General features: G+C 47.6%; 8 protein-coding genes and 1 long non-coding RNA gene across 14 annotated transcripts; 5 read left to right on the top strand and 4 right to left on the bottom strand.

The window, feature by feature from the left end:
* Positions 1–455: 455 nt before the first annotated feature.
* XRCC6 (X-ray repair cross complementing 6) lies at positions 456–15,236 on the bottom strand. Of its 2 annotated transcripts, none has more exons than XM_074902584.1 (12): positions 15,051–15,236; positions 14,835–14,944; positions 14,180–14,318; positions 12,021–12,275; positions 11,005–11,188; positions 9,494–9,680; positions 7,026–7,194; positions 5,753–5,914; positions 4,721–4,850; positions 3,931–4,031; positions 2,875–2,988; positions 456–2,097 (listed from the first exon to the last, which is right to left on the bottom strand). In XM_074902584.1, the coding sequence occupies exons 1-12, from the start codon at positions 15,139–15,141 to the stop codon at positions 1,901–1,903; spliced, it is 1,839 nt and encodes a 612-aa protein (XP_074758685.1). In that variant the 5' UTR covers positions 15,142–15,236; the 3' UTR covers positions 456–1,900. The 2 variants fall into 2 exon arrangements, with proteins under 2 accessions (XP_074758685.1, XP_074758686.1); XM_074902585.1 differs by having other exon boundaries at positions 14,180–14,195.
* A 353-nt stretch (positions 15,237–15,589) lies between these two features.
* DESI1 (desumoylating isopeptidase 1) lies at positions 15,590–33,130 on the top strand. Its single transcript, XM_074902583.1, has 6 exons — positions 15,590–15,865; positions 25,765–25,786; positions 26,707–26,776; positions 27,435–27,544; positions 28,339–28,461; positions 29,609–33,130. Exons 1-6 carry the CDS (start codon positions 15,775–15,777, stop codon positions 29,700–29,702), a joined length of 510 nt encoding a protein of 169 aa, XP_074758684.1. The 5' UTR covers positions 15,590–15,774; the 3' UTR covers positions 29,703–33,130.
* Positions 33,131–36,328: 3,198 nt separating this feature from the next.
* Positions 36,329–46,845, top strand: PMM1 (phosphomannomutase 1). Its single transcript, XM_074902580.1, has 8 exons — positions 36,329–36,459; positions 36,567–36,684; positions 37,569–37,645; positions 37,869–37,960; positions 40,215–40,314; positions 41,206–41,281; positions 44,200–44,315; positions 45,098–46,845. Exons 1-8 carry the CDS (start codon positions 36,391–36,393, stop codon positions 45,218–45,220), a joined length of 771 nt encoding a protein of 256 aa, XP_074758681.1. The 5' UTR covers positions 36,329–36,390; the 3' UTR covers positions 45,221–46,845.
* Positions 46,846–47,174: 329 nt separating this feature from the next.
* Positions 47,175–57,588, bottom strand: CSDC2 (cold shock domain containing C2). Its single transcript, XM_074902582.1, has 4 exons — positions 57,343–57,588; positions 50,926–51,191; positions 50,532–50,654; positions 47,175–50,270 (listed from the first exon to the last, which is right to left on the bottom strand). Exons 2-4 carry the CDS (start codon positions 51,099–51,101, stop codon positions 50,108–50,110), a joined length of 462 nt encoding a protein of 153 aa, XP_074758683.1. The 5' UTR covers positions 51,102–51,191; positions 57,343–57,588; the 3' UTR covers positions 47,175–50,107.
* Positions 57,589–63,299: 5,711 nt separating this feature from the next.
* On the top strand, positions 63,300–70,297 carry POLR3H (RNA polymerase III subunit H). 5 transcript variants are annotated; one of them, XM_074902578.1, is made up of 7 exons: positions 63,300–63,353; positions 63,678–63,849; positions 65,067–65,163; positions 66,783–66,869; positions 67,868–67,931; positions 68,540–68,747; positions 69,422–70,297. In XM_074902578.1, exons 2-7 carry the CDS (start codon positions 63,739–63,741, stop codon positions 69,473–69,475), a joined length of 621 nt encoding a protein of 206 aa, XP_074758679.1. In that variant the 5' UTR covers positions 63,300–63,353; positions 63,678–63,738; the 3' UTR covers positions 69,476–70,297. The 5 variants fall into 5 exon arrangements, with proteins under 5 accessions (XP_074758679.1, XP_074758680.1, XP_074758677.1 ...); XM_074902579.1 differs by having other exon boundaries at positions 63,321–63,357; XM_074902576.1 differs by lacking the exon at positions 63,300–63,353 and having other exon boundaries at positions 63,366–63,849; positions 69,422–69,499; positions 69,606–70,297.
* A 1,218-nt stretch (positions 70,298–71,515) lies between these two features.
* ACO2 (aconitase 2) lies at positions 71,516–93,571 on the bottom strand. The gene is made up of 18 exons (XM_074902573.1): positions 93,465–93,571; positions 87,572–87,714; positions 86,050–86,308; positions 83,707–83,799; positions 81,607–81,765; positions 81,057–81,207; positions 79,656–79,760; positions 79,306–79,397; positions 78,917–79,022; positions 77,677–77,834; positions 76,524–76,597; positions 75,709–75,820; positions 75,391–75,513; positions 75,038–75,193; positions 73,712–73,903; positions 72,859–72,991; positions 72,434–72,555; positions 71,516–72,015 (listed from the first exon to the last, which is right to left on the bottom strand). Exons 1-18 carry the CDS (start codon positions 93,498–93,500, stop codon positions 71,872–71,874), a joined length of 2,358 nt encoding a protein of 785 aa, XP_074758674.1. The 5' UTR covers positions 93,501–93,571; the 3' UTR covers positions 71,516–71,871.
* Positions 93,572–93,658: 87 nt separating this feature from the next.
* Positions 93,659–100,720, top strand: PHF5A (PHD finger protein 5A). The gene is made up of 4 exons (XM_074902574.1): positions 93,659–93,917; positions 95,266–95,289; positions 96,711–96,877; positions 100,020–100,720. Exons 1-4 carry the CDS (start codon positions 93,866–93,868, stop codon positions 100,107–100,109), a joined length of 333 nt encoding a protein of 110 aa, XP_074758675.1. The 5' UTR covers positions 93,659–93,865; the 3' UTR covers positions 100,110–100,720.
* On the bottom strand, positions 93,928–102,949 carry LOC141959124 (uncharacterized). The gene is made up of 3 exons (XR_012633398.1): positions 102,299–102,949; positions 99,468–99,597; positions 93,928–94,376 (listed from the first exon to the last, which is right to left on the bottom strand). It is a non-coding gene; the product is annotated as an uncharacterized LOC141959124 (long non-coding RNA).
* A 3,291-nt stretch (positions 102,950–106,240) lies between these two features.
* Positions 106,241–115,363, top strand: TOB2 (transducer of ERBB2, 2). The gene is made up of 2 exons (XM_074902572.1): positions 106,241–106,746; positions 110,942–115,363. Exon 2 carries the CDS (start codon positions 111,028–111,030, stop codon positions 112,048–112,050), a length of 1,023 nt encoding a protein of 340 aa, XP_074758673.1. The 5' UTR covers positions 106,241–106,746; positions 110,942–111,027; the 3' UTR covers positions 112,051–115,363.
* The last annotated feature ends 6,533 nt before the right edge of the window (positions 115,364–121,896 follow it).

Here is a 121,896-nt window from a genome sequence, read left to right as displayed (position 1 = left end):
GAGAAGGGCCACAAAGATGATCAGGGGGCTGGGGCACCTCTCCTCAAAACAGGCTGAGAGAGCTGGGGTTGTTCAGCCTGGAAGAGGCAGCTCCCGGGAGACCTTACAGCAGCCTTTCAAAAGGGGGCCTACAAGAAGTCTGGGGAGTTTTTACAAGGGCATGTAGCAACTGGACAAGGGGTAATGGCTTTAAACTGAAAAAGGGTAGATTTAGGTTAGATATAAGGAAGAAGTTTTTCACTATGAGGGCAGTGAGACACTGGAACAGGTTGCCCAGAGAGGTTGTGGATGCCCTTGGCCTGGTTCAACTGGGGCTTTGAGCAACCTGGTCTAGTGGAAGGTGTCCCTGCCCATGGCAGGAGAGTTGGATCTAGATGATCTTTAAGGTCCCTTTCCAACCCAGACCATTCATTCGGGGAATGAAAATTCACAGAATTAAGGACAGTACAGTCTCACTATTTTATTGTGTTCAATTCAAGACTTGCTTAGACAAGCATTTACAGTAATTTCTTCACTAAAGGGCAAAATATATTGATTGCCTAGACAAATCTTTACTAAAAATAACTACTATAACACAGGCTGATTGCAAGTATGATAGACTATGTAGCTTCAGTACTGCAGAGCTCAACGTGGGCTAGCTGCTCTTTCGAGAGGAGCTGCCGAGGGGGAAGTGAGCGGCATGCTGGCACAGCTAGGGTGGTCACAGTGCCAAGACAGTGGTCACAGCTGGCTCTGATACGTGTGACACACTACAGCACTGGCACTACCTTACTATACGACTTAATTCTTCAATGAGTTGCCTAATAGATTTTGTGCCAAACACAGGAATCCCTGAACACTAAAAACACTATGCAGACCAAAATGGATACCTCATGTATGCCATATCTGTATTCAGTAGAAAGTTACAGTTTAGCTAAACAATTAGTACTGTTTCCTAGAGCAAGAGCAATGACAATTTATTGGTTTTGGCCACCTTGCCAAAGGTGGGGCATGCCAGCAGTGGAAGTTTAAAACCTAAACCAGCCCCAGATGCAGCCTCCATAACTATGTTTAAAAAAATAAAAATACTGAACATAACAGTCTACTCTTCACAACTTGCTGTTTTTCTATTTTTAAAGCACAGAAGCCTGCACAATAGCCTGACCTGTACTCTCTACGGAGGTGGAACATCTCAGTAATTTAACTGGGGTAAATACTTGCAGCCTTTCAGGGAACATGACTTTTTCCTTTTTTTCCCCTTTTTAAAATTATCTTTTGCTATTACTATTTAAAAATGGAAGACCTGGCTGTGCAGTTTGTGAAGCGCTGGCTTTTTGCCCAAAGGATTGGCTACTGCTTCCCCGTAATGATTTTCTCCTTTATGATCTGTTGGTAATCTTTATAACACCGATGGTGGAAAAGAACCCAATTTGATTACAAGTACTGATACTGACTGGCTGTTGGGGGAGTAGGAGAGTAATACACCACATTTATACCCTCTGCTAGCACACAGACTTGACCTGCTGCTTGAATTCATGTGGTGCCATTAACACATCATTCTGTTTTCTTATTCACATGGAAGTGAGTTTCACAGTCTTTATGACACAAAGATGGTATAGCCAGTGTTGCAAAGTAAGAAATCCAAAATCACTTTTATTAAGAAACCAGGAAGGCACAACTGTGTTCACTTGCAGTGGATGACCTGAGTTAGCAGGGAATTTAATTCTGCCTTTGGCTACTGTGAACAGAATCCAACTTTGCAGAGATGTTTCACAACTAAGAGTAAAAGGTTTCTCCACTGCTATATTCAGCAACATTTAGTTGCCTTCTCCTCCACAGCAAGTTTAAACAGACACAGTATCCACATAAGACAACCAAAATTTTAAGCAGATGGAAGTCAACTAGGGCCTTCCACTCCTGCTTAGTGCTCATTAAAGTATTCAGTTAACGCATCCAAGAGCTCTTGCTTCTTCCCCCCGCCCTTCAGCCCATAAAACCTGCATGCATCCTTCAGAACAGGTACAGTGAGCTTGCCTAGAGTGCCCTTCTGCACATGACTCCGCAGCTCATCTTTTGAGACTTCTATCTTAGGCCTCTTCTCAGTTTGACTATCAGAAGCTAGAAAGATAAATTTTAGATTACCAAGATTTTTAAAAGTTTCTTAATAGAAAGACATCAGCATTTCTTATAGCACAGTTAGCGGCTGCTAGCACACGGTACTTTAACAGCTACCTACATATTCACAGACCTAGTTTCCACATTTTGTTTTAAGAAGTAGGTGCCACTCACTACGTAAATCATGTAGTATTTCATTGATAAGAGTAATCTCAAACTCAAGTACGAAACTTTGTGTTCTGATGGAAAGATCACCCCCGAATGAAACTTTTAAGGAATTCTCATTGAGACAGCAGAATGCAACGAGACAGCTAACTGACACTCCCACTCTATGCAGAGTTTCATAGACTCCCAAACTCTGCGTGTACTTCAGTATTGCTTTGACATTTAGCCCTAAAGATGCCCATCTTGGACTTGCTAAACAGCCCATGCATAAAAGTCAGCTTCTTCACCAACACAAACTGAGAGCATAAACAATTTTACTACTCTGTCATAAAACCCAGTTATTAAAAAGTAGTTTTAAAAAAATAAAATATTGCAATAAATGTACACACATTTCTTCCTATACTTCACTATGTAGTTTCCAGCAGTTCTCCAACTGGATACCAATATCCTCTACTCCCTAAGAATCACCATTGGATATAAATCCACTTCATTGTGGAGATGAGTAAAGGGAGTTGTTGCACAAGTGGCTTCTTTAAACTATGAGAGAAACTGAAAACACAGAAGCTTCCAAACAGAATAGACACCATGTTGTGCGTCTGCACCATCAATACTTACCTTGTTTTCGCTTTACTGCCTTCCCATCAGGATTGTAGTCAGGGGGATAAACCAGCTGCTTAAACTCCTCCACTAGGTTGCCCAGCCTGCGGTTCATCTCTTCAGCCTTTGGCACTGGCAAAAGAGGAAGATATTCCCTCTCAAAACAGAGCGATCACAGGAAAGTCTAAACAAGGCCATCACCAGATACAATTGAGCTTCTGTAATAGCTAGCATGCAAGCATCTTGCAAGCACGCTAAATGCAGAGACCTATGTTATGGTATTTACATATGAGAAATTTACAAACTCCTGGTAATATCAAGAGTTTGTATCATACATATGTAATGGACTCCCACATATCTCTGAACAGGAAATATACATGCAGAGCAGAACTGACATGGTGGAAGTAATTCAGAAGATCTCCTACCTGGTTGCACTGTTATCCAGGTCTAATCTCAGACACATAAAATACAACAGGTTACTTACTATCTAAGACAGCAAGCAGTTTGAGGCAGAAAAGGTTCTTTCTGTCATGTATTTTTATGGTATCTAGCACAGGGACCTAGACTGTTTGTTAGGTATCACTTCAGAAGAGACAGTTACTCTAGCACTATTCCTGGAGTACAACATAATTTTAGAAAAAGAACTTCCCTTCAGCAGTAGGTTTCTATCCTTTGACAAGATATTCTTATACAAAAACTCTCACAGCCACAAGGTGGCATCATTGCCTCCTAACAGAACAATTCTCTAAGTAATTCTGCTCCTTTATCAGACTGAAATACTAGACTCTTGAAGAGAGGAATTTCAGAGAAAACATTTGTCATCATAGAAAAAAGGTAATTTGATTTTAATTTTGGAGGGTAAAGTGAACAATTTTTCCTTTATCTTAAAAGTGACAGCATTAGAAAGCAAGTGTTCAGTATTTCAGAATGGACACCCAGAATTCTACATCTTAGAACTGCACACAACTGAAATATTTTTTAAGACATTTGTGTTTGTAGTAGCACTTCTCTGACTTTGAACAAAGTCAAGAGCCCCTTACCCCACCTCCCTTTGCACCCACCAATAATTCTCACTTGTAAGATCCTCGGCTTGTTCTGGTTCCATCATATCCAGTGCCAAAGCCTCCAGATTCCTGAAGTGCTGCTGCAAAACTGGGTTCTCAAAGCTGTCAGTCCTGTCAAGAATCCCCCAAAATGTCAATGCATGCTGCCAAGAAGACAGACAAGACACAAGATCTGCCACCAATCTATTTCAAAGTAAAACTTTCCTTTCCCACACAACAATCCATCTCGTCAGAACTGCTTTTCCTCTTTTCAATTTACCTGCTGAATCACTATCCCATCATGCATCAATAACATTTAAAAGCTGTGTGAAACTTAGAAAGCTGTACAAGACAAATGGAGGCAGTGCCATTCTACTTTAATACCAGTTATGCTATTTTCTACACACCTAGAAAAAAATCTCCCACAAGAGCACTTCATAAAATTTATCCTATCTATAATAAAAAAGGCCTAACTTATTCTCTCTAAAGTGCTCTAATTTAAATGATCCAGGTCTGATTTGCAATAGGCTGGCAGAACCACAATAAAATGTGATACCTCTACAACAAATGACAACAGCCCAGAGAACAAGAGCGATTCTATGAAGAACTACAGAACGTGCTACATACTGCATGTGGTGCATAGGTATTCAGAATAATTAAGATAAAGTTTGGACAAAGCTACTGCAAAGGGAAGCAATTTGCATCAAAACCCCATCTTGTGGACACCACAGCTGAACAACAAATGCAACAGAGCAAGCAACAGAGTTGTGCTTTCTTCCCCATGCTACCCCCTCACATGTACACTGTTTACCTCCATGTACCTGTATTTAAACCGGAGTTTTTGAATTATTTCTTTCATTTTGTCCACCTGCTCCCGACTGGCTGGCACCTTTTCTGTAAAATCAACATTCCGTTTGTCATCTGCATATGGTAAGAAAATGATGTGGAAGCCTACACAGAAGAGAATGAGCAAGAGAACAGTTATATAGAACCGTGGCCTCAAACCAGTAATTTATGGGAAAGACCAAGATGCTTATTATGTAGGTCTGATGACTCCAAAGTAGCTAGCTATTTTGTTGTAAACAACAGCAATCCATAATACTTCCTAGTACCTACAGCATGACAGTCAATCCCAATCTCAATGTATATAACCAAAATCATTAATGGCTTTTTGAAAAAGATTCAAACTAAATGCATAAGTAACAGCTGGATACTTGTGACCTGTTTTTTATGCAGGAGATCAGCTTGTCCATCTTCCCCATCTCTCATGGATATAAACTTGAAAAAGGCTTGTTTGAAAACTAAGCTAATGCCCATGTGTTATTTCTGAAATGCTTTACTTCGTACACAAGCAGCATTATTTTCCTACTTTACATCCTACCAGAACAGGACTTTCCAGTTAAAGAGGTGAGAAAATGCACAAGAGCAAGATTCTGCCTTTGCTCCCTAAGCATTCTCCACTCAGCTGATAAAGTGTGAGGCTCAGTATGTGAGATTATTTATTTAATACTTTAAAATGTATCCAAGGACAATAAAATTCAGTGAAAGACATTCTGTCTAGCGAGCAAACAGAAAAAAGGGCTTTTAAATTTCAGGCCAGTTACTTGAATCTGCTAAAAAGATGTAGGAGGCAGGGAAAATACTATAGCCATTACACCTGAGCAAGCATTGATGCAACTGGGGTTTTAAAAATAAGGTTCATCAGATGCTTACAATGACAAAACTGAAGAAAAGAGATGTTGGAAAGCACTATCCTCAGTTTTAAGGGGAGCAGCACTGAGAATATTCTCACAGGATGCTATTATGCTGACTGCATCCAACCACGCAGGGAAAGGCAGCACTTATTTCCGTACCTGGAGGGGCTATCTGCACTTTCTGCTCGTCCACCTCTTCTTCCTGAGGAACCAGAGCCACAAAGCGAGGAGGAGTGTTCTGGCGGGCGGTGTATCTGCACAGTGCCATCACCTCCCTCTCCAAGCATTTCATCAATAAGGCATTAAATAGTGTTGTACTCCCTGCAAAGTAAAGACTGTATTGGTCAGATTGACAGCTTTGCTCTTTTGTTCAGGAACGTAACCCTAGATGTTACAGTTTCAAAACCTGTGACTTCTTTGAAATGCTTGTAATATTGCAGAGGTAAAAAGCAACTTTTGGAAGGTGAAGCCCTCAAAAATGACAGTGTTAGTGTCTCTCCTGATCAGAGCAGTGAGAGTTCTGGTGAAAGAAATGAAATAACTAGCATCTGAGCAATGAAACACAGTTGACAATTGGGAACAGCTACCTACAAAGTGTATTTCTGGTCTGGTGGGACATCACAGTAGCAGCATATGACAGAATCTTTTGCAGAAGTAACAGACTAAGAATTCAGATTGCAATATTCCTTGAGGCACATACTTGCTTTGTATTTTACCACATACGGTGGTCAGGAAAAGACTGACACATAAGTAAGGTGTTTGATTTAGGAAACTGCTAAGCTGGAGAAGGTAGTGTAAAGGTGGTTCTTTAGTCAGACACTACAAAGCATCTAGTCACAACTCAGCCTTCTTTATCCACCAGTAGATTGAGGAGCTGGTGATGGATTAATACTCTATTTCTAGATAAGAAGACATATATACGCATACAAAGGGGAGAAAAAGCAGTCCTAAGCATCCTCTCCTCTCTTTACAAGACCATAAAGTGCTGTTAATTCAACCATACTTCCTAAGTATTGTGTTTCCACTCCTAGCTGATACAGACTTGAAAACAGCAATTATCTTCACTGGTTTGGGGGTTGTTTTTTGTTTGGTTGCATTTTTATTAACCACCTTCACCTTCCCATCAGATGCTAGAATCCTTCACTTTCATAGATGGCAAAACCAAATATTTTGGGACTACATCTGCATAATTATTAGCTGATTGTCATGATTGATGAAACATGAAGCCCAATCAGCTCCTCTGCTATTGAAGAAAACAAGAATTAACTATAGCTGAGAGAAGCAGTAACAGTTAATTCCATACTTTGTAACATTAGCAAGTTTTAAAATTAGACAAAGATTTTACACTTAATGATCCCCACTCAAACACACTATGAATCGGCTGGTTACCCTAATGCAAAGCGGTGAATCTCCTCTTGTCATCTTTACTTACCACTTACTAGGGACTCCTCAGGATAGATGAACTGGGAAGGCTTGATATGGTGGTGCTGTTTTAGCATTGAAAGCGGTTTGAAGCCAATGAGAAACAAGCCCGGAGAACCAAACCGTTTTAATTCTTCTGTTTCCTCTTTCTCCAGCACAATCTGGCGGTTTCCATATGTCTAAACCAGGGAAGAGCAGATAGTAGTGCTGCCAGCATAAAAAGAATTGCAGGGGGTGGGGGTGCAGGCACAGAATGCAATTGCTAGAGGGTTATCAGACAAGAGAAAGCAACCTCTCATAATCAGCACACACTGAAATTGCAAGTCGCAGTCTGTGACCATTATCCCAAGGGAAATTCCACCTGGACATTAGCAAAATGCACTTTCCTAAGACAATGTTAAGCCCTGGCACAGAAGGCTGTCACATCTCATCCCTGAAGTTCTTCAGAGCGGTTCCGAACAAACCCTAAGTGACCTGATCTGGTTTTGTGAGTCTTGCTCTGGGCTGGGTTGGAACAGACATTTTCAGAGGTCCTGTCTGATTATAATCTTGCTTCAGCAAATGCACATCAGCTACCTACTCCTAACAGAAACAGTGACTAAGAAACAATGCTTTTGAAGCATCACTCATACATGACAAAAATGAAAATACATTGTAGTCCAGCTGCAGAAGTTAAACATCAGGGCTTAATGCTCAGCTTTCTGTTCATCTCCTGTCTTTATTTCAAGAATCACAAAATCATCTAGGTTGGAAAAGGCCTTGAAGATCATCTAGTCCAACCATTAATCTAATAATGACCATTCTCACCTACACCAGATCCCTCAGCTGTATGTCAGCCTGACTCTTAAACCCCTCCAGGGATGGCGACTCCACCACTGCCCTGGGCAGCCCATTCCAACATCCAACAACCCGTTCTGTAAAGAAATGCTTCCTAATATCCAGTCTAAACCTTCTCTGGCACAACCTGAGGCCATTCCCTCTTGTCCTATCACTTGTTACTTGGTTAAAGAGACTCATCCCCAGCTCTCTGCAACCTCCTTTCAGGTAGATGTAGAGGCCGATGAGGTCTCTCCTCAGCCTCCTCTTCTCCAGACTAAACACCCCCAGTTCCCTCAGCCGCTCCCCGTACGACCTGTGCTCCAGACCCTGCACCAGCTCCGTTGCCCTTCTCTGGACACACTCGAGTCATTCAATGTCCTTTTTGTAGCAAGGGGCCCAAAACTGAACACAGGAATCGAGGTGCAGCCTCACCAGTGCCAAGTACAGGGGTAAGATCTCTTCCCTGTCCCTGCTGGCCACGCTATTGCTGACACAAGCCAGGATGCCATTGGCCTTCTTGGCCACCTGGGCACACTGCTGGCTCCTGTTCAGCCGGCTGTCAATCGACACACCCAGGTCCCTCTCTGACTGGCAGCTCTCCAGCCACTCCTCCCCAAGCCTGTAGCGCTGCTGGGGGTTGTTGTGGCCCAAGGGCAGCCCCCGGCATTTGGCCTTATTGAAACTCCCCCAGTTGGCCTCAGCCCATGGCTCCAGCCTGTCCAGGTCTCTCTGCAGAGCCTCTCTACCCTCGAGCAGATCAACACTCCCACCCAACTGGGTGTCATCTGCAAACTGACTGAGGGTGCACTCGATCCCCTCGTCCAGATCATCAATAAAGATGTTAAACAGGAGTGGCCCCAAAACCGAGCCCTGGGGGACACCACTCGTGACCGGCCGCCAACTGGATTTAACTCCATTCACTACAACTCTTTGGATCTGGCCATATGGTCAGTTTTTTACCCAGCAAAGCGTGTGCCCATCCAAGCCACAAGCAGCCAGTTTCACCAAGAGAATGATGGGAAATGGCATCAAACACCTTACTAAAGATATAAATAAAATTAATATTTAATCTTAAGACAACAACTTTAAGAACAACTTTGGCATGGAAGGACATACGAAGTGCGCCTGTAACAACGCACCTAGCAATAGCATATCCTGCTTTGAAATAAGGCTGTGCCTGAACAGAATGTAACATTCAATCTACATCAGCCAAACTATCAAGCAGGAAGGCAAACAAAGAACAAAAGAACAAAAAACAAAGGTAATGTGACTTTTTTGTTATTTAGAAATGAGCTCCAACCCCTCTCCCATGATTCACACTTGTATATTTAATAAAATTGAAAAAATCTGTTTCTAAATAATCAAAAAATAACACCAGCAGTGACAGCACAACCTGGTTCTGCCTTATAGAAAGAAGTGACCTGTGTTCCTGAGTGTACTTCCACCAGCAGCTATGGTTTCCCCTTGACAGTTATGCCAGAGAAATAACCCACTCTCACTCTTCATGGCTTACAAAGTGACCAGGCTATCTCCGGGGGCATAGGGATGTAAAAATGTCTGCATCTGATCTTGAAATGTAAAGAAAAGCAGAAAGAGAATTGGCATCCTCCCCCCCCATCACAGAGACAGGAAAAAGCAGGCACATAATCAATACATTACCTGAGCCCTTTTTGTGTCACTAGGCAGAAGCAAGCTGCCTGTTTTTCCATTAAACATCCTTGTTTTTGTTTTAACTGGTTCATTAGTTTCCCGATAAAGCTTCACTGGATATGGTTTATAAGCTTTTTGAACAAGGTTGTAAACACCAACAGTAAGCGAAAGATCTTTGTTCAGATACAGATTTAACCTGTGTAATAAAGCAGATACAGACCTGAGACTTCTGAAAGATCACTTTTGCAAAAGTCATTCATCTCCACAGATAACTCATTTTCTCTGACCTCCTCCTATTCTCCTCCCCCAAAATCACATGTATCTCTGGAAACATACTATTACTTGAGTCATAATCTCACTTGTATAAAAGCATTCTTGCAATGCTGTCACTTCTCATCATAAAAATTATTTAAACACAAATAATTTACCATATTTCTTTCACCTTTTTTCACTCAAGCAGAACACAGGACAAGTTCATAATTGGGCACCCCACTTGTGCTTAATGTAATGCAGCCTCTGAATTCCCACTGCCATTCACGCAAAGGCAAAATTCCCCAAAAGAACCACATCAATACAAACAACAGATTTAAGGAAAAAAAAAAATCAGAAGTTAGAGAAAAATTCAGTAGTAAAGGTTTAAAATTGGAGGTAATCTTCAAGCTCCGAGAGCAGAACAGTGAATTACTGTGACTGTTACTTCTTCTTCTCTATAAGGTATCACTGGTACAGGATTCTTCCTCCTCAATTATTAGAAAACTTGAGGAACATTCCCAGAAGAGGAAAATAAAGCTGTGAGCAGGAGCAAGAATGCCAGTGACAACAGATCAGGTTGGGATTTTTTTTTTTTTTAATATGTATTAAAAAACCACTAGGCTGTAAAGTCCATCCCTTGCTGTGCTTACACATCATTCTGCCATGAACTCACTCATTTAAAAAGCAACTGTTATGGAGTATGTCATTCCAAAAATACTTTTGATCTGTTTTGTCAAAATCCCTTTAATCTCTCTGTAAGTATCTCTAATCAAGATCAGAAATATCAAGGCTGTGTGAATCAACACCAAGTGCCCAGATAAGACTGGCCACATATAACTATTTAATAATATGCCAAAATACCTGACACTAAGATGAAATTTTTCTAAGTTAACACTAGTAAGAAAAGCCTCATTTCAATAGGATTTCACTAGAAACTAACCATTTTACATGTTGCAGATTTTTTGGTATTTTACTTGGAAATGATGTAATTTCTTGAAAAATTATAATTTTGGCCAAGCTCAATATAGGAGAGGTCACACAGAGGAAAAAAGAAGGCCAAGCTTCACTCTCCACTCTTCTCGTCCACCAAGGACAAATACCCTTGGAACCTATGGAAGAAACAGCAATCTTGAACTAAGGAAGTAACTGAGTAATGTAAGCACTGATGCCTGTATAGACCAATCATTCCAGCAGAAGGAGGCGAGATGCAGTCTAAAAATAACATCAGGTGCCTCCATTGAATGAAATATCGTTAAGTAGGCACAAACCTGACTAAAGTCCGTTTGTTGGTCTCCTTTGCTCGTACTTTCTTCATGAGATGTTCCAGTTTCCTTGACTCCTCAGGTTGGATCCCAAGGTCCTCATCCTCTGCTGTGTTTATGATATCCCTGTAGAACAAAGAGATATCAAACCCTCCAGGCTTCTTCAAGTGCATCAAGTCCAAGATGATACCTAGAAACAAAGTAAGAGATAGGAGGATCACAGAAATGGCTTTTTTCTTACATCAGCATGTCTCTCAGATTTCTCCAAGTAAAGAATTTAAGAATAAGCTCCAAATTGTCATCTACACCAGATGTGAAAGTTTCTAGGGAAAGAGGCAAAAGGCATTCTTCAACTTCAGTCAAAACAATGTGGCATAGAAACCATTTCCTCCCTAAGAATCCGGACAGCATTGTGCATGAACCAGCTCTGACAAGCTCCTATAAAATATAATCTTACATCAGGCATAGAGGGAAGTAATGAGTTCAGAAATTCCCCTTTCCCAGTTATAAGGGCTAATGGATCAAAGAAGCCTCACAGCTTCTAGATTCAGCACATCTGCTTAACTCCAAAACCAACGGTTATCTCAGCTACATAGTTGAACTAATGAAGCATTTGGTCTCTAGCCTCTGAGCTCGGGTTGCTGTTCCTCAGCTAACTCAAAATGGAGTCATTAAAGTAATTCTTCATTTGTGTTAACTTAATGTCATTATTCCCTTCCTGGAAAACGGCAGAATAATGAAATGAAGTAGAGTTTTTTCCACAGCCCTTTCAAGTTCTGATTTATGCTATTAGAGTAGAAAAAAAGATCCTAGAAAATGTTAGCTCTTGGATACTAGATTGGATAACAGATTTTCTAATTTAGATCAGATAGCAAATTTCTAATTTAGACAGCTTCAGAAAGATTCCTCGGTTCTGATGGGTTTTATATTCTTTTTCCATCACAAACTTGCAATGTAGTTAACATCTGCTGCAAGGATATGTCACTTTTATTCTGCCTGAAATTAAAGGAGAAAATAATGACCTGTGTCTCTCAGATCACCAGCTCTGGTTCTGGCCAACTTGGCTTTAGCACTGTCATTGGCATGAGGGTCATCCTCATTGGTGAAAAGCATGATCCTTTTGTGGCTCAGTCTGACTCGGACATCACTGAAGAGATTAGAGCAGGCCCAGAGTGCTTCACCCAGAGAATAGTCAGCATTGTGGCCAAAGGTCTCACGGAAAAGCACTCGTCCTTTGTCTCCCCTGTATTGGTCCAGCTCCAGAACACGCTTTGCACCTAAGGGGGATAACAGCATCCACATGCATTAGAAAAAAGTACCACAAACTCTTCTAAATATGCACCAAGGGTCCCTTGCAGCTGATATCTGAGTAATGTCCCCTAGCAGACCTCTGTGGCAGTGCCCTTCCAACACCTGGCCAAGAAAATTGTTCAGCATAGTCTCACATTTGCAACATTGCACACTGGTTAACACTTGAGAGTACCTACTAGGCCAAGAGGACACAAAGTTCCCTGGCACCAATGCGGGACTTTTCCTGTTGGAGAAAGGAAACAGGCAGAGATCAAAGTATTGCAAACCCTCTACACTGAAAGGACAAGTTTTCAGTAGAAAAGGCAGCAAATGCAGCCGCTGCAGAGACACAGCAGACTGCTGCGCCACCAGAGAAAGGAGGGAAGCCTGAAATACATCCTGCATCTCCATGGCACATTGGGAAGCTGGGTAATTCCTCCTGCTCCCTTGCCACTCGTGTCAGAGAATCAACCTAGATGTCAGATGCAGCCCACAGATCACCACGTGGAGCACAGCAACATCCGCGGCAGATGTTGACAGCCCCTCTAAAGCTCTGCAGATTACTCCAGCCCAACTGTGACTCCTTTTTCCACCTGACAAACAGCAAATTCTGTTTTCTCCCATAATGCCACAGAGACAAGTTTTCATTTTTCAGTTACTGCATTCTGCAGAGCTGCTTCCTTCACTCAATTCTATAGCACTTTTGAAATCTCATCTGAAAATGTCTTCCCCCCTCATTTACTATTTTATTTTCATCTCCTCAGCTGTCTCTTAATTAATAAGCATAAGTGTTCATAATTATGTACTACATAATAACCAACTATAGTATTTCTTGCTTCTCTAGACAACACTGCTCTCCGGGGGCAGCAAATATGCAATTCTCTTCCTTTTTAACAACACCCACCTTTCTCCTGCACTGTCTTTATCAGGATGGCAAAGCTACTGCCTCTAATGCAGGGAAAAGTGCAAGCAGAGAAGAGGAGGAAAAAAGGATGAGTGAGAAGCCTATGGCACTTGCTGCCAGAAAAGGAAGAACCACCTCAGGCAGCCTTGTCAGGTCCCTGTTGTAATTAATTCTGAAACTAGGACAAGGCACAGTTCTTTCAAAAGAATCCCATGTGTTATTAAACCCGCACCTCCTAGTTAAGAAAATTAAATCAAACCTCCTCAGAGATAAAGGCTGCTATTAACAGCCAGTAAATAAAATCCCCCCTGGACAAGACCCTCTGCTGTCAGGGAAGGCAGCACTAGCATGCATTCTTTGCACTCCTACTACCTTCTCCAATTCAGCAACTGGCATTCGTTATCGAGCAGATGCTTAGTAATTCCAGGAAATTCTAAGAAAATGAAAGAGCTAAATTCAAGAATTGCAAAACTTGTTACGAAAATAAGAGATGGAACACTCCAACCAGGTTAACATACTGGACAACCTGTTCTAGCTGACCCCACTTAAGCAGGAGAATTGGACAAGATGACCTCCAGAAACCCCATCCAACCTCAACCATTCTGTGATATTCTCCATCAATTGGAATCTGCAGTGCATTAGCATGTGCATGCACTTTTCTGAAGTGTGGCAGACATGTGATGGGCTTTCAAGAATTCTTTTGAAATCCTCTTAGGTTTAGCAGACAGTAAGTTAATGACCATGTTAAAATAGAAGACATAGGAAAGGGATCTGAACCAACTATAACAGAAAAAAGCTACGTTCCTACTAAGTTTCTAAGCTTTCAAAAAATTTCTAAATCTATATCCCCCCCGACACACCTCAGCAACAGGAACCTTTTTATCTGATAACTCTCTGTTTTCAGAGATGAGTTACTGACAATGCTACTTCACAGACTTCCTTATTCCATCTTTATACATAACCTTCGTGTCACTTTACTGCCTTTACCTGGATTGTCCAGCTCCTGAAGAACATAGATGTGCTTGAAATCTGCCAAGTTCTTGTTCTTTTCTGTACCATAGAATACAACACTTAACAGGTCCCTGTCACTGCTAATAATTTTGCTGGTATACACATTTCGGATGCACTGAAAAAAAAAATGCATACAGGTCAAAATATGAAGAAAATCACTTGCAGTAAGGGTGCAAAAGTTGTCTTTGGCAATTGGCAGTTTATACAAGTAGACTCTACAACTGTAGTAGAGCCATAACAAACGCTTTAAGCTAAATTTCAAGAGAAAAAATTGGGATCTTGTTTTTTTGAGAGATTTTTTCCAGTAAACAGCCTTAGATATTTTTCCATTACCATTCCTTTTCTACTAGTAAGATCAATTAAATAAACATTTCTTAAATACACCACCCTGAATGCGGATTAATTGCTCATTCTATAAACATTTTTCTCACCAAACTCTGGACACAGCCCATCAGGCAACAGGTCTTTCCAAACCCACAGCCATTCAGCAATCTGCGCTGCTCCAGGCTCACAGTGACCTTACACCAACGGCCCCGGCGGAGCGACGACCCGGTAGCCACACCGACAGCGGGGCCGAGGGCGATCCCCGGAGGGCTTGCGACGCACTCCGAGGCTCCCCGAGCAGCCTTACCTGGATGGTCATGTCAAAGGGAGTCATTTCGTCCCCGACGGCCTCAAACATGGCCTTGGAAGCATCGACTAAGAAAATGAGGCTGTCCCGACCTGAGAACCTGTAGTCCGCTACGGAAAGGGGGGAAAGCTGTTTTAGCAGCGGTCCCCTCGGCCCGCTGACCCCGAGGGCAGCGGGCGCCGGGCTGCCCTCCGTGAGGGGGCGGTGGGCCCTTACCGACCGCCTCCGTCCCCTCGTCCTGCTGCTGCTGCTCGTCCTCCTCCTCCTCCGGCCGCTCGCTCCGGTAATAGGACACCCACTCCGACATGGCTGCGAGCGCGGCGCCAGGCCCGGCGGCCGCGGAACCGCCGGCGGAGGGGGCGGGGCGGCTCCCGCCCGCTCTTACCTGCGATCAACGCTCAACCAACCGCCGCAGCCGCTCGCCACGCGCCGCTACCTGCCACTCATCGGGGGCCCGCCTCCCATGGTAACTCTGGCCAATGGCGAGAGAGGAAGGGAGCTGCGCCCTGCCCTGCCCTGCCCCTTCCGTGGGAAGCCACGCTTCCCCTCCGCGTGGATTGGTTGCGGAGGTGAAAAGAAGGCGGGAGCACTGCGTGCTCCGCTGGCTGTTCGGCTCGCCAGCCGGAAGAGGCTCCCGGCCTCAGCCAATGACAGGGGGATCTTCCCCCATCCCCGCCTACAGGCCCTGGCTCCGCCCCAGGCCGGAACCGCCGCGCTGCGTAACGGCGCAGTGACGGGGCAGTCCGGCTGTCGCGCATGCGCAGGGGGCAGCATTACCACTTCCGTGCCGTCTGTCACCTCACGGTCGGTGTCACCGCCCTCGGTGAGCGGCGGCGGGACCGGCACGGGGGTCGCCCTTTCCCCTTCCCCTCCGTTTCCCGGCGCGTGTCTGCCAGGGCTCCGGGTGCCGCCTAGCGGCCGTGCCCGCAGCCCCATCCTCATGGAGGAACCGCTGGTCCTGCACCCCGTGAAGCTCTATGTCTACGACCTGTCCAAGGGCATGGCCCGGCGCCTCAGCCCCCTCATGCTGGGTAAGAGCACGGCAGAGGCACTGGCACCGGCCACCTCCGTGCGGGGCCCGGCCCGGCCCTCCTCTCCCGCCGCCGCCTCCCGGGGGCTCGTGTACCCCCCACGGCCCGGCCTCGCCGCGCCAGTAAACGGGGACGAAATCATCCCCCCTTCAGCCCTGGGGGTAGCTTTTTCCCGCCCGGTATCACTGTCCCGAGGGAACGACCCTCTGGGGAAGGGCTCCCTGAGGGCACGGGCAGCGCTCGGCCGCTGCGCGCCGTGGCCGGTGGCTGAAGCCCGACTTGCGAGTGCGCAGGCCTGGCTTGCGTGCCCCGTGCGTGGGAACAATGTGGGGTTCAGCTGCGGCATCCCTGTCTCCGCTGTCAGCGGGACGAGCTTTGTCAGTGAGGCAGCTCCAGGTGAACAGGGTCTAGCCTCGTTTCCCCCATCTGACCTTTGCTGCTTCGTTGGCGTTATTTACTAAAAGCTAATTAAAACTATTAGCCCCTGAAGTGAGGGAAGGCTGTTTCCGACCCCCTGACTGTTGCGACGCCTTGGCAGGAAGGCTAAACTGGAAGAAAGCCGCCTGCTATTTACAAGGTTATTGAGTTCAGACGGCTCCATGTTGTGGTAAGGCTGGACTGGTCTAGGCATTGGGTGGCTTGTGGTGTGCAGCTAGCCACCTTCTCCTTCCAGGGAGTTTGTAAAAGTTTGCTGTATGCCTCATCAAGAACATGTGCGTTTCGTACTGAACCTTGGAATGGGGATGCAGAGGAAACTTAGGTTTTGCTTTAAGTTTTGGAAATATGAATTAGGAACCCAATGAGAGAGTGGTTTATACTTGTTACATGTAGACTCTGGCCTGTGTCAGACCATCAGTCTGTGTGAGATGAGGCTTCTCCACAGGCTTAGTGTCTGAACAGGTGGCTCTGTGTAATCTTGTTTTACAGTTTGTTGGCATTCAATTCGCTCATCTGTCCTATGAGATTCTGTGCTTTCCTGCAACTTGAAAGTCCAAGTAATTTTTAGCATGAGGTTTCACACACATCAACAGTAGCCCTCACACATCAACAGTAGCCCTCAGGGAAGTAACTTTTCACCTGTTAGTTCATAATAGCCATGTTTTATCTTGTGCTAAGAGTTATAAATCTGAAGACAGAGCTTACCTGTGTGCCTGATTTACCTGTGAGGTGAGCATATTTTAACAAGTCTTATTTCAAAGCATTGGTCCAAGACTTGTACAGAAATAGGTTGTTACTACATGAATCTCCATGCCAACCTTCACATAGGTTGAGTGAAAGCTTTTTAACTCTCTTCTTACCCAGAAAGTCAATCTTGGGATCTTGTAGCTTGCTGAATTTCCACGTAAAAAGACTTGGAGCATGACTTCATTTTTGGTGCATTTAATGCTATCCAATGACTTTAAAACTTTGTGCTTGTGATACAGTTTGGTGCTGAATTTCTAGGAGTCTGAGCAACAAAAAGGAAAACTTAAAAATCTGAACACGTCTCTTGGTAGTGTGGGAAGTATTGCTCACTAGTACTGCCTGGTAACTAGCTGAGTTCAGACATGTTTGTGGAACAGGGCCAAGTAGGCCTGCGTGGTCACAGTGACAATGCAGACTGCAGAATACTTGTGATTATGTGGATCCAGCGACTGGATAGTCTGTAAGATAGATTATTGTTTGTTCCTTTTTTCTTTCAAGTTAAGTATCTTTTGTGCATTTACACTCAGCTCTGTTATACCTCCAAATTATTTTAGAAACCATCCCAAGAGCAGAGTGGTGGGGACAATATTCCTCTTTCCTCATGTACACACCCGTTTTTCTGTGAATAACAACAAAAACTATTGCTGCTTTCAGATAGTCAATAGCTATTTTTCTTTTTTTTTTGTCAGTGATATTCATAAACTGTACATCGTCACAGAAATTGAAGAGGAAAGGATTTTTTACATGATTTAGTGCTAAACATTTGTCATCTTTACTTATGGTATTATTTGCATAGGTGCCAAGTTTGATTGAAACAGGGCTTTTGCTTTGAGCGATAATTCTGTAACATCACCTATATTGAAATACATGTGTGTTAGAGAGAAGAAACAAATACGGTAATTAATTGTGCCAGAATCCTAGCATGCTTGAAAACAGCAGTTCAGGTCGCCCTGCCAAAGGGGAACGAGTCCCTTTCTTACGGGGTTGACCCCTGGAAGAGCATCACCACATGGTGTCTTCAGTTGTTCTAATAAGATCTAGAGGTATTATGGATTATATCAGTACAGCATTCAAGGATCAGCTCTCACCACTAAATGTTATCCTGACTTTTTCAGTATCAGTTCTCTCCATTGTCATTGAATGATGAACCTGGAAGGCAGAGCTCATAACAGGCTTTAGGGTGACTTAATCATGCCCTTTGGGCATGTCTTCACTTTTCTTGGCAAGTTTACTCTTTTTCTACCCAGACTACTTTTCTTCTTACTTTTCTGTGAATTTCCTGTAATTTTTCAGTGAAAAATTTCTATTCTAAAGTATACATGACCAAATATTGTAGTTCAATTGCCTTTGATATCATTTGTTTCATGTTTGTGTGCTGCTGTTCTATGTACACCTTCTCTACAGGTATTTTTCCCCCTCTCTTCCCTATTCTCAGTCTGTGAGACTATATTTGTCTGTTGTCCAGCTACACGATCTAATAATAATAAATGTTAACTTGAATGCACTGAGATTTCTGTTTTTAAGACAGAAACCATAATCCACCTGATTTTGTGGAGGGTAGAGAGGAAAACAGAACAGTTCAGCTTGCAGTGCTGATTTTGAAGTGGATATCCAAAGACAGAGAAATCTTTAAGAAAGATTTAAATCCTGTGGTCTTTAAATCCTCATGGGCTTAAAGAACAAAAGTCTTGCAGCTCTCATGGTTCTCCTGTCTTGTAACTGTGGTGGTTGTTCGTGACTCGCAGAATGGGCAGGAACCTAGTTTACCACAGTAGTTTTGGCTTGGTGTATGAGTTGACTGGGTGTATGTACCTGTTGAAATTTTTGCATGGTGCATTCAGCTGTAGGGATTTAACAACCCAGAAGGAATCTGAGCGAAAGATAACTGCTGAAAGGAGGTACCTTCTGCTTTGTTCCTTTTTTGCAGACCCAATGCATTACTCTGCCTTCCTCCACACATCCTGAAGAGTTTTGAAGTGCTCCAGTGTGAGATTCCATCAGCTTTGCTCCAGAGCATTTGCTAGGGATTTCAAGAAAATCAAGTGCATTACCCTCCCCCAGTCTAGCCTACTACTTGGTCTCTCTAGGTACCTCAAGGAGAAGGGAATTGAAGCAGGCTCCTCCCTTCCATTAGTTTTTTTGCTTCAGTTGAGCCCCCTGCATAGCACATAGGAAAAAGTGCTTGAGTAATAAGGATAATTTTCAGTTTGAAAAGGGCATGAATCTTAATGGATTGGCCTGAGGAAATTACAATATGCAAAGCACTGCTAGAAATATCCATGCTGGGTGACCAGATTATATTGTTTCCAGTCCCACAGGAGACCAGTTCACTACTTCTTGGGGGTCTTTTAGGGTCTTCTGGGGCTTCCTATTATTTCGTTACAGCTTGGGAATGGGTGGTGTTCTTGCACTGAGGAATGGATGACCTAAGCTCTGAATGGAGCACACTAAGTGCCCATCTCCTCATGTAATTCCTTCATGTCTCGAAACTCTCCTGTCCTTCAGTCTAATAATTTGGATTAATATACAAACACCACTTTCAGTTGATATTTAAAAGGCACAGGAACAAATTACATCATGTGGCCCTCAAGACTGGAACAAATTAACTGTGCTAGTGAAATAGATTGGTGAGCATCTAATCTTCCTTCGGCTTGGTGTTCCAGATAAATCCAAGCTTGGAAGTAATCCCGTTTGATTGTATTCTAAAATTATACAGGCTTGCTTGCTTCTTTCAAAATACCCTTGTATTCTAACAATTACAGTCTCCTGAGTCAGTTGTACAATGAACAAATCTTAACTACTTCATTCTCCACATTCCTGTGACTAAGCTGAGAGTCTTGGAATTGTTTAACACATTTGAATGTTGTATTTTTCTCATAGGTCTCTGGCTCATATAAGCACCATGAACGTATTTGAGCTATGAATGTTATAAAGAAAAATAACAGCAAATAAAAAAACTTGTTTACTTGTCAGATGATACTCTGCCTCATTCAAGTAACTCAAATCTTTGAGATGCTTAAGCACACGGATCTGTGCTGAACTGGCATCCCATTCTGAGTTCTCATCGAGTATTTTCAGGAAAGATCCATATAAGCACCTCAGCAAGTGAAAAAAACAAACAACTAAACCCTTAAAGATCAGGTATGTGATCATGTTTCCAAAGACTGACAAACTAGCACCCTAAACTCTCACAGATGTAACACAGTAACTTTCATGTCCATGTTGGTGGTCTGTGACAAACGCAAGGTAGTTTGACTTGCATTAGCTAGTAGTGGAAGCAGATCAAATGAAGTTGAATTGCTTCACGTTTACTTCAGCCTGAGCTGGCACACAGGCGATTACCGTGGGACAGCTGATACTGGTAACTCGACCCTGTGCACTAACTGTTGTATGGTTAAGTGTGTACATCTAAATTTGCAACACCCTTTCCTGCTCAGCAACTCTCTGCCCTTGAAGTATTTAAACTCTCTGGGCATCTTGCTGTTTCTGTTTTACCTGGATGAACAGTACACATCCAGGAGTATAATCCCACCAGGACATTGCTGTTCCGCATTACATTGATGTGCATCATTTGGATTAGCTTTGCTGTAAGTATTGAGTGTAGGGCAATTCCTGCAATTTAAAGGCTTTGGTAGCAGTACTAGTGTATAGTTCTGCTCACACTGCAGCATGCCACAGGAGTTTGGAGTGTTTTGGTAAGGAGTGGAACAGCATGAAGCCTGATGATGTCTGCCAGTATCCCAGATATCTACCAGTATCCCAGAAGGTACTTGTAATCCCTTCTTCTAGACTACTCAGTTCACTATGGGATGTAATCTCTGTTGCACTGTAGGATGATTTGGGGAGACTGGAGGCTTCCTAATAAGCTTGACCTGCTGTTTAAGCTGGACAGTGCTGCCCAAAACAGCTTTATTGGAAAGTGTCACTCAGTGGCCTGAGTACAGTTTGTGCCTTAGCACTGCTACAGCAGTACTGTGCTGATGTATTGCTACACTTGGGCAGCTGGCTGTGGAAACAGAGCAGTGACAATCCTTGCTTGGTCATATTTTTGGGGCTGGTATGTGTACTGAGCCTTCAGAGGCTGAAAACAACATATTTTGTATATAGTGGACAATGTCCAGCAGAAGGCAAGACATAACTCCTTAGTGCAGGCTGCCCTGATTGCTTTACGTGAACTTGTCAGAAGTGGCAGTAGTTGTGAGTGGTCACCCGTTCTGTGCAATGTCTGAGTTTGAGAGAAGGGCAAGAGTCACATAGGAGGATCTTCAGGAAGAAGATGATGGTATCCATGAATGTGTCTATAGAACCTTTTATATGATGCAGTTGACAGACAACACTGAGATTCGTGCTGAGCAGCAGGGAAGGTGCTGCCCAAGTTCCTCAGAAGCTGGTGGTCATTGACTTCTTCCTCTGTCAGTCAGTTTGGAGTTAGGATGGCAAAAGCCAATTGTGCAGCATGGGAAACTGCAGCAGCATACCGCAAATTCTTGATCTTGGATGTCTCTGGGTGATGTGTATGTGGCCAATAATGCCACATTTCTTAGACATGGGATTTCCCAATAGTGTTGTCATTGGAGAGGCTTGCACTGCCTCTGAGCAAGCAAAGTCCACCAGTGGCAGAAAGGGATTTTATTTTGTCTGCAGCAGGCTGCCTTACCGTCATCGGTGCTGCAGATCTGGCATGTTTTCCACAGTGCCAGCCTGGTTAATGTTTTGCAGCAGCCAAGCAAAAATAGCAGGTCAGCAGCTCTGTTAAGATCATCAAAGCAGTGCTTGGCACAAACTGACCTAGCTGAGCAGCCTCAGACAGACCTGCCTTGTGAAGACAGGCAGCTTCACTTGCCAAGAGCTGTTCTGTTATGGCCCTGGCGGTTGCTGCCTGGTTTTGGCTATGGATTTTGTGTGTAGCAGCCAGAGAGGAGTCCCCCAGGATTGGACTGCAGTCTAATGCAAAGTCTCTTTCCTGAATTCTGTTTGGGTTTTGTTCATACAGTCAGAGAATTGCATTGGTGGAAAGGGACCTCTGGAGATCCTGCTCATGGTAGATCCAGTAAGAGCAGATTCTTCAGGGCCCTGGGTAGCTGAGTTCTGAGTATCTCCAAGAATGGAAGTCCCCCATGCTTTCTGGACTCCTGCCCCAGTGTTTGACCACCTTCATGGTAATTTTTTTTTTCCTCTTCCTGAGTTGGGCTTTTCCCATTTTCCAACGAGAACCTGCTGCCTTTCACTGTACAGCTCTGAATAGAACAAGGCTCCCTTTCCTCCATACCCATTGTATGGTTGTAGACAGCAGTAGCCTTCTCTTCTTGAGGCTGAACAGACCAGTTCTCTCAGCTGCTCTTCAATATACAGCAAGCACTCCAGCCCAGTATTTCAGTGTCTTTTGTCCTGGGGGGATCCAAAAGTGCACATAGCACTCCAGGTGTGGTTTCACAAGGGTTGAGTAGGTCAGAAGATTCACATCCCTTGAGATGCTGGCTGCAGTCTTGCTGGAGTAGCCCAATGCAGCCTTTGCTGCAAAGATCTTTTCAAGTAGATATTGTAATTGCAATGAAGAGGTTCCCAGCAGCACCTGTGACTTTGTCAGCATCTGCTATAACTCTCACATTCTTGCACACAGAATCTAGGTGTATAGTGGCAACTTTGTGGAAAGCTTTCATCATTGTTTACTGGAAATGTGTATGACAGTACGTATTAAGATGTTCTTTTTCCATTTAGCACGCAAAAAGGCAGATACAATTCTAGTACGTGCTGCCTTTGAAACATTTTGTTTCTCTGCCCTGAAGGATAAAGTTCAAGTTCCTAGTGGAAAACAGTGATTTATTGTAAACAAATGTGTAATAATTTATTAACAGATATGCAGAACACTAACTATGCAAAGCCAAGCAACAGAGCTTGCTAAAGTTAGGGCAGTGTGCTATGCCCTACCTCACATGTTGCTGATGAGCCTGCAGTGTCACTGGTTTCTGGCAGTTCTAGAGCACAAGGCAGAAGCTCTGATGGAGAAGGTATGGAACAAGGGCCAGAGACTTGAGGAGCACAACAGCACGGAACATGCTAAAGGGGCAGCAAATGCTCCTGAGATGTTGCCACACACTGCTCCACTTCTCTTATTGTTGCTACTATCTTCTGGCCTTCATCCTACTCCATGCCTACATTTCTGTGCAATGGATTGACAGTGAATATGCTTGCTGCCTGGCTATGATCCATGTTACTGACAGATCAGTCCACCTACTTGAAAACTGTGTGCTTGCTTTGACTGATGTCTCTAATGTCACCACAGCCTTTTCCCTGCCTCCACTCTTACACAACCCTCATATGAAGCAGGCATCTATCTCTGTGCCTATTTTGCTTCAGATTTGAGCAGAAAAAATTTGGAATGTGGTAGTGACTGTTTATTCCTTACTTGGACGTGTAAACATCCTTTTCTCGGAACTCGTGAAGGATTATCCTCATCAGTTTTGTTCCTCTGTTTTACCTAATCCTGATGACAGAAAGTTGCTTTTGCCCAAGAAAAAGAACTTGTGAAGAACTACTGCCGCTTCAAAGTAGCATATTTACTCCTGGCACTCACAGACCAAAGCAGCCCTGTCAGAGGAATAAGACAGGATAAATACACCAAGACCCTCTGCTTATAGAAGGGGAAAGGCAATGCCTCTGCCTCCCTGTAGGCCATTGATGCCCATGACACTGATCTAACTAAGGGCGATTGGAGAATATCTTTCCACAGGACAAGTGGGACTGGGACAATGTACCCCCATCACTGTTACCACACCAGGTATTTTAGAAGCAGCTGGACACCAACAGGAGAAGAGTGACCCCTAACACTTCAGCAGAGAGGCCAGCATTCTGGAGGCTTGAAATACTGCTCTGTCAAGCTACTGTTTAGCTTTCGGCCCCTGCTACACTAACTGGGCCTCAGTGTATAATGTTCTGCCTCCTCTTTGGGAATCATAGGGAAAGAGTAAGAGAATGCAACTGAGCCAGCTTCATTTTTACCAAACTTTTTTTTTTTTTAATGAGAGGAATAATTTATTGTTATTCTGAGCAACCAATTCCAGTCTTTGAAAAGCAGATGCAGTGCACTTTCAGCATCATAAGCTGTGGGAATACAAGCAGGGTGGCTGATGGAATAGTTACTAGAGAGAGGAAAGGCTGATAGTGTGATGAGGGATGTAGCCCAATCTTGAGTTAAGGTCAGTTAAGGCAGCGGCCCTCAAGATAGCTAAGAAAAGCCTGAATGTCACAAGCATTTGAATAAAACATTTTTAAAAAGACCACATCTATGAGGCTGCATCTAAAGGAAGAAAATAATATCTAGACATAATGGCCCATAAATTCAGGAAGCAAGAAGGTCTGTGGCTAGCTTTGGGAAGCCTGAGGCTGGTGTGATGTAAACAGACAGTGTCCAAACCAGAGCAAAGCCTGTTGGCCAAAAGTTAACCCATCAGTGCTTTCTGAGCAAATTTTTACTGGAACAGTGCCTCTCATGTTCAGGTGGTGTTTTTTTTATTGTGTCTACACTGATTTTTATCTGGCTCTGGGAAACCTGCAGATGTCTTCAGCAGATCATCGCATTCTGGTATCTAAAAGCTGAACAATAACAACAAAACATCTTGGAACAGATGCTGCTTGGGTATAAAGGATAATGGTGTGGGAAGTGGTCTGCCAGGGGAGAGCACTTATATATGGAGGCTGACTAAAAGGACTAGGAGCCTGCTGCAAGCAAAAGCTATGGTAGAAGAGCACTCGGTCTACTGCTTGGGTTCAGGAAAATACCAAATATTGGTATGCACACAGGTTTCCTGTTCTAATTTCAGTTTTCTGGGTGTTGTGCACTTTGGCAAATTACAGCTGTAGCACATCTGTCATAGCATGCAGTTGCTGCCTACAAGTTTATAAAGGGGTACACTACCAGGGAACAAGCCTTTGGGTTGTGATAGATAAAATAATTGAGCCTAGAGCAGTAACAGCTGGTGACCCTTTGAAGAGAGGTTTGATCTTGAGATCCTACCATGAACACAGAGAGATTTGTTTCCCACTTCTAGGGAACTGGAAAAGCATTTCAGAAGGAATTTTTCTCTGAGGCACAATGATATCAGTTTAGTGGTGCCTGAAGCAAGTCCTTGCTGATGTGTTGTACAGAACACACAATTTTATAACTTGTATAACTTCCAACCCTGCACTCCTCTCCCCCCAACTCCCACTTAAACTGATAATTTTTTAAGGCCAGGGGGAGGGAGGGAAAGGAGGAAACCATGGAATAGATTATAGACTGTCACCACAGATCATATGTTCAAGTCAGATCTTTTCATTAGTTACTGGAAAAGAAAATGGAATACTCTGTGCTGGCTAACTGCCTGCAATTATGAAATCAGTGTAAAATTCAACTCTTCTGGCCCTGACTGAAGACTCTAATTTTAAGAAAAGGTTTCTTTTCCTGGTCTGTAGACACAAGGCCAAGAAAGGTAAGCACTGGCAGGATAAGATGGTGTTGCCATGTCTGCATGCAGGAGGAAAAAAGTACAGCACTAGTGTGGATGGAGAAGTTAATTTGAAAGAAAGACATTCTGTTTCTTTAGAAGCAACTCTGGGATGAAATCTTTGGTATTACTGTCATGGTAAATTAATAAGCATGGTTCCTAAGTGATTGACAAAATAGGCTGAAATCTGGAAAATACGTTGCTAATAACTCTTCTTTTCTCTGCATACAGGGAAACAGCTGGATGGCATCTGGTAAGTGACTAGATTTAAATTGTGTAATGTGTGTTAAACACTGTGTGGTGTAGGAAGTATTTTCAATATGAGATTATGTATGCTTCAGATCTTAAGAACATTTTGGTGCTGAAGAGAGACCAAGGTACTCTCTGTTCCTGAATAACAGATTGACAGTAAGATGATGTATAGTCAGGTGCTGCTTAAACTTCTCCATTCAAAGCTCAGTGGACCCCATGAAAAAAAAAGCATTGGTAGTAGTTGTTGTGTTTTAGCGCACTTGTACACTTTTTCAAGGATAGGATGTTGTCCTTGTCCCAAGCACTTTGTCTGCTAATTGCAGGCATGACTAAATATGAGAGTAAAGGAATAGGTGGGAAGAAGGTATTACAGAATCAGGTGTTCTGGCATGTAAGAGCAGTGGCTACATTTGGTTACAAAACACTCTCCAGTTTAACTCGTATCAGGGGGTTTTTCTAAAAAAAATAAGGCCAAAAAACCCCCAAACCCTTGTCCATCCATTTTCCACTCTATTGATACATCTCCAGTGATTGTCTTGACTTTCATCTCAGTCAGCGTCTGTCAGTGTGATAGCAGGGCTAGTGCTCTCTATCTCTGTGACTTCACTGTCAACCCTTTAGCTGAAATAGGCTGCTGGAGATCTCGTGCTGGTGTGAAAGTTCCTCTTTTCCTATGTTCCTTCATGCTTGGGCACCTAGCTAAGCCTGTTCTTTCCCAACCACTTACAGAGTTACAGTAGGCTTGATAATGATTGCTTCCATATCCATTCATGTCCCAGCAGATCCTGTTCCTACTCACAGAAATGCATTTTTTCTTTCAGTTATTCTCTTCATGATGTCCTTGAGCCTGTAAATTAACCAGTAATTTATGTGCTAGGTTAAATATTTCCTTTTTCACCTGTTTTTTGTTCTCTGTGGCAGGCACACCTCCATAATAGTTCATAAGGATGAGTTCTTCTATGGCAGTAGAGGAATCTCCAGCTGTCCACCTGTAAGTTAAGCTTATTTTTCTGATAAGATAATTTTGTGATAGGGTTACCTGATCAGAATTGCTTGTATCGCTGTCTTTTAGAAAAGCACCAAGAGGCTTCTGAAATCAGCAAGATGTGGATGCTTGCCATGGTTGCCCAGGGCATCTAAGGAAAACGAAGCATGGACAGTGGGTTTAAGCCCCTCTAAATATAGATTTGGGATTGCTTCTGCTGCTGGAGTCTGTCTATCCAAGATACCTTTTGCAGCTGCACTGCCAAAATTACACCTTGTCTAATTCTGTATTGATAGGTTTTACATGGAGACTTAGCAACTGAAGGCATCCTTTTTAAGATAAAAAAATAAAATTCATAATACTTTGTCAGACCTTTCTGTTCTCGGAGAGGCAAAACTGATCGGCCATTCTTCTAAAGCAGAATTTTGCCATAGCTTAGAGCTTTTAGCACAAAGAGCTAAGTATACAAGCTGAAATGCAAGTTGCATGTTCCTCTTTCTCTGAGTGCAGAACAGGGGAGGCCAGTAGGGCTTTTTGCTGGACAAACATACCAAAAGTTTTTCCTTTTGTGCCTGGACAAGCCACAATAGCTCTATTCAGTAGAGTCCTCCAACAAATTCAATCTGTCCGTTTAACATTGTCTTCTGGCTGTTAATTTTTACAGGGAGAGACAGTGCTTGGCCCCCCAGACTCAGTTGTTGACCTGGGGAATACTGAAGTCACAGAAGAAATTTTTCTGGAATATCTTTCCTCTTTAGGAGAATCTATGTTTCGGTAAGTAGCAGCTTGTACTATATATATAACAAAAAAAGCCTTTAGGGGAAGGGGTGCAGAATGGAGGAAGGTATTAGAAAACCATTTCTGCTCACAAAGGTTTGTCTGCTTAGTGTATTATTTGGTACTCTCCAAATACGAGGCTAGAACTTATGCACCGATACACAAGGAGCTACTAGCTAGGCCGTGGCGTGCCAGCCTTGACCTAGGCTGGGAAAGCATTCTGCCAGAAAGTCTTTCACAGAGCTTTTTGTAAAATGGAATAATGCCTGAAATGCCTTTGAAAGAATCACCAGGGAAAACCAAGGCGCTATATGAAATATTTCAGTAAATATTGCTTTGCCCCATGAAGTCATATATGAAGCGTTGTAGTAAACCTGCTGACTTTCAGATGAGTCAAAGCAAGGTCTTGACTGTTAAAGAGTCTATTCTACTTCCCACAAGAATAGAAAACAGTAGCATTTAGTGTTCTGGCTATATTTCAATGTCAATAATTCCTGTGATTTCTCATTATTCCTTTTGTGTTTTTAATTGAAGAAAGCTGACCTTACTTACCCTCTAAAAACACATTGTATAAAGTCAGTGATACAAAGAGATACCATTTTCCACCCTTATTTAATGGAATTTGAAGGTGAACTGATGTCTGTATTCTACCTATTCGCTTCAGAATTCTTTGTGGTGAAAAAAGTGCTAACGTAAGGAGGTGTTCCTCATCAGGCATCTAAGTTTTTCTGCTTGTTAGATTTATTGGTGAGTCTGTCTTTTTATGTTTCAATTCCTGTTCTGTGGCACAGAAGAGAGTCTTATAACTTCTTTGACCATAACTGCAACACCTTCAGTAATGAAGTGTCACAGTTCCTGACAGGAAGGAAAATCCCGTCCTACATCACTGACCTTCCAGCTGAAGTTCTTGCCACGTGAGTATGGATGCCACTCCTCTCTGTAGTGTATTGCTTCATGCTTAAACACTTGACAGAGTCAGTGGTACCAGTTTTTGCTGTCTTTCCTTGACAATCAGCATAAGATTAAGGAGGGGATGCTATTTGCTTTACATCAACACTTACAACACTGTACGACAAGTGCTGAATGGCACTGGCATTGCTAAGACGATAGGAGAAGGTGTGCTTGTTCTGCCTTTAATTATTTTGTGATGTCACTTATATGTGAGCAGACAAGCATAGAAAGTTTCAGAAAATGGTGCCATTTTTTTTAGTCTTAGGAAACCAATATTTCTTAAAGGTCACTTCTCTTACTCTAAGTACCGTAACTGCTGTGGAGGTTTCAGCTTTGCTCATGAAGAGGCAGGGGAAATGTAATTTTAAAATTAACGCTGTAGTTTTAAAGCTAGGACTGAATGGAAAAAGAGGATATGAAAAGAGGAAATTAATTCCTGCCTGGTAGTTTAGCTCAACTTTTTTTTTTTTTGACTCAGCTAGTGAGGAACCCCGTGGAATGATTTGAGCTCCATCATTTAGGTCTTATTTCTTATAACAATGGTATACCACGTTATTTGTGAGACACACGTCTTCTGCACTGGGCTCTTACTGCTTCAGATCTCTCAAAATCAGCTAAAGTCTCTAACAGAGTGAGTCGTATTGAAAGATGAACCAGGTGCTACAGAATGCAGCAGAAATTATTCTACGAGTGTTGAACCATTGTCTTGTAAGGAAGCTAGAGGCTATTTTTCTAGTAGTCTTTAGTATTGATGTGGTACTTAACAGAGGACTGCAGTTGCATTACAGGGATTTCACTTGCATGCTTAAGTAGAATGAATTACTAAAAGCCAGTTTCAGACACAGTATTCCTACACTGGCAGTCTGGGCATGTTAGGACTCCAAACTAGCTTATATAAAATCATGTTTAAGATTCTTAGTTATGAACAAGAAGCTCTCTTTAATAGGTTAAATTAGTTTGCTTTAGTTTGTAGTGGAAGTCTGTTCTTCAAATTTCCTTCTACAATGCTGGTTTAATTGCTCTCTAGGAAGTGACTGCACTTCAGTAGTAAATGGGAGAAGTTGTTCATCAAGTAAGCTGTTTGAGATGTTTATTTCTTTACCTTCTCAGACCTTTTGGACAAGCTTTAAAGCCCCTTCTGGACTCCATCAAGATCCAGCCAGCCGGAGGAAATACCTTCAGCAGACATAATGGACAGAGCTAACGGGAGTGACCCAGCGTGCCCAGCCTTACCAGGCCTCTTCCTTTTTAAACGTGAATCTTCCAGATTTCTATTTTATAATTTCCATCAGAATTAACTCTACAGAAGTTACAATTTTTAAAATTTCCTAGGGAGAGGATTTATCAGGGTGCATGTAAGACAGTGCTACCAAAAAGATTGCCATAATTTCTAATACTATTATACTAATTTATAAAAGCTGTCTTGTCAAGTGCTAAGTCTCTCCTGTGCTGGTAAGTGGGAATTCATTCCAGGAGCATTCAAGGGCCCATTACACAATTGAGAGTAAGTAAGGGGATGTTCTAGCCATCCCTTGCAGGCTTGCATCTTTCTCCTGTCACTGCATATATTGGGGGGGGTAGTTGCTGAAGTCTGTAGCAAAAAGACGAAGTATTGGTAGCCTAAGAAGTGAAAGTGTCCCAGGATTAGTCTTCTGCATATTTCATCGACATTATGTTATTTGCTCAGGGGAAAAGCTGAACTCATCGGATGAGAATATTTGCAGTGGCACAGCTGTGTGGGAAAGGTGAGCAAGCTGGACTGCATCAGTGTCACGCTCAAAAGTTGAAAATTCCAGTGGGACTGTATGTGGGAGGGAGGCTGGAACCGAAGGTTACCAAAAGTCTGGTCATGCTAGATCCAAGAGTTATGGGAAAGAACAGAATCTCATGAGCAGAAGTGGTGGAAACAGATTTTAAGTGAAAGTAAAATTAAGTGAAATGTTTCTTTCTCACATGTAAGCTTATCAGCAGATAGACAGAACCTTGTAAACTATGTATAAATCTTTACATAAGAGCTGGGGTTTTTTTCTTACAGAGCCAGAGTTACAGTAGTACAGTAAGGCAGGAATAGCATGGCAACTGCACAGTAACATAAGGTGGACCAATTCTGCCTTCAGTATCTAGTTGCAGACACAGTAGGAGTTCCAGCTTTCTTAGATCTTGCTGTCCTTTCCAAAGCAGTCAAGAACATCACAGAGAGGGCTCTGCTTAAGTGTAAAAGAAAGAGGTGGTAGGTCTCCCCAGATGTAAAGAAAATAAGGAAGAGTAAAATTAAGCTTTTCTTTGGAACAATTGAGTTTATTGGGATACATGCAGAAGCAGTCCTGTCCTTAGATTGACATTAGATTGCATCAATAATGCATCTTCTTGTTTTAGATTCTTACAGCTTTGCAATTATTTGCAGTGGAAAAAGATTGGGGGAATGAAAGAATAGGCACACTGCTTTCTTTTCATGCATGTATGTACACTATTTTCCTGAACAATTTTGTAGCAGTTACATTGAGGAAGAAACACAATAAAGACATCGGACAAACCACAAAACATTGCTGATGCTCCATAAATGGGAATGCTGCTGAAAAAGCATCTATGCAAATGTATAGCCCTTTGTCCAGTGAAAAGTATTGCTGCAAGTTAAGTCCTGCATCTCAAACTTGCTACACTGGAAACTTCACAGAATCATCTAGGCTGGTATTTTGCCAATTATTAGGCCTAGCATAAAGGACACAGCCAGCATAAAGATGAACCAATAACCAAATTGTATTTGATACAAAAGGGTCAGTACATGGGTGAGCACTGGGGGTACAAACAAGTCAGATTATACATAATTGACATCAATCCCACTGAGCCCAACAGTGACACTGCACAACCAACAATGGGTGGAATAAATGGTGAAATGCAGTCTCCCATAGAAGGGATGGGAGACAACCAAGTCAACAAACCAAACACATAAGACCAAGGAAGCCACATACCAAATCTCTACACAGCCCACATTTACAAAAGCCAGACCTGACCGGAGCCCAGTCCTAGGGAGGCAGGAGGTCCTTCCCCAACAGGGAACTCTGCAAAGTGCATCCATCTCACAAACAGACACTGCCCCTGCCTGCAAGTGGTCCCAGCTTTTATCCCTCAGTGGGACACCTGACCTTTGTTTACTTACTGCAGACACCTGGGGCTCCTTTACCCAATGGCTCTGTCTGCAAGGGCCGCACCCTGGAGGGAAGCCCAAAGGCAAACTCACCCCCCCTTTGTGAAGGGATGTGAGAATCACCCATATGTCAACCTTAATTTGGGGCTTGGGGTTGAAACCCCAAATACTTTGTTGCCCTGCACCTAGTGGAAATAGTGTACTGACTGTTTCTCAGTTTTGTGTGTACCTGCTCTCAGTCCACAGCACTGGTCATTACAGCCCAGATTTTTTTTTTTCCTTGTCCTCCTCTGCTTGTGCCATCAGCTTCTCCTTAAGCATTTCATTTGATGGACTGGACTTGGAGACAGCTTTAGGTTAGTATAGACTGGTTTATACAAAAGCTTTCCCCAACAATATGTCCTGTTTGCAAAAAACATTCTATAACAAATCCTTTATTAATGACTTCTGGTGCTTTTGGAGGAAGGATTGGTGTTTGGTTTTTGCTAAGCCATAGCTTATACTCCAGTCTTTTCCCATACCTATTCTGTTAAGAGTAACCAGTCTCTCATCTTAATACACACATGACTGTGCTACAAAATGTACAAATGCACGTTAGAGATCTTGGAGCTTCTGTAGTTGAACAGGTACACTCAAGCTGGTGATACAGTGTGGCCCAGTATCTAGGTATGCTAGTTTGGTGGCTGCAAGCAGCACAGCTGTGGTTGCTTGTCTTCCAGCAAACTATGACTTGAAATGTAGCTGCCTGTGGTGGAAGCACTGGTGCCATGGTTTCTGCCCCACACTCTTGCACAATATGCCCTATATGTCCACCACTTTAGAGGTCTTGAGCCTGGTTTCTGCTTGGCTGCCTACATCAGGACTTTCTACAGACTCTCAGCAGGCAGGAAAGAAAAGGAAGATATTCACCGCATGCATTTTGCAATCTGCCCTTCACCTCCTGAGCAGCCCTTTTGCAGAGATAATGCTGCTTCTCTAAGGTTACTGGGTAAAATTTCACTCAGCCGTATTCTGTTTGCAATAGCCAAGTTGCTCCTAGAGGGTCTCCTGGGCTCAGGACCTACCCTGTGTTTTGTGGCAAAAGAGCTGTAGGAGGGAGTGCTGTTTGCTTGGTCTTACTGGGTAATGAGACACCTGTACCCTGTGGGCCTCTTAGGCAACCCATTTTCTCCAAAGATGGTTATGTGCAAATTGCAGGACTGCACCCCCAACATTCCACCCAGCTGTACCTACTCATAGGAGCATAAACTAGACTGAGAAGTGTATGTAAGTATATATAGGTGATGAACTTCAGCCAGCTGATTGACAAAGGGGCAGGGAAACTGAATTCCTGAAAGGGGACAGAACCCTTTTGCCCACACTTACTATTCTGTCTTGTATTGTTGGGGTTCCCCCATGCCATTTTAAAAATGTTAATAACATCTTTAGCCAGAAAGTGATGTTTTGATTTATCTGTATTTTTTTTTCTATTACAATAAAAAGAAATACAGCAAGTTTTCCTGTTTGAATGTATGTGTCCACACAGCTGCCCAGCGTATGCAGCTGACCAGAAGTAGTGGTCTTCACTCTGATCCCAGCTGGAAGGTGCAAGATGAGAAACTGTCTGAGCAGTTTGTGCCAGGTATTGCTACTGGAAGTAGCAGCAGCTACTGCCCTGTGCTAGAACTGGTCACAGGCAATATTCTTATTTAAGTTTTGGAAAATTTTCCTTCTGTATCACTGTGGTATCTTATCAGGACCACACTCCTGAAGCTTGATACAGCTTGGGTGAGGTGAATGAAGACTGGACAGTAGGTGTTCTGTCAGCATGGATTTTGTGCAGCCCTTGCTCATCTAAGTATGCAAGAATTAAATGTCTAATGTCTGCTGTTGAAGAAGAGGCCCAAGAGAGCTTAAGCATAGAAAAAGGCTCAGCTTTTCCTGATTGTCTTAATGTTACTACTCTCAAAAGGAAAAAAGCACTTTTGAGAAGTAGACTTCATGCCTGGGTTCATCTGAAGCTGTAGAGGGGATACTAGTGAGGATTGTGTAGCACTGCCCATCATGCCTTTGCTGGTGGGCTGTTAAGGAGCAGGGGGAACACATGGCTCTGGGGAAGAAATGAAGTCTGCTTGATTTAGCCTTCTGAATGCTTATTAATGGCATCCAAATGATAAACCACACAGTTTACTGTTTGTATAACAGTCTGTAACGGTGTAATACAGAAAAGGGCTTGTAACAGAAGGGGGCTTTAACAAAGATTCACGATTGTGGTTATTTTGGGCTGTTATTCAGATGTGGTAGCGGTTTGCTATCAAGTGCCAGTGCTAGCACCTCATAAAATACCTGGGAACACATAAAAGGAAAACCTTGGCCTTAATGGCAGCCCCAGGCAGAGTGTAAGCCAGCACTCACAGCCACTTACCTTCTAAGCCTCAAACAAAATATTTGCTGTTGCTGCTAGTAACAGAGATTTTATTCATGACAACAGCTGCTGCCTATCCAAGCAGCAATCAAGGGAACGTATCAAGAGTGGTTTAAGTGCAAACTATTAAATAACCGAAACAGCCGCAGCAGCCCTGTTCTCAGAGCTAACCCAGATGAAGGAACACGCACAGCTGTACGCAGCTGCACTTCACTAAAAGGCAGGCTTGTACTCTTGGGGAAACCAAGATGATACAAGTCCTCACTGGATGATATTAAATGGCAGTTGGGGTAGTGGGAGAGGTATTTTGGCTTGAATAGAGTTCCTAAAGCAGTGTGACAAATAAGCTGGAGAAAACACAGAAGGTAGGTCAAGGTTTGGAAATCTCTCCTGGTAGCATAAACTCAGTGGCACTGTAGGACAGCAGAAATGTAAACGCTGACCTGTATTTTAGCAGACTTCCCAATTCTGGGAAGTGCCCCGAGGTGGCACTGCTGCCTTGTAGTGCCAGAATGCACCTGAGTCCAGGGAGGGCAGCTCCTGCTTTTGGGATACCAAGAGTAATAATGCAACAGGCAAGGAGGAAGGTCTCACCCAGACAAGGCGGCTGCAGGTAGGAGCAGCCAGGAGACTAGACTATGGGGGCAGCCTGAGTTATGACAAGAACCGAGTGCCTCTGTAACACCCGGACTTATGAAAAATAAAGGCTTGGATTTCTGAACCCCCAGGAGTTCACCATGTATCTGTCCCCATGGCTGTCTTTTGAGAGTCCTGGACATTAGCTGCGTGGGAGAGCAGCTCTTTGGCTTCTGGTAGTCAAGCAACCCAAATCCATGAAGGCATCCCTACTCACTTTTCAGCATGCCATATGAGGTTGAAGTTGTGAGTGTCCACACATTATCTATGTAATCACACCTAAACAAGCCCTATAAATGAGCATAACCCTAAACTGAACTAAAAATTTAGCACCCAATTGCATACTAAGCAGCTGGGTGCTGAGAAACCATTCTGGGAACTTCAATGCATCTGACAGAAGAGTCCAGCTTTCCAGAGATGGGAGCTCATAACCAGGGTCTGATCCAGAAGGCTCTAGAGGCCATGATTTTGCAAGAACATCAACACCAGGGCAAATACCACTTGTAATACCCATCCAAGACTATCTGACTTACTATTTTATGAAGGCAACTCATAGAAACAGTGAGGAAATAGCTATCCTGGTGATATTAACTGGTGGACACAATGAATGCCTCCCCCAGCAAGTAGCTGAGGATGTTTCAGTAAACCTTGTCCAAGGTAATGGGACAGTGGTAAATCATTAACATTGTTTCTGTACCTTCCTCTTGCATTGAGTGGGAGCAGGAAAATCAAAACCATGAGCAAAAAAACAGAATCTGTGAAGCCACCAAAATGCTTTCTTTTGAGAGGAATCTGATAGAGAACTAGGAAAACAGGTTGCACAATGTCCTGGAAGCAAAATACTGAGGAAAAACAATCAGACCATTAAAAAATCTCCCTCCAGTTCCAACCTAGCTCGGTACACTAAGCACCATCTGGGAAGAGAAGGCAAGCTCACTGCTGAGCAAAATGCATTGAATGTTCCACGTAAGTTGTTTATGATGTCAGAAAACAATTGAGGAATTATTGTCAGAGACACAGCAGCCAGGCAGGCTGTCCACTGTTACGTATCAGGCCAGCATAATATGGAGCCATATGCATATGACCTGACCAGATGGTCTGATTAAATCCTAAATGACTGCTAAGCAGCTCAAAGTAAAAGCTACTGCAAGAAATAGATCTGACTTTGTGCAGAAGGGTGGAGGCTGAAAACGGCACTTCTCCAGTGAAAATATGAGCTATTAACAGCATCCTATTAGAAATGCAAGGTGAGGCACAGGGACTGACAGGGTGAATGCAAGCTGCTCCTGTCTCCTTCCTTAGGACACAGAGACTCCCCCAGAGGACCTGAGCTTACCAGGTCGCTCAATCCAGACCCTCGGTCCCCAAATGCAGGGCGGCACTGCAGTAATAACGGGAAATGTGGAGAACCCACCACCACCACACACACAAACTCCCAGTCCCTTCCTTGGGGCTCTAAAGCAAAGGATTTAACGAAAGGAGCCGAGGCGGGGAAGCCGTTCAAGACCAGCATGTTAAGGCATCATTGGAGGGGCCTTCGGAGACTCGGAGGGTACAGATGATGGGTTGGCGGAGGGTCCTCCATGGCCGTGCTGGCCTCCCCAGGGCGCACGTTCGTGCGGCGGCTGCCCGGGAGGGCGGCGCGGGCGCCATCGCCTCCTCAGCACGGTCCCGCCTCCCGCCCGCAGAGGCCGAGCGGCGGCGGGGATGGCGGCGGCACGGGGTCGGGTGCTGTGCCTCTTCGACGTGGATGGGACCCTGACGCCGGCTCGGCAGGTAGCGAGGCACGGGGGCGCTGAGTTCTGACGGGAGAGCAGGGGGCCGAGGTCAGCGTGCAGAGCTCGTCCTGCCGGCTGCGGCCTCACCCGCTGCTTCCCCTCCAGAAAATCGAGCCGGAGGTGGACGCATTCCTGCGGGAGCTGCGGGAGAGGGTGCACATCGGCGTGGTGGGAGGCTCCGACTATGCCAAGATAGCCGAGCAGCTGGGGGACGGGGATGAAGGTGAGACGCGGCCGACGAGGTCTCCCAGGTGTCACCTGTGTCCTAAATCTGACCCCAAGCCTGCCCTTGGGGTGGTCCGGCTGTGCCCGGGCGGGAGCCACCGCTCAGCTCCCGCTGCCTCTGCAGAAAGCAGGCAGGGATGCTCCAGCCCACGCTGCCGTCTCCGGTGTCGGGTTTGTGCGAGCTTCATCTGGGCTCTGACAGCTTCCCCCCCAGCACAGCGGGTGGGAGGCCCTTGCAAATTTTGCCTCCCTGCCGCTCCATGGTGCGGTCTTGGGGGGGTTCCTCATTGTGTCCAAACAGGGACATGGGGTAGAGGAAGGAGTGGGAGGACGAGGGGGCAGCCCCCGCTCCCTCCGCCTTGTTTTCCTTCTCTGGCATGGATGCCATGCACGGCTGGGCTTAGCCTCCTGCCTTGTTAGCAGAGGGAGGCTGAGAAATTCCCTGCTGAGGCCGATTGCTGAGTCGGCAGTGCTGTGTGCCGGGGTTGCAGGAGGGGCTGGAGTTAGATAACCAGTAACTGCATCACCCCAGCACCCTGGCAGTAGGGAGGGGAGGAGAGAGCAGAGGGACATGCACGTTCTTGAAAGCCTAACATTTTGGAGCCCTTATCTTTGTCCTGCCACAGATTCAGCCCGTGACCTCAGTCAGGTCGTTTCCCCCTCGTGCGTCAGTTCCCCACCTGTGAGGAGAAGATAATCTTCCCGCCCACTTTACAGAGAACAAGGCGAGGAGGGTCCGTAGCCCTTTGCAGAGCATGGGAGATGGGGAAAGCTCGGTACTAAGGGACCAGGAGGATGGCTCACTCAGTCCTGAACCCAGTCCTTTTGGCCCCTTTTCCTAGGCAGTACTGATGTTTCCTCTTTTGTTTCCTTGCCTCTCAGTCATCGATAAGTTTGACTATGTCTTCGCAGAGAATGGCACGGTGCAATACAAGAATGGGCAGCTGGTCTCCAAGCAGGTATGTCCAGCTCCTCTTGCAGCCATGGCTCTCCTTCCCCATCCCCATGCAGCCCATGTGCCCTGCATGCTGTGGGGAGCAGTGCTTGGCCCTGGGCAGGTGGGCAGCCTTTTCTTGTCTCCCCAGATGCCAGAATTGAATGTCCCACTCCTCCTGATCATGTTCTCAGGTGGGCTTCCTGAGAGGTCTAGCTTCTTCCTCACTCCCTCCTTTCCTCTTGCAGGCCATTCAGGACCACCTGGGGGAAGAACTGCTGCAGGATCTAATCAACTTCTGTCTGAACTACATGGCGCTGCTGAAGCTGCCCAAGAAACGGTAACAGCCCAAGCCTGTGCAAATGGCAGTTACATCACTGATTTCTAGGGAGCTCTGGGTTCCAGAGCTCTCCTAAGGACAGCTGAGCTACTGACCTTGTCCTGCTTCAGGTTTTATCTTTCCCCGTGTAGGATCACTGTCCCACTGAGCTGGGCACTGTGGGCAAATAATGGGGCAGGGTCTTTTTTCTGGAGAGTCAGCACTCTTTTGCCCCTTAGATTTTCTTCCTTGGGAAGCAGGGTACAGCCACTATGTGCATCTCATTTAGGACAATGGTACCAGCTCGTTACTGGTCAGGGCATCAGCCATCACTGGTTGTATGAGTTTCCAAACAGACAAAACAATGGCTCTTAAGATGGGAGGTCCAGCGCCTGAGCACACACTTTCACACTGTTTCTAACCCAGTGTTGCTTGATGCCACTGGTAATAGGGCTGGCTCTGCTCTGCCCCCAACCGTGTGTTCCTATCTGCTTCCCCCCATGAGATCCAGCAGTCACAGGGTGAGTTGGGTTCTCTGAAGAAAGAGTAGGCCGCTGTCAGGAAGGAAAAATGTGGTTTTCCATTGGATCAGCTCGCCCTGTTATTACAGAAAGGAGAGAGAGGGAACAGATGGCACACAGGTGGAAGGGGAGAGCAGGAGGACCTCTTTCAGAGGCAGCCTGCAGTTAAACCAGCCTGGGTGCAGGATCAAACCATCCCTCAGACCATGATTTCACAAACGTTTGAAGCAGACGTGAGCGAGCAGTGCTGTTGAAAGCAGTGGCTCTGCCCTTCTCTTTCCCCAGTTGGTTTATTCCTGCTCTCCCCTTGTGTTTGTACGGTGAACCCAAGCAGACAAGCTGTCTGGTTGAAATTAAACTGGTAAAAGTTGATAAACTGTAATCTAGATTAGTTGCCTGATGTGAGTCACCATGTGGCAATACAAGGACCAGTGGGAGGGGCCAGGGTGGCTCCTTGTGACAGGACTGCTGGCTGAATATGCCCCCGAAAGCGTGGTCTGGGACCCAGAACCCTCAAGGTTCTTTAGTTGCCTCATTGCTGTCTGGTTGCCCAACAGCCTGGTGAAGTTACAGCTCTCAAGTGCTTCTGTGGATTTAGGCTTATGGGATTTCTAGCAAAGCAAGGACTTTAACCCACATCTCCCAAGTCTTGGTCTGGGGCATGAGGCAACAAACCCTCAGTGCTGCAGAGATGCTGTTCCCAGACTGCAGGCATGGCTGCCCATGTGTCTGTTCCCCATGATATTCTTCATTCTGTTACGAGACAGAAGGTGGAGAGTTTTTCCCCCAGACTCGGAGTGGTAACCACTTTATCGCAGAGAAACAGTGGGCAGGGCTGTGAGAGACATCAGAGAGTTAATGAGCTCAGGGCTCCTCAACTGGACAGAGAAGGGGAATTCCCTGCTCCAGCTAGGTTTCCACAAGAGGTTCAATCTCGTTTCAAATTGGCAGTGCTGCCATCCCTTGTTGTTTCTGCCCCGCCGGTGCTGGTACCTGTCTGACCCTTCGATGAGCTATTCCAAGGTAATAAGCAAACAGAACTAGTGGTGTTTATAGCAAAGAGAAAAGAAGGGAGCAGTTTTCTGCCAGCTTAGTGCTTTGAATCATCCCACTGAGGAAGCAGCACTGTAGTGATCCCAGTGCAAGGTTAAGGGTGGCATGCAGGAACAGGGTCCTGTCCATGCAAGCTTAGGTAAGAGCTGCAAAGGTGCAAGGGACAAGCAGGAGATACAAATTTGATTTGTGTCCCACGAGGAGGTCCTGATTGCTCATCAGCCTGCTGCCAGACATCAACAGCGAGTTATGCTGACCTGTTCCATCCCACTGTCCCAAGGTAATGCCAGCTTCACCCACTCAATGTTTCTTAAAAGCCTCTAGGGATGGAGATGCCACAGTGCCATCAAGCAGTTGGTCTAGTCCAGGCAATAGCTGTCCCAGTTTTTACAACATTAAAAAATGTTTTCTATCATCTCACCTAAGCTCATTGCTTCCACCCTGTTCCCAGGGCACACAAGCACTGTTTATTCCTCTTCTCTTATGGTGTCTCTTTATCAAAGTATGAGACCCTTGGAGACCTTAAACAGAGCTATTGATGCCTGGACTCTGCCTGGCATGAAGCACCCATGCGTGGGCATGGCCTCTTTCCTCCTGCATGTCTCTGCAGAGACTGCATTCCTCACTGAGCAGCCATTCCCCTGGAAAGGTCTGCTTTTCTTTCCCTGCCTCAGTAACCTTGTGCCCTTCCCCACCCACAGAGGAACCTTCATTGAGTTTCGCAATGGGATGCTGAACATCTCCCCCATCGGACGGAGCTGCACCCCAGAGGAGCGAATCGAGTTCTCCGAGCTGGACAAGGTACACAGGCCAGACTCGGGCTCATCCTCCCCTTTGCTGGTTTTGCACCACTGCAGATCTCGTGTCTTACCTGCTTCCCTCCATCCCAAGGGGGAGGGAGGCCAGCCCCAAGCTGTGCACCAGGCCAACACATGCAGCAAGGTGGAGACAGGTCTGGGGTCAGAAAACCCAAGGAGAGACACAGATGAATGGAAGAATTTGACTTCATTGGGGACCACTGATTCAGTGGGGTGGCCAGCAGGATTCCTTGTGGGAGAGCCCCAGGGAATAAGTTAGTTATTAACAGGGTGTCTCCTTGTTTACAGTAACCAAAGATAGAATTGAACTGAAAACCTCAGAGAAACCCAAACTTCTCAGGTTGCACCACCCCTCCAGGCTGGCCCAGCAGCTGTTTTCTCTCTCCCACTCCCCCAGCCCCAACAGAGCTGGAACTAATGGGCCTTCCAGACTGGGAGGGCAACAGCAGATCTCTTGGACAGATCTCTGGAGTGCTTAGCTCATACCCCAGGCAGTTTCTGCCTGGGGCGGGGGTGAGTCTTGGGGCCAGGTGACTTCAAGACTTTGCAAGACTTTGTAAGCAAAGCTGGAGACTTTTGGTTATGAACTGGGATTCTGGGAAATTGGAGCAGTTGGATTTCAGTGACGAGGAATGACTGGGATCTGCTCTTCCCAGGAGCATCCTGGAGCTGCTCTGAGCTGGTGGCTTTTTATTCAGACACTGGGCAGGACTGATGAAAGCTGGCTAAACAGTGCTACACTGGGGGCGGGTGGGAAGGGGGAATGTGATAAGCCAGAGTTGCCCAGCAGTCAGCTATATGGTGGATTTGGTAAGCTGTCAACACCTAATTATTCAAACCCTCCTTCCTTCCCTTTCTTCCTTCTCCTCTGCAGAAAGAGAGGATCCGGGAGAAGTTTGTGGCAGCCTTGCAGAGGGAGTTTGCTGGCAAAGGCCTACGTTTTTCTCGAGGTGAGCAGAGGGTGCTTCCGTGGCTTTACTCTGTTTCCCATAAAATGCTGGGAAGAGGAGTGGGAATCCTGGCTGTTCCCTCTGGGTGCCTGGAGACCCCAGTAAGAGCAGAAGGAGCTTCTGTTCCTGGAGAGCCATCGTGGGGGCATCACATTGGCATTCATGGCAGGGTGATGGCAGAGAATAAACCAAACTGTGCTGCAGATTTGCCTCCCTGGGAATCAGCCAGACAGGCAGGTTTCTGTCCTGTGATGATATCTCTGCCTTAATTCCAGTTAGCTCTGCGGAGCTCCTCCCTGCCCAGGAGGTCTGTCCTGCCTAAAATGTCAGCAGCAAGGTGGCTAGCAGAGTTCCAGGCACATGCAGTCCTCTCTGGGAATGCTGTGGTGTAAGAGAGACAGGAGCCTCATTTATGTCTTGGCTCTGGGGTATTGTTGGGAGGGCTGGCTATGAGGGAAACATCTTTCCTCCTGGAGGAAGAGCTGTCAAGAGGCAGGGAGTTTGCAGCTCCATGCTATGGCCTTTTGCAGGGTCACTTCTTGGGGTGAACATAAGCTCTTATAGCCAGCTTACTGAAGGTGAGGAACCAAAGGGGCTTGAGCAATCCTGGGGGTCTGTCTGGGACAGGGAGTAATATGAGGGTGTGTAAGTGGTGGGGCTGAAGCAGAGAGGTGGGTATGTGTGAGATAAGAAGGTAAAATGCAAAGGGCAAGGGGTGATGAGGCTAGGAGGCAGCAGGTGACACCCCACTCTTGCACCCAGTGTGGGCCAGTACCAAGGGTCTTCCCCTCTTGTCCTCCAAGGGATTTCATCCTGAGACCCTCCCCTTGCCTTCAGAACTCTGCAGGGGCATCCTGTGCTGCCCACAGCACTGACACACACTGTTTGTCACAGCAGAGAAAGACAAGGTCCCCGCTGCCATGCCCCTGCAGGCATGGGGGACGAGAGCAGAACAATGGGCCTTTCTCCTCTGACTTTGGGAAGCCGCCATGAAGATCCCAGGCCTGTTGCGTAAAAGCGTGAAGACAAGGGAAGCTGCAGTCCCGCCGCTCCTCCACAAAGAAAACGTAGGGTGTCTCAGGTCAGGCATCCAAAAACAGGGACACACGGAATTGGGCTTTTCTGCCAAGCTGTCTCTGTGTGCCCTGTCCCAGGCTGTGGAGGATGCAAGCCCCAGAGGGGTAGGAGATCTCCCTGCAGTCCCTCAGACCCATGCTCTGCCTAAGCAAAGGGCAGTGCTGGCTGTCCTCCACGCCACTTCTCCCTTTGATTTCTTACACTCTCCAGCTGGCATCAAGAGCCCCTTCTTGCTTCCCAGCTCTTTTAAAAGGCCAGAACACAGTGAAATGCAGCCTTTTTCACAGGTAAATGGCTTTGGATACAAACCAGAAAGTATTTTAATAAGGTCAGCCAAGTTTAGCTCCTGCTCTGATGCTGGCTCCTGCTGCAAGCATAGGGGCATCCCCATCCCTTAGCTTGTAGGGCACTTGCTCCCATCTGTATCACAGTGTCCTGCCTGGGCATCCTGTCCAGTAGTGAATCCCCTGCCCTGAGATGGACACACAGGCTCCATCCCCAGCATCTCAGGCTTCAAGGAGAGTTGGTTTGGGATCCCCGAACCAACGGGGACACCTCAACCAGCCAGGGAAGAGAGGAGCATGGCATCAGGATATGCATGTTTGAACAGCCAAGGGGATCAGTGCCTCTCCTTCAGCAGGGACCATCCCTGTGGGTACCTGTCTACTCACTTCCTTCCTAAGAGAGACAGAATTATGGTTTATGAAGGAGAGTGAAACTCCAGGAGTAGATTGCCTGGAGAAGCAGGGGGTCCCCTTGAATCCAAGAGGAGCAGAGACCTGAACTGGCACAAGGATGCACATCCTAGATCAAATCCCTGTTCCTCCCAATTCCACACAACATACAAACATAATGTGTGTGCCCTAATTCTCATAGGCTTTGGTTTGGGTTGGTGCTGGGGCAACGGTCTGGCTCTGCCGCCTGTGCACACAGCAGGGCAGCTTACCACCGTGCACCCCCAAAAGGCAGTGCAGTGCTCTGCCTGGTCTGAGGAAAGGCCAGGAAGTTCGTTAACCCTCGGTAGCTCTGGGTGTCGGTGTGTATGCATATGCATGTTCTCTGGGAGAGCTCCATTACCTCTGTACGTTTTCCCTGCCTGCCTTGGTGCCCCTCCAGATGTTGGCAATTCGCACTTGACTCTTGTGGTGAGAGGTGACAGGCCAGGGTTGTGCCCTGATTATATCGATGGGTTCACGGTACCTCCATGGCAAGGTCCTTGGTCCTTGATCAGCATGCAGAGGCTGCTTGAGGCCTGCAGCACAGCCAGCTGGGACCCCTGAGCTGTGCGGTGCATGGGGTTTGCTTTGTGTGAACAGGGTCCTGGGAGCCCCTGGTCTCTGCAGGGTTAAGGAGTGCCGGAACAGTGGTTTTAGAAGGGCCAGCCATGTCCACACAGGAGCCTAAGGACAGAGTGGTGACAGTCTCTGAGGGCATTTTCCTTATTGGGACAAGAACATGCTAATGCTATCTGCAAGGTGTGACCCCGAATCTCCCCCAGCAGATGCATCTCGTGGGACCTCCCACCCCAGCATCTTCCCCTGCAGCCCACTGGCTCCTGCTTGCCTGCCTGCCTGCCTGGCTGCAGTTGGGGGAGCTGTGCTGATGTCACCCCAGACATGCTGATGTCACTCCAGCCTGTTGTCATAGGAACAGCATCTGCCACTGTCCTAGCCACATGCCAGAGAGGCACACCAAGACAGAGCTGGTGTTTGGCTGCTGTTCGGGGTGGGGGGGTCCCCACAGACATCTAGCCCTCTCCCCTCCTCCTACCTGTCCTGTGGTGGGGGGACACCATGCTGGCTCTCACTAAGGTTGCCTGATGCCTTCTATTTTGCTGGCAGGTGGCATGATCAGCTTTGATGTCTTCCCAGAGGGCTGGGACAAACGCTACTGCCTCAATGTGCTCGACGACGAGAGATTTGACACCATCCACTTCTTTGGGAATGAGACGACCCCTGTGAGTATGCCCCACACACAGCCACTTTCTCTCCGTCGTGGAGCTGCTCCATCACAGGTCTCATGACTTAGGTCCAATTGTGGCTGACACAGACCTCTAGCATTTCAAGGAGGAGAGATGCTCTCCTGCAGCACAGGTTTACAGCAGGCTCATGATGGTGGCTGGCCCACTGGGTTGGGAGGAAATCACCTTGGATTCACTGTGCTGGGGAGCAGGTCCATCTCAGCATCGTTTTCCTCCCTCTGGCACCATTGGGAAGGGGGCAGCTACTCCTGCAGCCCGCAGGACCCAAAATACAAGCCCCGAGCAATTAGGAGGGCTTTTCAGCAGCAGGAACAGCTTCACCTTCCCTTTAAAGTGGTGGAGGGTGATGATTCCTTGCTGCTATAGACCAGCTTGGCCATCCACTCAGCTCTTTCCAGATGATGGCAACATCTGCTCTTCAGATGTGCCCACCTCACCTTCTGCTAACCCATCCACGGGCAGGGGTCAACCAAAGGCTTCTGGACAAGCTTTGCTGGTCTGGGACCTTCCCCATCCTTTTTAGCTCCTCCCTTGCCACAGAAGAAGGGAGGCAAGGTGAAGGTATCAGGACTCCCAACCCAGCCTCTTCTGTCTCCCTGGGCCAGCAAAGCCCTGACAGCCCTTTCCCAGCAGGTCCCTGCCCCAGCCACTGGCTCCCACCCCAGCTCCTCACAGGACAAAGCAAGACACACATTGATGGATGAGGGTGCTCCGGCAAGACCCTACTAATGCTCTCCTTATTTGCTATTCCTCTGCAGGGAGGGAACGATTATGAAATCTATGATGATCCCCGCACAGTGGGACACAGCGTCCTGTCCCCCCAGGACACGGTCCAGCGATGCCGTGAAATCTTCTTTCCAGAGAGAGCAAATGAGTGTTGACTGCCAGGTCCCCGCAGCCCTGCCTAAGCCCCACCCTCTCTCCCTGCCAGGAAAAGCACCTTCATTTGAGGAATCTGCTCAGGGTAGACAAAAAACCCACCACTTTCCAGAGCTGGTCAGGATGTAACACGTGACTGTGGGTGGGTGTGCAGGAGGGGGCCTTCGCTGAGCTGCCCTTTGGCACTCCCCATCTATGGCTGGGGCTTGTGGGACCAGACCCTCCTCACCTCCAGGAAAACTTCTCTCTTGACAGTTCGGGCTGTGGTGGGTAGCAATTCAGATGCTTTTTTGGTCAGAAAGCATTTGAAAGGGCCAGTACAAGAGCGTGTGTGTGTCCATCCCATGCCCCTTCCCCTCTTCTCTTCTTTTTTTGCTGTTTCTCTTAACACTTCTGCATGAGGGAACATGCATCTCACCTTTCTCTACCCTTTACACCTTGGCTGGGAAGGGTGGAGCTGCGGAGGCCCCAGGGACTCTGACCGGAGCTGTGCTGAAGCAAGAGGCCAGGAAGAGCCCGTGGTAGGAAGGGGTAGCAGCAACCCCAGCTTGTTGCAGTGTTGTGCACCATGACAGTCTCTACAGGTGACCTGGGAATCACACTTCTAAAATTACTCTTCTACTCTGAGCTTTGCTCAGGTGCCTGAAGAAACTGATTCTCAATTTAGCTTACAAAAAAAATGGCTGCTATGGGTTTCTTCCCCATGTTCTGCAGAACTTGTCAAGCCAGACCTTGCCTGGTATGGCTGGAGGGTGGCTGGTATGTGCAGAGCACCCTGCAGAGCTTTTGGGGACAGAAGGCTTCCCAACAATCTTCCCACCTGTGCATCCATTAGGCATCACAGATGTGTCAGTGTAATACCTTACCCAGGGCATTCATAACAGACCTCCTTCCCAGTGTTCAGCTTTCCATCATGCTGCCAGAGACATTTTCAGAGAGGGCCAACACAGGCAAGACCTGGTTTTTAGTGTCAACAGAGGTACATGCTCAACAGTGCCCTCCAAGCTTGCTTTTCCACCCCATCTCGTTCCATATGCTGGGTTTACATGGTCACCTTTAGGGATGCAAGTTCTCCTGTGTAGCTGTCGTGTGTCCTTCTGCTCCTCTATTCTGGTTCTTCGTGGGTTGCAAAACCACATGTCTCCTTTGGCCCTTGCCCTCCTCCCTCACGTTGCCCCTTTATTCCTGGCCATTACACTGGGATGTGTGACCACACCGGTGACACTAGTCACAATTTGATGCTCAAGAGGAGCTCAGGGATCCCCTCCAGGGAGGTGTCCTGCCTATATAGCTCCCCAGGGCACATGTCTGGTGTTTGTGGACCTGGAGAGTGCCGGAAGTTCTTGCAAAAACTCCCCACATTGTTCCCTGAGAGCCTTTCTCAGTACATCCCTGCTGGGATGGCACTCCTCCATGTCTTTGTCTTGTTTTCTCTCCTCTTTTTCTCCTGTTCCTGCTTTCTTCACCATTGCTCTTCATCTCCCACCTAGCAGCTGGACTGCAGAGAGAAGTTCCTCAGCTGGCTACTGCCACTTAACCCAGGGGCCAAGTTCCTCAGGCAAGATATGTTGGTGCTTTTAGACCCAGGACAGGGCTCCCACGTTGCCACGGGCAGAGTCCTGAGTGGACCCTGGCACCACTGGATCCTCCACCTGATTACACCTCTTAACTCTGCAACACATCAGGTCTGTAATACATCACATTCGCATGAGCGCAGCAGTCTGACCAGCATCCAGAAATCCCCAACAAATGCACAAATTCCTCTTTCTACCCAGAGATTTCTGCATGGGAGGACCTGTTGGGGAAGCCTGGATGCAGAGTACCCTTTTCACAAGGCACTGGTTTTGGCCCTCCACTGCAGCTGTCATGGAGGAATTCTGTGTTTTGTGGTTCCTCCTGTTCCACTGTGGATCAGGTTATGTGTGGGTTTGGGGGCCATATTTTTCCTGTAAGTCTATTGAAAGTCAGCAGGATCTCTAGCAAGCTTAGTGATGAGTGAAGAGCAGGGCCTGGTCCTGAAGGCACGAGGCACGTAGTGGCCTTGGGGGCTGAGATGACTCGCGTGTTTGAAGGGAAGGGCAGGCTCTGTCCAAGGCTGCTCCTGGTGGCAGCATGTCTCTTGACCAGGGTGGGGGGAGTTGCAGGGTGGGCAGAGCAGAGGCAGGGCTGACCTTCAAGGCACCAGACATCACTTTCTCTGCTCAGGAGCTCACATGTACATAGGTGGGATCAAGTGCAGGAACCTTCCCTGTTCCTGTCTCTGCCTTACACCAAGCTTGGGCTAGTTGAGGGCACCTCCCATCAGGAGACCCTGTCCTGCTGGAGGGATTATGAGGAGGAGGATAGCATCAGAAGTAGCAGGAGCAGCCCCAGGGTCTCAGGGCCACAGAATGGTTGAGGCGGAAGGGACCTCTGGAGGTCATTGGGTCCCACCCCCCTGCTCAAGCAGGGCCACTGAGAGCCCCAGCTGTCAGTCCTGTGTTTTTGTGGGCAGGGATGAGGCACAGTGCCGGGGTGGGAGCCCTGCCTGAGGATAGTGCACGGCTGTCCTTGAGACCCCTTTGCCATGATGTTCCTCTCCCAGTGGGTGCCCACAACATAAGTGGGGGTTTCTCCATGTGTATGTGTGAGTGAGCAGATGTGGTGGGACCTGCATTGGGGACCATCTTGCCACATGGCTCCGTATCTGTGTGAGACGGGCGGCTCCTGTCTGGCTGATACTGTTAAATAAGAAATATATTTAAATACATATATATGTATCTTTAAAAAATTTAAATAAATCATATTAAAGCTACAGTATGCAGCAGTTGGAGAAGCATGTGCTCTGTGCCACTCTCTGCTGGGGTTAAACACAGCCAGACAGCAGGCAGCTACACTTCAAAATCCCGGTGGCAGCAGCAGGAAACCAGTCCTTGTCCTGGTCACCCTTCCCAGTGAGCAGCATCCTCCTGTCCCAGGCTCAGGGTGCTGCAGGACTGGAGTACCCCAGGACCCCCCAGGACATGCTGTGCAGATGTGTCTGTCCTGCTGTCTGGATAAATCCCTGGGCACTCCAGGTCCTTTACCTGGGAGAGCCACCAGCATCCCCACTGCAACACACACACAACGGACAAAGAGCCAGGGTGAGCAGGGCTCATGGGAAAGTAACTTTTAATGGTTTATTGCCAATGTTACAAAGGTCGACACACGGTCAGACAGGCGGGAACCACACTGGAGTTGTAAAAACACCAAGTCTAGGGTTTTAGTTTATTTCCAAAAAAAGAGAGAAAAAAAACAGAAACAAAGTTTGCCTTGGCCAAACTGATTGTGTGTCCCAGGGATGGCTGGGGCCTGAGACGGCATCGTGCAGCCCCTGGGAGAGCCGGGCCTTGGGTTGGCAGTGAGATAGGCTAGGGGTCCCAGGGAAGTCCCCACACCATCCTGGGCTGAGACAGTGTGTGGTGCTCCTCCCAAATCCACAGGGCCCCAGCTGTCCCATGTGGCACCATCCTTGTCCCCCTCCTCTCCCCACTTACAGCAGACCTGTCCCCACCGCAACAGTGGTGGCAAGGAAGGTGGAAATCACCCCTCTCCATCAGTGCTGAGGACCAGCAGTGCTGGCGGCTCCCGCCGAGTGGGTGACTGGGGACCCAGCTGTCGTCACCTGCCCTGCACCGGGGGGGCTGCCTGCCCTGCTTCGAAATAAACCCCTTAAGATGCTGATAATCTCTGGCGCATCTGTGCAGGCACCATTTCCCTGGGATCAGTTCAGGCCCAGCCAGGTACATGCTGCCCCTGTCCCACCTCTCCCTGCCCTGTCCCTCCCCACGGCCACGGGAGCCCACCTGGCCAGGGTATGGCAGAGAAGACCAAAAACGAAGTTTGTGCTTTGTATACAAGACCCTGCCTACACTGAGGGACTGGGGAGGAGGTGGCTGCACTCGCCCCACGGCTGAGGCTACTCAAACCCCTCAGCCCCTTGCTCCCCCAGCAAGCTATGGACATGCACACACACGCACACACACACGCACACATGGGAAGGGGGGTCCCCAGGGGGGCTGGGAGGACAAGGGGAGGAGGAGGAGAAGGCGGCTATCTCTCCAAAACCATGTTGGCACTGAGCCAAGAAAAGTGCGTCGCCAGCCCAGTGGCAGTGGGGAGCACAGAGGTGCCAAGTGCACCCCTGCCCCCCGCCCAGCTGTAGCCCCCCAGGCACAATGCCAAGTGCCCCTGACACCCTGCCAGCAGCCATTTGCCCCTTAAAACTGAATTTCTTCTGTCTGCCACTCGCCTCCCCATGGCACTGCTGACCTGAAATCTTTCGATGGAGGGATGTGACTCAGGCAGGTGCTGTGAGCTGCCAGCGATGGGGATGGGACTCAGCCACCCAGTCCCCATACAGTGATACGCCTTCCCACGCCGCCCCATTTCCCCCAGCCCCACGGCATGCCCTGCTGCTGCCATGCTGTGGGCAGCAGGACCAAGCAGGGTGCCTGTCTTGCTGGAGGGGGGTTCAGGAGGACGAGCTAAGCACCCCCAGCCTCCCCCTGGCCCTCTCCTGCTCTCAGCATCTGCTTCAGCCCAGGGCAGCCGGAGGGCCAGAGGGCAGGATTGGTTCCCCTGCTCCCCATGGCCTTGGGGGCAAGGAAGGGAACATGAGGATCCGTGCTGCTCCCAGAGCTGGGGGGCAGCAGGGGAGGGCTCTGCTTCCTCCATCCCCCTCAACAGACACTTACAAACACATACAGAGAAAGGAAACTGTAACCTTAGAAAAGACACCGAACGCAAACACCTGCATGTTTGGGGGCAGCCCTGACCCCACTGCCGCCTCGGCTCCCCCCGCGCCCCCCGCGAGAGGCTGGGCAGGCTTGCTCCGTGGGGCCAAGTGGCTGGTGGCCCCCCCTGGGCGCCTAGGAGCCAATGATCTGGCCAGACCACGTCTCGTGCTTTGTGTGGGGCGCCAGGTTGGTGAGGACCACCTCCACTGCCTGGAACTTCTGGTTCTTGGGAGGGATGGGGCAGACCTTGTACGTCACCTCGTCCCCCTCCACTGGGACGTACTCCCCCTCGATGCTGTGAGAGAGGAGAGGAGAGGTGGTGGTCTGGGGCCAAGAGCCAGATCCCTGCCCCAGACCACCCAGCACCAAGGAAGGCACCTGACCCACCAGCTGTACCTTGGGAAAGAAAACCCACCAGCAATGGGGGCTAGAGGACAGGCAGAGCCCCATCCCCACCCCATGGATACATCCCCACCCCAGCCCACATGTCTCCAGCCCCATGCTGATGGAGCAGCTCCCCCAGGGTGTGCCAGCACTGTGTGACCTCCAGACTTACTCAGACACGTGGACAAAAATATCCTCTGTGCCATTCTCAGGGGTGATGAACCCGTGGCCCTGGGAGCGAGAGAACTGCTTGCAGACGCCCTTGAAGATGGGGCCGGCAGAGGCACGAGCCGTCCTGCGGGAAGAAAGGGATGGAGATGTCTCACTGGTAGCACTCACCCAGGGGGGCAGCACAGAGAGAGGTTTGCTATGAAAACATGGCGTTCCCCAGGAGAACACACGGCAGCCACCCACAGCACCCGGGCAGGTGGATGCAGTGATGCCGGGCACTGCGATGGTGACATGCACCAGGTGTAAATGGTTCTGCAGCCTCTGCTGGTGCCCACGGTCCCTGCTCGGCTCAGCTGGACAGTCCCAAGCCCACTCACCACATGCTGGGTACTTACGCTGAGTAGGTCCTGGTCCTTTTGGTGGGGAGAGGGCTGGGCAGGTCCCGCAGCAGGAGATTGCCCCGCTCCCAGATGCGGCTGCCCTCCCGCTGGAAGGGGAAGGTGGGCCACACTGGAGACTTGGGGGAGTGCAGGGGTGGCACTGCTGGCGGGGCGCTGGGGTCCGACGACATGGTGGGGCTGGTGGGCTCCTCCGTTTTGGGGATGGGTAGACAGGCGTTAGGAGAAAGGGCGCCTGGGTGCGTGGGTCTGCTGACTGCGACCTGGGGAGCAAAGTGGGGGGCGGTTACAGGCTCCCCCAATGGGGGACTTTTGGTGAGGGCAGTTTGCTGTCAGCAATTTCCCCCTCTCCTCCCAGCCTCACATCTGTGGGGCAGGCAGCGTGTCGCCAGCCTTTGGTACTGGGTGCCAACCCCTGGTGTTGGGAATCACCCCAGGAAGCCTGTCCAGGCTTGGAGCAACCTGGGTTGTTCCACCAAATCAATCCTAAGGGAAGAGCCTGGTTTGTGGCTTTGTCTTTCATTTTCCAGGATCATCTCACATATTAGATATGAAATTGTTAAAAAGCACATCCTGGGAGAAGGAGCAGCTGAGCGCAGGCTGCCATGGGCAGGGACCATTTTGGGAAGGATGCCCACACAGTGCCAGCACACCCAGGCCCCCAGCCCCAGCCTCTGAGATCTCCCCCAGCACAAGATTTCTGATAAAAGGGTGAAGAAAAAAGGCTGAGACCACAGGTAAGTCAAGGTCAGGGGTCTGAGGTCACCCCACCGCTGAAGGTTGCCTCCATGCTATGGGATATTTAGGACCCAACCCCAGCCCCAGCCAGAGACTCACTGCCCACTCGGACACATCCCTACGGGGAAGGGACACCAGGAGACTACTGCGTGGCTGCTGGCGGCACACACACCCTTTGGGTACCTCAGATGTGCCGAGACACAAGCACAACCTCCTGCCACTGTGGTCACTGGGATGTGGCCTGACAGCCGGGTCAGCTGCTGAAGAGCAGGAGCCAGAGCAAGCGTGGGCATGGCTGTCTTTGCCAAACCACCTCAAGCATGAAACTGGAGGGGGTTGTGCATTTTAAAGCCTCCCAGCTCTGGTGCATGATCAGCACTGTAGCCACTTGCTCAGAAAGCCTTTTTTCTGCTGATGGCCCATCAATTGCTGCATCTGATGCTGGGTACCTCTGTCTTGGGGTACCCCATGCCAGCAGCTCCTTGGGGACACTGCTCTTTCTTTCGGGGTGCTGGGTGGGGGCTCACCCATCTCCATCACCCCTCAAGCTTGGTGGTTTCCCCATCACCTGGAGCTGAGAAGCCCGACATCCCATGGAGTTACCGTCACCTTCCCAGTCACCCCCTCCAGTCCTTCCTGCCCCACTGGGGCATGCGGTATCTTTTGGGACAACACCTGCACACACCAGGAAACCTGGAGAATATTTAATTTGTTTTCTGACTCATTGGCAGCCCCTTGAGATGCAGATGCCCTGGGGGGACGTGTGAAAGGGGGTCACCTCTGCTCTGAAATTAGCAGGCACCAAGGACATGGGAAAAGGTTTCTAGAGCAGTCGAAGTTTCGGGGAGGGACCAGGCGACTCCTGTTCCTCTTCCCCACTTCCGCTTGCTTCCCCTGCCAGGGTGTCTGCCTGCCACTGGGTCCTGACTGCTGCTAGTCCAGCTTTGATGTCCATCCACACCTCAGCTAGAGTCTTAACAGCTGCCCCCTCTCAGCCCTGCAGAGCTGGACCCCAAGGTCCAGGCAGCAGAGGACACACTGGAGTCCCACCCTAAGGCAGAAGCCACCATTTTCCTCCTGCCCTCCTAGATGACTTCCAGCCCTGGCAGCAAACCCCTCTGAAACATCTCTCCCCTCACTGACTTCCCATCCACCACTGAATCAAACCCTTTATGTGCTTCAGCAGCTCCTCTCTGCCATGAAGCAACTGGAGCACATGTGCCTGCCTTCTGCTGCATGGCCCACCCCACACCGGGGCTGCTCGGCTCCCAGGCCACCAGGCTCAGCATCTCCTGCCTCCACGCCCAGGGTCAGCATCTCCTTCTCCCATTCCCAGGCTTGGGTTCACCATCTCCTTCCCCCATGCCCAAGAAGCTTGGAGAGGATCAGGGAGCATCCAAGTGAGACCCTGAAAAGCTGGAGCAGCCACCAAGCTGTTTCTCTGTTCCCACCTGTGCCCTCTGTCTGGCCGCTCTACCTGTGCTGGCGAGCAGCCTGGCTGCTTTTGGGCAACAAAAAGCAATGTGGTCCCCAAGTGTCACTGCAGGATCTGGTGCCTTCCCAGGAGGTGTCAGGACTGGACAAGAGGGACGATTCAGGGGGAGCAGCCCTTGGTTCTCCGCCACATCATGGAGCCGCCACTATGAAAATGGCTTCACAACAGCGTGCCTCCTCTGTGCGTGCTTTCGCTGACAAGGCCTTTTGGTTCCCCCACCAGATTAGGGACAATGCAGGGTATTTAACCTGAATAATGATGCTTGGAGCAAACTATTAGTATGCTGAGGGGATTGGTTGGTGCCAGGAGAAAGACCTTCCTCTGGCGGGTCCACAAGGGGCTGGAAAAATGGAAGTTTCCCAGAGACAAAAGAAAAATAAGAGGCCAAGGGGAAGGGGTGTGCAAGAGAGGGAGCCTTGCAGGGACAAAATTATGTGGGCAGATGAAGTGGCAACTGAGAGTGGGTTTGCCCCATGTTCACCTGTGGGACCAGCCCAGGCTGGGATGCCCTGGAAGGCTCCCTGTTTTGGGGGACGAATGGTGGTGAGGAGCAGGAGCATGCTGGGCATCACTGGGGGAGAGGAGGCAAAGAGCCCACTCCTGAGGCCCAAGGGCAGCAGCGGAGAGAGCCCTCCTGGCGCTGGTGTTTGCCCCCACGAGCTGAGCTTGCCCTGCGATGGAGAACAAGACGGGCGTGATCCCCGCAGACATTTTGGGAGACTCTGGCTGGCCCATGGGGGTGTGTGGGAGAGCCCTGGCATGGGGCAGCAACTCAGCAGGATGAGCACGGGGACAAGGCACAGCAAGGCTGTGGGATCCCCGTCCTCGGGGGTATGCAACCCCCCCAGACATGTCCCTAAGCAACCTGCTCTAAGTGAAGCATTGCACCTAACTCCTGCTTGGAGCAGGGGCTGGAGCAGAGATCCATCCTGCGGCCATGCCAAGGTTGTTCCCATGGCCAGCAGCACTCTGCCTCTCTCCAGTGTCTGGCTCATGCACCCCAGATTTGTGGGTCAGCCTTGGGGCCCAGCAGCTGAATGCCTGTCTTTGCCAGTACTGCTGAAGCTGATGATGAGCAGGAGCTTTGACACCACGGGGGGCTCCGGGGCGGTAGCCTGCCTCCCACCTCATTTAAATCCCTGCAGCAAACAAAGGGATCGAGGAAATTAAACTCATGGCAAAAGCGGGCTGAGAGAAAAGGGCAGACAGGAGCATGTCCTCACCAGTGTCTCTTCCCCTCCTAACCCAGCCAGAGAGCTGGGAAAGCCTCCCCTGTCCTTCTCCTTCCCTCCCTGTGCTCCACCCCACCATCCTCTCCCCAGACCTTTCTCCGCGATGCAGCCCCAGCAGGCAACAAGGAGACGGCACCTTGGGCACAGAAGGCATTTCCCCCCTGCTCCTCCATCACCAGCGGTCACACTAACCTCTGCTGGGGCTGAGAGCATCTCTCCCTACTGCAGGTCTCTCCCAGCCTGGCAGACATCACCCACAATACCATGTCCACTCCATGCACGTATACGGTGCCGGGATAAAATCCGGGTCACTTGAGGAGGCAAGCAGAGGCTGCAGCAGCCCAGCTCTGCTGCAGGACATGAGAAACCTTTCCAGTGTAACCCCCCTTCCACTGCCAGACCTCCACCTCACTCATCCCCATCTCCATTTGGTGGCTTTGCTCCGAGGGTCCCCTGAGGTAGCAGTCCTCCGAGCCAAGGATGTGTGCAAGTGGCACCAAGCCCAGTGCTCCCTGGAAGGATGCTCTTTGTAAAAAAAACCCAAACAGCCTTGTCCATCCTGCCCCCTCCCCAAAGAACCTGTCTCAGAGTGAAACCCCAGAGCCTTCTGGTGACAGGTTCTCCTTCAGCAGCAGCAGCCAGCTTTGCTTTTATATGTTTCAGAGGGCAGCCTTCCGAGCTGAGCTGACAGTTGGGAACACTCTCAGGCGAACGCAAGAAACCCAGGCCAATTAAGGCAGACAGGCAGTAGACACATCAGCTTTTATCTCAAGATCCAAGTACCCCATTCATCACTAGTGACTGAGAGGTCTACAGTTTATCAAATAAAATCACTGTCTCTCTCCCTCTCTTTAAAGCCAAACACATTGACTTGGGTGCTGGCTGTGACCTTGTTTAACTAAACAGCATTTCAAGGTCCCCCAGAAGGGGGGAAGGAGCCTTTTGAAGAGACACCAGCCTCTGCCTGCCACTCCCCGTTCATTAATGGCAGCGAAGAAAAACCCCTCATGGTCCCTCGATCGGGTGGGGGAATACATATTTAATTGGCTTAATCGCTCTCGGCAAGTCAGCCCTCCCTCACAGCGCTTCTTTGTGCTCTTTCTCATCCGCCAGAACCCCCAGGCTGCCCAGGATGGACAGACAGATGGGTGGCCACTCTGCTGGCAGCTGTCACTCCAGCTCTGGACATGACCCTTCAGCTGGCCTGCCATCACCTTTATGGGTTGTTTCCTTTCATGCCGCCACATGTCTTTGCAAATCCCTGGTTCAGATGCTGTCTGCACCACGCTCAGGTCTCCTGAGTGCCACCGCTCCCCCCACCCCAGCTGAGGAGCTGGAGGGTTTTTTCCCTCAGCTGCCTTTTCCAGCGAGTTCCCACACAGGCTCTTCCCTGCTGCTTGCCATTGCGTTTTCTCCATCCCTCACAACTGCCAGTGGCAGCAGTTTAGGAGTCAGGTTTACCATCCCGCTCCTTCCATCCCAGTAGCTAAAAGGTCTGGTACATTGAAAAGACACCCCATCTCTGCAGCTGGCTGCCGGCAGCCATCTCCTCACCCCACAGAGCAGGGAAAGCGATGTTCTGGCCTGCCGCCATCCTCGGGGAGGCTGATGCCCCCCCAGACCCAGTCTGTCTAGACACAGGCTGAAACAGAGAAGAACTACACCCCTCCAGACACAGGAGCATGTCCCCAGAGCTCAATGCAAAGCCAAAAATCTTATTTTTCAGCTGCTTGGCATGTTCACACACCAAGGGATCTACCAACAACACACTGGCCAGCAGAGATCCCGAATCGGCATCTCCCGGGGGGCTGCCATGAAGGGCACGAATAGGCTCGGGAAATGGGATGGCTCCAGGCAAGGGCCTCATCGCTCACCGGGCTGTTTCTCCATCCTCCCTTCCTCGGAGGAGGCTCACAGCCTCAGCGTCTGGCAGGTTTTTATAAATGCTGTCTCTGTCCGATGGTAATGAAAGCCTCTCAGTATCCCCCACCTTTTCTGCTTACCAGATCATGCTGTTAAGAGTTAAATACCACGCAAAGCAATTTCCTTGCCTACCCTGCATGTTAAAAACCCCTTTGCTGCGACAAATTACTATAGGAAAAATAAACTAGGCGGTTTTGGGGGAATACACACTGAGAGCGTCCCCTCCCCAGCTAAGCCAATCACGCTCACAACTCCAGGGATCTTTGCTGAGATAGTCTCGCCTACGATACAGCCTGCTTAGCGCTAAAATATGAATGTCACCTTTATGGATCAATTATAAAAAGCTCCCTTAGTCAGTGCTGGGCTGCCCAATTCTCAGGGAGGCCATGGGGGAGAGCAAGCAGGCTGCCAGATGCAAAGGGGAAGCAAAGGGAGAAGCCATCATGGAGGCTTGATTTACCTTTTAAGCATATATGCATAATCATCACTCAAAAACACCGAGGTTGTGGGATTTGGTTGTTTTGTTGTGGGTCTTTTTTTAATTAGAATAGTGTCTGTTCAAAGATCTGGAGCAAATGTCCTCGACTATGTCCTTCCTTTCTCCTTTGTGGATCTAACTTGCCATCTCCAGGAATGAACAGTGCAGCCAGTCCCAAAGAAACCCCAGTTCAAGCCCCCATCATTATCAGTCCGCTTTAATAAGTCGGATTTTTTACAAATCGCCGCCCCCTCACCTGGCAATCGGAGAGCTGGGTCCCAGTTGATCTCAGCCCTCCATTGCAAAGCCCTGGCTATTTGCCCCCCAGCCAAAGCGGGCGTGCAAACGCCGCCGCCGCCCCCCGCCCCCCACCCCCATAGGAGTTATTGTTCCTGAGGCTGGTGGGGAATAACCAAACCAGAGGAGGGAAGTCACGCACCTCTCTGCCGTCAAAAGGAAAAAGCAGGTTTGAAAGAAAAAGTGCATGAAGTGTAACCTCCAGCTACAATAGCCCAGGCAAGCTGGATGGCCATTGTGCCTCCCCTTACCTCCTCAGCAGTGACGGGCTCCCTGGAGCTGCGCTCTGCAAAGCATCGGTGCTCGGCGGCGCCGAACGCTCCTCCACTACCTTGCGAGGAGCAGCGGTCTCGCCTGCAGCCCGGCTCGGGGGGGCTTTCTCTGCCTGCCTGCCTGCCTGCCGGCTGCCTGCTGATGGATCTGCGGTATCCGATGTGTGTATGATGTGCGCCTCGCACACACACGCATCCACACGCCTTCCCCTGACGTCAGGGCCAGGCCAGGGGGAGCGGGCAGGTGGGAGGGATCAGCCTGGTCATTTTTGAGCTAGGCTTAAAGGAGCAAGTCTGTACGAGGGGCTGGAGGGAACAAGGGTCGGCCCCGGGGGGCTGCATCGCTCTGGTTACGCAAAGTGACGTGCATTGGTGGCACGGCTGGACGCAACGGGGCAGCCCCACGGGCTGCGGGGACAGCAGGACGGCGGGTGGGAAGGCACCCGAGCGGGGGATGGGGCCAGGAAGACAGGTCAGGACCAGGAGGGGTCCTCCGCAATAGGTCTCACCTCTCTCCTGTCACCCCAAGTCCCGCTGGTGACGCTGCAGCCGCCCTCCCCCCCACCTGCCCAAGTCTGCAGCCCCCCCAGCACCCACGGGTGCCACAATCACCCCCCGGTGCAGCAGGAGAGCACGAGGGACACATGTCACAAATCCACACTATGGCCCTGCTCCCCTGCTCCAGTCTCGCAGCCACCACAAACCTAGGTGCTTTCTAAGGGTCTCATTTCTAGCAGTGCACTATGCCAACCCCATCACCCCAAAAGATCTTTCCTTTCTGTTTTCCCCTGTGCCAGTGTGACTGTGCTCAGGAGACCCATCTCCACAGGCAGAGGCAACGTCATAAATCGGCCCGAGACTTTCTCTCTTGGGGGCACAGAGTGATGTGATGAGGACCAATTGTTTGCTGTGTCCACTGGGGAATAGGGCAAGGAATAATGGGGTTTAAATTGCAAGGAGTAAGATTGATGCTAGACATTAGAAACGCTTTCTAACGGAACAGACAGTTAATTACTCAAGTAGATTGCCTGGGGAAGCACCGGAGTCTCCATCACTGGAGGTTTTTAAGAACAGGCCAGGTAGGCATCCTTTGGGAGGAATTTAGGTGATATCAGGCTCATTTTGGAGCAGAAGGGTGGACCACACCAGCACCTTACCAAGCAGGTCCCTGTGATCCTGGAATGAAATTTTCAAGAACTCCAAACAACCGTGGCACAGTGTCAGTGCTGCAGGGAGCTGTCATGGGCATCTTTTGATTCAGTGCGGTTGTGGGTTGGATTTGGTTTCTTAAACATGACTTTTCTTCACTCCTTTCTCTTCTAGGTGCTGAATATGATGATGCCAACTGGACCAGTTCCAACAACAACCCCTGGGGCTGCAGGGTGGTGTACAAGTTGTGTGGGAAGCCATGAGGCATGGCAGAGTCAGGAGACAGGGTCATGATTGCTCCTTCTAGCTGTATCCATTCATCCAGGTAGCTAGGTGTTGATCCATGGCTGTTCCAGGGGCTTTGGCAGAGAGACAGGATCACAAAGCAGTTGTGTCTCTCCTGTCAATGAACTGTAGTGCAAAAAAGGCTCCATAGACAGAAGAGACCAGCAAGACCACCAAGAAGCACTGAAACCCCAAGTGTCAATGTGTTCTGCCATTGCCCATCACACTCTGCTTGTGGCTTTGCAAGCAGTTTTCCATGATGAAACAGGAGTCCCAGTCACCCCCTAGAGACACCACAAGCTCATTCCTCCAGCCTACCCTTCAAAACCTTGCAAAAGGGAAGGAGAAACCCAGCTAGCTCTCAGTCTCCACTCCGAGTTTCTCCTGAGATGCCCATCCTCTCCTGGGGAAGAGCTTGTGCTGGTTTTGGCTGGCGTACAGTTAATTTTGTTCACAGTAGATAGTATGGGGCTATGTTTTGAATTTGTGCTGAAAAGAGTGTTGATAACACAGGGATATTTTAGTTACTGCTGAGCAGTACTGACACAGCTTCAAGGCCTTTTCTGCTTCACACACCACCCCAATGGTGAGTAGGCTGGGGGTGCACAAGAATTTGGGAGGGGACACAGCTGGGACAGGTGACCCCCACTGACCATGGGGTTATTCCATACCATATGATGTTATGCTCAGTATATAAAGCTGGGGGAAGAAGAAGGAAGCGGGGGACGTTCAGAGGGATGACATTTGTTTTCGCAAGTAACCATTATACACGATGGAGCCCTACTTTCCTAGAGGTGCCTGGATGCCTGCCTGCCGACAGGAAGTAGTGAATTAATTCCTTAATTCCTTGTCCTGCTTTGCTTGAGCATGCAGCTTTTGCCTTACCTATTAAACTGTTTTTATCTCAACCCACGACTTTTCTCACTTTTACAATTCTCTCCCCCATCCCACTGAGGAGGAGTGAGGTAGCACCGTGTGGAGTTTAGTTGCCAGCTGGGGTTAAACCATGACACAGCTCTACATATCCAGAACAGGAGGATCCTGAGCTGGAAACAGCTGGAGGCCAGAAGAGTGCTGGGGACATGCAATACAGGCATGCCCTCTTCTTCCCCAGGAATTCGTTTAACATTTGTACACTGAATATCATAAATACCTGTACTTCCCCACCTGATTTGCGGTACACCAGGGTTAGCCATGTGCCCAGCTGCACGTGTTAAACAATATAAACTGAACAGAACGAGCATCAGAACCTGACTCTCCCACGTAGTCACCAAAGGCTCTTGACAGAAAAGGCACAGGGAACTCAAAGAGTGTTTGACTGGAAGGTGGCTCTGGGCATGCGCTGCAGTGGAGGAGGCAGAGAGTCTAAAGCATGCAAAAATGATAAAAGGAGAAGAGGGGAAGCTTTGATCAAACAGAGTGTGGGAGTGGGGGTGCCAGAGATGCCTGCAGAGATGGAAGCAAAGGCAGGAGCGTGGAGGACTTTGTACGTGAGAAGATAGATAATTCCTTTGGAGTCAATCGAAGGAGGGCCAAAACAGTCTAGATGCAAATTACCACTCACCTCCTCCAAAGTCCCTGAGCCAATTTTCCCCAACAGCCATGGGGATGTGGGGGCAGAGAAGATCTTCAACAAAATAATTTGAGGGTTTCTTTCATTTTCCTCACAGTTTCTGAGCCTTCAGGTAACTTCAAATAGTATTTTCCAAGTTTCCTGCACAATCATGAGAATGAGAAATGTCTGGGATTTTTTCTGAGTGACAGAAAGACCCTTGTGCAATCCCTGGATTCCAGCAGCTGAAACCCAGTAAACAAGAAGCATGCTCCCATATATCAGAAAAACCCCAGTATTGCTGAGAGAGACTCTAGACACTTTATGGTTATGTATGAAAATGTGTGTACAGGCACTGTGGTTATTCATTGTGTCAATACTACTGGGACAAAAAGAGACCTCTCAGCAAAATGAAGCTGTTCACACAATCTCCGATATCAAGATACCTTAGCTGCATCATTAAATAGAGTGTAACTCTGAGTGCTATCAATAGCTGAGTTGAGACAACACCCATGCTTTACAGGGCAAAGTTTGGCTTTTGCTTATATTTTTACATTGGAGACGGTGCTTATGAGATATGGAATTCCTCCACGGAGAAAACCTAGGTGGCAAAAGAGCAATATCCATCACATGTAGAAAGGCCCAGGCACACACTGCTTGAGACTGGGGGAGGTTACCTGCAGCAGGTGAGACTGGAAATATTCCCACAGCCTGTGATGTTACTGGTGGAGGCTGAGAAATTGCCAGACTCAGCCCTGGTGGTGTTAGTAGCCTGGTATCTAAGGTAATGAAGCTCATCTGACACTGTCATTGCCAGCTTCCTCTCCACACATTTCAATTTGATTTCCTCAGAGTAGTATCAAAGCACCTGCAAGTTCCACCAAAATACATAGCTGCATAGAGAAATCCTGTCATCCTTACTGAAGAACAGCCTGCAGTGTTCAGTCCTTGTTGGCAGCCATAGAGCTGATACAAGAGAGATTCTGCATGTCCCCACCCTAGAAGAGCTTCCTTGGTGCCTGCACTTTATGAGAATAAGACACAAGCCAGTATGAAGCGAGGCCTTGCAGACCTGCTGCTCACACAGCTGTTTTTGAGGGGCTGTGGAACAGCCCCCAATGGGACATGGCTATTGGAAGCATGAAAAATGTTGGGTCAAGGATGGGCTAGAAATTGAAGAGTGATACGACTCTGTCCATCCACTTCTCTCTATCTCCCATGTTCTCCCAGGTATTCAGCCTACTATTACCCTGAGCTCCTGCCCCTTTTTAACCTTACAGTTCTTATATACAAAAGCATCAAGACTGATCACCTTGTCAATATCAATAGTGTCTAACTTCTACCTCCTCATGTGATACCAAAGCTATTTCTTCCCCTGCCATCAGAAGGGGGACAGGGGATCTATTCTCTCTTTTGAAAAAGTATCTAGATACCTGCAAAACTGCACTCCAGCTAAAGTTCAAACCTTACACCACCAGATCTGCATGAGGCCAGGACAGAATAGCAAGGGATGCAGCATGTGTGACAGCAAAACTGTGCTATGCCAAGATTAGCGCAGCCACAACTATAGCGGAGGAGAAAGGAGCCTTTGTAAGGCTCCCTAAAGTAGGACGAGGAGAGAAAGAAATGCTGGGGATTTGGGATTGAGGTGTTCTGATAGAGCAGTGTCTGCTGCATTGGCAACAGAGCTCCTTGCTGATCCAAGAAAAATGCTGTTCTTCTCAGGTGACAGGGGAAAACATGTTTCTGGGTCCCCCATTTAATACAAACATGCCAAACATGTGCAGACCAGCCATGTTTATTTAAAAAAAAAAAAACACACAAAAACCAAAACCACAACACAACCCAACAGATCCTGGTGAAACAGGAATAATTGCAAAAAGATCAGAAACTCCTTGGCCAAGACAGGTATCTTGTTAATGAGGCCTAGCCATGGTATTTCCAACCTCGTTTTCCTCTTCCTGTTCCAATACAGCTCAACATTTAATGATTTCTTATATAAACCACTCATTACTGTCCCACTAGGTGCTGCTGGGGAGTGTGGGGGATGACATACTTAGCCTTTGCATCAAAGCCATTATGCTGACAGTGCAGTTTTGACTGTCAGCCAGAGATGTTTGGTTTTCCTGGCGAATCTTTTTTTAAACACACTTTAAACAACCTCCTTCCGTTTTTCTCAAGACATTTCAGACATTAGCACACCCCCTTGTTTTCTACCATCCCTCATGCTGCTTACATTGCTGCAGAATTCACCAAGGCCTGCAAAATCATACCATCACGATTTTTGTTGCAATTAACACTCAGAATGAATTATTCCAGCTTTATGTCACATTTTACACACAATTTGTTCCCGATGATAACCTTAAGTATTGGGCAGTCACTGCTGTGAAGAATACCTTGCAGGTGCAAGGGGGCTATAAATCCCCCTGGTTTTGCTGTATAGGGGGATAAACAGCGTAAGTATTGGTGCTCTCTCAGAGGTGCAAACCTTGATCACTGTTGCCCCATCAGGATTGAAGCTTACGAAAATTAGAAATGAAATTACAGTAAATGCAACTGTGGATTGTTTGAAGTGACACAACGGCTGCAGCACGGAAGCCACTTTCCGGGGCGGCCCAGAGAGACCCCAGCAGTGCGGGGACAGGCAGGGGTAGGTACACAGAGCAGTCCTGCGCAGGGCGCCCGGCCGCTGAGTCTTTCCACGTTTATACTGACTAAAACCACCCCCTCACAGAGGCCACCAGAAACCGCGGCGGCCGACATCCGCCGAGCCGAGCGCAGCCCCGCACCGGTAACGGTCTGGGACACCGCCCCCCCCGCACTCAGGAGGGACAAAATGGCCGCCGCGGGGCGGGGCGCGTCGCTCCGCCCGGCCGAGAGCGGCGGGACAGGGCTCCGCCCCCACGCCCCGTCAATCAGGGCGCGGGCCCGCCCGCTGATGGCGATTGGCTGAGGCGCCGGAAGTGCCGTGAGGCTGGGGAGCGCGTGGCGGGGTCTGTGTGCGGTAGGTGGGTGAGGGAGCGGCCGCTGCCCCGCCGGGCCGGCCGCGCTCTCCGTCTCCGTCCCCGTCCTGCTCCCGGCTGCCGGTTCGCTCCCCCCGCTCCCTACAACGGCGGCTGCCTGGCCGCCGACCCCCAACAGCGGTTGCGTGGCCGCCTTCACGCTCTCCTCCTTCCTCCCCCTCAACGCAGCCGCCTTCCAACCCTACCCCCCGCACCCCCTTTTGGGATAGCCAGGGAGCTGCCCCATTAAGCTCCATGCGAGAGGTTGGGGTGGTTTCCCAGGCCCGCCCCGCATTAGGTGTTGGGGGTCTTGGTTGTTCCTCCAGTGCTCTGGTTCCTGAGGCTGTTGGTGTCTTCTCGCTCTCCTCGGAGGTGCACCCTGCCGCCATGTTTGTCCTGGTAGAGATGACTGACACAGTAAGAATTCCTCCCTGGCAGTTTCAAAGGAAGCTAAATGAATCCATTGCTGAAGAGCTAAACAAGAAATTGGCCAATAAGGTAAAGCATGCGTCATGTAGAGATTGATGCAGGTGTCATAACATCCCCTGAGTGTTTTCTCCTTTTTATTTGTTCCTAATGAGATGTGTGGTGAGGGAATAGAGTAGTTTAGATGTGAACACCATCCCTAGCAACTGAAATAACAGGGACTGTGAATAAAGAGACAGCCACATATCACCTCAAAGGGGACTTTTTTATAATGGCTAATGCTGTAATGGGAAGATACAGAGACACCAGATGGGACAGAGGAGCATCGAAGAGAAGTGAGAGTAACTGCTAGATTGTGTGTAGGGCAGTAATCTGAAAAAGATTCTGACACGCTAACCTATCCAGTGAGGGAGTTTTAAAAAAGGTGATGTAAATAAATGTGAAAGAGTAATACTGGAAGAGAAATGAAGGTGTTAATAGCTGTCTTGGTCTGTGCTTAGTACTTGAAATACAATGTGGCAGTAAGAAGGTCTTTGGTGCAGGGTGTAAAAAAGTATTCTGTTGTAGACCAGGAGGTCACAGTTTCCCTGTGTGGCCCCTGGGACTGTGATTAGCATATGGCTTTCAGTGTGAGGCAGGTGCAAAACTCAAAATGCAGCTTGGAAACATGAAGGGAGCTCAAAAGAGCAACCTGAAGTGATCAAGGGTTGTGAATAGCAGATCATACAGACGAGCAAAAGTCTTTCCTCATCCACTGATGTCTGGTAGTTGCCTCAGATTTTGTAGGCTGTGAAGCCGTCTCAGAAGTAGCAGAGAAACGAAGTGTTAGTGTTGTCCTCATCTCTCCCCAGAGCTAATATAATTAAAGACAAAGGCAAGCTTAGAGGCTTCTGAGAGCCGAACTCTAGCGCAAAGTATATTTAGCCTTTGTAGAAGCTGTGAGGCTGGTGAATGTCTGTGAGCAGCTGTTTACTATATTGGCAGGTCAGTTCTCTCACTTCTGACAGTTGCTCCAAGGGTTTCTGTTTGTAGCAGTGATCTTTCCAGTGCCAATGAAAACACATGCTCCTGTAACACTTGAATAAGTTAGGGGTTCCCCTACAATGCAGTGTGGTTAGGCCTGGGGCTGTTGAAGGGAGTGTACCAAAACAGCCTCCTTCCCATCTTGCTACCCTTCTGTTGCCTTCTTTTGAAAACATGTGTGTAGTGCATAAATTTGATGGTTTGCTTGATTTAACCTGGTTGGTTGCTTGATTTATTGCATTTAATTATTTTTTTTCTTTGAGCAGGTTGTATACAATGTTGGCCTGTGCATCTGTCTGTATGATATCACAAAGCTGGAAGATTCATACATATTCCCTGGAGATGGTGCATCACATACCAAAGGTGTATGCTTGTTGTCAGTTATATAGTTTTGCAAGTTAGTGATCTGGAAATGTAGAACTGAGTTCAGTTGTTAGGGAAAAGAAATTTAAAGGGATTTATTGAAGTTCATTAACTCTGTTCATATTAGGAGGGCATGAGGAACATGGCAAAAGTATCTTCTTTTCTTTACATTTTTTGGGTACAAATACAGCTTTACATAGCCAGTCCTGTTTGCCTTCTCCAACAGCCCATCTCTGTTCTACAATTAGAGCCATAGGTGTGGGGTAACAAAGGGGTTAATTTAATTTAAAATTAAATTAAACTGGAAATCTGCACATAGAAAATAAGTTGTATTAATTGTTGTGTGTTTCTCTAGTATTTTTTCTTTTTGAAGCTTAATTTCCCTAGCTAGAATGTTGAAACATGCTTCTACATAATAACGTTTGCACAGCATTTGATGCTGTTTTCCTAGCTGGAAGTTGTGCTACATTTTTGTTTGAGACTTAGACAGATCTGGTTCAGCATACATTTCTAGTCACTTTAAAAAAAGAAATGACTAATTTCTTTACCTTGATTTTTGGCAAATCTGTCTGTGTAAAAACTGGAAGTAAATGCATAATATAAAATTTCATATTTTTCTAAAGTTTAAATTTCTTTAAACTGCTAAGATATGCATTTTTCTAGTTTAAATTTTCAATATGGAAGTGTAGCTTGAGCAAATGAAATCTTTGCTGTTAGAAGGGAACTGACTGTATGTGGCTCCCCTTGTCTAAATTTTAACTGCAATAGAACTCGCTCCTTGCAAATAAAAGTTTCTCTAATACTAAAGGAGGATGACAGGCTTTCCTTCTTGCTTTAATCTCCATTCAGCTTCTTAACTTGGAATTACTCCTTGAACTGAAATGAGAATATATTCTCTCTGAGCTTGGAAAAAAGTCTGCTTTCAGAATCTGGGGTAGCAGTTTGATAAATCCTGCTGTGTTTGGTAACAAGACTTTCTTTAATGTACTGCCTGATTGTATGTAAAAGGAATATAGACAGCTAAAATAATGTTAAATTGCTCATAAGCATTGTTTGGCTAAGATTGTCTTAGTATAGCATTTGTATAATTATAAATGCAAAATGCTTAGTTAGAAACATTTTATTTAACCTGGATGCGAAATCCAGTTATGTTAGAGAATCTTCTTTACTCGGATAATATTGTATATCAGATATTTAAAGAAAATACAGCATTGCTAACAAAGATAAAAGGAACAAAATTATTACAAGAAAGTATAATTTCAACTGATACTATTGGCCTTGAAGCACTGTGCAGGAATGCTCATATTGTAACTTAAGCAGAGGCCCTGCTCCATGTTCTTCGTCTCACAGTTTCATTCTGTGAACTTGCAAGATTGAAGAGCAGAGAACAGGACACTGCTGATCAACCACTGTTGAATTCGTACAAAACAGTTAGGAATCAGAACTTTTATTCCCATTTTTCTGTCTAATCAGTGCCTGTAAGGAAATTGTAGAAGAAACTGGGTAAGCATTTTAGAGGACATATAGGGTGTGGGATTTTGTTTTAATGGCTGCCACCCTGTGGAAGGAGTATAGTTTACTAACACGGGCATAACATTAATGACCTGTTTTCTTTTAAGTGCATTTCCGCTACGTGGTGTTCCATCCCTTCCTGGATGAGATTCTGATTGGACAGATTAAAAGCTGCAGTCAGGATGGTGTCCACGGTAAACTGCAATTTCTAACATTAGGGGCACATGAGCCGCGGAGCTTTTGGGTCTTTCGAGATACTGTGATTTCAGGTTGTATAGTGCTGTGTGTAGACTAGTCAAAGACTAATTACGGGCCTCTAACGCTGCTCTGACACGAGGGTGGTTGGTAGTTTGAGACTGGCAGCTTCCCCTGCCCTTGATGGTTTTGTCTGCACTCCCCTTTCCTTTTGTTATTTATGTGCATGCCCACAAAGAACGGGTAAGCCCATCTGGAGCGTAGACCGGAGTCATCTTATTGCTTCAGTTAACAGAACTTGTTTTATGTAAAGTGGTAGTATTGGCTCGTGCTGGTCTAATATATCTTCCCTATAATTCTGTGCAAATTCATAATTGTTTTCTGTACCTGAAAGCATGGCAGGGAAATGTCTTTGTGAGCACAAAGTGCTGTCAGGTTCATGGAATACATAGTTGATGAGTTGCTTTCCTTTCTTGTAGGAGTCTTCTATGCAAGCAAGCTCCTCTGCTCTGTTGTTAAGTTAGGACAATAAGATTGTCATGGGTGTATTTGTTGCTGAATTTGGGCATGTCCACTCTGATAAAATTCAGCATCGTGAATGCTCAAGGGGGAGGTGGGGGCTGTTCTAACGTTATATTGGTCTTTATTTAACATGTTACATCTGTGATTTCTAAGCTCTTTTCTGTCACAGAACTCTATAGCATCTGACTCACTTCTTGGAACGCTTTCATTTCCAATCCCGCTCCAAACAGCCTTTTCCTTTCCCAGCGGGCATGAAGACTGTGCCCTCTGTTGCTGTATGTACTTTCAGCTGGGTGGTTGTTTTTGCTGCCAACTGAAACTGAGCGTTGTGGCTCAAAGAATAATTCCTGCATGATCTCAGATGTCCTTCCTGAAAGAGGAAGGAGGATGGGTCTAGAAATGCATTTTAGGAATTGCTGTGGTACATCATTTGCAAAGAATCATTTCAGTCTTAATCAAATTCTTTTCTCCGCAGTTTCTATTGGATTCTTTGATGATATTGTCATCCCACCAGAATCCCTGCAGCAGCCAGCTAAGTTGTATCCTTTGATCACCTTTGATAACTTTACTACTTCATTTCAAAAGATTGTGCAGTGCTGGCCCAACAGGCATTCACTACTGCAACAATGAAGGTGCTCAGTGGCAGAAGCTAAGCCGCTGTGTTGGGCAAGTCCTGCAGACTGTTATCACAGCTAGACAGGCCTCATGTTTATTAGGTTTTGCAGGATCATTGTGCCAGCGGATAGAAATGAATGGCAGTGTCCCCTGAACACCCGCATAGTAATCCCTGCCTCTAGTCTTGGCTGCTGCTGAAGACTGAATGCTGGGTTTACCACATCATGTAATGTCTGGATACATGGTATGTCTAATATTCTTAATTGTGGTAAGCGAGGTCATCTTGGGTTTGAGGGGTTTTGTTTGGTGTGGGTTTTTTGAACTTTGCCCAGAAACATGCACCTTGAACCAGGAAATTCAGAAACAAGACAGGGGTCCTGGGCTGCACAGATGATGACCTAGGACAGTGCTTTGTGGTTTGAGAATTAATTGTGGAAAAGCTTTGAACTGAGTCTGTTCCCAAAACTGTCAGAAAGGGATCTGTCAGGCAGAATAGTGATTATTTTCATCCTTAAACCCTTGGCGTGGCCAGCGATGAAGCAGAGCAGGTGTGGGTATGGGAATACGAGACGGAAGAAGGGGCCCATGACCTTTACATGGACATTGGGGAGGAGATCCGCTTCCGAGTCGTGGATGAAACGTTTGTTGATACATCACCAACAGGGCCGAGCTCTGCAGAGGCTTCCACTTCAAATGCCACAGAAGAAGTCCAGAAGAAAGAGGCACCCTACACTCTTGTGGTAACTATGTGCATAATTCATACGGCCCTGTGAACGTTGTGGTTTATTCTATGTCTAAAATAGCATCCCTTTCCCAAGGAACTGATTGCTTTAAGCCGACTGTGAAGCAATCACAAAATGAAAGGAGTGGAGAAAGGGAGAAACGAGATTGTTCTTGTGGTTGTGCTGTGTTTGCTGTGTGTTTTCATTGGAACACTTTGTGGTTGTTAAGAGTTTCCCAGGAAAATGATTTAAAGCAGACTGTGGATGCAGGGTCTGCAGGTGAGAGTGAGTGTACAAGGAGCACAGAGCTGGGAGAACCACATCAAGGTTTACACAGCAGCTAAATGGTCTTTCCCCAGCGGTGCAAGACCCACCTGTGTACAGTGCAAGAGAAAGATGGATCCAAACCAATGGAAGCTGTGTTTTCCCACAGCTGGAGTATGTTGGGACGGTCAGGAGGTGGAATGGGCAAGTGTTTGATTTTCAAGTGTTGAATGCTTGGTGTAGTGTTGGTGAGGTTTAAAGGAGTCTGGGCAAGTGGTTGATAAGCAAAAAAAAAGCAAGCAGGCTGATAAGAAAAAAAAAAGTAGCTCATTCATAACTCAGGGGGGAGACATTTTGTGGTTTTATGTGTTTACTCCTGTATTGTCTGTGCATTTTACAATTGTGCACTCTCTTCTCTCTGTGAACAGGGATCAATCAGTGAGCCAGGCCTGGGTCTCCTGTCGTGGTGGACAAACAGTTAGCTGCCATCAGAGCCTGCTCCACAGGTCTTTCTGGTGGATGTTTGGGGGGATAATGGGATCCTGCGGGTGTTTGTTGCCCCTCCGAAGCTGAATGAGAAATCAGACCTGCCATTCTCTGTTTCCCCTTCAGCTTCCAACCTGCCAGATCAAGACAGTCGCTTTCAAGAGATGTCAGTGATCTGTAGTAGTGAATTTACAGGCACAAAAAGCCTTGAGCACAGCAGCAACAAACTCAGCTGGAGCTTTGGTCTCCTGCCCTGGAAGGAAAACTGGGGAGGTCTTTACTTGCCTGAATTAAGAAGGGAGTTGACTTCATTGAATGAAAGCAGGAGAGAATGCCTGTCAAGAAGTATTGCTTCCCTGGGCTGAGAGCTTCATCTCAGGCGGGTGGAAACCTGCCCTTCTTTTTACAGGAAGTGGAGAAGAAACAGCAAAAGGCTAGAGTTAATAAAGGTGTGGTACTCTGGAGAGTACAACTGATGGGAGGGCAGGGAGGGTGGAGGTAATGTTCTGCTATGAGTGTGAACTTAACCCATGGGATGAAGTCAGCCAAAAAGAACTGGAATGACCATAGTTTACCCAAAAGTAGGTTAGGCTCTGTGAAGATTACCACTGTTAGGCTACAGGCTGTTTATTGTGTTGAATGGGAGTACTTTATTGGGTGGGCTGTATCTATGTAGAATGAGCTAAACTTTGCCAGAGTTTGGCTAAAAATACATAATTATGAATTGAAATGGACCAAGGCTTCTTTGAGCAAGTTAAAATACCTGATTTGTGGGGGTATTTATCCCTGTGCTAATACCAGAGATGGAATAAATAGTAAAAACCACACAGCCTGCCTTCCTGTAAAATTTGTGGGGAAACTATTAGCTTCCTGCCTAGCAGGAAGAAAAAAGGTGCCTCCTGCAGTTTAGCTACTTGGATTTCAAGGCAGACAGTGTTGAGACCAACACTTTGCTCTGCTCTAACAGCCAATAACAAACAATTGCCACCATCCTCCCTGACAGCAGTGAAAGGAAAGGGGGGAACAAAACGGTGAGTAAAATCTATGCAGGGCCCGTTGCCAAGAGAGTGATGTTGCACATAATTACAAAGCCAGCCACGTTTGGCAGGAAGGGGTTATAATTCCCTGGGATAGTGGGTCTGCTTAACCTCCAACTGTGAAAACAAAGCCTGAGTCACCAGCACCCTCCCTGCAGTGTTGTTGGAACCCCTTAATTCTGAACTGTTATTCCTGGTGCATTGCCCGAATTAAAAGGGAGCCCAGAATTCTTCAGGCTTGCATAGTAACTGAGGTCCATCTGCTCAGACAATAAGCTCCCTGAATGCGGTCTATAGAACAGTAGTGCTCAGACATGCAATCATCTAGCCGTGATGGAAACAAACTGTTTACAGAACACCCTCAGCTGTTTGTGTAGGTGGAAATTTGGGTGAAGCAAGTTAGAGCCTCAACACCCAGAGAGAGGCTTCCACACTGGCTGGTCCTGGGAGGGGTCAGGGGCAGAGAACAGCCCAAGCACCTCCAAGTAGTCGTTGTGCTCTGCTCCTGTCACAGGGTCAGAGCTCCCAGGAGTGCAGGGAGGTGGCAGCTGCATGGCTTTATGTGCTGCTCTAAGGAGATCCTCAACATTAAGCTCCTGTGGGGGAAAAGACAAGCTGTGCTTGAGGAAGTGGGTTTCCTGCATGATGCTGGGAAAGCATGTAAATCACTTGCTCCTTGCAAGTTTGTCATTGTTGCAGGAGTGGCACTGTTGCCCTAGACAGGAATGTAGTTTGGGAAGGTGGTGACAGTCATGAGTGTAGCCTGCAGGAGGCTAATGACAAGGGATAAACAGTGCAAGACAGCTGTGAGGGCTCTTTTTTTTACGAGGTGGGTGTTGGTTTGTTTGGGTTTTTTATTCATATAGATTTACAGAATAAGAACTGGGCAGGTACCATCCCGTATCTCCAAGAAGTTCTTTCCCACCCTCTCAGCAACAATGATAGGGGAAGCAGGGGCTGAAGAGCAGAACTACGAATGTAACAACACAAGGCAGAAGAGATGGTCACATTCTTTATTTTCATTTTAAGTCTTTAGCCATCAGTAAAGTGAATGGACAGAAAACAACCAACTGAGCAGAAAAACCCACCTTAGCTGGTTATTTGCAAATATAAATAACTGTGGGACAACCAAAATTGAGCCAAAATAGAAAAATGGAGCTGGGGAATTTAACAGACAAAAGTAAGCCTAGCTGCACTCCCTTTTCATAGTGTCAGTGAAGAGGAAGTACCATAACAAAAAGGAAGCTATGGTTACATTTGATCAGACATTTATTCCAACAGTAGGCATGGAATTGCACTTTCATGAAAATGCCAAAGCTGAATCGAGTCCAGTGTACTGGGGGCATTGTGCGCACTTAGCTTGATTTCTGCTGCAGCTCCTTCATTCTGTTCAGGGCACTGCCAGCTTGAAACCACTCTATCTGTGACTCGTTGAAGGTGTGGTTCAGCATGATTGTTTCTTGGCTCCCATTGGGGTGCTTGATGATGCATTTCAGAGGCTAAAGGAGAAAGACAGTTTTTATTTTCCCCCCTTCTCTTTCAAGGGAGCAAGTTAACTGAAGCTTCTGACAGGAAAATTCCTACATGTTTTTAAAGAATTGAAAATGGAAAATTGTAGCTCAGGGTGGGTTTTAAGATAGAAGTGTGGATGCAGTTTCTTCTAGGGAACACTCGTGCTTAAGCTAACAACTCTAGGAATTAGGAATAGTTACAAGGGTTTCTCATAACTGTTCAGAAAAATGCAATCTGACTATGACTTGCTCTCTAGCCCCCCCAACCACTGGTGCAACTGGTCTCATGTGGCTGGCGGGCTGCACTGCCCACCAGTGCCTGTGCTGCTTCAGGCCTCGAGCACACGGCTCCATACTGTCCTGTCAGCGGCACGTCCCTGCCCAGACAAGACATGCAGACAGTTACCTTCCCAGGTGCAAACTCTGCCAGCCCCACGATGCTTAGCTTGTCCACAGGATGAATCTTGTTGTAGTCTGCTGGATCAGCAAAAGTGAGAGGCAGTAGACCTTGCTTCTTCAGGTTGGTTTCTGCAGAGAACAAACCAAGCATGTTTATAACACACTGCAGGGGTTCAGGATCACCTGCTGGCTGCCTAGTGCTTCTCGTAGTAGTATTCCCACAACAAGTACTATCTTTGTAGCAAAATCAGCATATCCACTGCTTTTGGTGTATCTAAGCAGATACATAACAGGATTCCTGACAAACGGGACCTTGTCATCTGTCAGCAGACAGGGTTCCTGCAGTGTTGAGCTCTGGGGCAAGGTGAACACTGCCTCCACCCAAACCAAATACACTCTGTTTACACACATCACAGAGAAATCCCGACTCACCGTGGATCCTGGCAAAGCTCTTTGTGATGATGACCCTGCCTCCCAAGTGACGTGGCTCCAATGCTGCATGCTCTCGGCTTGATCCCTCACCATAGTTCTCATCCCCAATAACGGCCCATTTGACACCCATTTTCTGTGACAAAAGAAACAGATTTACATTTCTGCAGTCACTCAAGTGAGGAATTAACAATAAATACCCACCCACTAATCTCATTTCAGTGCTACACTACTGACATAGTTGGGCTATGACAACTCCCAGAAAGCTCCCTTTGATTTCAAGGACAGAAATAAAGGAATTAAGTGCTTCACAGCAGTTAGGCACTGCCACCCTTGCTAATGAGGATTGTCCTTGGGATCCAGAGCAAGTCCCTTGCTGCCACCTTTCTTTCCATGGTCCTGTGCCAGAGCAGCCAGCATTCACACCAGCCATGATCCCTGCTCTACTTCAGGAAGTGATATGGGTAACTTCTGTCTACTGGAAGAACCAATCTGAGACTTTAAACATTTGACTAGTCACAGATTAAATACTCCAGGAGGCAAAATTTAGCTGCAGTCTGATGACACCCATGCCTTGTAAGCTGTGCAGTGCCTAAAGGAGTTCTTCCCCTTTCAGCTATGATTTCTGGTCCCCCCTGGGTCTCAAGATGCCCCTCCCTCTTCCCTTTTGCAGGTAGGGAGAGAATCTCCTACAGGTACTGCCATCATCAGAGTAGTCCCAAGAAAAAACCTCAACGCTGAGTGAATTCACAGCTGCTGTTACTTGAGAGCAGGAATGCAAGATATACAGTCTTGGCACAGACTGCCCAAAGTGTGATCATCCTCTTAAAATAGATGTGCCAGGGTAAAGTCTCACCTTGTAGTAACGGGCTGTATCTGGGACTGGCCCAAACTCCTGGGTTAATGCATTCCTCACAGAGTTGGCTTTGCCATTTTCAGTGTTAATGGCACCGATGAGCAGGTTGTTGGAGATGTTGTCCAGGTGGCCACGGAATTTGAGCCATGGTCCAGCTGCAGAAATATGGTCAGTGGTGCATTTCCCTTTTACCTAAAGGGTAGAAGAAAAGAATGTCTTAGGATGGATCACAGTGACTTGGACTTTTCCTCAACACTTTTATTCCGAAGGATCCTCACATCTCTTTTTAAGGGCATGAACCCAAGAGAACTGCATCTGTTACAGAATCAAGACACTGTAAGACAGAACACAATGGTCATTCTGCATGCACTGGGTTCCAAAGGGTACATTACAAAAATGAGCTCAGCCACGACACCTCCTGCCATGTCCTCACATCCCTCAGCAGCAGGTTCAAGTACAAGAAGCAATTAAGCCCCTCCTGCTACAGCTCAGCATCCCTGCTGGGGCAGTTCAGCAAGATGTCAAGTGTTTCCTGTAAGTTTCCAATGTGCACATAAGCCGCCTCACCTTGTAAGAACAGAATTCCCAACCAGAGATAATGACCTTCCAACTGGTAAGTCCCAAAGTGCTTGCAAAGGAATTGCCTACGTCAAAAACCACAAGCACAGCTCGGTATGGCCCTTGGGAGTACCTGCAACTCTCTGGCACTGAGAATCAGCAATGTTTCTGAAGGTCAGTTCCTAAGGGATTGCATTTCAGAACTCACCACAGTATTAACCAAAGTTTTCAGCCTGTTACCACATACAATGAGGAGAAATTATGAGACTGAAATGCAATGCTTAACTATTGTGAAGCAACTTCACTTTCTATAAAATGGGAAGAGAACACACATACTGATGGATGAGAAGTTCCTAACAACCTCATTCAGACAAAATGCATCTTAAAACAGTCAGGTATTAGAGATGTTAATTAAAGAACCCATCCACCTTTCTGCTGCAGGTTATAACGGGGACAAATTCTGCAGACTGCATGGTATGAGTAGGATCCTATTACATGGTATAACAAGCTTAATTTTTCATGGTATTAGCTAACCACTAGCCCAAAGGAGAAAAGTCTCTTAGTTATAACAGAAAGAAGTATCAGAAGAAAACACCTGGAAGGAAGGCAGGCTCTTGCACTTCACTTTCCATACCAATGTGGTTGTAGGGGAGGGAATCACAGATAGCTCAAAGGCACATACAAAGCTTCTAGCAATTGATGTGCAAACCCCTGTTCGAGCAGTCCTGTTGTAGCTGGTGTTCCCCGATCCCCGACTTCACTCCTGACCTTGATGAGGATCAGCATGTCTTCTAGATCCTTGCCATCCCACTTATCAAAGGGCTCAAGAAGCTGAAGGCGCTGGCTTGTGGGGCTCACATCCACATGCTGTCCACTGCCATCCTTGGGAGGGTACTGATAGGTGTCCTGGCCTGGGTCAAACTCCTTCCAAAGAAGAAAGGAAAATCATCAGCCTCAGCCAGCCCCAACAGCACATGAAGAGACCAAGCCAATACAGGCAACTGCACCTGTTCTAGTTTTAACACTAAGGAAGAGGTCAGTGCACGAAAGTTCCCTTACTACATATAAAACAATACTAGTGACAGGCCTTCCCTCCCTCTGTCTTCAGACCGAGCAGTTACCAGCTTGGGCAGCTCATCTGCGTCAGGTGCTTCTAGTTTAAACTTCTTCCCATCTGACCCTGTCAGGTAATCTGTCTCAGGGTTAAATTTTAGGGTGCCAGCAATGGACAGGGCTGTGACAATCTGAAAAAAAAAAAATGACAAATTTAAAGGCATATTCTACCTACCTTCTCTTAAGTTGAAAGTCCTATGCCTAACAGTCTCAAAGCCAGCAGCCAAGTTACCAACCAAGCTACACTGGGTCTCTCCTGCAGGCAGAGGAATTAGCTCCACAGACACCCTGAACTATTCCACAGCCCCCCTCTGGCTGTTTCTTACCTCTGGAGAGGTCACAAATGCATGAGTCTCTGGATTGGCATCATTGCGACCTGTGAAATTCCGGTTGTAAGACGTAACTATTGTGTTTTTCTCCCCTTTCTTGATGTCCTTCCTGTAAAAGAAACAAATGTGCTCACCAAGTCCAAAGGGAATATTGCTTCTAGAAGTCTCACTGCTAAGTCACTTCTCTCCCTCATCTAAGTGGAACATGACAATCCCCCAGCTTGGTTTTGGTAGCAATCACTATATTTTGGAAACATGAAATGGTGCCTGTACACATTTTCCTCCCCTAAGCTCAGACTCAAAACCAAGGATTGTGCAAAACCAATCAGACGCTGATTCCTGGAGGAGTTTTCATAGCTCACGTTGTGCACTGTTGAACTGTCTAAACATTAATCAGTTGCCTTTGGACATCCCACCATTAGCAGCAACAAAGCCACATGAGAATATGTCTCCAATCCCTTCTATTGGGAATTTTCCTCCCTGCCACTCCATGACTGAAGCTGGACCAATTCACTTTTCCTATTTTAAAAGGACTACCCAAACTCCAGTCCACCCTCTCACAGATAACAAATCTCTCTCCCTGCTTTTTATCTACTGTAAGAAGCCTCCAGGTGTGGCCACACTTGTGGCCATTCTGCAGCTTCACTCTAAAGGCTCAATGTACACCTGCAGTCTTTCACAGACAGCTATGGGCAACAGGTTTTTAAGCATATATTTTTAATTCCCAGTGTGTTATACTCGCAATGAAATTTGGCTTCACAGAACAATTTAGGACCTAAAAGATATAGAGTGAAGTCTGTCTTTCACTTTACCTGTCCCACTGGCCAATGCATGGCCCACAAGCATTGGCAAGAACCAGCCCTCCAACATCTCGCAGGATTTGTGCCTGGGGGCAAAGAACAACTTTGTTACTAGTAGAAAGTCTGGAATCAGTTTCTGGGGTTGCTCTTTCAGGAGAAAAGGACACCTGTCTTCTAACAGAAAGCACCAAGCCTGAGAAAATTCCCTTCCTCCTTTCGCTTGCAGGTTTTGAGTCACTTTTATAAACACACAGGGTTTGATCCTAGTAAAGCTGTAAGTTAACACTGGGGAAGAGTGCAAGATGACTTGCCATGATGGTCCCATTCTCTGCCTACTTCAAATCGAGCAATCCAGTCACTCGCAGATATCTGAATGAAGGGCAATGTCTGGTCTGATTAATATCTTACATGCTTCCTGTCCGTGTAATTAGTGACAGTGCAGGCAAGTGTGTATGCCTGCTCCATTCATTCATTCAGCAAACAATCCAATTGGGAGGACAGCTGTTAAGGAAAGGTATGACTGTGGACTTGGTGGGAGGAAGCATTAAGCATTGGCTGGACATAGCCACATGTGAACACCTGGCCCCCATGCTGTGACATTTAACATTTACTATATATTAGAATTAATTAAAACAATTTTCTGTACAGTAAAGGGGAGAAAGTAGGTGATGGTTCCTCTACAGAAACACTCCTTTTAAATCAAATATGAGTTTTGCTGAAAGTTTAGTCTAAAATGGGAACCACCCCTCTGACAAAGGGCTTGCTCACATCCTAAACTGTTCTTAAAGAGAAAACTTGAGTTGCAGGTGGATGCTAGCTCTTCGTCAGCCACGGCCATCCACAGAACTCCAGGAGCACAAGACACCCCTTGCTATGCATACTGTTATCTCCTCAGGGTCTCAGTTTCTGATAACTGTCTCGGCTCTGTCCAGTTCCGATCCATTCTTACACACCCAGGTAGTAAAGTCAAAACACTGTCAAGGTAACAGCAGGACCCACAGGCATAGTAATACAAGGCTGGTTACTACATCAATAATTGTACCTCTAGTGAGAAGTGAAGACAAAGTTTAAGATGTTTCCATTAGTTACCTCTGGACTCCTGAGTACTGCCTGGAAGAGAGTTTAACACTTACTGTTTGGAAGTGTAAAGATCAGCCATACTCACATAACCGTCCCTTTCGATGGTAGCACGGATCTGCTCTGAGCCTGGTGTGATTGTGAACTTAGATTTGCACTTCAATCCATGTGCTAGTGCCTGTTTTGCCACTGCTGCAGAGCGTCCCATGTCCTCATAGCTGGAGTTGGTGCAGCTGCCAATCAAGCCTGTGGTGTTTGATAGAAACAGGAAGGTGGTTACTGCAGCCCCAGTTCTAGGAAGCTTCTCCCCGACCCATCTCTCAGCAGAAAAACCAAAGGACAACCACCTTTTCTGCTGACAAGGAATCTGAAACAGTTTCAGGTACTAACACTGCCAAACCTCCCAGAAATACACTGCGGTCACCAGCAATCTCTTGTCCAGCTTTGGAGGTTGCACAGTCAGAACATGCTACCTGGTCACTAGTCTGGTTATTGTTTTACAAGATCCAAGTGTCACCTGCTTCCACTTTGGTTAAGCTAGTTACAACAGAGAGGTATTGTTCTACAAAGACAGAAAAGGCTTCAAAGCAAGATGGCAAGAAATGGAGGAAATAATGAAAAGAAAGCATTCTGTTACAGTATGAAGACCACATGAGGACATACTGTCTGTCTGGACAACATTCTGGTGCTAACCAATGAAAAATAAATTTCTTTCAGTTACAGCTGTTCTTGATCCTATTTGTAACACTATAGAATAATACATTTCCCACCTGGGATGTGGCCTTTACAACGTATTTGCATTCTTTCCATTCCCCCAGTGAGCAACACTTGAGAGGCAGGCTGACAGGTTACCATGCCACAAGTGATTATATAAATATCCAAGCCTGCTCTTTAGGACAGCAAGTACTAACTTTACTGTGTCCCAAGAGCTCAACAGCCAACTGCTGGGAGGACTGACAATCATGCTCCTGACAGATCTTTATGACAGACAAATCTATGCAACAGACTCTAAATAAAGGTGCTCTTCAACAGATAACATTCCTGTCAACTCCATCATTCCAAAAGTTTCCAAGAAGGAAAAAACCCAAACTTGTCTGCCTCTTGAGATTACAATCCCTGCAACTATCCCAGATCTCATCCCACCCACCTGGCTTGGGTGGCCACTACGCTTCCCAGCAAATTCATATGGCCACAAAGAGATGACACTGCAGGAAAGTCAAAAGACACATGGCAGTAATTAAAGCATTGCTATGTGACCAACTGCTTATCCCATGAGTGCAACATCTATGCCACAAGGATGAAGGCAGAGGAAAGCAAATGCTACCCACCAACTCTGATATCAACAGGCCAGCCCTCCTTTTCTGCCACAGCACCAATATCTGACACAGGGTGCGCCAGGTCTGGTGTGAAAGGTCCATTGATATGCGGCTTCAGCTTTAAGAAACAGTGACAAAGTCAGAAATTACAGTAGCCAAGAAAAAACCTAAAACACAGCAGCAAATCAATTCCTTTCATAGCTCTATCTGGAAGCTGTTTAAATAGGATTCTCCTACACGAACACCGGAGGAGCAGCTGTCAGTGAAGCAGACCTGAGTGTTTGCTACATGTTCTAGCACAGTGTCAGGGGTGTCGCATCAAACTCTCATTTTGGTCCACATTCACACAAAGCAGAGTCACATCACAACATCCAAGATGGCAAGCGTGAAGGAAGCCTTACCTCACTGAGGTTGATTTCTATCACCTGGTCATACTGACAACCAGAATCCGGTACCAAGTGTTGCTGGAATTCGTCCGCCAATGCAGCTATGTCTGGAATAAGAAAGAAAGGAGATCTGAGAAGTGCAGCAAATATGATGGAAAAGAAAAAGCTTGGAATGGCTAAACACAGGGGATGCACCATATACTTCCCCAGCCACTTCATCTATAGACTTCCTGCTTGTATCAGATGACCTACAGGACCACATGAGGTCAGAAATCACAGACACCATTGTAGGAGGATGCTGCTCCCAGAATACACACTCACTTGAACCCACACTTCTACCCACTTCAACTCCCAAACCCTCTTACCAGCTCGCCCAGTCTTGCCCAAGTATTTCTTCATCCGTGCATTATAAGGGAAGACTGATGTGGTAGCTCCAATTTCAGCTCCCATGTTACAGATTGTTGCCATTCCTAGAGAAGGAGTGGGAGCAGAGACCACAGGGTCAAAGAGAAAGTCCAAGGCCATTCAATTCTTCAAAAGTCAGTCCACGGAAAAGACAGCAAAGCCAAGAGAGAGCAGGGAACTAGCTACAGAAACCTGATTCCACAGCAGAGAGGACACACTGACTGCATAATGGCTGGCTCAGCCCCTAACATTTCTGATCAGTACAGTGCCCGTGACCAGACTTTTCTGCAAGGAAGAAGCTGAAAGATAGACTGATTCTTGCAGATACAGAAAGGGATGACAGGGAACCCCCCATCTGCACTGAGCACCATATATATTTACAGCAGTAAGCAGTGTCTCTGCTACCTGCAATGAGTGTCCTGTCCCTCCCTACCACCTCATTTATCTTTACTGAAAGAGACAGAAGTGTAATGGGTTGGATAAAAAGCTTCCAGTGACAGAACACAATTAAAAATAATCCAAACATTTGCTCACAGCACTGTGATCACCCATGCCTTTCAAGGACATAGTAATGAAGCTGTAGAAGTTGCTGTTTTACATTTAACAAGCTAGAAGCAGATATAACGGGTCAAGTTCCTCTGATTTCACAGCAGAAAAATCCCAAATTCCTCTCAGTTTATAAAACCAAATATTCCAAGTTGTAGCCAAGCCATGCAAATGGAGAGGAGAAGCTCAGCTTGAAGGCTGCACTTCAAGCCAAAGGAAGGGACACCTCATAATTTGGTCCTAACTAGCATCATTACAGACAACTGCAATTTTTGCTGGTTCAAATTCAGCAACAAAGCCCCACAATTAGCTAGTGTAAGACTGTGCGTTACAGACTGCTGCTTTCTGGTCTCCTCTCTGCCCTGCCTTTCTAAAAAGCCTTTTCTTTAGTAGCTGTCACACATGTACCCCCTTCAACCTGTTTCTTTCCTCTATCCATAGCCTATTTTAGGCTGAAATTAAAATGTCAGCCTTTATCTCTGACATCTCCACCCTCTAAGCATACACTGGAATACCTCCACCCTTACTCTTATCCTGATGCACCATCTCACAGGATTCTTCACAATTAACCATTCAGTGTTCTCCAAGTCAGAAGAACATTTAACAGAAAGAGGTCACTTTTTCAAGGAGAGCGAGTCCTACCTTGTTACACCACTCTCACCTGCTCTCCCAGTTTGCCGTGTACTTATCACCCAGCCAGGCTAAGGGAGAACATTTAGTACTTCTTGCCTGATTCCCTTCCCAGCCTCCACAGACAACTCAATACCGAGCTCCAACAACAATCCACTCCAGGTAAGAGATTCACCTTGTCTTACCAGTGCAAGAGATTGAATCCACACCAGGCCCGTGGTATTCAATGATGGCTCCTGTTCCACCCTTGACAGTGAGGATGCCAGCCACTTTCAGGATCACATCTTTAGGAGAACTCCAGCCTGAAAGCTTGCCAGTCAGTTTTACACCAATAACCTGGGCAACATTAGGGGAAAGAAAATAAAAATACTAACACTATTTCCTTTCAGCAGCCAAAACAATTCTGCAGAATTTTTCCTAAGAATCTGGGTGGTCACAATACCAAAAAAGAGAAAATCCTGAAGTATCATAACGTGCACAAGGACTGAAACCACTGACAGGGCGAACTGAAGGGAGATCAATACCCGCCTATCACTCTCAGTCCCTGAATAAAAAAGCTGGAAATGGAAAGTCAAAGCTACCAATGAATCACAGACCAGCTGTTTAAGCCAGTGTGTGATTACAAACAAGACTGTAATTGTATATAGTATCTTATATATGTAGTGCCAGAAAATCAACATTTCTTACATATATCTCACCCTTCACATCGAGGAGTAGTATTCCTTTTGCTCCTACCTTTGGGCATTTGAGCTCCCAAGGGATTCCTGCCATGACATCTACAGCATCAGCTCCACCCACACCAATGCAGATTCCTCCCAAGCCACCTCCATTGGGGGTGTGTGAATCTGTGCCGATCAGCATAACCCCAGGGTAGGAGTAGTTCTCAAGAATGATCTGAAAATAAAAATGGATTGTTCGCTTGCTTGTTTGTTGGGAAAAAAAGGGAAAGACAGCAAGGAAGAAGACAAGAAGAATTTAGATCAGTTTTGTATTTTCAGATTTCAGTAGCAAGAAAGTAACTGAATTTGGTTTGGATTGGAAATTCACTTCTGTTTCATCCTCCTCGTGGAGGATGTAACAACAGAACAAGGTACCAAGTCTTAGCCCTAGGATCCTTGCTCATCCCAGGATAGTAAGAAAACTTAAATAGTGATCTCCATTTTTTCACTGGAAGACTCCTTCCTTCCAGTTTAGGCTTCTGCTAAGGTGCCACCTTTCTTAGGGCTCAAGAGTCTGTTCCTTAGCCTCCACACCCTTAATCAACTGCTGAGCAAGTCAGCTCACCTATCCAGAGCTAGCAAGACCTTTCATAGTTTTTATGCTCCCATAGCATTAGAATATCAACAGGCTCCTCCAACCCATGTCACCAGCCAAAACCTAATCACATATTCGAATCCCTCACAAATAAACTGAGAAGCTGACCTTCCCTTATTGCTGCTATTGATTCCACGCAAGACTCTTCAACTATTAACAAAACCACAAAACAGTTCTTCAATGAAAAATTATTTTTTCTATGGTAGCAACACAGTAGAGAACTCAAGCTAATAAACTTCTCACTGCATGTGTGCCACACCTACGTTACGGACAGCCTTTCTGGGAAGCACAGGACTCGCAGCATGTGCTCCAAACAGTTTGGAAAGAATTAAGGTGGCCCTTTATTGAGAAGACCAAGGCTTTGCTTCTACTACTTCCAGCTTTATTTGCTTGTGGCTCACCTTAATATGAGAAAGGTCACTTTCAAGGCTTCACTTTGCTGGAGTTGGACTCTGAAGCTATACAACCCAACCAGTTTTTTCCAGCCAGAGAAAGTGAGCCACAAGAAAGCTGGTAACCATGGCACAGAGCTATGTTGCCACGTGACAGATGTTACAGGTCGTTTCAGAGTACAAATGACCTGAGGCATTTCCATAACTTTTTGAAGAGTTCACCTGTTCTCCTTCCTTTCTCTGTTGTATCACACCAGTTAAGGTAACCTTAGTAACTCATTTTGTAGCTAAGAAAACAGAGCAGAGAGCTCTTGACTGCACCTAGCCACAAGTTCCCTGCTGACAGGATGCTTATCAGTCATCCATTCTACTCCCCACTCCTTTTGCTTCATGCTGCACTTCAAATTTTTACTGCCTCTGACTCAGAGGAACAATGAGAAACGTCTACTGGACCTACAAAGCAAGGTAGGAAATCCTGCCAGAGGTGTTGGTTTTAAATAACAAAAAGCCTCATTAAGTGGTAAGTTATCTTGCAATGGTCATAGTCATTTAAGATGCAAGTGCTATAACAAGAGAATATCAGACTTGGAAACCATTTTGCCTTTTATTCAAATTCACATAGCAACTTGCCATTCTTGAGTACTTAAAGTAAGCTGCTCTGTTTGGTGTCCTTATATACTCTCCTGGTTTTTATGGAACCAAATGCATACAAAATAACCCTAAAAAAAGTATGTTCCCAAAGATGTTTTCCTTACCACCAAAAGCAATTCACATAAGCCCTTTATAGCCAGTTTCATGGCATCACTTTACTGTCCCAATCATACCAAGAGGAGCCAGCCCATAAGCAGTTAAGATATTTCAAGCTTCTGTGATGCACATGGCATGGGCATGCTGTGGGCACTACCTAACTGCAAATCAGGGTACAGTTTGACCAAAATAACCTTTTAAGAAAAACCACTGTTATCAAGAGAGAGAGAGAGGAAGCAAGAAACCTCACCCGCCCCAAGGAAAGCAAGATGTTTCCCTAAGCTGGTGAAATTCTCTAAGGGTTTGCACCTGAGCTCTCTCTTCAGCATAAGGTAAAAGAGCCACTGCACGTTCAGAGATTGCAAACACAGACACACTTTACCTGGTGAATAATTCCCGACCCAGGTTTCCAGAATCCCACTCCATACTTGGCACCAGCTGTTGCTAGAAAGTTGTACACCTCCTGGTTTATGTCCTATTCACACATGGAAGTGCATAGCATTAGTAACACATTTTGTACTTCCATACATCAAGAACTCATTCAAACACATTCCCTTCCCTCCCATGCCTGTCTGTAGTTTGCTCCACGGTTTTGTAGTGGCTAGATGGAGGTGCACACCACTCTTTTAAAACCAAAGGGGATCAAGACTACCAATCAAGTGTAACAGGCCATTTAATTTAATCCAACTTGTAGCTCTACTAAAGCATCTTTTTTAGTTTCCAATTCTGAACAGCACAACAGAAATAGCACAATTAAAGGAAAAACCTGCCAATAAGGCATTTAAAAAGCTCTGTTCAGTTCTTGTATTCTGGGGTGGTGGTGTTTAACCTGTTTCCCTCTCTTCTTCTAGCCCCTCCTTCCCTCTCTACCAGGTGTTTCTTTTGCTTTTACAGATGCTTTGCAGACATTTCAAGCCCCTTAGATCAGTATTTTGGTTTTATTTTTACAGATTAAGAAATAGAAATGGAAGTTGCTCACTGCTAGGGGAGTTGGTGGGTGTCATTTCTCATTCTACCAAATCCCCTGCTTAAGACTCACACAACGCTGCCTTTCTTGCTGCACTACCACCATTATTGGTGGAGGTCACACCGTGAAAATTGCTTGTGAGAATAACCACAGTTGCCAAGGAAGTATGACACTATTATGTTCTGACAGATCTTGGCAGAGGAGTGGCAGAGTAGATAAGATAAGCACTAGGAGGAGTTTCTTAAACTGTTCTCATGCAGCTACCCTTCAGAATAAAGAGAAAGGGGAAACTGGAGATAATGGAAGAATTGTCTCAGTGCACATTTGCTGAAGTTTCCCATGAGGCAGCAGCAGTTCTTTAAGCCTTGTTTTCCACTGGGAGTTGGGTCACTTCACTCTGTTTGTGCATCCCTCCCCCAGTAAAGCATGCTGATGTGCCAGGAGCAGATCCAAACCACCCTCTGGCCTGCCAGCATTCATTGTGTGCCAACTGGCAGCAGCAGAAGCAAAACCCAGTCAGAAGGCGGCAGGACTTTTACTTGCTCTGCTCAAAGCGGATGGCAAAGAAGGGACTCAGCTCAGCTCAAGGCTACAGCAAATATAATTGCACTGCAGAGAACAAATGCAGGAATAGGGGGAAGGGGAAGACAGGAGGTAAAGGGAAGAAGAGAAACTGTCTTATTTAATGTCCCAAATTCTTAATCACACAACTTGGGACTGAGACAAGTCGAGCAAGAACTCCCCAAATTCACTCCTGAGTGGTATAGGTTGCTTTATTGTGGTCTGAAGAAGGAAGCCAGAAGCAGCTACATCAGAAGTTTCTCAGAATAGAAATGGACTAAAATCTTAAAATGCAGCTTAGCTCCCACAAACTGTTTACTGTTTGTAAATTTTGGTATCAACATTCAAGGTGCAATTGCTCCTGGCTCTGACAGTGGACTTAGGCTAGGTCCACTTGGAGTAACAAGATTTTCTCCACCTCTCTGCTATGCTAAGAGCATGTTCTTCCTTGGCAGATGCACTGTGGTATGTAGGACAGAGATGAATGTGCCTATATTTAACAGAAGCCCCTACAGAGGAATAAGCAGTAAAACAGTGAGCAGGAAATTTAAGAGAGACAGTGAATCAGCAGCTGGACAAAAACCACATTGAAATTCCCAAATAAAAACCAACATCCTCCATGATTCTATATACTTTTACATCTACCCTCACTAGCCGTGAAAGCTGCACATGCTTCAGTTAGTTTTCTTCAGCTAATCGCTAGCAAATGGTTTGAAAAACAAAAGTAATTATTTTCTCCCCCCCTCACAGGATATACCAGTGCTATGCAGACATACGTTCAGGAAGTTTTTCACACTGTTGTACTGTGGCATAAAAAGCATAACACTCTAGAGTAATCTGTCTTCCCTTTTTTCCCTCTGAAATAAATTTTTCCTGTTCCCTTAGCTGAAATACCTTCTCACTCTCCAGAACACACATACAACCTGGGCTTCCATCATTAACAGATTAAGACTAGCTTTTCCTACATTCATGGTCCTTTAAACCATGTAATGGATGAATCTCTGCTGAAAAAGTCCCAAATATCCATATACTCTGTTTCTTTGCTGCATCTCTCCTATCTACAGAGCTGACCACCACAGGCAATCTGTTATCATAGCTGACTCATGGCTGTCCTGGGTCAAAAAAAAAAAAAAATCTTTTTCTTTGACTGGAAAGAGGCTGTAAAACAGACAGCATTTAAGTCTCTGCAATAGTGACCTTTGCTCTTCGAAGATCCTTTTCACCACCTAACTGGGCTTCGATGAGGTGATCACAGTGGATGGTGGAAGGCACAGCCACTTTTGGCAGCCCGCTGCTGATGAACTGTAGCATTGCCATCTGAGCAGTGGCATCCTGCATGGCCACACGGTCTGGCCGTAAGCGCAGGTAGGTCTTGCCCCGCTCAATCTCCTGTTTTGCTGGGTCATCCAGGTGTCCATATACAATCTTCTCAGACAAGGTCAGGGGACGGTCAAGCCTGGGGAGAAGAATTGTAGTATCTGCATCTTGTGTACCTCAATGTTTGCCCTTTTAAACATGTAACAGAACATTTCCTCATATCACTTGGACTGTTAGGACCTATTAACACACAGAAACCTCCATGCTCTTCCTACAGCACTAAAATATCAACTGGCAGATGGCTAAAACAAAGGCTCAGTCCAGAAAGTTCAAAAGTATACGGATTGATGTCGCTATGCTTTCTTTTATAGTCTTCCTACACAGTAAAAGAAACATTTCTTGTGTCATACCTCAGGAGGTGAGAGAGAGGTCAGAATCAATTCACAAATACCATATCCCACAGCAAGCAAGTACAACTAAGCAGAATTTCATGACCTCAGACCTTTCATCCTGCAGTTGTACCAGCTGAGGAACCTATTTATGTCAGTGGTGAGACCTTCCAAGAATCACACAATTGTCTAGGTTGGAAAAGACCTTGAAGATCATCCAGTCCAAACATCAACCCAACATTAACAGTTCCCAACTAAACCATATCCCTCAGTGCTAAGTTGATCTGACTCTTAAACACCTCCAGAGATGAACACTCCACCACTGACCTGGGCAGCCCATTCCAATGCCCAACAACCCGTTCTGTAAAGAAGCACTTCGTAATAGAACTAAGTACCTAAGTAGATACAATGACTTGAAACGAGAGCTACCGCATTTAACAAAGGATGCGCAGACTGAAGCACTTCATACAGACCCCTGCCGAGGTAAGTGGAGCAGGAATGACAACTTTGCAGGCACACGAGTCTCTATCAGCAGATTAAGGTCACTATGTTTAAATATGCTATGAATTCTAGCCCTCCTTTCCATGCCTAACGCCTACAGTGAAACACAGGAGAACATTCACTGCTGAAACACAGTGCAAAGGAGCATTAGTCTATAATGAATGCTGCCCACATGCTGCTTCCCCAGAAAGGAGCAAGGGCCAGTATGAAGGCTCCTCAAAGAGGGCATTAAACAAAGAGGACAGAGCCCTTTCTAGCACCTCCTCTGCACCGGCCTTGTTTTCTGCCTGTTGCAGTGCTTCATCATAACCTTCAACTCTTCCCACAGTACTCCACCACTATGTGGTGACACTACAACTCAGTCACATTTGTGACTGCCACTGCTCAAAGCTGCCCTCCCTAGTAAATATTCCCTATGCCAGGGTCCCATTACATTTTTTTCCTCCCCTCACGTCACTTCAGAGCTGAATTCTGCACACTGACCCCTCCCCTCTTCCTTCCTCCACTCTTACCTCTTACGGACAATGTTGATGTTCTTCTCCAGCTTTTCATAATTTATGTATTCATTAGGCTCAAAGTGGCTCATGGCCACCTTGGCCCGCTGGCACAGGACAGGAGCAACATGGTAGCGTCGTATCCCACTATTCAAGGCATGCTGGAAAAAGGAAGAGTATTAGCACTGGAACCTTGCAGAGTGAATTCCTATAACATATCAATAAATCAACTGTTTTTCAGTCGTTATTCTTGGGGCTTTACAGGCTGAGAAATAGAAAAATTGCAAAGGTTTTTAAAGGCACCCGATGAATATCTGATGGTACAATACTGCATATTACATTAAACAGTGGAACACCAAGTTACCCAGAATGGGTAGCATTTACCAAATTATTTTACATTTCTAATTATAGCACCAGATGCCTTACACTTTCAGTGAGAAAAGTGCTTTCAGGCAATGCTAAAATAATTCTCAGGCAAACACCAGTTTGCTATACTCCTGACATATTACAGCCATGGTGGAGAAGAACCTATGCAGTTTCCAAAGCAAGCAAAGCCTAGGTTTGTATTTTCTCACTGGTATTGAGTTTATATTGAAGGACTGGCAGGTGACACAGTATGGGACTGAGTAGATACCCATCTGTTCTATCATCACATACTAAGTTCCCCATGCAGGGTCCCTGCATACCATTACAAAGCTTATTATATTTCCACATAACATGAGCTATGTTTCAATGCTTGCTAGAGTGACTTTGATGTACATGCCTGGTCTACAATGTAACAGAGCAGGAGAGAGGCACAACCTGGAACAAATACATCAGCTGCACCAACCTGGATGCACAGATCCACGTGCTATTTATCTACAATTTCTCAAAGACATACTCACCCTTCCCTTAAGAAAAACATGCCTTACAGGTGAGTTAACAGCAAGACAGATGAATACTGCAAGCTGAACACATCAGCAGAAAATGCCATGGAAAGAAAGCCCAAATTTCGCTTGGCAACTTCCACAGTGAAACAGTTCCCTGGAACATGGGAGAAGGGCAGGCTATGATGAGGCACCTTTACAGCACCTGACCTGAAAGAGCCAGGATTAAAAGGCTCTCACACAGCTTTGTAAACTGAGACAGAGGGCAGCCTCCATAAAAACTTCCAAGGATTTGGCACATGCATTTCTTACATCCTTTGAAAGTCTCAGTCATCAGCACTAGAAGGTCTGGAAACAGACTGAAGACAAGAGTTCAGGGGTTTTCCTCCTCCAGTATTACGCAATCAATCCTGTTTTTTCTATTCATCCTCTACTTCAGCATTACAAAGTTTTGGTAAATACAGGTCAATAAACATAGCAGTATTGCATTAAATATGCCTTTCATATGTATGCTTATAAATCAGGAAATACTCCTTGCACAGAACACAATCACAGTACCTACCACCGGTTTTGCATTGTCAAAAATGCTAGTCAGTTCTTTAGGTCTGTTTTTAATGTTTCCTTGCAAATATTTTCTTGAGTTTTCTTGTAACCAGCATTGAAAACATTGCCTGAAATAATCACAATCAATGAGATGTCACAATTTTTTTATCCAAATCTCTTGCTTTATGTCCTTTTGATAACATTTGTTAGTATCTTACACAATAAAAAGTTCAGGAAATCTAGTGAGATCATAATCGCTAGCTCACTAGCAATAAGGGTTTAGTTTGGTTTTTTTTACCAAACAATCCTAAGCTATTAGATAAAGAGCTTTTGGTAGGAGCAATACGGACCTACAGCAGCTGCACACTACTTTCATTAAAGAATATTTCAAGTAAGTGAACATAGCGGTACAAGAGAGGGCACTGCTCCTCCAGGAGTGCAAACGAAACCCAGTCATCAAATTTCACTGTGCTGCACTTTAAGCTTAGAACTTCCAGAACATATCATAGGTGTCAGAGTTGAGACTTCTCCTTCTTCCAGCAGCAAAAAAACCCAAAACCCAAACCCCCAAACAATCCAAACACCACCCAGCTTCTTACTGTTTAACATACTTAAGCTGCTCTTTACTGGTAGCCATGTAACTTCTGTGTTCGTTTAGTTATGCCTTTTTTCTTAGACTTAAGAATTTCCCAGCACAATTAATGCTGTGGAAATGTCTTTGTCTCACAAGACATCCATTATCTTGTGAAAGTTTCCAACTGCTGGAGTGGCTGAAAGAAACACTGAGGGATTTCATCAATGTTTATTAAAGAATTATCTTTTCCCCAGACCAGGAAAAGTATTTTGGTCTAATGCAGTAATTCCTTCTTTCCATTTCACCCCCCCAACCCTGTAACACAACTGATTAAGAGTTCCTCCTTGTCACCCAGTAAACTGAAAGCTAAATTCCACCATAATTCAGCATACAGAAGAACACATTTGCAAACTAAAGTAATGGCAGAGGCTTCATAGCATTCTAGTCCTGCCTGGGACCAAAGCTGATTATGATAAAAATCTGAAGCAGGGCTCTCCAAAGGGAGGTGCAAATAAACCTTTCAGATAAAATCTTTTCAGTTTGAACATACATGTCTATGTATCTTTTTACTTCATGAAATTGCTCGATTAAATGTAGTATTTATTCAAATACTATATAAATATTGACATGGTAGTCACAGAAGTAGCAATACAAAGTAGTTGACTCCTGCTTGACCACAACTTCAGGCTACCAGAAGTGGGAAGGGAGCATGTTTGAGGTGAAAGAATGTGTCTGGACATGGAGATCGGCAAGAGAAGTCTGCAAAACTGAAGGCCTGTTTCTGTGATGGCCAGTAAGAATGGGGAAAAATAATCACCTTAACCAATCAGTTCCAGGAGACTAGAGAATCATTTTTGTCTACATAAGACTTAAAAGGCACCTATTAAAACTGTGCTCTCTTCATTTTACTGCAATTTAAATCTCATCCGAGACTCTACTCTATTGGGAATCAATCTGATTCAAGACAGTTGTTCTCACGTTGGTGCCCAGCAAGCCTAAGGATCCATCACCAACAATGAGCAACAGCATCCACTGCCTGGTTCAAAAGTCTGATCTCACCTCATAAAGAATCTACAAGATATCACTCATCACACTTGTTGATTCTCCATGGCTGTCCTTTTTCCACTGTATCCTCAGAAAGAGGGTGGTAGAAAAAGAAGATTAAGGAAAAGCCACAAGCCTAACAGTTTCCAGCTTCTCTCTCTCTCACTCATCCCTGAAATAGTAGGTGGTCTGGAAGGCCTTCTGTGGTGTATTTTTATGTAGTGAGAAGTACCTTGAGACCAATAGCCAAGGGAAGTAGGCAGTCAGCAATATATACATTTTCCCTTTTGTCCAGGAACTGTTAATTTCCAGACTGACCACCCAGCAAATGGGTGCCAAGTGATGTCCTCTCACCTGGCACTGAATCTGTTATCCCAGCATCTGAGTGTCCTTTTCAGATTTCAGTAAAAGAAATGGCAATAATTATCACAGGGCTCCTAAGTCTATGGGTATTTTGGCAGGGTTAAACTTCCTTAAAAGACTTAAAAAAGCCAGTCTATTAAATGGGTCATTATTTTTGAAATCTCTGTAAGGAAGCCAGCACTTATCTTTATAGATTTGGAAAGCTCATCTTGAAAAGCTAGCTACCTTGCATTTCGCTCACCACAGTGAATGATCCAGATGCAAGGGGAGTCTGAATTCAGAAACTAACTTACATTTTGGCAGCAGATATGGTAGACAAGTCCAGTAAGCAAAAGCTCACGTTCAAAAGAGTAGAAACTGTGCTACACGCACTCCCATCTGCAAAATCAGTCCTAGAAATCCTAGCCGAAACCCAAAATACCATCTTTCCTCATCCTCCCTGATGTAAGAATATTGGCCAAGTTTCCAACATTCACCATGATTCAGACTAAAAAAAGCAGTGTAGTATAATCAAATTGTAAATGCAGTCTAATTTTCTAGACCCACCTCCAAAGAGCAACCAAAATTAGGGTTTTGAAGATCAGTTTAGCTCTAGCCAGCACTGATTTTTGCCAGCATACACAGAACTTCCCATACAAAATTTCAGTACTTGCCTACGAATCCCTGATACTTTGAACAGTTCAGAGTTTTACAGTACTACTCTTTGAGTCAATCCTCAGCCAACATGGCTTGAGAAATGGGATGCTACTAAAAGCATCTCTCAGACAGGCATGAAAAAGATCTCAACCCTTTAAGGCTATTAGAAAAATTGTACTTTAAATCGGGCAGTTAGCCCAAAACAAGCTAATTCAAATTTATTTCCCTCAGAGGTAAGCTTCCTATGCAGTTCCAATTCCAAAACAGTTCTAGGATGTGAGACGAGTAGAACCAATGTTAATAACCCATGGTCAATGCTGGCATTATCATAGTGAGTGGCAAGATGATCCTCATATTCATTAATCTTTAGGCTGCTAAACGTGGGAAAAAAAAAAATTGCATCTGAAAGAGATCACCTAGAAGCATATTTGATTATCATCATAGATTTAGTCCTTCACAGGGGAAAAAAAACACATACCTTGAGCTTGATATAGAATACTAAATTCACCATATTCACTGTGCTAGCACAGTTGTTTTATATTAGACAAATATTAATTTCAGCAAATGACTGTTTGTTCTCATGTGACGACACACCATAAAATGAGAAAAAATTCATCATCTTAATAAAGGATTTGCCCTCATTCTATGAGTAGTCTTTTCTGTTCAAAGTGAAAATTAAAAACTCTTTAACAATTAAGAATGAATATAACAAGTTAACTGAAAGGTGCTATTCTGTTACTTTTGCTTACATTAAAAAAAGCTATGAGGCCTACCTCTAAAGTAAGGAAGTAATATAAAACATGAATTAAGCTTCACAAAGTACTTTCAGTATACTCGAAGCCAAGTTCTTAGTTTGGCTCCCTAAGAAAAGGGAACACATTGGCCAAGGTCACAAATGGCAAACTGAGAAGTTAAATTGCCTGACCTCATCCCATGCTTTATTAAGGGGAGTACAGGCTTCCTTATCCTTGTTAGCGGCCCTAAAAAATAAAACTGCATTCTGATATTTACCTCCCAGGCTTTAAAAAAATAATGAAGTCTTTGTTATGGAGTACACACTAAATACAATAATGTCTCAAATAAGAGAATCTCCATGGCAAGCTCATATTACAGGCAGATGTGATTTTTAGAGGTCATGATAAACCAAGTGAATCACTATCGCTGCCTTGGAAAAGAGGAAGTTTATGTGCCTGTCCAGGTGGCTTTTTCAGTCTTCCTAGGTCCTATTTATATGTAGATCCTGGCATCTTTTTCACCCAGGGGCTTCTGTTCATATTAAAAGTAGATTTCTGCATAGAAGTAGCCAAAAGATAGCCTTTGCACTCATTCACACAACGAGGAGTCACCTTGTGCTGTGGCTGCACACTGATATGGGGAAGAAATATAAGACAAAGAAAAAAGCATGTCCCTGGAAAAGGCTTTTTATTGTCCATGCCCTCAGGCTCACCGCTCCGCCCGGCACCCCGCCAGGCCCGCGGTTTGACAGCGACCCGAGCCCACCGAGGCGGGGTCCAGCCGGGACAAGGGGCAGGCGGCGGGCCCAGGCCGCGTCCCCGCCGCCCCGTTCACCTTGCGCTCACCTTGAGGGCCAGCCGGGCCCGGCGGCGGGAGGCACCCTGCCCCGGGGCCCGGGAGGCGGCCGCGTTGCCGCCGCGGCCGACCCGCCATCGCCATAGAAACGGGGCGCCGGGCCGCGCCGGGGACACGCTGACCTACAGGCGGAGGCGGGAACGGGCGGGGACAGCCCGGCCCGGAGGCTACGGCCTCCCGCCCGCTAGGCGGGTAACGGTCCTCGCCCCACCGCGGCTCCCGTTCCCGCCCGCTGCAGCCGCCACCACGCCGCCACCACGCCCCCGCGCTCGCTCGCCCACGCCGCCCCGCTCACCCGCAGCCGAGCCGCCAGGACGCAGTACGGCGCCATTTTGTTCACTGACAAAGATGAAGTCGCGCCTCGATGGCGTCACGCGGCCCCCTTCACAACTCCGGCGCGCGGGCGGGGCGTCAAGGGGCGGGGTCGTGCAGGTCCTGGCAGGGAGATACTCGCCCTAAGAAGAGGGCTACCGGCCGCGACGCGGGTCTCCTCTGGACGGGGAAAGATCAGCGGTGGAGCGTCTTTACGAAGACGTTTTTTTCGGCAGCTCTCCGCCCGATCGCGCTCCCGCCTTCCTTGGGGCGGTGGTTTTGCAGGAGCTGTCCTCACCCCAGCCAGGACTGGGGGCGGCGGCGGGGAGCGCGGGCCGGAGGTGAGCGCGCGGGGCGGCAGCGCCGGGCGGGTGTCGCCTCGCCATGGCCAAGCACCACCCGGACCTCATCTTCTGCCGCAAGCAGGCGGGCGTGGGTGAGTCCCGCAGGGGCGTCCCGGCCACCTACCCTCACCTTCTCCCCGCTGCGGAGCGAGGGGGAGGCCTGCGTGTGCTCTTACTGGCCGTTAGGCGCGCGCGTGGCCGTTAGGCCTGGCGGAGGGGGGAGGGGCACCCGCCTCGCTCTTCCCTCCCTATTTTATCTCACTTTGATTTTGATGTTCTGCCGTGGGAGAGGAGCCCCTGTGGGGAAGGAAAGTCCCTCTGGGGGGAAGGTCCCGGGCGCTAACCCCGTCCAAGGTGCTCCCCCGGGGTCCGTCCTGACGTGTCCAACCTTAGCCTCCTCTTCCTCGGGTGGGGGGAAAGGCAGATGGCGTTGGTGGCCGTACTTGGAAAAATACTGGTTTAATGTATTTTATTCTTGTTGCGGTGGCCATAGCAGTGCAACCAGGAGAATGAGCCGAAGGCGTCAGACAGCGCTGGGAGGATCTTTCTGGCTGCAGAATAAAATTAGTTTCCAGGTTATACCTGTGTACAGATAATGAGCTTTATTCTTGTCACTTGGGTCAGAATTTGCCCTGCTAAGTCTTAAAGAAGTCTTATACAAGATTAGAAGTCAAGATATCTCTTCCAAGAGAATTTAACATGCAATTTTCTGAAATAACTGTAAACACAAAATATTCAGCTGCACTGTCCATGGGAAACTTCTCTTTAGAATAGTTATTGCAGCTAACACTCTCTCTGTGTTGAAAATTCATTTCCAGCCTGACAAATCCCTTGAACCTCAAAACTTTAGCTGAATCACTGTTTAGTCTTTGTGAATGTCTGGTCTGGTCTGGACATCTGGTCTTTAGAACTTGATATTTATGGCATTTATCCAAGTTACTAACAACATTGTTGAGTTTCCTAGACGAGTGACAAGGCTTCTAAGATACATTTAACTACCTTCATGTTCTGATGTGGAGAAGGTATTTGGACTGCCTTAAATCAAATAAACACTTGATTTTATTTTTTTTTTTTGGTCTCATTAAAACCAGTATAAAAGCTATGCCAGGGCTCACGTATAGGATTTCTTTTGGTCAGGTCTGAAACAACTGGCTGTGTTTGAAATGGAATAATGAATGTAGGTTTTCTTACTGTCAACAGATGTCATTGTACATTCACAGTGCATCTAAACTTAGATCTTGGTGAATGTCTCCAGGATATATATTGTTTATCATTAATATGTTTGTATTTGGACTCAAACTGTTTCTGTGGTTTACTTTTTTTTAAAAAAACAAAGACTGTTCACTGCAGAGGATAATTATTTGATGTTCAAGCTTGTAGTTACTTAAATTTTTCTCCTGCTTCTGCCTCAAATAAATTATTTTCTTCTTTTTCTTACAGCAATTGGAAGACTTTGTGAAAAATGTAAGTATAGCTTCTACATATAGATGCTTGGGGACATGGTTAGAGCATACAGTTTGGATTTGCAGATTGGATTCTATTTTTGGTTTAATCACAAACTGGATGTCACTCTTTGATATGGGAACAGTTACTTGAATATTGCAAGTATACATCAATGAATACTTATAAAGTTACATGTTCAAATAGATTGTCACACAAATGCACACTGTTGTAGAGTATATGCTGCCAGCATTTTCAGTAGCTGAGGGTACAGTGACTTCTTGATTGGTTCCTTGTAATCTGTAATATAAAATGATCAGCCTGATCATTTCAAAGCAGGAAAAAAAATTGCATTTTTGGAATCTGACTTCTTCACACCGTGAGAGTGTTTCCCTTCAGCATCTGGGAGAAAAAGAAATGGTGGGGATGGGGAACACCTAGAGTTAGAGCGAAAAAGAAAACCTACAGAATCAAATGCCAGTGCTCAACTGTAGAAAGGAAGAAAGAGTATGATCTGTCATTAGATCCTTGTAGGGGAACAGAACAAATAAGATGACTAGTTCATGACTCAAAAAGAGTACAAAAATAAGCAAAGTAGGGAGAAGCAGCAGTTTGAAGCAACAAGATTGTTTTCAAGAGCACTCAGCAGTGAAACAGATTCCCGTTAGTAGTTGAGGGCTGTTGTGCTGGAGGTTTAAGAGCAGGTTAGATGAGCTGTTTGTGGGACTCAGGATTAGATGCCTTGGGAACTAGTAATAGGATATGAAGCCTTTCATCCCTAGGTCAGTGTTTTGGATAAGGTCCAGCACAGCAGGGACTGTCAGTGGCATCTGATGGCTGCTTGTATGATATGAGTGCTTGAATTTCACTCAGTTCCTTGTGAGAAATCAAGAGCAACTTTTGTGAAATGGCTGTTCATGCCAGTTTGCCCTTTATTTGGCCTTCTTACAGATGAAGGATTAAAGGGACCACAAGTACAGTCTCTTATCTCATCTCTTTGAGAATAGTAACTCCACACTTTTGTTGATGTGGCACTGTCGGAGAAGCTTACACTGTTGCTTCTGTGTAGGTAAGGACACTAGTCCTGTCAGTCCAGCATTTTTTTCGCAAGTGAAAAATTCAGGAAATGTTCTAGAGTAAAAGTAATGATACCATCTAAGCAGGTGTTGGCTAATCACGGACAAAATGACTTTGGGTTTCTTCTCTGATTGTGGATGCATTAATTAAATTTTTAAAAATCAAATATTGCAGGCTACTGGCCCTTATTCCTCTCAAGTCTTCATGCAAATACAAAGTTGCACCCTGCGTCTGCAAGATAAATTTCCGCAGTTCAGTTGTATTGTGTTTGAGTGTACAGGCAAGTTTTTTGACTAGGAAGCTTTTCATCTTCAATGTGGGGGTGGAGAAAAGGGTGTTCTGTACCAAAGGCTCTGCTGTACTTGCAGGTGATGGCAAGTGCGTGATCTGCGACTCCTATGTGCGGCCCTGCACTCTTGTGCGCATCTGTGATGAGTGTAACTACGGCTCGTATCAAGGGCGCTGTGTGATCTGTGGAGGTCCGGGAGTGTCTGATGCCTACTACTGCAAGGAGTGTACCATCCAGGAAAAAGACGTATGTTGTCATCCAGTCTTCTGTTGAATTGGTTATGTCTTTATTTAGTATCCACGCTTACCTTTAAGGGGCTTGGAACTACTGAAATAAGCACTGGGACACAGGACACTTGGGTTCCACTACCAATATTGGCACTGGCTTTCATTACCTTATAACTTTCTTCCCCCGTTGGTAGTTCCCCATGTTTGCAAAGCATCTTGAGATATCATAGAATTTTGAGGTATCGTAACTGTCTTCATCCTGAAGGATCTTTGGCTGCTTTGCACTGCATGCTTATGTTTTGCTTCCTCCACACCCTGCAAGTTACCACTTTAAATTGTTATCTTACTAGATCTCTCGGCCTAGGTTTTATCCAGATCAGAGATATTCCAGACACTGCAAAGGCAGGGGTGGGAGCAGCTTCTCACTGGAAACCCATTATCGGCCACCAACCAAGGGCACCTACAGCCTGTGGAGTCACCACCTGTGTTTTCCTTTGGATTACAGCATAAATTTAGATCTTAGCATCCAGTGTCTAGACCACTAATTGTGTTTTACAAGTTTAAAGTTTCCTGTACAATTTCAGTGGGATATTGATTTTTTTAAAAAAAATTTTTTTTCTGGAATGGCCTATATTGTAGACATCTCTTTTTCTGCTAACACTTCTTGGTGTAACAAACCCTTATTTGTATAGTCAGTGCTATAATCTTTTTATAATCCTCTTGCCCTGAAAGATAGCCATTGTGCATGTGAAATGAGACAGCTATTCACCCCCTGTCTAACACAATGAGTGCAAGACATGAAGAACTGCAAATGAAGTGATAGAAAGACCTTAGGGAAGAGCAAGAAGATGATGCTCACAGTTGCAATATCCCCAGAATATGGACCTGATAGCTGTGAGAGTGTCTGTTAAAGGTGGTTTGGGTTTTGATTCTTTGCAAATGCCCTCTCCAGCACATCCTAATGACAGTTGAGAACACACTGAGAGAATGGTTCAGATTGATTTAGAGGAACATGTGCAGCTGGGTGAGTTGCTGGTTTAGTTCTCTGGAGTGCCTGTGTTTTCTCTAGAGGCCTACAGCTAATTTCAGGACAGGGGCAGGTCCTCATCTGAATTTAATCATTAGATCTGACAAGGACCATAATCTTTCTTAGTATCTAACGATGGATATAAGCACTGTGGTGGTGGTGCGGCCTCCTGCTTTAGAAATGCTGTGAGAAACAGTAGGTTTTTTCACTTGCCTTTGGAACCAAGACACCTGGCTTGATAAGTCATGAATAAAATAGGCTTGGGCTTATTTTTACTAATTCATATTGATTCCCAACAGGTATTTTTCATAACCTAAGCTCACCTATAGCTTGTCATGCCTGTTTCAGGTGTGAAATAGCCAGCTGCTCTGCAAGGGAGGATTGTAGAAAGTGTAGAGCTGGAGCAAGAGAATGACTAGTCAGAACTGAGGTATTTTGACAGTTGGGTGAAGGCTGCTGCAGATGCCAACAGTTGCTCTGTACCAGCAAACTCAAATGTTAGTGGTTATTGCAGATGTGAAATTGCAGATCTGAAACAGCAGTTTTGACATGATTGACTTGCAGGGTTGAAAAGTGCTGGCACAGGTGTAGGGTGCTCAGAACAAGAAAAGTGAAGCATGCAGCCTGTCACAATTACGGTAGCAGGTCTAGTGTCAATAAGAAAAGCAGATGGACAGAGCTCTCTACCAGGAGCTCTAACACTCCACGGTTTCAGTCACAGCACTTCCATCATCATCAGCGAAAGACTGGAAACAATAGCGAAGCAAGAAGCAAATACTAAAATGTAGGGAGGAAGTGGAATGCTGTTGGACACAAAGGAAAGGGCCTGGTTACTCTTGGTCCATTTGTTCTGATGGAGTGAGGAACTCAGGTATTGTTTCATCCCACTTCAATCTGTGGGTAAGGGTCAAAATCCCACCTTGTCACCCAGGACAGCTCTGAGTTGCAAAAAGTAATCTTTTCTCGGGGATAGGAGCATGCTCATATGCTGCCTCCTTAGGAGGAGGTAAAAGAATGAACAGAGCCCTGCAATAATGCTGTCAGGATTGTCAGATTCCCTGGATCGTGGGAGGCAAGGCTTGGAAGAGTCCTGTTATTGAAGTTTGAAATCAAATAAGGAGACAGTAGCTAGAGATGGGTTGTGGCAGGTGTATGGGGAAGGGTGATATTCCCCCCCCTCCATTATTTCTACCATGCAGACCCTCCCCACCATGTTGCATCTCCTGCACAGGAGCAGGTATCAGTGGAGCAACCTGGATGCAGTTTCTACAGCAGCTGACATCTGCCCAGAGACTTTCTAAATCTAATCCACTCGGGTTTACACAACAGTCAAAAACATGTATTCCTCTGCCTGCTGGGCCCCTCATAGCTGCTGTTCCCTGCCACAGCATTTTGCCCTCAAGAGTTATGCAGATGCTGGGCTCAGGTAGCCCATGGACAAACATTCTCTGGTACATCAAGAGGTGCATCTCTGATTTGTCTTTGCAACCACACGTCTGAGGTGGGTGTCCCCCACTCCCCTTCTTGCATTTCTTGTGGCTTTTTTCTCACTGTCTACTGGAATTCAGGTTCAAGAACTTACCCTTGTAGCTGCTGTGAACAGCTGTCCTCTCCCAAGATGACTGTACAGCCTCTGCAGTATCAGTGCAGCAATCAATCCAAGATGCAGGAAATCTGAGATTCAGTTCTGCTGTCACAGCTGAGAGGGTTCCCTAAACATGAGAATGGCTCGGTGACATCTAAAGCAACAGGATTCTTTTTTGCTAAGGAGGGGAGAGGTTGTTCCCCTGGGCTCTATAAATCCCACCTATTCTAATTCAGAAAGAATCCAGTCTTGAGGCACTGAGCATCCTTTTCATTAAACTGCTGATATTATATGAACTGTTTTCCATCTTCACCCTGAGGAAGAGAATGTCCTAAAGTAATGTTAAACAGACATCTATCCTCTTCTCTATTCCAATCTTCTTGCTGGTAGTAACCAGCATTGGAGAGAAGTTTGTCTGCACAGGTGTTACAAATGTGTGTTGAGGACAGGGTGAGAAGTGTGGGAACTGAGATCCTACTAGAACTGTGTAAATGGTGATACTGTTCTCTTTGCCCATCTCCTAACTTACATCCTCTTTTCTTCTTACAGAGAGATGGTTGCCCGAAGATTGTCAACCTGGGCAGTTCCAAGACAGATCTCTTCTATGAAAGGAAAAAGTATGGCTTCAAGAAGAGGTGATCCTATCCATATGTGGCTACACCTCTTGTTGGGTTGGCAAGAGGGTCTTGGAACATCTCTGGACTTTACTATTATTGAAAACCGGTTGATTATTTTTTTTCTAAAGCTGTACAAATTCAGTAGTATACTTGGGGTTAGAGAAGTAATGGACTGAGTGGGGACTGAAACTTGATCAGGACTGACTATAAGAAAGAGCAAATGAGGATTGCTGTCTCTTGCCTTTTCAGAAGCTCTGCTAGTAGCTGCCCCAGCTGGCTATAAAAATCCTGCTGGGCAAGTATTTATACATGGAGACCAGCATAGTAAAAAGCAAGTGCCACTTCTGCTGTGGGGAGACACGGTTCTTACCAGGCTTCCTCTCAGTTTTTTGAAATCGCGCCTCACATCAGTATTGAAGAACAGAGCACCAATCCCATGTGTCCTCTCCCCACCCTGTCTTCCTCCAGTATATTTCCATGCTGCCCTCTTTTGTAAGGAACCTGCTCATGGCTGGTGCCTTTCTAGGGAGAGCACAGCTGTTCCATGTTTTCTTTGACAGATTAATCCAAGGCCCTTTCTTGTAACCATTTCTGTAGGATGCATACCAATAAAGCTTCTTCTTTTTTTCTTTTTCTTTTTTTTTTTTTTATAACAAGGATTTCTCTCCATTTCATTCTGTGCCTAGCCTCTCTGGAGCTTTCTGGGGACATGCAGGATTAGCCCAGCTAGAACTGCACAATGGGTTATCTGGTTTCTGACAGAGTCTGCCTATGGTCATGTGACCTTGCTGCAAGGAGCTTCAGGGAATGGCTATCGCTTTTGTCTGCCTGTGATCCCAGCCACTGATCATTTTGTCCCATAGCGTGAGGATCGCTGAGCTTGTAACCCTTATCCTAGCTAATACGGCTGTGGATGTTGTTTCACCATGCAAACATCCAATCCCTTTCTAAAACCTACTAAGCTATTTGACTCGCTATCCTGTTCTTGTGAATAAGTTAAAGCCTTCCCTGCTGTAACTGGAAACCAACTATTGTGTTTTAGGCTATTAGCCGTGTGCATGCTGAAAACCAGAGGCTGCTTGTTTGTCAAATACCAGTACAGGCTAAAAGCAGTCTGTTGGCTCAGCAGAGATCTGGGAACGGGTGCCTTTATGCAGAAGCAGAACTGACTTCCCTGCTAGTGTGTGTGCTCCTCAGATAGTTAAACCAGGGTCCTAGCTCCGCATGCCCTGTAATCCTTGAAGTATTCATAGTCTGAGCAGAGTCTGTGCTACAGTAATGGGATTTTCTTTGTGTATTTTTCTTGGGGTGCAGAGCCTGTTTTGTGCCCCTTCCAGGATTTCAGTTGTTCCCCCTGAGGTTAGTACTGATTCCTCTAACTCCTCTCTGGCTTACATGCCCCTTCTTCCTGCTCCAGCCATTTAGGTGTTCTGGATAAGAGTGAAAACAAGCAGACAAGTTGTGATCATTCTTCCCTTCAAAGTAATTTCTTCCTGCTGCAGTTGGCTCTAGCTATGACTGGTCCTACAACCATCTCAGCTGCTCCACCCTCTCCTACCACCAGCTATTAATCCTGTCAGGTTTCTCTTCCAAGGTTTTTGCAGTCCTGAGAGTATCTGTATGTCTTCTTCCCTGCACCATGGTTCCCTTTCACAGCTTCTGGTTGATTTTTACTAATGTGGATGCCATTTGCCAAGATGTTCAAAGCAAACTGGTTCTTTGGTTTCAGCAAACCCACCCTCTCAAAGGAATTCTGCCCAAATAAGCAGCTGCCTCTTGTTCCTGACAGGGAAGCCCATGTCAGCCATTATCAGCCATGTTAAATTCTGTATTTCTTTAAAAGCAGGACATGACGTGCAGATTTTTTTGTACCTGGAACTTTATCACTTCAGCCAGAATTTATCACTTGCTCTCAGTCAGGCCGCCCAAATTATCACACTAGGAATGCAAAAGGTTTATACGTCATTTTTTCTTTCCCGGAAGTTTCTAAGATGATAAAAGTTGCTCAGTGAAGGTAGAGGGAAACAAAGTTTGAATTATTTCTTTTGTCTCAGGAGTTATTGCCCCTCATGCAGGGCCCGCTAGAAGATCTAATTTTAGAGCAGCCCTTGTTCCCGATCATTTAGCAGAATCAGTGAGGCAGGGGTTGCTATAGAGATACAAGTCTCCCCATCCCTTCCCCCACCCCCAAAAAGGGCTAAGCATACTTACTTTCTTGGCACTCCGGGTGCCCTCACTCTGACTTCTGGGTATATCAGTCTTGTGTTCTGGCAGCAATGAGAGTTAAGCTGCCATTTCTAGTTGTTCTGAGTCACCAGGCAGGTGGAGAGAGGGAGGGACAGGCCTTTTCCCCTTTGCCTTGTTTGCTCAGACAGCTCTGGGGAGAATGCCAAATGCTGCTGGTGCTCAGTTCAGCGCCACTGCCTTTCTGGTACTTTCAGAGCGTGGATGGGACATTGCCCTGAAGCTGCTAATTCAGACAAGGGTAATGGATACAGTTGGGTAGCCCAGAAAAACTCAGCCTTGCTTATGTGGTGGTGATTTCTGTTCACCAGCAAATGAAACCCAGGCAGGGCCCCTAGAAAAGTGCAATATTTCATACCTAAATAGATTTTAAAGTACTTCTACAGCAGAAAGAGATTTCCTGGCAGTACTGGAGACCAGAGCACATGCTAAAAGGGTGAGCTTCCCTGCAGGGGAGGAGGATGAGACAAGCTGTGTCCTGCTACTGCGTGCCTGCCAAGCTCTGGAGGGCTTCATCAGACCTTGGAGTCTTAAGCAGCATGGTTCAGGGGCTCCCTGACTGCCAGCTGTGAAGCACTTGCATGACAACTGCAAGAAAGGGTGGGAGGGATGGCGGTGTCTCTGTGGCAGCAGAAACCCCATGGTGCTGCCTTCAAATCCTAATTGCATGGAGCTAAATGTGTCTTCCTGCCATTTCTTTTCTAGGTAGGGTTATCTCTTTATTTTCCTTTTTTAGTCAAAAGGATGTCATGTAATAATTTAAAAAACCCCTTTATTTCAAATATTTACATTGACATGGGACCTCTTGGCCTATTAAGTAATTGGCTTCTTTGTTGCCAGTACTAACAAAGCATTGCTGCATTTTGAAATGTAGGTGTTCCCTGTTACACGCCTCTTCAGACCAACTACCAGCCACAGCTACAACCAAGCTCAGCAAATAGCTCTGTAACACACCTCTCGTCCTTTGAATCATCTAGACCTTGTCTTGACAAAGTCCTTGAGCCTGAAGCATTACCTTTCTTTAAAAAAAACCCAAAAACTAGGGTAGGCAAAGGCCTTGAGTCTGCCTGTGAACCTTCCCTGGGGGAGTTGCATAGACAAAATTCTGCCTCTGAAACCTCACCTGCAGAGGAGCTGTTGTTTTCTCATTACCGGGATCAGCTGGAGGTGTTGTTTGGTGTTTCACTAGCAGGAAAGAATTTTTCGTTTCCTTGAGGTTGTCATGTGACTTGAATGTAAAGAGGATTCAGGGTATGGCAGTGTTAATTATGCCCGATTATGACCTGACTGCCCTTCCTTGGCATTAAATAACCCAGCAAAATGAGCTCTGGCCTGGTGGCCTGGCGATTCCTTCCCGCCCTGTGCACACGTGATTCGGTAGCTTTGCTTTGACGTAATAGCCAAATGGCCGAGAATGCATGAGCGGATACTGTGACAGAATTCCTCTGCCTGCATGTGTACCAGGGCGATGCGATAATTAAAGGAGCACAGTCAAGGCACAAGTATTTTAAAGAGCCCTAATGTGTAGCACCCTCTTAGTAACACCTTATTAAAAGAACAATAGAATTTTAGAAATGTAATTGCCTTTTTTTCTTAATGATGCTAAAAATAGCATAGTCATTTTAATATCCTGATCTCTGGCTGACAGAGTGATTTTGTTTCCAGCAAAGCAAGGGAGTATTAATAAAAAAAATGCATTATTTTGAAACTAAATTCCTTTTAAACTGGAAGGGATGAAAATAAGGCTGTTTATAATAGCTCTCATAAATCTTCCCCCTCTTTTCTTCCTCTTACCCCTGCAGAAAAAAACCCCAACAACTTCAAATGTTGTGGGTTTTTTGGTTTTGTTTTTTTTAAATCAGTGGGAAAATGAGCAAGGATAGCTGCTGTAGCACTGTGGCTAGGAAGGACAGCATTAACAGATTTCTGAATTCAGTGGCAAAGGCGGTACCTAAGGTAAAGGGTTCCAGAGTGAGGTAGAACAAACCAAACCCAGAAAGATGCTGAGGATGTTTGTGGAAACGGTGCAAGAGTGGAACTTTGTATTTTTGCACTTGGGAGACGGTTGCTACGGAGAATAATTTAACCAGAGGGACATGGCACAGCTCGGGAAGCGTCTGTGGTCTTTGTCCCTTTTGAAAATGAGCAATAAATTAAACATTCAGTTGTAACTATTACTGAGAAGGTCTGATTCCAAGTTGGAATGTGACTCCATGATGTGATATTTCTTCGGAATTCTGCAGAACCAAGGCAAACAGGATGTTTCACAGGCCAGGCAAGCTACCCCTGTTGCAAAGGGGACTGTGGTAGCGCTTTGGTCACCGAGATGGATTCTCTCTTCCTGGTCTACTTGTGTCAGCTCAGAGGAAGACAACTGACATGTGGCTGGGAGAGCCTGGAAATGCCGTTCTTGGTGTCTCTTCCGCTTGTCTGGAGCTTTACTGTGCTTGAAAGCTGCCTTATGTGTGGACAGCAAGAGCCCTTTGCGAGTGGCGTCTGTCCAAGGGGATGGCCTTGGACCGTTAAATATATGGCCTGTGGGTGCCTGTAGGGATTTTTTTCATTTTCCGAACTAGTAATAGGTCTGGTTTAAAACACAGAGTGTGGAACTGTGTGCTGGCAACTGGCACCCTGTAAACACGTACTGTGATATTGTATATGAGAAAAATACAGCCACCCCTGTAACGCTTCTCCGTGCGTGGCTGCTTTAGGGGACTACTTGTTACCATGCCCGGGTATCCCCTCCTACTCCAAAGCAAGTGCACTTGTTTTTTCCTCATTGTTGAGTTTTATTTGCAGAATAAAAAGCCGTGTGGCGCAAGGTGAGTGCCTTCAGCTTGCTAGTGGCCGGCTGAGGCTCAGCCTGTGGGGGTGCAGGTGCCTGCCATTTGCCAGTGATCGGGACAGATGCCTGGGTGGCCCCGGGGTCTTGGTCAGTTCCGCCGTTGCCCTTCCCCGGGCAGCACGCAACCCCCGCCTCGGGCCGGCCGGCGTAACGGCTCCGCTGGCGGGGCGGTGTAGGCCATGGCCGCGCAGGCCGCGGCCGCCCTGGCGACTACAACTCCCGGCGGGCCCCGCGCCCGGCACCGCCCCCGCGCTCACACCCCCTCCGGCTCACTGGCTGAGGCAGCTCGCCAATCGGAAGGCGCCGCCGGGTCCGGCCAGCCAATGGGAAGCCTGTTGCTAACACGCCTCAGTTATTTTTAGCACGGCCGCCGCTCGCGCACCTTGCGGGTCCCTCGCCTCCGCGGCGGTCGGGCCGGCCCTCCGCTGAAGGCGGAGGCTCACAGGCGTGGGGTGACAAAGTAGTGCGCGGGTTCTGAGCCACGGGGCGTGGGGAGCTGTGCCTGCGGGGCGGAGGCGCCCTCCCTGCCTCGGGGTGCTGGGGCACGGGGCCGTAGGGACAGCTGTGCCTGCTCCTGCTCGCCCCGGGGCGACAGCGGCAAGCCTTGCTTGGCCGTGCCCCGCTGTCCTCTGGGGAGATGGGCCTGGCAGAGGGCTGGGGGTCCCGAGGGGGCTACCTGTTCTCCTCGCACCCTTCTGGGCGCTTCACCTCTGAACTCTGGCCCACGCCGTTAGCGGGGCGTGGGGTCTCCAGCACGAGAACGCCTCACTGGTGTCGTGCCGAGGGCTTGTCCCCTCGGGAGTCTGAATCCCCCTCTCACGCTGGGGCCTGACAGCACCAGGCCCCCCCAGCCCGGTGTAGCGGCTGCTGCCAAGCCCCCGTCCTGCGCGAAGGCGAGGACAATACCGGCCGTTTCCTCCCCTCCACGCTCCCCCCGCGCCCCAGGCTAAGCCGCTTGGGGAAATCCTCAGGTCAATCCTCATCCCCTCTCATCTCCCTGCTCCTGCCTTTCCCTGGCGCCCAGAGTCGGGGCAGCCTCCGGTGCCACGCGGCTGGCAGCGCCCCCCGCTACGGCTGCTGCACCGGCTGCGAAGCGGGGTGGGAAAAGGGAGAGAAAAGGGGAATTAGAACCCCCCCGTCCGTCCCGTCTCCGGCGCGCTGGGGGCGGCGGGCTGAGCGGGCGACGAGGGGAGGGGGAAGTAGTCCCGGCCCGCCCTCCTTGGCCGCATCACGCTGGGCGGCAGCGCGGATCCCTGCGCGGGGTTGCTAAGGGTGAAAGTTTGCCGTGAGTTGGCTCACTTGGGGCCAGGGCGCGGGCGGCTCGGGGCCGGCGGGGTGGGGAGAGGCGGCGGCGACACAGGCACCGGCACCCGCACTCCCACCTCGGGGTGTTCTGCACCACCTCCGGTCCGCACCGCAGCCCCCGGGCCCGCCCCGCGGAGGAGCCGCACCGCCGGGGATAAGGCGAGGGAGGGGACGGGGCAAAGACACGTACCGCCCGGGCTTCGCTGGCAGCGCCCACGGCCCGTGACAGCCGTCACCCGCCGCCGGCCCTGGAGCCGAGGACGAAGTAAGTGGGGTCGGGGGTGCTTCCCTCCCCCCTCCTTCTCCGGCCGGGTACCCCCCAGCCCGCATGCCCTTTGTGGGCTCGGCCTGAAGGGGCTCATCGTCCCTCTCCCCGCCCGGGGGGGCGTAATTTATCCGTCCGTGGAGCCACCGTGCGGCTGCCGGCCCCCGGGGGGGCTTAATGGGGCTTCCAGGGAGGGGGGGGTGTGAAAGTCATTGGGTCGGTGACGCTTGGCTATGCCCCAGTTCACCATTTTGTCAGGTACCGCCAGCCCCCCTAGTCTGATGGGGGGACGGGTGCGGCACAGCCCCAGCAGCCCCGACAAGGGCAGGCTGGGCCCGGGGGCGGCGGCGGGCACCTCGGGCTGCTGGGGCGAGGTAGGGGTGGGGGGTGTCGCCGGGGTGTCTGCCTTCCCGCATGGCGTATCCAGCCCCCGCCGGCTTCGGGTGGGGGGAGAAGCCCGGCGATAACAAAGGCGCTGCTGGGGCTGGGTTGGGCTGCCCCCCCCCCCCCCCCGCAGGCCCCGGGGGCCGCCGCTGTCCCCGCGGGGTGCGTGGGGCCAGGAGCTCGCCCTTGAGGGGGTGAGGGGAACATCTTTCCCTCCTCTGTCGAAGGGCTCTTTTGGGGACCTTGTTTGCCACCCGGCGTGTCCCACCGTGGGGGCGGGGACGCGGGGCTCGTGGGGCTTCCCGAGCCCCGTCCCGCAGCCGTGGGCCGGGGGGGGGGGGGGGGTGGGAGGCTGCTGTGGGGTGGGGACGCGCCTCCCCGTCCCTGCCGAGAGGGAGGGGAAGGGGAGAAGGGGGCGGCTGCCCGGCGGTCCCGAGCGCCGGGCCGCGGGGCGTGTTCCCCGCCGTGGGCAGCGCCAGCGCGCATGTGCCGTGGAAAATTTTGTGCCCTGCCCCGCCGAGCAGAGCGCCGGGCCGGGCCGGCCGCGGGGCGCCACGGGAGGCGTAGTCCGGGGAAGAAGTAGGTCGCGGGGCGGGGAGGGGGGGCGAGGACTGCAGCTCCCGGCGTGCCCCGCGGGGGGCGGGGGCGTGCTGTCCGGCCGGGTCACCGGGAATGGCCGCTCTCCCGGGCAGGGGGCCGTCGCCTGCCTCGGGTGCGCCCCGTGGGGCCGCGCGCCTCGACTTGGGGGAGCCCTTCCGCGGGTGCGGGGGGCTGCAAAGGGCGCCCGGGTGCCGGCCGGGTGCGGCCCGCTCTGGGGCCGCGGGTCGTCGTCGTGGCAGCCGTCTTGTAAGGCCCCTGGGAACGCCGCCGGTGAGGGCGAGGCGGCGGCTCGGCGGTTCCTGGGGGCCAGGCCCCTCTCGGGAGCTTGGAGCGGAGACTCGCAAGGTCACCCGCTGTGTTTGCGTAGCGAGGAGCAGAGGGCATTGCTCTCGTGTTTGCTCTCTGATGCAAGTGACTATTTGGGCTCTTCTTCAGCGCGTCAGCGTGCTGGTGAGCAGGGGGTCTGAGGGGGCTCCCGCGTTCCCTCTGCAGAGCAGAGGAACGGCCCTTTGTTTCCACCCGGCACCTCCACGTTCTGCCTGTGGTACAGTAAGCCTTCGCTCTGGAAATGTGGGCAAGCCCGTCTTTATGAAAGACTTGTCAGAATACCTTTCGCAATTGATATTTAGTTGTTTTTCGCCTTGGAGCCTTGCTGCTTCAGCTGTTTGGGTTTTTTTTTAAATTTTATTTTATTACCAAGTTATATTTTGGTGCAGTAGAAAGAGGTTGAGGGGGTCCTACTGGAGCACACTGTATCGTGTCAACAATGAGAGTCAGTGATATCTCTGATCTTCTGTGCCTTCTGCAGGTATCGCCTATATGCAGCTACCTTGGCATCTGTTGGTATTATACATGAATTAACTCATCTTTTTTATAGTCGAGGCACAGAGTGTTTCCCCTTTAGGAAGGGGGAGTACTTCTTAGAGAAAGGAGGCAATGATTTATAATTGTATCTCCTTGCTGTCTTCTGCAGAAGGTTGGTGAGGACATGGGCTCCTCAGAGTATCTTAAAGCATTTGTGTTGCAAATAGGATGGTAACAAATTTTCACCTTTGGTCCTTTCTCAATCTGTAATTTCTGATTTCTTAATAGATTTTGGAGCTGGATTAGAATTTATCACATGAGATTAAAAGCTTTAGAAACTGGCTGCTTTCTTCTTGCTTAATTTGCTAGGTCCCAAGCTGTCCTCTCCCTCGGATGCCTCGAAGCCAAAGGAGTGAGAGGGCTCTGTGTAATTCCTGCTTTGAGGTAGTATAGGCCATATAAGATCTAGTTAACATTTATGTGTGCCCTTTCAGGGGTTTGCTTCATGCCATTTTCTCTGGAAAAGGCTCCATCTCCGTGCCGAGACTCTTGCCTTCTGAAAATGGCTTCTCCTTCCTTTTCCTCTGAAAAACTCTGTCTGTTTATTTCTTTGCTGTTCATCTGTTTTTATTTGAACTCGATCAGGTCTTGGTGACCCACCAAAAGTTGTTACACTACAGTAATTCCTTAGAGCAGGTTTTAAAGGCAGGATTTCTTTCCCTCTTTTTCCATCCCCTCATTTCTGTGTTGTTTTCTGTTGCCGAGTCAAACCCAAAGGGGATTCCTTCCAGAACTGACCACCTTGTTGACAGACTTGAGGTGTGGGATTTGCTTCTGGTTACCATTATCCTGAAGCCAAGCCTCTCTGAACTCACGCTAGTACAGAAAAAGCATAGAATCTGCACCCCTTTTTTATAATAAAGCCTCAAAATATTTAAGGGTTTCTTTAAAATTTATTTAATCCTTCTTGCCCACTAAACTAGACCAAGCAAACAAGTCTGGTCAGTTTTTACTTCCTCCTGACCTAGACCAGCATGGATACCTGATTGTGCTGCTGGGATTCCCAGTTTTTCAGGGGAATGCTGACAGTGTATGTTTGTACTCCATCCACACCCCCAAATAATTGGCATAAGTCATAAACAATGGCTTGAGTGCTGCATGAGAGCATCTCCAAAGCCCATTTTAGGAAGATGCTTGAACACGGTGTGTCTGTTTGAGCAAGGTGAGGGCAGCTGAAGACAGAGTGGCCTCTGACTAAGCTGCCAATTAAAAACTGGATATTCTGCTTGGCCCTGGAGAGGCGTGGAGGCTACTGGAAGTGTGCTTCCTCTTAAAATATCTGTGGGATTCATTTTCTTTGGATGGGTGACAGAGCATGGTGCTGACCTATCTGGGGTTTTTTTTGTATCCAGACGATCATTGTTTGCAAATCTGTGTATAATGGGAGAGTTGAGTGTTGTGGTTTTGTATTGTGCTTTTGTGGGTTCTCTCCATTTCAGAAGCTTCTTCACAAGGGAGGGAGGGAAGGAGGATTACTTAAGTCTTTGGCAAGCATTTTCAGTTTTTATTAAGAAGGTACCTGATCCTGGCAGAGCTCATCTTCCCTCTGTGCAGGGATAAGCGATGTGAACTGTATTGGACAGGCTGTTGGCACCTGTGTGTTTTGTGACCTTGTGCACGTTTCCTGTCCCCCTCTCCCCCACAACTGAATTAAACTGGGATTTTAGGCTTGTAGCTAGGCAGAGCCTTAACTGGATATGCTTAATAAGATATGTGCCTGCCAGTCAAGGAGATAATAAACACAGGCTGGCAGCTGGTGCCTCAGCACCCTCCCTCGCTCCTTCTCATCCCTTCTGCGCTTCTGCCAGCAGGATGTGGCACCCAGCATGACCACCCAGCCTCCCGGAGGAGAGGCTGGCCCTGCCGTCCTGAGCACGAGCAGGTCTCTGCACAAGCTGCTGAGTGAGTCACGAGGCTGTTCAGGTGCTGCGCTTATGTTCCGGGGAGGCTGGTGCAGGTGAGCTGTGCTGGAAGCAGCTGAGTGCCAGGGCAGAGAGGCGTGTTAGATGTGCTGATACAGCTCTGCCAGAGCAGACAGTTGGCTTGCCAGGTTTCAGCAGTGGTACTTGGCAGTGGGGTGAGTATAATGCACATACCTGTGTGCAGGTAGTAGCTACACCCTTATTTCTTCTGTGGAGGAGCAGGGATATTCCTCCCTGCCAGCATCTTTCTGGTTTGAGGGCCAGTAGATTTGGAGTGACTCTCCTAGAGGGCATCAGTGCTTGTTAGTGTTTGTGCAAACTGCTCATTCTGCTTTTGTTAATGAAAAAACATGGCTGTTCACCTCAACAGGTGGAGAGTTGTTGTGTTCTCTTGTCTTCATCCATCCTTTTCTTTTTTTCCCTAGGTCTGTTTGGAGCCAAATCTTGTCTATGTGTGTGTCATTTTGTCTCTTTTAATACACTGCCCTGACTTGCTTGCCGTGAAGGGAGTATGCATCTGGAGATCAAAGTTGCTCTTAACTTCATCATCTCATACCTGTACAACAAGCTTCCTCGGAGGCGGGCAGACCTGTTTGGTGAGGAGCTAGAGCGCCTGCTGAAGAAGAAATATGAGGGTCACTGGTACCCAGAGAAGCCTCTGAAGGGATCTGGCTATCGCTGTGTTCATATAGGGGAGACGGTGGATCCAGTGGTGGAGTTGGCGGCCAAGCGGAGCGGGCTGGCCGTGGAGGATGTGCGCGCCAATGTGCCAGAAGAGCTGAGTGTCTGGATCGATCCTTTTGAGGTTTCCTACCAGATCGGCGAGAAGGGCTCTGTTAAGGTTCTCTACCTGGATGACAGCGAGGGCTGCAGCGCTGCGGAGCTGGACAAAGAAATCAAGAGCAGTTTCAACCCCGATGCCCAGGTATTTGTCCCCATTGGCAGCCAGGACAACTCGCTGTCCAACTCTCCGTCCCCCTCCTTTGGCCAGTCACCTAGCCCCACCTTCATCCCTCGCTCTGCCCAGCCCATCACTTTTACCACTGCCACCTTTGCTGCCACCAAGTTTGGCTCTACCAAGATGAAGAAGGGTGGAGGAGCTGGAGGAGGGGGTGGTGGAGCAGGGGCTGGGCAGCAGCCGAGGATGGTCAGGTCTCCGACCACCAACCTGCTGAAGCAGAAGGGCCTCTCCCTGTCCATGCACTCTCTGAACTTCGTCGGGAGTGCTGGGAGCCAAGCCCCACAGTCACAGCTCTCCCCCAACGCCAAGGAGTTCGTTTACAGCGGCGGGTCGCCAGGAGCCAACAGTCTCTTCTTCGATGGGGTTGCCAGTGAGAGCCAGGCCAGCAGCATCCCACCGACATCGCAGTTCAATGCCGGCACAGGTGGTACCTTTGACATGGCTCAGGTCTTTGGTGGCAGCACCAACAGCCTCTTTTTGGAGAAGTCTCCCTTCGTGGAAGGACTCAGCTACAACCTGAATGCCATGCAGTATCCCAGCCAGTCGTTCCAGCCTGTTGTCCTGGCCAACTGAACACAAGGAAGGAGAGTATTTTGGGGTGGGGAGGGAGGGGGGGAAACAAGAACAAAACAAACAAGAGGGAGAGAATAGAAATATACAAAAAATATTCAAATCTTATAAATATAGCTTCTTGGGAAAAGAGAGAGCCCGGTGTTGTTGCGCTGTGCTGGCAACGCTCCTGAAGCACTGACTTGTTTTTTAACTCAGTCCCTGTGCTTTTTTCCAACTCACTTTTTTACTCCTTAACTGAGTCTTTAGATTTTTTTCAGTTTGTGTTTCCCCTAGCCCAGGGCTGATGCAACCATAGGTCACGATGCTCCTGATTCCCTGCACCCGCCCCAGCGCTGGACACAGGGTCCTTCCACCTGGGTGTAGGGATGTTGTCTTCGTACTGCTGGAGGAGGAACAGGGAGAGGATGAGTCAGTGTCGGTGGAGATACACACGCTCTTCTTGTGTGCTAGCCAGAAATGGGTGGGTGAGCTTGCTTTTTCTGTTACGGCTCTACGTGTAGACGGAGAGCATCTACTGTGCCCGTGGGCATAGACTGTTGTGCTGTTGTTGCTCCAGCCCAGGCTGGCATCAGCTGTTCTGTCTGTGTGCTGAAAAGCACCAACTCTTCTCCTTGACCACCTCCCAGCATGTAGCAGGGAGGGCAGAGTGTTACTGTGAAATGGCTTCTTCCTGCTCCCTTCATCTGCACTTCCAGCCATGGCTACAGGAGGACAGTGCTTTGAACTGAGTGACTGGTCATTGTCCCCTGCTCCGCGTGTGGGTGCGGGGGCCTTTCTGTGCCTGCTCGGGCCGGCCAATTGGCCAGGGGACAGCCTTGTGGCGTAGAGACACCTCCCGCCTGTCCCTGCGGCTGGGGGGTGCTGATGAGCCAGGCAGCACCACTCGGATCCTGCTCCCACTTCCCAGATGTTCTCCCCAGCAGCAGGGGCCAGCATCTGCCTGAGGTGGCCTCTGAGGTGTGAGTTCTTGTTCCCTGCTGTGAATTAATCTTCTTGTCTCTGAGAGGGAATTCCTTTTTAGTTAGGGAGGCAGCACTACTTTTGAGGAAGAGAAAGGGCTATGTTGTTGAAGCTGCTCTCTTGAGTGGTAGCATAAGGATTTGTGCTTTTGGCCAGGTACGTACCTGACTAAATCCCCTTCCCTGCCCGTCTTGGAGGAGCAGGAGGAGGAGGTGTCTTGTCTGGTGTGGAAGGGAAGCACCTAGCATAAACTCAGCCTTCCAGCCAGATCATGTCAGCCTGGATAGTGGCAGGCTTAGAACAGAGCGGGGACAGGCACTCTAAAGTCCTAGTGTGTGAATGTGCGGTGCCTCCCCGCCATGGGGCTGGGATCTGGGAACATTCCTGCAGCTTTCCTGGCATGATGTGCTGCAGTTGGGCTTTTCAGCTGAGTTGCTTCTATGTCAGGGATTCCAAAACCCACCTGTATGGCAAGGTTGAAGGAGGACTGCTTCTTGCCCAGGCAGGGTGGAGGTTCTCTGGCTGGGAAGGTTTCCTTGGAGGCTGTTGTGGGAGTATGGAAGCGTGCAAAGAGGAGAGAGATGGAGATGATGAGACTCCAGTCTTTGAAGCTGTCAGTTTAAAAGAAAAATAAGCTTTTTGCTGCCTTCCAAACTTAAGGTTTGGTTTTCTTTTAATTACGTCTCTGGAGCACCCTCTGAAACCCACTTCTCCTGTATCTGTTGAACCAATGTGCTCTTTCAAGACATCCCTGTTTCAGGGGAGATGGGCTTGAACTTGTGCTTTTCCCCTGCTCCCTCCCTTCCAGCCAAGATGAAGGCACTCAAGCCCTCTTGTTGTTGTGTTGCTGATGAGCCTTTGCAGAGGCAGTGGGCTGTCCCAGGGAGACTGCCACTGCCTGGAACTCTTTCAGGAGAGCTTCTAGCACTCCCTTCCTTTTGCTGTGTAGCTGGTGGGGAGGCATGGCCCCGACCTCGTGCCCAGTGACCTCACACCCAGTGCGGGTTCCTGAGCAGGCTGCTTGCCCTCAGGCTATGACCAATGCAGCAGGTGGGCAAGGAGAGCAGTGCCCAGCTAGCTCCCCCAAACTGGTGCCTGCAGCCTCAACCTCATAAGTTTCCAGACTAGGACAAGCTGCTGAGGAATGGCCAAGCTGTTGGGTTCCCCCTTGTTGCTTTTTTTTTTTTTTTTTTTTGAACCCTCCACTTACGGATGTTACCACTGCCACAAGGAGTGTGCTGCCAAGTGCCAGCCCACTTGCCACGCTGGACTGAGGGGTGCTGAGCCCCTGATGGCAAGACCTGGTCCAGTTGTCCCTGCACTGTCCCTGCATCTGGCAAAGCCACCTGTGAGCCACTGCCGTGGGACAGCATGCTCCCCTCTGGCACAGGGAGGGAGGGGAGAGGTGGGGATGCCCCCAGCCACCCGCTTATGTCTGTGAAGCTTTGATGACGCTTTGCCCTGCCACACATATTTTACCTGCTTTAAAAATAGTGGTATGAGTGGAAAGAGGAAAAGAGGAGGGACCAACCTCTGTATCTTAAAAGGAAAAAAGCGTGCTTCAGAAACGTTCCTCCAGCATCAGGCAGCAATGGAAACTAACGGCCTTTTCGGGTCTTTTCTAGTCTTGGATGTAGGCGTTCAGCTTCAATTTTATTTTTTAAAAACCTGCACTAATTTACCTGGTTTCTTAGGAAGAGAAGAGAGAAATTTTTTTTTAACTTTTATTTTTTATGGGTTTGTGTTCTTTTTGTTGATGTCTGTTTGTATTGAATAATTTGCTACATTTGTAAAATGTAAGAGGTATATATAATATATGTATATTTCTAACGTAAAAAAACTGTAATTTTTTTCTTTTCAAGATTTTTTCTTAAGAGGAGAGAGAAAAATATTTTTTCAGGAAAAAAACTTTAAAAAAAAAAAGTGGTGAAGATTCCTTTCTCCCCACTCAGCCTCCCTCCTTTCCCTCCCATCCCTCTCCGAGGAGTGAATCGACAGTTGCCTTGTGGGAGAGAATGAGTGAAAGAGGACAGAAGTCTGTGTGTCTCCCAGCGGAGGGTTTCCATGTGTGCTCTGCTTGGGTTTCTGAGAAGGGGGCTACTGAGAGGGGGAACCTGGGGGTTGCTGTCTTTTTTTTTTTTCTTTTTTTCTTTTTTTTTTCTTTAGCGAAGGAGGAATACAATCAGAGTTTTGTATTCAGAATGTTGTGCAATATTTTGGAACGGGACATTGGTGTGTCTAGAGGTTTAGTTAAAAACAAAAAAACAAAAAAAAACAAAACAAAAACAAAAAGGTTGATCAAATCTGTACAGTTTCTATTGTTCCAGATTTTTTTAAGTTTGTATTAAAAGCATGATATAATAACTGTTTGTTGTGTGGTGTGTGCTCGGTGGGGAGAGGACACCTTGGCCATGCCTGTTCCCAGATGAGGAGGGACATGGCTGGTGCTGAACTCTGAACTGGCTCTTGGCGCCTTCCTTTCGCAGGCCGGGTCACTGATTTGTGGCATGCTCGGCAGCAGCTTCATTGCATTAGGAATAGCCTGGCGCTGCGCGGGCTTGTGCAACATGGCGAAGGCAGCTGTCTCCCTGACCTCTTGTGCTAACAGAGCATAGCAACAGCCTAGGAAAAAGTGGCCGCGTGCCTGGCCCTCCAGGTCCTGCCATGATTCCGCTCCCTGGTGAGGGGAGCAGAGCCTCTCTCCCTGGGGGAGTGGGACACTTTGCCTTTGGCGTGTGATGGCTCGGGGGCCTTCAGTCAAGTCAACAGAGTTCTTAAAATACCTGGCTTCTGTGGCAACTTGCCAGAGCTGTCACCTGTGAGGCTGGGCTGGGATCTGTCTGGTGTGGTTGTGCCGGGTAGATGGAGCCTTCCCTGGCAGTGCTTTCTGCAGAGGGGGTGCTGTTTGTGGGTCAGTTTCTCTCCCCTCTGTGCAAACTCATTTGGGTCTAACCTGGACTTGCTGAGCAAAGGAAGCCTTAAGGTGCCTGTGCAGGCTGTGCCCTCTCTCCTGGGAATGTTCTAGGGTGACTTCTAGCAGGGTGGGCTTGAGGCTGGGTATGAGAACAAGCAGTGGAGATGGAGGTCTGATTTTTTTTTTTTTATTTTTTTCTAACTTCTCATTGCTCAGCTTTAATCAGAGTTTCTGTCAGAGGGAGCCACTGCTTTTTAACAAGATGGGCTGAGGTGTTTCCACTGTGCTGAGGAAAGTGCTGAAAGGCCAGTTCGACCCTACGGGTGCCGCATGGCCCAGCTTCCCCAGCCCCAACGTGCTCCTGCTGCCTCCTGCTCAAGGGGTGGCTTGCAGCAACCCTGCTGCCTCCTTAAAAAGCTGTTGGAGTTGCTCTGAATGTACTTGAGGAAACCAAAGGTGGAGCTGGTACTGGTTACTGGCTCCCACTAGCATCCTTGCCTGCACCCCCTCAGCCCCTCTAGCCTGAATTTCTTCCTGGAAGACCTTGGTCTGCTTTGTCCTTGGCTTTGCAAGCCCTGGGAGCTGGGCTGTTGCTTGCGCCCGCTTCGTGCCACGTGACTGTCACACTCTGCTAAGCAACAAAACTATTTTTTCCCCTTTGTGTCTCAAACCCCTTGTAATCATTTATCAAGAGCATGCACAAACTCTTGCCCTTAGACATGTTTCTGGAAATGGAAAATTGAGGGCAAGTATGTGCCTTCCTGATCCTTGCCCTGCATTTGCTAGGCGGTAACGCAGGAAGGCACAGAGCCTTTCCCTTTTTTGGGCACAGGTAGGCCAAGTAGTGGGGCCTAGAGTTAGTTTACAACTGATAGCTGTGCAGCCTGGGCAGGGATTAGAGAAAAGGCTTAGTATAGCCTCGCTCCTCCTGAGGTATTTGTCCATGTGCTGTCTCAGGGAGCCTGAAGAGTGTGAGGAGGTGAAACACCCACCTGAAAGCAGCATGCAGGGACAGGGGTCTGCCCTCTGTTGACGTGCAGAGAGGAAAAGAGGTGCCGGAGCCCCACACTCGACTGGTGCAGGGTCGTGCCCAGACATGGCACTGTTTGCTGGGTGTTTGGGCAGTGACCAAGTCAGTCCCTAGATAGGGTGCTCCAGCAAGGAGCCTGAAACCTCCAAAGCAAGGGGCGTGGGGGTGTTGTTTAGACACTCATCACAGGGGACTCCATTATTAAGAAGGAAACTTGCAACTTGAGTCACTGAGCAGGCGGGCTCCCACCTGAAAGGAGGAGACACTTTGAGTAGAAAATGCCATGCTTCAGCCTTGGGCTTTTCAGTCTGTGACAGCAGCACTTTCTGACACAAATCAGGCTGTTCTGGGAGAAGGGAGGGGGCTGGTAGCCCAAGGAAAGCCTTATGAAAGGATGAAAAGCTGCCTGTAAGGCAGTGGTGCCCTGGACTGTGTTTTAAATACAGGCCCAGTGAAACAGGCTGATTTTGCTCCTCAGGAGAGCGTCTCCTGCTGCCCCAGAGTCTCCCAGACTTGGGATTGTTGAGACTGAATAACACATGGCACAGGCACCAACAGCGAGTGCCTCCCCGTGCCCTGGCACTTGCTGATGTGACAGGACTAGAAGGTGGAAAAACACCACTGGCGGGGGGCCGGGACCCGCTGAGCCCTTGGCGTCCCTGAGGAGTGCTCCTGCCAACGTCACCTGCTCCCCGCTCACATGGCTGCAGGCCTGGGCGCTGCCTGTGGCCCCGGCGGGTGTGAGGCTGACGCCACGGTCGCGTAGGGACGGCCAGGTCTTCCCACCCCATGTGCGTCCTCTGCTGGAGCGCAGGCACCAGCCGAGAGGCAGGCTGTGGCCAAGGTTATCCACCTCCCAAACCTTGTGCTTTTTCCTTTGGTTTCTATGGCCGGGCTCCAATTCAAACACAGCCAGGAACACGCTCGCCCCGGCCCTTGCAGAGCTGTTCTTCCACTGTCCCCCCTGCTGCCACCTGTATCGTCACCTCCAGAAACCCTGTCTGCTTTTTATAAAGCTGCCAAGAACGAAGCTTTCACCCCTTGACCCCAAGACACCCCAGTGAAGGCTAAGCCCTGGCTGGCACACATGGTGCATTTGAGTTGTACCTGTCAGAGAAGGGCCAATTTGTGTGACGGACAGTTCGTGTGTGGCTGTTGCCAGCAGCAAAAGTGACGCCAGCAGGGTAAATGCATGTGCTGGGGAGGGACACGTGATTTTTTTTTTTTCCCCCCCAAGAAGCCCTCGGAGGCACAGTAGTGGGTTAAGAAAATGAGATCTCTGCGAAGAAGGTTCAGGGTTAAATTTTGTTGCCTTGCCTTGAGGAGAGGCAGGGAATGGTGCAGGTGAAAGCATGGGGGAACTCGTTTCCTCTTCACTGAACACCAAGGAGGTCAGTGTGGTCCCTGTGTTATTCCGCACTTGCTGAGACCTAGCTGAGGGGGTTTTGCTTATTTTTGTTGGCCTTGCGCAGCCTGCCATGCTGTTAGTGCAGCCTGACTGCTGAAGGAAGCAGATCCCTGGGACGGAGCTTGTCCCTCCCACTCGGCAGGGTGTTTCCACCAAGGACAAAGTTTTCCTTCGAGTGAATCAGCCAGAAACTGCTTGCAGAAGGTGCAGCTGGGGCTTTCATCAGAAAAAAAAAAAAAGCCAAACCCAAAATGACCCACACAAGGTGGTGTGTAGGGAGGTCAATGGGCAATGTTGCTGCAGCAGGAAACGCTTCTTTCATGGGCCTCGGTTGCAGAGCTCAGCAAATTCACGCAAGGGCCAAGTCCAGCTTCCCTCAGCAAGAGGCACTTTTGCATTTCTTGATCTTCCTGCAGTCAGGTTCAGTGTCAACATGTGCTGCTCCAGGCTCCAGCAGAGGCCTGAGCCATGTTGCAGCAGGCCCTGGGTGCCTTTCCAAAATCTGAGGGTCACCCTCCGCCCTTGTCTGTGCCCAGCATTGCTGTGCAACGCCTGGCTGCAGCCGAGAGGACACATCGGTGGCCCCCACGGAGCCCGCTGCTTGCCAAAGCAGCATCGCTTGCACAATGCACAGGGCAAGTGAGGGCCATGGACATGCAGGAAAACCAGGGGAGGACTGAAGAGACCTCATCTGCCAGGGTAGCACTGGGGTTTGCATCCTTGGGACAGACTGGCAGCACACCAGAGAACAAGGGGAAAGGAGCAGCAGAGGTGTCTGGAAGACCACAAACACGAGCCAGGGATGGGTTGAGGTTTAGAGAGGCAAGGAGGACAGCACCCTGAGGACATCCAGGGTGTTCACACATGGGTGCAAATCTCACAGGGAGGCTGGAACGCCCCTCTTCCCTTCACCACCCAGTGAAATGGTGCGTGTTCCTGGTGACCCAACACAGGTGGCAGCTGCATAGGCCTCCTTCCCGGTTGGCACAGCCCAGCATAAACTCCCAATCACCACCTGGCTCCCTGCTTGTCACACTCTCATGTATGATTATCCTCCAACTCTCCCTCTGGACTGATCCTGACATGGTGGTTCCCCTCTGGGGTCACCGCCAGCTCTTGAAGGACGCTCCTGTGTCACAGCACTGTCATTGCCTCCAGCATAGACATGGAGATGCTGCGACTTGGGGAGGGGCCTTGGCTTTGCCACGCTCGTTAGGAGCACAAGTGCTGGCACCCATCGGTCTCTCCTGCCGCCCCACACTGATCCTTGCCAGTGCTGGGAGCTGCTCCAAATGGGAAAGGCAATGATGCAGAGGGATGGGCTGGAGACACACCGGGGAGGACAGCTTATCTCTTGCAGCCACACCATTGCCAGCTATCCACCAAGGAAGGGAAAGGGCTTGACAAAATAGGATCTAACAAAATAAACCCAGAAAGGGTGCAGGTGGGCTGTGATGCTCCAAGGCGGAGCTGCTGAGGAGAGCAGTCTCACTGTGTAAGCAGTTGCTGTTGGACAGGGCATTGAACGCTATAACCTGCAGCCTAAGTGCTAACACATCAGCTTGGGGAACCACAAATTGCTGATTTTTGGAAACATAAGCAAAGGAACTTTCTTATATTCCAGATTATAAATCACAGCACAGATCAAGTATATAAAACCACACAAGAGAGACCTCACTTGTTCCTTCAAACTAGAAACTTGGCCATTAAGACTGATTAATACAAAGCCAGCTAAGAAAGATTATTTTATTCTGATAAGACTTTATTTTTAATCATGGTGTTATTCTTTTATCCAAAGGCACAGTGCTCTTTGAAAGATATTATTTTTCCTCCATGGAGGTACTTGTTTTGGGAATTTTTTGACTAACCAGTGCACATAAGTAGAAACCTTCCCAAAGTTAATGGTTACAGAAGTGATAGTGGGGACTACAACAGCTCCATAGCAAGCAGAGAATAATACAGCATCTAACCAGCATGTACTCCATCAAAGTCATATTAGATCAGTATTTATTGCAGGAGAAAGCCACTGACCACATCTCTTTGTCATACAGATATTCAGCACACAGACAGCATCATAGCTGAGGAGATTTTCATACTTTATATTTTTAAGAGAAAATTCCAGGCTTCCCGTTGCGCACCTTAAAATGCTACAAAAGGACCTGAGCTCATCCAACCTTGGTCCCAGTGTTTTGTATCATGGGGTGTCTGAGACCAAAGCGCTGACTCCATGGAGTAACTGCTAAGGGCTGCTCTGGGAACCTGTGGGTCTTCCAGCAGCACCTGATTGATCCCTGCCCCTATCACTGAGCTTCTCTGGAAAGCAGGATGAACTGGTTGAAAGAGGTCATCTGAGGCCCACAACAGTAATCTGCAAAGCATGACTAGGAAGTGGAGGTCTGTGTTGGTAACTGTGCTGACCCTTCCCTTGCCTGGCCAGTAGAGCTTCATAGTCCAGAACCGGTTGGGGCTGGACATCTTCCTTTAGCATACCTGCTGTTCTGAAAAGTTGCGCAAGTGTATTCCCCAGAGCTGCTCTGCCCACATAGGGCTGCAAGAGCCGGCAGGAGCTGCCCATTATCATGGGGAAGCCACAAAAGCAAGACCACAGAACCCCACTGGAAAAGCCCATGTTGCCTGAGTGGTGCAGCAAAGCTTCCCATAAATGGCTGAAGGTGCCTGTTGGCTTCCACAGCCTGGGAGGTAAAAGGCTGGGGGGGGATGGGGGGGGTGTGTGTCACTGTGTTTGGCTGGTTGAAAAAGCCCACTGATTTTATCCAGTGAGACTTGTTGACCTCGACAGAATTGGGTACAGGGAGCTGGCTGTGATCTCATAAAAAAAACCCCAAACACCTCCCTAGGTATTTTTCTGTGATACAACTCAAGGAAGGTACAATTAGCAAGGGCACCCCCATTTACTTCACTGTCTAATTTTTTTCCTCTCTCCCCGAAAGGTCTGCACACAAAAAAGGGTCTTCATTGCAGGCTGTGCCACTGCCCTGCCAGCCAAATGCACAGAGAGCTCTTCCTCTCCTTCCATGTCTGGCAAGGTTGTTGGCCATCCTACTCTTCACCTGAAGATGTTGGTGGGAGAATTAGTAACTGCTGCTGCTGGAGGGAGTCACATTTCCTCCTGGAGGTACTTGGCAGGATCTTACTCGTCTTGTGGTGGCAGTGGCTGGCTTTCCAGGCTCTGCCACTGGCAAAGCAGGCTGCAGGGCCATGGCTCTCCACCTCACAACCACCCAATAGCCTCTGGCCCAGGGGCACAGCCAGCTTCACTCCTGCCTGGAGCCTGCCCTGCCAAAGAATTTGCTTGTGCTGTGTGAATGCTGACCTCTTCACACCTTGCCAAGCAAAGCAGGCTGGACCTCAGGGAGTGAAATGCTCATGCACCTGGGGAGCTTGGAAAGCAACCTTCTCTAGAGCCCGAGCCTTCTTCTCTCCCTCACCTCTCTACCTTCCTTGCTCCAGTGAATTATATTCCCTAAATGCTGTGGCCTGATCCTGGGAACAAACAGCAGCAGGGGGTAAGGG

The sequence above is a fragment of the Athene noctua genome, chromosome 3 (assembly GCF_965140245.1).
Source record: "Athene noctua chromosome 3, bAthNoc1.hap1.1, whole genome shotgun sequence".
Lineage (NCBI taxonomy): Eukaryota > Metazoa > Chordata > Aves > Strigiformes > Strigidae > Athene > Athene noctua.
This window is presented reverse-complemented; position numbering and strand designations above follow the sequence as displayed.

What these genes read in the sequence shown, in the direction of transcription:
- XRCC6 (XM_074902584.1), bottom strand. Translation starts at nt 15,141, where the DNA reads ATGTCGGAGTGGGTGTCCTATTACCGGAGCGAGCGGCCGGAGGAGGAG. An exon ending in TGGTGATCTGAGAGACACAG is followed by an intron (nt 11,189 to 12,020) that starts GTCATTATTTTC and finishes CTTTGTTTCTAG; the next exon opens with GTATCATCTTGGACTTGATG. An exon ending in ACAAGCCGAGGATCTTACAA is followed by an intron (nt 2,989 to 3,930) that starts GTGAGAATTATT and finishes CTCTTTTGCCAG; the next exon opens with TGCCAAAGGCTGAAGAGATG.
- ACO2 (XM_074902573.1), bottom strand. Translation starts at nt 93,500, where the DNA reads ATGGCGCCGTACTGCGTCCTGGCGGCTCGGCTGCGG. An exon ending in TCCTGGCGGCTCGGCTGCGG is followed by an intron (nt 87,715 to 93,464) that starts GTGAGCGGGGCG and finishes TCCTTTTTCCAG; the next exon opens with CATGCCTTGAATAGTGGGAT. An exon ending in GGATTCAATCTCTTGCACTG is followed by an intron (nt 79,761 to 81,056) that starts GTAAGACAAGGT and finishes CTCCTTCTCTAG; the next exon opens with GAATGGCAACAATCTGTAAC.
- CSDC2 (XM_074902582.1), bottom strand. Translation starts at nt 51,101, where the DNA reads ATGTCGTCGGACCCCAGCGCCCCGCCAGCAGTGCCACCCCTGCACTCC. An exon ending in AGGACCAGGACCTACTCAGC is followed by an intron (nt 50,655 to 50,925) that starts GTAAGTACCCAG and finishes TTCTTCCCGCAG; the next exon opens with GACGGCTCGTGCCTCTGCCG. An exon ending in ATTTTTGTCCACGTGTCTGA is followed by an intron (nt 50,271 to 50,531) that starts GTAAGTCTGGAG and finishes CCTCTCTCACAG; the next exon opens with CATCGAGGGGGAGTACGTCC.
- DESI1 (XM_074902583.1), top strand. Translation starts at nt 15,775, where the DNA reads ATGGAGGAACCGCTGGTCCTGCACCCCGTGAAGCTCTATGTCTACGAC. An exon ending in AAACAGCTGGATGGCATCTG is followed by an intron (nt 25,787 to 26,706) that starts GTAAGTGACTAG and finishes TCTCTGTGGCAG; the next exon opens with GCACACCTCCATAATAGTTC. An exon ending in TTAGGAGAATCTATGTTTCG is followed by an intron (nt 27,545 to 28,338) that starts GTAAGTAGCAGC and finishes TCTGTGGCACAG; the next exon opens with AAGAGAGTCTTATAACTTCT.
- PHF5A (XM_074902574.1), top strand. Translation starts at nt 93,866, where the DNA reads ATGGCCAAGCACCACCCGGACCTCATCTTCTGCCGCAAGCAGGCGGGC. An exon ending in CCGCAAGCAGGCGGGCGTGG is followed by an intron (nt 93,918 to 95,265) that starts GTGAGTCCCGCA and finishes TTTTTCTTACAG; the next exon opens with CAATTGGAAGACTTTGTGAA. An exon ending in TGGAAGACTTTGTGAAAAAT is followed by an intron (nt 95,290 to 96,710) that starts GTAAGTATAGCT and finishes CTGTACTTGCAG; the next exon opens with GTGATGGCAAGTGCGTGATC.
- TOB2 (XM_074902572.1), top strand. Translation starts at nt 111,028, where the DNA reads ATGCATCTGGAGATCAAAGTTGCTCTTAACTTCATCATCTCATACCTG.
- PMM1 (XM_074902580.1), top strand. Translation starts at nt 36,391, where the DNA reads ATGGCGGCGGCACGGGGTCGGGTGCTGTGCCTCTTCGACGTGGATGGG. An exon ending in AGTTCTCCGAGCTGGACAAG is followed by an intron (nt 40,315 to 41,205) that starts GTACACAGGCCA and finishes TCTCCTCTGCAG; the next exon opens with AAAGAGAGGATCCGGGAGAA. An exon ending in AGGCCTACGTTTTTCTCGAG is followed by an intron (nt 41,282 to 44,199) that starts GTGAGCAGAGGG and finishes TTTTGCTGGCAG; the next exon opens with GTGGCATGATCAGCTTTGAT.
- POLR3H (XM_074902576.1), top strand. Translation starts at nt 63,607, where the DNA reads ATGCGAGAGGTTGGGGTGGTTTCCCAGGCCCGCCCCGCATTAGGTGTT. An exon ending in ACAAGAAATTGGCCAATAAG is followed by an intron (nt 63,850 to 65,066) that starts GTAAAGCATGCG and finishes TTCTTTGAGCAG; the next exon opens with GTTGTATACAATGTTGGCCT. An exon ending in CAGTCAGGATGGTGTCCACG is followed by an intron (nt 66,870 to 67,867) that starts GTAAACTGCAAT and finishes TTTTCTCCGCAG; the next exon opens with TTTCTATTGGATTCTTTGAT.